This window comes from Dicentrarchus labrax, unplaced genomic scaffold (genome assembly GCF_905237075.1).
Source record: "Dicentrarchus labrax unplaced genomic scaffold, dlabrax2021, whole genome shotgun sequence".
Classification (NCBI taxonomy): Eukaryota; Metazoa; Chordata; class Actinopteri; family Moronidae; genus Dicentrarchus; species Dicentrarchus labrax.
The window spans coordinates 12,053,990-12,172,378 of NW_026136708.1; the positions used below are offsets into that span (position 1 = coordinate 12,053,990).

Sequence of the window (118,389 nt, forward strand, 5' to 3'; positions counted from 1 at the left end):
ACTTCTAATCAGGTCTAATGACCTTTTATAGATTATACAAGTCTCTCTCTCTCTCTCTCTCTCTCTCTCTCTCTCTCTCTCTCTCTCTCTCCACACACACACACACACACACACACACACACACACACACACACACACTGGACTATATTGGCAGCAGAGCCACATAATTCAGTGTCTGTGGGAAGTGGCTGCACAATGAAATGGCCTCGTGTGTTTACGTTCGCGGGTGTTGATGACAGGTATAAATCTGTCCTCATGAGGACAACAACCGCCGGAGACTTCCGACTGAAGGTGCGTCAAGCATCCAGCACGATACATCATAAATGTCATTAATAAAAAAAAACGAAAACAGAGACAAACACAAAGGCCTTAATGATGCTCATGGATGCAGGCTAAATGTCCGTTAAGCACATGTATGGTAGTCATGTGAGAAATAAATCAAAAACCTTTTTATAGACCCTCCAGCTCACAGCTAATTTATTTATAGTATAGTATTTATAGTTATCTCTTTCTTTCAGTCTTTCTTTCTTTCTTTCTTTCTTTAGGCCTTCTATCGGATAATAGGTGAAGTTATTCTTACCCCTGCGCACTGTTGATATATCGGTAATAATGGCCACCGCGTGTTTATAAACTGAATAATAGAATAATTAATTATAGCAAGAATAATCAAACGTTCGTTCATAGCATATATTTTAGCTTGTAAAGCACCACGCTGTTGTCCATTATTTAACAAATACCACTGGGCTCATAAGCGTCTATTCTAATTCAGATAAAACAGATAACTATTTATCAGATAAATAATACAAAAATAGCCTAATAGATTATAACTTTACCACCGGAAAAAACGACATCACTACAAATATCAATATAAATATAACTAACCAGAAATCACCATTTAGAGAAAAACTGAGGTCGTTTCAATGGTCAACTTATTAAAGATTTTAGACCTATAGCGGAGATCCGATGAGTCTGATAAACAGAAGGTAAAAGGGAGTTGGTTTTGAGTGAATGAACCTTCAGCTGTGATTTGTTTAGAAAAAACTCAAACAGCCTAAAAACAGGAACTTAAACACCAACAAATAATAGTTGCTTTTAATGTTCAACGTTCAATATAATGATTATTACAGCTCATTTTAAACGTTTTATGACATGAACCTGATCTGTTACTCTGTAATAGTTAAGAGGCCAACAACTCTACCGAAAACGTTTTTATGCTTAAGTATTATTATTATATTATAATGATTATTATATTATTTAAATGTTTACTTAAATCTACATACAGGAGGAAAAAACACAATATTTTTTTAATCGAACTTAGAAGGAAGGACATACTGAGTACAAAAGCAAAGACCATTTTGGAAATTTCTGGTTATTATAACGCGGAACGTCTAATAGGCTATCTAATACAATATAAATAAAAGGTAATTTGTTTGGTCACATTTTTATAAAATCAAGTTTCATTAGAATAATTTTCCACGTTTGTTTTTGGTTTGGAGAGAGAGAGAGAGGTAGAGAGAGAGAGAGAGAGAGAGAGAGAGAGAGAGAGAGAGAGAGAGAGAGAGAGAGAGAGAGAGAGAGAGAGAGAGAGAGAGATGATAACAGCTGGATCTTGATCATAGTCTCTCACTCCTCCTCCTCTCGGTCGTGTCTCCTCTTCTAGTAGTTTATTCTTAATTTTCTGAGAGTCGCAGTGCCTTTGCTTCACTTCTTACCAGCAGATCTGATCTGAATAAGGACGAGAGATCTTTGCGGATTGTATTGAATCAAATATTTTTGCGTGAACACCCAGCAACCCCGTGCGTAACTGCATCCACACTATCATTATCCCTTCTATCAACACGGATGTCCAGCTTCAAGGAGAGGACATGTATCAGGGCATAATGACAACCAACCACGGACCCGCTTCCTATGAGGCCGGATTTCTCCACAACGCCTCGGCGGGAACCTCTCCGGTTTATGTGCCCACCACCCGGGTCGTCACCCCCATGATTCCGGCGCTGCCTTACCTCCAGACGCCCGGCGCGTCGCAGCAGAGCAGCCCCGTGTCGAGCCACTCTGCCTGGGCGCAGCCGGGCGCCGACTCGGTGCCCTCGTACAATCACTCCCCGGTGTCTCCGCGCTTCGCCTTCTCCACCAGCCCGCCTCTGTCCTCCGGGGTGGCAACGGCCCGAGAGACGGCAGCTTCTTACAACAGTCCGCTAAACATTTCTGCCAACGGGAGGGAGCACTACGGGGCCCGGAGCCTTAGCGGGTCGTATCACAGTCCCTACCCGGCCTACATGAGCCCCAACGTCGGTGGAACGTGGTCGGCGTCCCCCTTTGATAGCCCGGTCCTCCACGGTCTCCAAACCGGCGCTCACCCTGGCGCAACACGGCACCCAAACATAGGTAACAGGAAAATATACATTTTTTAAAAACTTTATTTTATCATTTAAATAATTTCTGTAGGTGTCATAAACAATATAAGGGTTTTTATTTTTTGAAAATCAGACATAGAGACAGAAAACTACCAGCTTTAATATCACCACTAAAAGTGTCGATGCTGTTGATAAAAAGAGAGAGCAGCATGTCTGTTTTATTTATGTATATTTGTCAGTGTTTAATGAAGGATTAATGGCCATAATAACACACACACAGAACGAGGTGAAGGGTTGCAAGGCCAATTTCTATTTTTATTCTTTATATAAAAATATGTATTTATTATAGGCTATATACATAAGTCCAGGATTATCTTAAAAAAATAATTAGCATGCTGAAGGACAAGACTTGAAAATATGTCTGCATGTAAAGCAGAAATCTTCTCTTAACTAACGCCCATCAAGATTAAAACAGTGTTAATTGACACACTAAACACACAATTGCACTCATTTGAAAGGCCTGAAATAGGATTTACAAAATGACACGCAAATCAGTATAATAGTAATACAATAGATCTCTTACAATCTCTCACAGAATTATGTATTATAAGCGTTTATAATTACATTTTAAAAAGGTATGACATGGAATTTCTGCAGAACGAAATTTAACGACAAATTTAAATGATGCAGGACGTGCGAGTTTGTTTTTTTTTTTCTTTTAAATCCTTACATTTCATATAAAAAAAAAACACACCAACTAAAACATAACGAATTTTAGAAAGTCACAGCAGCCACAAGAGATATGACCATAAATTCACCTCAGACACGGTGAGTCCCTGCAGAAGGTGACTGCTGATTGTCACCTTTGAACCCTTTTTTTCTTTACGTTACATTATTATTACTAACAGTAATAGAACAACACCAACGTATTTTTAAGGCAGTTAATATCATATAGAAACCACAGTTTATTTTATCATAAAATGTAACATATGTCTTTATTCCTAAAACATCAGAGTCGTTTGATCTTGTTTACGGTTGTTTGGGAGTCTGTACTGGCTGCTCCGCTGCATTATATTTCTGTTAATATCAAACGTGTCAGGTATATTACTTTATTAGGTATAGCTTACATTACATGTTACAAGTGTCTTGAAGTGACATTTTACACGTAAAAACAACATAAAATAATTGAATGAAATTATGCACAAGAAAAAAAGGCAGAAGTTCTATATTATAACATTTCCTTTATGAATAACAATAAATAGGCCAGACTGAGTTAAAGAATGTAGCCTAACATTTACTCAAATGGCTATTTTTACACACAACTACCAGGCCTGGGATATAAATATGTTTTGTATATTTTTATGAATCAAAGACACATTATTGGAGTGATAGAAATTAATATTTAACTGAGCCTGAATTGATAACACAGTTTATGGGGATTATGGTTTATGAGTTGTGTTTGACTGTGGCCTCATGATGAGGTCAGATTTGATTTGATATAAAGTGTGTTTGAGCCAGATCCTGATCAGCAGCACAAGACTAAGTGAGTGATTTCTGCCAGTGAGGATACAGTGAATCCTTTTTCATGATAAAAAACATGAATATTTGGAGTAATTTGAACCCTAACAGTCGGCTTCAGCTTGGCCCTGAGTGGATTTGGTCTCTATAGCTGCAGGTTGCCCTCTGGACCAAATCAACGCAGTGATTTTGCTTAGCTTGTCAGTCCTTCAAATGGCCGCAACTTGCACCTTGTATAGTCTACTTTACTAATCAGCGTTGTATTTATTTGACCTGCGTTTCTTCAATTATCTGTATTTTCTGCACTGCTGGCAGCTACAGGGTGATGGACGTCTAAAGCATTTCATTTGAATATATTCCCATTTCATTATCATGTAATTTACAACTTAATCGGACAGGCTGTATCATTATTAGACGTATCACTTATTATTGGTATCAACAGTTGATTAACAGCTGATAACTTCCTCTTTTATATATCTATATGCCACTCCGTCCGCCTACAAATTAAATACCTGACTGGCCGATGTTTCAGCCTAAATGTTCCCATCAAGACAACTCTCCTATTTGATGAAGAAAGAAAAAGATCAGCTGTCAGAGTGTGACAGATAACAGCATTGATCCTCTCTGACCTCTTCATCTGATTACAGTCACACTCAACTCACAGGCTGTTTCCTCACTGATGGATAAAATGCTAACAAGCTTCAGCTCACTGTTTTATAATCACATCTAATTTGATGAGATTTCAGTGTTTGATTAAGAGGCCGTTCAGTGAAAGTCTCTGTTCTTCTGTTGGTGAACAGGAGAAAGAGAAACTCCCTCAGCTGTAAGGTCACTTACTTTCAAGAGAAATGAGGGGAGAAATAAATCACATTGGGAATCTTTTAATGATCATCACATAAAAATATGTAAATATTTAAGAAAACAACTCATGAACATATTTGTTAAACTGTTTAAGTAAAAACAGAAGTTAAGCATTAGTTGTATAGCACGTCATGCCTTGATATGATAATTCTTTCTTAAATCTGATCTTACTTAGGTTGGAAAATGATTTAATGTAAACATAGATATCATCCTCCCACAAGAGAACCTTTTTATGAAATATGTTTTGTATATTTGTTGGACAAATACCATTATTTTATTTTGTATTATCACTCTGATGGGATTCTGGCAATACTGAAAGTTGAACGTGTTTCCATCACATACAACAAGCCTTTCTTAGCCTTTGAATATAATATAAAAAGACTTTATGACTTTAACACTTTAAGGTTCTCTCCTTTTGTGTCATGTTGGCAATTAACGCACAAATCTTTCTGCAGGTCGCTCTGCTTTTTAGTGAACAGTGGAGGAGCAAATGTTACAGTAAAGTCAAATTTAAAAAGCAATGAATATAAAAGGCATAAAATATCAAAAGAATAGTAAGAATAAATAAGCTACTTCATGCTGTAAAATTACTGTACTGAAATTGTTACTAAACCCCAATTTGGTGTCATATGCTGTCAAATTTACAACATGAATTTAGATTCATTTAAAAAATAAAATTTTACAAACTTAATTAACAAAATTAATTTAATTATCTGTTATGGTCACATTGTAAGTGATAGGCGCAGGTTCAATGAAAAAAGAAATATGTCTGAAGATTTGGAAATAAAACAATTTATTGATTTCTAATACCAGCTTTAGGTATTTTTATTCAATGCTTTATTAATGTGCCACAATAAATTGTAATTTGGGGGCTTTTCCAAGCACATATTGATATATGAGATGTGATTGTTTGCGATTAAATCAGCAAATGTTTTTCTACCACCCTTTTGCCCCTACATGAATATTTCTCTGGATCCAACCTTGTTTTTATGACTCATTTTATGTTTTTTTTTATAAAATAGAGTAATAAGTATAAAGTAGCATAAAATACAAATTCTCAAGTAAAGTACCTTAAATTTGTACTTGTACTTGTAGGTTGTTGGGCTTCACCATTTCTTATAGCAAATGTTGACTGACCATATCTACATCAAATGTTAATATTTTGATTATGTTTTTCATATAAAGTCTCTAGGTAAGACAGCATTAAACGTATAAAGTCTCAGAAAAAGGAAGTATTCATGTGAAAGTAGCCCAGAACTGTACTTAGATAAAGCAGAGTAAATGAACTTCACCACTGTAGTCCCTCATTAACTTTACATATTTCACAGTAGATTGGGTCTTTTATTTATTTTTATCACCTTTGTCCTCTAATAGTGTTACTGTGGTTGTTTTTAAACTGCACCCTGATAGAAACACACTGACATTTATCAAGCGGAAAAAATAAACCTGCATTGAGATAGACATGTACACTGCAGTATTTCTCTTGTGTATTGTCTTGTGTTGCTGCGTTGTGTTGGCTACAATTGCTGCCTGGCTCAAGGTTAGCTTGCCCTGCGGTCTTTGTTTTGCTCTTAGCCTTGGAGGAGGCCAGCATATGTATCAGTGTCATTCCTGTTACCCTCTGCAGTGAGGGAGGAACAGATGGAGGCCAGATTTGTACTATCTGAAGAAGAAGAATTATGCACAATGGAGCGTACAGTTCAAAATGCAACATGGGCCGATTTAAATGTGACTTTTACACTTAATAAGTTGTTTTTTTCCCCCACATTTCTATTTCTATTCTCAGCATAAACTCACATATCTGATAAATGTTGTAACCTGTAACTGTTGGCATCAATGCTAAATGGAGCCTAGCTGTCACTTCCACACTACAGATTGATGTCTCCTTCCCCTGAATGGCTAAGTGGTTCTTTGGAGATACTCCGTTATGTGCCAGATGAGAGAGTGAAGATGTCACTCATCAGATGTCACTCATCAGATGTCATGCTATCTGACAGAGAGGCAGAAAGAGATGTGATAAACACAGAGTTTCTATCTGAATATGATGGAGCTCTACTCCATCTCTATTTCTAGCCGAGTCTTTATCTCATGAGGAGCAGTGAGATAAGGAGGGATTCCAGGCTGCTGTTGTGTGGGGCTGTAGGACCTGAGGCTGCACCTCCTGCTGGTGTAGAAATGCCACAGCAGTTGATAATCACCCTGTAAGGATCTGACAGAGCAGGAAACTGTTTATTAAAGGAGAGTGGAGAGAATGTTTTGTGGCATGAGTCCAGCTGGAAGTTAATTTCTCTAAGAATCACAGAAATGAGCTCAGGTTGGGCCAATAATATGAGCTACACATGTACGAAGTTACATGTGGTAATTATGGCTGACAGACACTCTGATTAGTCACTTACTGCCAAAACACATTAGTAAAACTACTTTTCAGAAAAACTGCCATGACTTCAATTTGATCATCATTTTAGTTTATCCAATGAAGTTTTAAAAGAATTCTAATAAGAAGAAATATCATTATATTGTTATCATTCATTTATTTTTAAATTATTGGCTAACATTGTACAATGGTGGGAGAAATATATCATTTACTTAAATAAAAGTTGTAACCACAGTGTAAAAATACTGCATTCAAAAATGTCTTACTTAAGTAAGTACTCACTATGCTAAATGGTCCATTTCAAAATAATGCCAATAATGTATATTGTTATGTTATTGGATTATAATTATTAATGTATGTATCACTTTAATGTGGCAGCTGGTGAAGGTGGAGTTAATTTTAATGACTTTATATACTGCTGGGTAGCTTAATATAATGTTGATAATAATATAATAATATTTTGTATTAATTAAGCTACGTGAATCTGTAAATTAATTAGTAACTCAGTGAATCAGATACATGTAAGAGAGTAAAAGGTATGAAGTAACATTAAATGTAAATCCAGTTACAGTTTTTATACCCAGACTACTGTAAGAAAAAATTGATTTATTTTGGCTTATTATTTTTCTTTCTTGTCGTCCTTCGTCAGACCTGTTTGATGACTTTGCTGAGGGGCGAGAATGTGTGAACTGTGGGGCGATGTCAACCCCCCTCTGGAGGCGGGATGGTACCGGCCACTACCTGTGTAATGCCTGCGGATTGTACCACAAGATGAACGGCATCAACAGACCTCTTATAAAACCTCAGAGACGGCTGGTGGGTGACAGCAGAGCACTTTTCACACGTGTCATACTGTGAAGTAATACAGTGTGTTACGTGGACGATAAATTTAGCTGCAGTGAAAACATTTTAGTTTTTTTTTCATAAATAAAAATTAAACAAATATCCTTTTTTAACTGATGCAGTCTGCCTCGAGGAGGGTGGGTCTGTCCTGCACCAACTGTCACACCACCACCACCACCCTGTGGCGACGAAACGCAGAGGGAGAACCAGTTTGCAACGCCTGTGGCCTCTACATGAAACTCCATGGGGTGAGAGAGAAAGTGCATATCTGATACTGCTGAAATCTTGTATATAACCAGTTTAAACACTTCTTTACTTGAACCTCAAACTGGAATTTGCAAAGAGTGAAAACAGAAGATCTAAATATATATACATCAAGAAAGTGAATACACATTTAAGCAAAGGGGTGTCTGAGCAGGTTTTATATTTTTTACCTGTATCCAAATTAACTAACCACTGACTGCCTGGATGGTAGCATATCCATCATAAAGGAGCTAAAAAAGACGATAATTCCCACAGTTTTTGAAAATGTATTTTTAGAAATTTGTGTAAAAATGTCTTCAGGCCAAGAAACTCAATATCTGTCATCAGCCCCCTCGGATGCTACATCTATTTCACTTCAGTCCACTGTTTAAATAAAGGTTCTTTGTCTTGGTGTCTTGACAGGTACCACGACCCCTGGCTATGAAGAAAGAGGGGATCCAGACCCGCAAACGCAAACCCAAGACCCTCAGCAAGTCCCAAACTGGTGAGCTTCAAAACCAAAAAAGTTCTTCTGCTTGTGTGTACTGTGTGTAGATACAGATAGATAAACAGGTGAGGGCACATAGAAGAGTTAAATTAGGGCTCCCCTCCCTAAAACCCCTGACCATCATTATTGTATGTACGTTAAAACAAAATGGGAGAAGGGAAAACATTTATTTGAATAGAAACTAAGTAATTTGTAGCCTCATTGTCCTACTCCCCCCCCAGCTTTTGCATCCCATTTATGAGCAAGTATATGTATTTTGGTATATGTCATGTATATATATATATACATATATATATATATATGTTACAATACCCATTTACCCATTCACTTGTGTATACTATCTTTGAATATGTATTGACCTCAGTTTTGTGCTCCACAGGGACCCCTGGCAATGAGGGGACTCCAGTCACACCGAGCAGCACTCCCCGTGCCTCCACCGCCTCGGAGGAACTTCGCCAGATAAAGACAGAGCCGGACACTCACAGCTTGTACACACACCACAGCGCACATGCACAGGTTGGACATCTTTTCAGTCGACTTATACAAAGTATTCATTTTTTAAAATTTCTTTATCATGAAAAAACTGGTAGAGGCGCACATTGATCATTACATTCAGCATTATTCAACATTAGAATAGTCTTATAAACACAGAAAATTGTGTTTCCTGAAGGGACAGATAACAGTTAAACTGCTGTTTAGAAATGATTATTATAAGCCAAATTCTACAATATGGAGGAACAAGAAAAGGGGAAAAGAGGAAAATCTATTATCTCAATGTAAGTGTAATTCCTGTACTCACCATTTCCATCTGTATCCCTCTAGATTTCAGCCCTGCCAGCCTACATGGCAGCTCAAAGTGGGGCCATTCCTCTCAAGATTTCCCCGGGGTCCACGGCGGGTCTTCTGGCTCCAAACCTGAGCCCTGGAACAACCTAATCCTGGCCTAGAAGATCTGCAACCCAGCATCTCAAACCAAGCTATCTATACAGATTAAACTCTCCACAGAGACGAGGGTCTGCGGACAGCAGACTGCCGCTCTGGATGCAGACGTTCCCACAGCCTGCACACCTCTCAGTGCCTTCAGTATAGCGCTCTGGGACAAATACGTGGGCGCCACAAAAGACATGGAGATCTTAAACAGAACTGCACAGATGCTGTGTGTTCAATCACAGCAACCAAGGACTGAATGGAGTTTGTGTTAGACAATCATTAAAGAGCAGCGCTGTGGTTAGACACACTACAACTCTTGATATGAAAACTACGCTCTCACCTTTTCAACCAGCTGAGAGAGGCATTAAGTGTTGATAAATACTGTAACATAAACCAGTGACACATAACAGTAATGGTCAGACTTTTTGTCCCTGAGTTATTTTTATTTCAGTGTATTTGTCTTCAGTTTCGTATTATTATAGACAATTTACCATAAAATGAAATGAAATCATAAAACATGTAAAGAACCACACCTTAATGTCAAAAGTAGCACCATGGAGGAGTTGTAGCAAGTGTAGTTAAAGGGTCGTTTCACATAATAAGAAAAACTATACACTTTAACACTCACAAGTAGTATTTACTTGTAGATATGCCACCACAATGCAATGGAGGGAAAATGGCATTTTGTTTGTGGTGCTAATAGTTATTTCAAAAAGCTCTTTCCAGAACAAATGTGTTGGCTAGGTAACAATCCACAGACCTCAGTGTGGTCAGTTTTCAGTATTTTGTATGTTCGGTAAATGATTAAAACTTTTCAGAGGTAGTGAGGTCTGTGGATTATCCTATTAAGCACTTTGCTATTGAGTTTTTCAAAAGGTTTAAATTAATTGAGCACCACAAACAAACATCCAATCATTATAGTTTTAGTAGGGTGGCTCAGTCTCAGCAGCAATGTCTCAAAACTTAATTACTGTAAGGAAAGGAAAACTATCTCGGTATAGTCGCTTATTTGCAATGAGTGTAATTTCACACTGCATCTAATTCTAATCTAATCTAATTCTACAAAGACAATCTGATTCGGAGCGTTCCTAATAAACTGTAACGAGAATTGCTCAAGACATCCATCACTCCTCAACACCAGTGATAAACATGATCTCCTTCTCAGTGCAATAGAAGCAGCACCCTGGTGGCATGTTGTTTCTGAATCTGTTGCCTGAATTGTGTACTTTTGTCTGTTTAATTGAAATTGTTAAAAAATATTAAAAAAGAAGACATGTCAGTGTTGACACCTCTATGGAAAAATAATGTTTGATAAACTACCTATACAGCAAGTAAGTTGCACATGATGAATGTGGATGGTGGTGATGGCAAGCAGCTCCCTCTCCTGACAGAAGTGCAAATGTGCACCAATAAGAAAACTTTTTTTCTTTAATACTTGAGGGCATTTAAAAAAAAATCCTGCTAGTATTTATTATTGACGGCACAACACCAAACCACACATTTATCATCTTTCAGCTGAAGGTTGTTTAATAAACTTTATGAAGCAATACTTTAATTTAGTTGTGACAAACATGAGGGCAACATGTGTAAATGTGGGATATCGCCACGTGTAATTATTACCAAAATAACAAATATATGAGCATATATGTTAAAACTCCACTCCAGTATAATTGTAATACACCATTTGTGATATATTGTGAGTAAAGACACAGTGAGAGATGGGCATTTCTCAGTGTGCGCTAACACTACCTGATGCCGTTTCCTCCTGTGTGCAACTGTAGTAGCTCTACTGAGGAAACTAATAAAGACAAAACATTTCAATGTAAATGGTATTTATGATGTAAAGTTTTGGTGTCATTCATTCCTCTTCAAATGCATACCCAACATTTGTGAAGTATGTAACCTCTTAAGAGTTTAGTTATCAGACAACTTTTGAATCTTCCTCTGAAAACTGTATCCTTCCAATTTGTAAGTATTCTTTTGTGAACTTCACAACATCTTTGATAAAAAGCTGGACGGTGGATTGATTGAAATCTTCTGTCAGCTTCTCCCTGATGGACTTGGCATATCTGTCCTGCACCATCTCCCTCCAACACTGTTGAAATGTGAGTCTTATTTGATAGTGGATGGGGTCAGATACTTGTGAACTAAAAGTGTAATTGAATGCAAATGTCCGTCCTTTTTCTAAACATTCCTCAAAACTCAAAGCTTGTGCAGCTTCAACCACGGTGTTCACCTCCTGGCTGAAGATATTTTTCTCATCTTCTGTTAAAATACAATGCATACTTTTGAAGTAACTCTTCCAGTCCTGGCCCTGCACAATGTTTATTGAAGGGAAACCCACAGATCTCAGGAGGTGTTTCACAGCAGAAAACAGGTTTTCACATAAAGGAGTAACATCTGTGCTCTTTTCAGCTGCTTTAACGTAGCTCTCATGATCATCAGTCTGATCTATACAGTCCACTTGGCTATAGTTAAAGTCCCTGAACAGATTTTCTTTAGTTCCTTTGAAGCCCCAGCATTTTACATAACCTACATGAGTCTTGACTCCATACACACTCCACCACTCCTGAGCTTTCTGAACCAGGTTCAGCATGCATGGACCAGTGTTTCTAGCCAAACACGGGCTGTTCATGGTAAAAACATACACCTTCCAGCCTTGTGAGACAGCCTCCGACTCTAGAAGTTCCTCGGTTTGTTTAATAATGATGTCCTCGCTGTGCTCTCCGTTGTTGTAATTTGGATAATAAGGTCCATACATGACGATCTCCTCCTGTTTCTCAAGAACGGCCCATGAATGCTGCTTATCTTCTGCGCCACATTCCTCAGTGAAGTCATGGTAAAACTCCAAAAACTTCTTGTTGACCGAGTCATTAAGAAAAATGTCATCAGAGGCTTGTCTGAACTTGAGATGCTCCAGTACTTTCCTTACAGAGTACTGTGTGTCAGTCCAGGATGATATCTGCTCAAAGAAGCTCTGAGTGTCAGTCAGGTGTTTTGTGGCTTCAGGTGTGCAGAAGTGACTACAGGTTGTCCTGTAACATAAAGACATCTCACTGTAAAGCATAAAAGGTCTGGGTGAATAAAGCACAAAACACTGCTTCTCATCTGTAAATATACACAAAAATAAAATGTATGCATATAGTCAAATTACTTATTTAATTGTGATGTTTAAAGGAAAAGTTCGACATTTTGGGAAATATATAGCTACAGCCAGCAGCCGATTAGCTTAGCTCATCATAATTACCATAAACAGGAGGAAATAGATAGCCTGGCTCCACCTACCAGCACCATTAAAGCTCAGTAATCAGCTTGTTCTATGTAGTTTGTTCAGTCTGTACAAATACTGAAGCAAAAAAAACAGCACATTTCAGTTTTGACTCCAGGCAGGGACTGGAAGAAGTAGTCACGCCAAGATGGCCAAGAAATAGTTAAAAAAATAAGTTGGCCCCTGTTTCCAGTCTTTGTGCTAAACTAAGCTAACCAGTTGCTATAGCTGTAAATCATTTTAATAGACAGACATTAAAGAGGTATTTAACTGTGCAAGAAAGGCTGTACGTGTATTTCCTATAACTAAATACGGTCTGAATTGTGTAATGTAAATAACATTTCTTCATATTTCATGAAATGGTTTCAGAAAATATGTCTTAAAAAACATTTACAGACCAGGAGAGCTAATTATAGCTCATTGTTTCATTAAATGAAAAACAAATGTGCTGAGAACTTTTTGACACAGTGAAAAGTATCTTTTCTATAAGCACATTTCTGGGGTTGCAATAGGACTATACATTTTAAAACTAGGATATGGTTGGCTATATTGGAAAATACACATTTGAAACAAAATGATACCAACAGGAACTGAAAATGAGTTACCTGAAATACCCTCTTAAATAAACCTGTTGTTCCCTGTTGCAACACACTGATACCTGTTTCATATCCATTATGAACATATACTGGAATTCTTTTTCAGTCAGTACTTACTTCAGTCTGACTCTGTCTGACCTGTCAGTGTGATAACCGTCCAGCAGAGTTTCCAGGCTGGCCAAACATTTCTTTGAGTAGAGCGGAGGCTCCTTTTCGTATCCATTAAACAAAGGGCGCTTACGGCTCAACCTGAATAAAAACAGACAGATTAACGCAGGATCAGAGGACAGTCTCTGTACAGTTTCTGTTATAAATTAACCAAATTTTTGTAGGCTTCATGGGCCATCTGTGGACAACATTTTGATGGTTTTGCTGAAAGGACAAAGGAATTTAAGAGCCTATCCAATGCCTTCAGCTGTTCAAGCATGGACAAATGTCCAGAAAAAGTCACATTTTAGGATGCAAGTAAAATGTCTCTTAGCCTCTCTTTCAGGTTTTTGTCAAAGTAATAACTGAGTTTACTCACATGGGAAGTTCCATCCTCAGCCCAGGTAAAATATGTTCCTCTTGTAGGGTGAGTCATGTAAATGACCGATTTGATGTCAAAAGAGACAGCTCTGACAAACTAAGCAACAGCAAAAAGGTTACACTCTCAACATGTTTGCTCAGACAACTGCTGGGTAGTTTGTGACTGTCAACTGACCGAGCTCCTCCCCATTGGTAATGCTCTAGGCCATACAGATATTACCTAACCTGCATACTGTTGAGGTACATTATTGCCTCTAGCAGCCAAGCTGAACAATGTGTGTTTGTATCATCAACAGGCATCCTCAGTGCTTTTTTTCCCTCCAGTTTAGCAGGTTCGCAGAAGTATGCAAAGGAAAGTCCACTTTTCTTCTGAAGTCCAACAGTTTTGCCCTATGAAGTGAAAGAAAATGTGGACAAATGTCTGAGATGTTTCTGGTTCATTTTATTGGTAAAGTGATTCATGGAAGCTTTCAAGTGACACACATAATTGGTTTCAGTTCACAGCTGTGTTGCCCTGAAGCAAAATCTCTTCAATCATAATTACAAAATTAGTTCTGCATTTACATGGATGAAAAAGTCCTGCTATGATCCCAAATGTCGTGTGTACGTGTAAAGCCTACCCCGTGAGGGAGAAATTATTATAAAGCAATTTTTTAGTTACTCTGTATTGGAATTTTAAACTTAATTTATGTAGTGTGTTATCATTTTTATAAACACACTTCACCCTTTTGTGTTAAAAAAAAAAGGATTTTGTTTATTATTATAAGACAGGCCTGTACTATCAATCTGATGAATGAAGTATGAGTACAATAATCAAACTGACGCAGTTTATTTACCATATCAGGCCGCCTTGTAAAGCTGTTTGAAACTGAAGATGCTGTTTTCTTTTCTGTCTGCCAACAATTACCTAAAACAACAAAAAACCACAAAACAAAAGACAAACAAATGTTATGGTAGACTGAAATAAGAGCATGATATATTAAAACCATTTTGACCTCATCAAAACAACAACTATGGAGGTCTGGGGCCTTTGGCTCTTTATCATCATTGCTGGGTTTTTATGTGTTTGCATCTTTGTACAGTTCTTTAACAACACCACAGCAAACTGTACTGACATCAATCTCCTTTGTGTTTTCTTGCGGCTTTGGTGAAATGTTGTAGCTGATTGAGGTAAACATGAAGAGACAGTGTAACATTTAAAACAAGGCATGTGAACACATGAGGGGAGACTGTTGCTATAAACAGAGCCAGAGTAACAAGTTAGACAGGATGTGGGTTTTAACATGATGAGAGTGTCTCTAGTTTTTGACAAAGTAAATGTGGAGGAAGTATTCAGATCTTTTACTTAAATAAAAGTAAACATTTTCAAAAAAGTTTAATCTATTTAATCAATTGATTGTTTGGTTGGTAAAACTTCAGGAAGATAGGGACACTAAGTAACACCTTCACAAAGCTTCTTTTGTTAAACCAATAGTCCCAACCATAAAAATTATTAAAAATACATTCAAATTACTGAAATAATTCAAAGGTAAATCAGCAAATCATCACATATGTGAAGCTGGAACCACTGAAACAATTATCAAAATATTTTTTTTTTCGAGTAGCCAATTGATTGACTAATCATTTCAGCTGTTCTACTGTTGGCTAGCCTAATTTATAAGAAAACATCATATTTTATAAGCTCTTCATATGTTTTGCAAGCAAAAATAATTCAACTGTAGAGTAGAAACTAAAGCTGTCATACAAATGTGGTGGAGTACAATATTATATATACGTATTATGTCTGTCTGTCTTTTGACCACTTTGGTTAAGATTGAAATATCTCAATAACTATTAGATGGACTGCCATGAAAATTGAGTAAAATGAACAATCTTTGAATTACCATGTGGGAAAGGCCCCCTCTAGTGGTGACTTTATTTCCAGTTCTCCCCTACTATTTCTCCCCCCACCTGAACTCTGCCTCACCTCACACTGACTTTGGGGCAATCAGCCCAGATTTGCCCTTTTTTGCAGTCTGACACACATCATCATAGAAACAGAAGGGAAGCTACAACTCCCTTAAAACCGGTGAGTGAGATTTAGACTTTTGATAACAGTATCCACTTATCTTCATGTAGTATAACCATACAGTATGACAGAGTGAGTAAGATTAATAATCTCTGAACAATTACATAAGTGAAATTAAAATGTGCAGGACTCCTTCATTACTTTACCTCTATACAAAATATACAAAAAACCTCTGGTGTAAGATGCTCCCGAAGGTTACTTGAGTTTTCATCAACTCTGCCAGGCACAACAGTTTTACAGTGTATTAATCCTGCAACAAACAGGGCTGTCGGCCCTAATCAGAATTGCTGTCATTAGTTTACCTTCAGCACTCAAAAGACCAGTATTTCCTGTTTTGTAAAGGAGCCGAGGCCTGAAATTGAAGGAGCCGACTCCCTGTAGCTCTCTTCCTGCTCCACTCTGTCCACTTTGTGAAGGATCCATGGTATGACGTTGAGGGAGCTGACTGCTCATGGATTTCATCCAAATTCCACCTCAGCCTCTTAGCACTTGCTCTGTGTCGCTCTCTTCCATGCTCCTCTTTGTGGAGGAGCTGAGGCCTGACGTTGAGGGAAACTGAAGGTAGACTTTCTTCAGGTTGCTCCACTCGCTGCCCTAGAAGCCCCTGATGCTGAACAGATACCTGTGGGTGACAGACAGTCAGCTGCAGAGGAACAGCAACAGGAACACAAAGAAGAACACCACGGGACAGGAGGACGAGCAGGAACAGGAGGCTGTCACCAGCAAGTTCTCATCCTCCTCCTCGTCGTTCTCCATTAGTTGATGACCATCTCCCTCAAACTCTAAACTTTGAAAGTAAAAGGACTAGATGTTTCAACCTCAGCTCCAGATACAATCAGTCAAGCTTCAACAATCAAAACTAGAGGAATGTGCTCTGATTTGAATACATCTGCACTTCCTGACATCATGTCATTCAGAGCCAGTAGGTTTTACAGTATTTTTGGCCCTAATTTTTTTTTTTTTTTTTTTTTTTTTTTTTTTTTTTTTTTTTTTTTTTTTTTTTTTTTTAAAAAAAAAAAAAATATTATTAAAATTATTTAAAAAATTTGGAAAAAAAAAAAAAAATTTATTTTTTTTTTAATTTTTTATTTATTTAAAAATGTCTGCACAAGTGTGTATGTGTGTGAATCTAGAAGAAAGTAAGAGAGAAAGACAAAGATATATTAAATAGGGAAAAATGGAGCTGACTGTGCTCTCCATGCTTGGACTGGATCTTGGAGATCTCTTCTTGGTGATGAGCTACTTGGCAATGAAACAGCTCAGCTTAACTCAGACTCAGCAGGCTTTTCACCACAGGTAGCTGTGTATGAGCTAACTGTGGGCTACTTTTAAAAACTTTTAAAAAAGAATACATCAAAATAAATATATTTTGAAAAGGTAATTCATACATCAAGTTGTACTTAAGTGTTTTTTGCAAATTCCTGGTCTCCTCAATTTATTTGTGACAATTTTTTTTCTTAATAAACAATTACTAGTATAGTAGTATAGTATTAAAAGTATATAGTATTTAAAGCCTCTTTTTGTGTATAGTAGATGGGCATAATATGTATAGTATTAGTTTACTGTACTGTAAGTTACTTATCTATAGCCTACTATGCATTCTTGAGTTTCTGCTGCTGTGACACTTACATTTCCTTAAGTAGGATCAAAAAAAGTTGTTCCTATCTTAAAAATGAACAATGTGTGCAATCAGTGAATTCTTAATATACCATGGAGAGTTTAATAATTAACCTAATAATAATAATAACAACCCCAATATAAAACATTGCTTCACAGTCAGACAAAATAGCATAAAAGGCTAAACACATACCAGTATAATAAACAACAAATAAAAGTTCATAAATGTACCTTTAAAAAAAACAAAATAAAAAGAGATAAAGCTCAGAAATATTTATGTATGAATTCATTTTCATACTTTCCGACTATCACATACATGAACACTGTGTTTTAGTGACAGAACACGGTCTGATGATCACAGCCAACAGGTATCGGTCCTCAGATTATATTATAATGGAGCAGGTATGGTTTCCCTTTTGGATAAATAAGTGACCAATCAGGAGCCGCCCAGCGCTGACAGTCCGCTGAGGCGGGGCATCACACCAGACGCTCTGGGCTCTCATTGGACGCTGCGCACTAAGCCCATGACTCGCCAGCCAATCGGAGGCGTCAGTCGATCTGACGACACTTGTGACTGAAAGCTGTTTTCTCTCTTCATGCTGCCGCTGCTGCATCTCAACGAGGCATCCCTTTGATGGGGAACATCTCTCCGGGTTCACACACCAGTTTGTCAGAGTAGCAGCTGAACACCTGAAGCGGCATGGACATCCTGAAGTCACTGGGCCACCCGGAGGAGATATTCAACCTGTTTAAGTTTAAAATGGGGGGTTGCAGTACCGTCATGCCAAAGTTGGATTATGTGAGTAAAGCCGCTTTTTTTAAAAAACATGTACAGGCTACTCGGGAGCACATTGGCCATGTGAATGGAGACAGCAGCCGCATAAAAGCTGGATGCACGGTTGCATTTGAGGTTCAGCCTCGCGGATCGAGCACATAATGTTCCCCTTTCAATAGCATCTGCACGGACCGCGACACGGAAACCCGCATTGGCCTATTAATAAGTAGGACTGTACACGCTTAGTGGAGACAACCTGCATTGTAATGGATTGACCTATATGGTGGTCAGTTTTTCTCCTTCATGAGCCGATGGAAACAGACTCAGCTAGTTGGACTAATTAGATCTGTGTTCGTTCTCTCTCTCTCTCTCTCTCTCTCTCTCTCTCTCTCTCTCTCCTGTGTTGGCTCTGATGCACACGGGCAGATATGACCATTGACTCGGGATTTACGTTACATAATGAGCTTGGAGGGTTCAGCGGCGGGGAGAGATGCTGTGCGCATGTTTGACGGATAATCCCACTGTTTTAACACCAATGTGACCCAGAGAGAGAGAGAGAGAGACTGCACATGCTGCAACATGAGTTTTTATTAGACAAAAGTAAACTCATTACTCATTCATAGTCTGTGTATGTGATTTTTAGGATTGTCTGGAGAGGGACCTTAAAATGAGTGTAAATAGGCCTAAGTGCTACTATGAAATTACCAAACCAGGCAGCTAACAATGGATGATACCAGCTGTTGAACAGGTGTTACATCTTTCTCTCTGACCAGTCAGATTCTGTGACACCATCAGGAATATGGGCTAATCAATGTTTGCTTGTTCCAGACCTCTGACCGCCCAACACTATTGTTCAAACACTATTTTTTTAGGATACTTAAGGCCAGTGTGGAGGATTTAGTGGTATCTAACAGTGACGTTGCAGATTGCAGACCATCTGAATACAGCTCAGCCTTCCAAGCGTGCAGGAGAAAGTACGGTGGCTGTGAAAACTCATGAAAAAGCACAAGGCCCTATCTATAGCCAGTGTTTGGTTTGTCTCTTCCTGGCTACTGTACAGAAGAAACTCTGTAGTAGCCCGCTCCCTCTGTTGGTACAAAATGTTTATTCTAGGATAATAAAAACACAACAATTCATATTTTCAGGTGATTATACACTAATGAAAACATATCTATGGATATTTAATCAATTTCTGCCAGTGAGCCTCCTAAATGTGACACACTGGACCTTTTTAAAGTAAAAACAAAATGACAATTCAGTTCAACTATCAGGCTAATTTAAAGGTTTTTGCAGTGATTATTTAAAATATTTTAGTTTTACCTCAAGTGGTGACCTCATAACATTTGAGTCACAAATGTAGATTATATTGATAAAGCAACCTATCTGTAAATATTTCCTGTTAATATTTAGTCAAAGCATCAGGTACAGGTTACAGATTTTACTGTAACAGGTGTATCTACACCAACATCCTACTGCTCTTCCCACAGTGGGCTAAAGTTGAAACATGATCAGCCTATGTGATTGGCTGACTGCTGATCATGTGACTGCAGTTACAGGAGGCTGTTCTGAACCCTCCCAACATGCACTGGGATATGTTCATGTATTTCTATGGGTGTCATGTTTCCACTGTTTCATAACTCTTAAACAATTAGATATTACCAGTGAACGTGGTTCCATAATGGATGATGTTGAGTGCATGATTCTTCCCAATGGACATTTTGATTGCATTAACAATCTCCAGCAAAGTGAGTTATGAAGTTAATCATCAGTTAATCACAAGTGGTAGTGTTCAAATGACACATTTCCATTTGAATGTCAGATTAACTACATTTTGGCTTGGTTCTCTATTAGTGTACACACTTTAATTTTGTTTTATATTCTATCATGTATAGTAGTGCATAAACTCTTCATTATGAAGATTAAATTGTTATAATTACACCAACAAATTATAGTGACTTCTTAGTTACCTGCATGTGCTCATCTAAAATCATAAATATATCAATGCTCTTTCATTAGCACAAAGCAATATTATTCATGAACATCTCGATTATGATCCAGCAAGCTTTCAATAACCTGCAGGTTTGTTGCTCTGGCAACAGTTTAAAATCAATTTTAAGAAGCTTTAAAGCTACAATTGTCTATTCTAATCTGGACATTTATGCATGCACGAAAACAGTGCCCTGCACTTTTTATTATGATATATTAATCCTAAAAAAGATGGAAGCAAAAAGCTTTTATGCATGCGTGCATGACTTAAACCCAAACACACAGGAGTCCCTCAGTCATGACTGAAGAAAAACCCTGTTTTGTTTTTTACACGTTTTACATGCGTGTGTGGTAACAACCACCAGGAGCCAAAATAAGCTCATTGCAAAAGCAGACATTAAGACTCGTGTGTGTTTCTAATGTCACTTTCTGCTCTGATGCAGTAGCCTACTGTGTGTTCACACTGCTCCACTTCCTCGCTACAGGCGCAGATTAGGAAACACGCTGTATGTAACGCTGTGTTGTTTTGGAAGGTGGGAGGAGCGGCGCAGTCACAACAGCAGATCTCCAAACGCTGTGCGCAGACCTCGCTCACCTTCACACGGAGGTCGGGCTGTTTGCAGATCAGCGGAGCGCTTTGTTTTGACGCTCACAAACGTCCTCCTAAAATTGTTTCCCCTCGCTCGACCTCTCCGCTCGCGTGTCCTCTACATGGACTGCGTGTTTCAAACGTCGACATGGACAGGGTCGGATTATAGCTGCAGGGTTCGGTCGTGCTGTCAGGTTATTCGTATGGCCGGAGCTTGTTGCAAGTGTCCGGTCTCTCTGTCCGTGTTGAAGCGCTCTCTCTCGGTGGCTCCGCGGGGCTGCGGATCCGCTCCTCGGTCCCTCCTTCTGGGCTGGAGGCTGGGGGAGCGAGGCCTGCAGGAGGCCGCCCGACCCTCCAGCGCCCTCAGACCCGCAGGCTTTTACCGACACACCACCTTCCTCTGTCTCTCCTGCCAGGAGTCCATGAGTGAGAGTCTGCGGACCTGCTACCTGTACCTGAACCAGACCAGCCGGAGTTTTGCAGCCGTGATTCAAGCGCTGGACGGGGAGTTGAGGTGAGTAACTGGGAGCTCCATGTGAGGAGGGGTGTGTCTGCTCTGTGGGCATGTTTTCTTTCCTGAGCGCAAGGGGCGTTGGCTGGGGCACTTCTCTTTTCCTCACCAGTCATTTTCTGTGTGAAATGTGCCAAGGAAAAAGATGCATTCAAAAATCATACAGCTCAGACTACAGTCCTCTTCGAGCCCACTGTGCGCTTTGGTGTTGCGTTTGTCTTATTACTCCATAAAAACTCAAACTCAACTCAAATGATGGTGTGTCTATAAATAAATATTTGTTCTCAGGCACGCAGAATGAACAAACATTGCATTATTTTAGGCAGCAGCCTCAATAAACCAAAATGCCTCCAGTTCGAGGCTTTTGTGTGGACTTGAAGAGAGTAACATCAGTAGTGACAGCTCCACTGATTTCGAGATTCGAGAGGTTTATTGTCATATGCACAGTAAGAAACGCAGTGGTTTATACCATACAATGAAAATCTTACTTTACACAAAGGTAAAAAATAAGACAAATACACAACACAAATAGAAAAATAGAATAAAGTTCAAATCTAAAATATAACTTAAAGTGCAGAACAGTGTAGCATTTATGTAGCTGAAGACTTTTCAGTTGATCTGCTAACCGGCTCAGCTCACTCAATGTCACTCATAATAATAATAATGATAATAAAAATAACCAGGGACAGTGTAGAAACAAATGCTTTTGATGCAGAAGGAGATTTAACGTGTCTATTAACATTAAACCACCAGTAACAAAAGTCTTAATGTGGTCAGATTCTCGGGGTAACTTGTGATGACCTGCAGCAGTAACTGCTAATATTACACACATGCTGTACATACACATCTAAAGTGTGTGTGTGTGTGTGTGTGTGTGTGTGTGTGTGTGTGTGCATATATCCCTGGTCAGAGGGAGTCTTCTACATATAGACTAACCTGATGTGACATGCTGCTATTTTTGTCCTCTTGTGAATCAGTGATGAGGTTGCTTTTCAGTCAGCGTTTGTAAAAGCTGTCTCTTGTCCCTCCCTCCTGTCTTTATGATGCAGACATGCAGTTTGTATTTTCTACCTGGTACTGCGAGCGCTGGACACAGTGGAGGACGACATGAGCATCCCTCTGGATAAGAAGGTCCCCATGCTGAACGATTTCCACACCTACCTGTACCAGGACGAGTGGTGCTTCACTGAGAGCCAGGAGAAAGACCGACAGGTTCTGGAAGATTTCCCCACGGTCAGTAGCACTGCATGCTGGTACAAAGAAGGGCAGTAGGCAGGTTCATTAGGCTCTCCAGGCTTAATTTACAGATGTAGTCCCTTTTTAAATGACAGATTTACACAATAAAATGCCATGTTAATTATAGAGTTTAGTTGTAAACTTCTGTGTGATAGAAAAGTCTTAAATAAAATCTTCGTCACTCAGATTGAAGATTGTCATAAATCATTAACTGTAATCTTCATGTGTGCCAATCCAGATATCCCTGGAATTCAGAAACCTCGCTCAGGAGTACAGAGACGTCATCTCAGACATCTGCCACCGTATGGGAGTGGGAATGGCTGAATTCCTGGAAAAGAAAGTGGGATCCATGAAGGAGTGGGACTTGGTAAACGATAGCCCTGTGTTACCATTATGTTAGGATAACAGCAGAAATGTTGAACATATTAGGAGTATAACAGGACCATGTGTTTAAATAGCAACTAGAAATGAATTTAGACTTAAATTTGTAAAAACACAAACAGATGTGTGGCAGCGTTTATGGTGCCTTATACTGGACATAATATTAGAGATGACCAAACAGATTAAAGCAGAGAGAGTATTGTTTTGTCTTTGGCTTGGAGGAAAATGATCTTATTGACGTGTATCTTTGTCTGTGACAGTTTGGAAGTTATGTGAGTTTTGAAAAACAGAAATATTAGCAAACAGCAAGCTAACCTTTGACGTATTGGCACTGATTGTCTCAGTAATCATGTGACAGTTTCACTTAAGTTGCAGTTTCATTCTGTCTTAATATTTTCAGTCATTCTGGTAGCTTAATTTTTATGAAGTCTTACCACACAACTTCAAAATCTGCTGACAAATCTATACTGCACCTTTGGATATTACAGTGACATTCTATAAAGTCTTGTTTTATCTTCTGTGCAGTATTGCCACTTTGTGGCCGGGCTTGTCGGTATCGGTCTGTCTCAGCTGTTCTCTGCGTCCAAGCTGGAGGACCCGGAGGTGGGCCGGGACACGGAGCTGGCCAACTCCATGGGCCTGTTCCTCCAGAAGACTAACATCATCCGAGACTATCTAGAGGACACACAAGAGGGACGTGCCTTCTGGCCACAAGAGGTAATATCGCGGTGTGACCTTATTTGTTTTACCTTGTTTGCTTGTGTGTCTGACCCACAGTAAAGAGTATGATAGTTTAAGAAAATACTGAACTTTAGCATTTACTCACATTTTATCAGCAGAATATTTAGATTTTGCACACAGACTTTATGCAGCATGGTGACTTGTGTCACACAAGTCTAACATTGATAGTGTCTCTTTAAAACAGTTAAAAAAATGGATAGATTTTTGTTGTCATAGTTATTGTTTGCTATTTGAGTAATCATCCAAGATATGCATCTTTTACAATTACGTAATTTGTTTGTTACTGTTGACGAGGGAGACTCCTTTCGACATGCATTGCTCATATTGCTGAATATATAACGACATATGTGATGTGTGATCTTGTGTGCCTGTGAAGGCTTGGAGTCAGTTTGCCGGTCGTCTGGAAGACTTGGCCCAGCCAGAGAAGCTGGAGTCGGCTCTCTCCTGTCTCAACCTGCTAGTCACCGATGCTCTACGACACGTCCCGGATGTTATCGCCTACCTGTCCCGCCTGCGCAACCAGAGCGTTTTCAATTTCTGTGCCATTCCACAGGTACACGCTGATTTATTACTTACAAGATTCCAGCGATTTAGGGATTTAATGTGATTTGTATGACATAATATTTGAACAGCATTTTAGCGTAATGTTTTTTTTCCACTTGACCTATATGTTAATCTTCTCTTGGCCAGGTGATGGCTATAGCTACACTATCGACATGCTACAACAACCCCATGGTGTTCCAGGGAGTAGTGAAGATCAGAAAGGGACAGGCGGTCACACTCATGATGGAAGCCACCAACATGAGAGCAGTGCAGACCATCATCGGCCAGTACAGCCAGGAGGTGGGTGTGTTTTTGTGTTTACTCTCTTAGTTCCACCACATTGCCGCACTTTAACACAAAACAATCTCCCTCTCTGCAGATTTTACAGAAGGTCTCCCTCACTGACCCTTCACGGGACAAGACCCTGCACATCCTGGCTCTAATCCAAGAGAAGTCCGCCCTGTCACAGTCCAGCCTCCCCTCTAGAACCCACCACCTGTCGCCCATGTACCTGTCTGCCGCCATGCTGCTCGCCGCCCTCAGCTGGCAGTACCTCAGCACCACTGCAGCACAGGCACAGGGCACAGGCGACATGCAGGGACAATGAACCCATTTACGCTCACCTTTCCTGGGGCCCACAGACTCAGAAAAAGCCTCTTTGCTTGCTATGGAGGTCCTGTTCTCCTCTGACTAAAGGAATCTGAAACACTTCTTCCCACTTTACCCTCTTACCCTCTGGCCGTTACAGGACCATGGACATATTTAGACTGTGGAGGGGTTCTGGTAGCAGGTTGATCTCATTAGGTTGTTTGATTGTGATTTTTAGTCCATCCTGCATCTGGATCAGTTATTTACACACAGTGTTGTGTGGTTATATTCACCAGCATAAATGGCACATTGAAACAATTCAGGGCGTTTTGTTGTTTGACGTTTATGTTGATTGTGTTCTTTTTTTTGTTTTAAACATTTTGACCCTTTGAATTGAGTGAAATTATTCGGCATATTTGAATATTTCAAGAGAGAAACTGATCAAATGAATTCATTGTTTTGTCATTAAAATTAATAATAATTGTCTTCCTTAAAGTTTGTTAATATGGTGAAATGCACCATGTGTGACTGCCCATTTCAGGATTTGGAGAGAACATTGTCACCAAACTTAATTAAAGGGGACCTGTTATTTCCAGCGCTATATTTTTATTCTAGGGAACCACTAGAGTAGCTTTAATAGTTTCTGGTCTTCCCTCTGGACTTTGGGCTGCCCTGCTTTAATTTTTCATTATTTACAGTTTCCTGATGGACCGATAGTAGTTAGCTAACTGCTGCAAACTGTTCCTGCTGTTCAGTAGTTAATTGTGCAACTAGTAGTCTTATTAGCTGACTGGCAGACTGGAAGCTCAGAGCACCAGGGGAGTGTTTAACGTTACGTCTCTGGAACAGGAACTTTAAACCGCCTGCGGTGGTGCCTGAAGGTCCAAGTATGTCAGTCAGTAGCAGTTAGCAGTTGGCTACTTTAGCAGTAAGTAATGCTAAATGTCCATCAGTAAACAACGTAAATCACAGAGGAGCCAGAGGACATCGGAGAGAGAAACAGAAACCGTTGAACTTTCACATACAACCAAAAAAGCCTTTTCTGCAAGACAAAAACTTGAGCTGAACGTCGGCTTGTTGCACAGTGGAAAAAATAGTTTTTGCTCACAGGGAATAACTTTAACATATTAACCTTATTATCTGACATTCTAACAATATATATATATATAACAGAAAATAAGGGAAATCATATAATAGAAAGCATAATAGGTCCCCTTTAAGTTTGTGGTTGATTTTGTGTCAAATTTTCGTTTTGTTTTTTTGTTTAGCTTACAGAAGAAACTCAAATGAACTGTTACACGTTCCAATAGACACACAGTATGTTAACATAGACGACAGAATCCACTCACAGTAGAGCTTAATTTCAACACTTTATGTCTGTGTTCTATTTCAACTCTGTGTCCTTAGGAAAAATAAATAGGAAAAAAAGAACAGACGGTGCAATTTCAAGGTAGTTTTGACTGTTTAAATGATTATGGGAGAGAAAATGTAATTTCTAATACATTTGATGTCTGAAAGAAATGCATATTGAGACTGCTAGCTAAAGTGTCCTTAATGCAGCTTTGGTGAGTAGAAAGGCTAGCACAGAGTAACCTTGTACAGAACCAAAGGAGAGCTACAAACATTGCTATGTAATGTGAAAGTTTGATTTGTACATATTTGAACAAATAAACAGATGAAGTAAAAGAATGTAAACAGTCTCAATGGTGATTGTGCATATAACACGTGGCATGTCTTTTTTAAAGCCTGTTTATAAAAGAGATTCCAGACTCTAAGTTATATTCTTATATTTTCCAGCAGAGGTTCAAGGGTCATATATTGTGCCGGCTTTGTTTTTGTTTAGATTTCTGAATATGTGTACATCATAGTTATGAAGCATAATAATGAAAAGGAAAGATTTTATGTAAGTTAATAATAATGGTAATTGCTTTCTCTTAATCATTGCCAGGTCATAATTTTAAGACCTGTCAACCTTTGGAAAGCCATTTTAGTCACATGAGATTTGTACTGACGATGCATTCGTTACACAGACATGTGATTCCATAACTTGCAGCTTGTAAAAAGGACAGTACAGTAGAAGAAGTTAAAATTACTGGTGTTTGGTTCATTAGGAGGAAGGAGTTGCTCAGAATAAACGTCCATCGAAACAACTACAACACAGGTAAAAGCCACAGAGATTCAGGTGAAATTCTATTTTAAAATTTAAATCTATACAATATATAATCTAAATAATTAAATCTATATTTTCAAAGTTTTATAATAATAGTTGTTGGTCGCAGTTTTAATTCTTTTAAAGTGGTTTTAACTAGGCAGTTGTCAAAATTAAAATACTTGATCATGTATGTATCTGAAAAAGTTGTTAGTTAAAAAAGATACAATTAAATGTGCTACTTTTACAACTTTATTTAGTTAATTCAGATGTCAGTCAAGAAATGTAGGCTAAAATAATTTCAACATTTTGAGAAGATGCTGCAGTAGGATTACAGAAATGATGAATTACACTGTCATTGTCTTTTGCAGGATGCGTCCACTCGCCCTCCTCTGTGTAATTGTGACAGTCTCTGTCACCTGGGCCCGGCCTCACCTCCCTCTGCTCTCCTCAGAGATGATCGACCTTATTAACAAGGCCAACACCACTTGGACGGTGAGCCCATCTTAATTGTCCAGTCTATATTTTGGGGTATTTACTGGTCAGATTGCTGATGTGGTTGTGAATGTTGTGATTCTTGTAATTTTAATTTCCCTACTTTTGCTCCAGGCTGGGCAGAACTTCCATAACGTTGATATCAGCTATGTGAAGGGACTGTGTGGGACTATACTGAAGGGGCCCAAGCTTCCAGAGGTGTAAGTTCAAACAGTGCACCGGCCCTTCCGTATGAGGGTGTATTGGCATGGATTTATGTGTGTGTGACAGGTGATAGTCAGCAGGCTTATCTTATCTGCAGGGCTCAGTGACTGTCTTCTCTTGTTCAGGGTTCACAATATTGAAGGCATAAACCTTCCAGACAGCTTCGACCCACGCCAGCAGTGGCCCAACTGTCCCACAATCCAACAGATCAGAGATCAAGGATCCTGTGGGTCCTGCTGGGTAAGACAGACCAACAACATATAGTAGTAATAGAATCAGCACTCTTTCCTCAATTAGCGAAATGTTGCTCAGTTGGGGGGAACCAAAAGATAAATTAAGTGCATTTTAGAAACCACAACCTTATTCTCAATCCACTGTCCCCTTTTTTATTTCCCACAGGCCTTTGGGGCAGCTGAGGCGATATCTGACAGGTTGTGTATACACAGCGGTGGTAAGATCTCTTTGGAGATCTCCGCTGAAGATCTACTGTCCTGCTGTGATGAATGTGGCATGGGGTGAGCATCTGTGCAGCAAAATTATCTTACTCTGGGTCTGTTAAGAGGACACTGAACAACACTTGTTTTTATTTTTCTGTGGCTGCAGCTGCTTTGGTGGTTTTCCCTCTGCTGCCTGGGAGTTCTGGGCAAATAAAGGGCTCGTGACAGGAGGCTTGTATGGCTCCAAAGTCGGTAAGTGTGAACTGAAATGGGTTCGTAAAACTTTTCATGAAGCATTTAAAGGAAGTATTTAAGGTGTGAACTGAGACTGATGGTGTGTTTGACAGGCTGCCGACCCTACAGCATCGCTCCCTGTGAGCATCACGTAAATGGTACTCGTCCTCCGTGTCAGGGTGAACAGGACACTCCGAAGTGTGAGGAGCAGTGCATTGATGGATACTCACCATCCTATCAGAAGGACAAACACTTTGGTACAGACCTCTAAAATGATCTATTCGCCTCCCTACTTTTCTGATATGCCTTGTTTTGCTTCTAGCTGTGATGTTAATGTGTTGATGTTCTGTGTCTCCCTCTGCAGGTAGACGCACGTACAACGTCCCGTCCCAGCAGGAGCAAATCATGACCGAGCTGTACAAGAACGGACCTGTGGAGGCAGCTTTCTCTGTATATGCAGATTTTCTGCAGTACAAGACTGGTGAGGCTACAACGCTGTAGCATGAGCACACAAGACCATCAGAGAGAAGACTGGCTATTTCTTTATGGTTATTCTTGATGCCTGCCTTACTGTATTTTACAAGAAAAGAAACAACTACTAATTATTTTTGTAACAAGATTTTTGTTTCTTTTCTTTCTTTTATTTTCTTGTGACCTCTCAGATTTAGGTCCCAGGTTGGAATGACATTTTTGGCAGCTGATTCTAAAATTTTGGATGCTGGAGTAGTAACTGTGTTAAAATGTGGATAACTGTTGTCATTTAAGCCATGTGTTTTTGCACTCAATGTTACTCTACTGTAGGTGTGTACCAGCATGTGACAGGGGAGATGCTGGGTGGTCATGCCATCAAGCTGCTCGGCTGGGGAGAGGAGAATGGGACGCCCTACTGGCTGGCTGCGAACTCCTGGAACAGTGACTGGGGAGATAAAGGTACAACAAACCAGGATTTGGAGCCATAAGTGCAGAACAAACTAGTGTCACATAATCTGGCAATATTGTGAGTGATATGGTAAAGAGGTGTCAGCCTTAAATTGTGTTTTTTGTGTCTTCTCATTTCAGGTTTCTTCAAGATCAAGCGTGGAACTGATGAGTGTGGCATTGAGTCAGAGGTGGTTACAGGAATCCCACTCAACTAGCTTAAATGAGTCCTTGGTTGAAAACGATCATCAAATCAAGTCAATTAAAAAAGATTAGAACTGAGATTTTATAATGGAGATTTCATGTAACCAAAAGGGAATAAATTGCACAACATGGTGAAACAAGAACTATTGTGCTAGTGTTGTTATTATTCTAAATAAATCACCAGGTTTCATTTTTCTGATAAACTATACAATATTTTTTACTGCTATCTGTGATAAAAGCAAGTTAAAAGTTACCTAAAGTACTGCACTAAAGTACAGTTTTGAAGTACTTCACTTGAGTAATTCCATTTTATGCTACCTTACACTTCTACTTTACTACATTTAGAAACATTGTACTTTTTTACTTTTTACTCCACTATACACCACCACTTTATTTGAAAGCTTTAGTTACTAGTTACTTTGCAGATTTAGATTATTAATACAAAAATATAAATAAACTAGTAAATGATGATATATTATATAGATTAAGCAGTATATAAAGGGATTAAAATAACCCTCACATTTACCAGCTGCAACATTAAAGTGATGTACACATTAATACATCACTAATTAAAATCCAGTAATATACTATATATAATAATAATTCTGAAACTATCATTCTGCATAATGAGTAGGCTACTTTTACTTTTGCTACTTAAAGTTGATGCTAACATTCTTGTACTTTTACTTAAGTAAGTATTTTGAATAACATATTTTTTAAGTAAAATACTTCTTCTTCTAAAACTGGTTTCAACATGGCAGATGTGGACATGGCGCTCACTCTGCTTCCATTCCTGGGCACAAAGCATGGAAATGTTGTGTTTTTATGAGAAGAAATCACAGGAATACGCATCTAGACTACCATTAACTCTAAAGAAGAAGAGGAAGATGACTCCTATGCAAAGGTAGAGCTGAATGGACCTGTTAGGGGTTAAAAATGAGCGGAGGACCTTACATACGGACCCCCAACCTACTGTATCTTTCCCACAAACCAACAAAACTGGAACCCCACCTTCCCCCGGATGTGCTGCAGAGAATTTAAGTAAACAGAAATTTGTTCATGCATATGCACCATGTAATAAATATTATAGGTATTAAAACTAGATTTGATTCAGGGACCCTAAGGCCTCAAAAATATCTCAACATTAAGAGCCACATTTATTCTTTTTCTTCTTTCTTCTTTTATCGTGTTTTAGTTGTGAATATTACCAAACAATTTTAATATTACTTAAATGAGTCAACTATAACGTAAACTATGGGACTGAAAAAGAAGAGGCTATATACCTCAGGAAAACATAAAAACATACACTAGAATAACAATAATGACCTTGGTAAAGTGGTAACGTACACGCAACAGAAGATGGCGGTAATGCGCCCAACACGCATGTGGCCGGCGCATGCGTATTAGTTAACTTCCGCAATCCTCTTCCAACATCTATGTTTTAAGCCAACGCCGGCATCAGGCAGGAAGTAGCCGCTCCTGGAGAAAACACCTCTGAATAAAAGCCTGCAGGTGGATACCGAACCGCGTCAGAGCTGATGTGACGTGTCGGAGTTAAGGAGGAGTGGCTGTAGAACATCTTTAACATTAGCTGGTGGTGATGAAGGCAGGTTGTCGGACACTAACACACTGTTTGTGCGTTGTCTGTCCCGCTGTGTCGGCTAACGAGTCATTTAGAGGTTAGCTCTCTGCACTGTAGCCAGACACATCACAACAGGCATGCTTATATCACATTTGGAGCTATGGACAACTTGTTGGGAGTGTGTTTCCAGACCTTATACGGTGTTCATCTGCTCCCTCACGGCCGCATTGTACTGTCTGTGGGGCCGCAAGTGTCAGGTCAGTCACTGCGGTCAGGGCTAGGTAATACTGACTGCACTGTTAGGCTGTATCCACGTGTGTGTGTGTGTGTGTGTGTGTGTGTGTGTGTGTGTGTGTGTGTGTGTGTGTGTGTGTGTGTGTGTGTGTGTGTGTGTTTTTATGGTATTTATTCTTTGGTTTCTTACTGTAATCTATTTCATATTATTCTTTTATTTTAGTCATATTTTATTCAAATTTGTATTTGTTTCTGCTCAATTTTATTTTATTGCATTGTATTTTGCTTATTATTATTATTATAATACGTTTTTCTTATTTAATTAATTTGTAGTTTATCTTATCTATTTTATGTTATTGTATTTTTCAATATTGCCATTTTTTTTACTTAAAATACGTTTTTGTACATGTACATCTTGAATCTTTATGAAAATATATAATAACATCGGTATATTTGCATGGTTTGGATACCAAATGTTAGTCTAATGTTACTGTACTTTGTTCTACAAAACTAAGGGGACTTTAAAACAGATTTCATTAATACAATTATGTTTGGGCCTGCAAGTAGGTTATTTGCTTTAACACTTAATCGTAATCCCTATTTAGCATTAATGAGGAGCATATGAACACTTCTGAGGTTGTTTAAACACACCATGATATAGTCATAAGGATATGTAAGGACATTTGTAAGTGTAACAACAACTGTAACTATCATATTAAGCATCAATTTATTTTTATTTATCCTTTATTTAACCATAAAGGTCCCATAGAGATACAAAATCTCTTCTGCCAGGAAGCCCTGGTCAAGATGGGCAACATAAAAAAAAGTATCGCTTAGGAGTACAGATGGGGACAGATAACATCATAAGATAAATAGAAAAGATACCAAAACAAGAAAGGGTAAAGGGTAGAAATTCCAAGATAAGTATGCCTTGCAGCTTCCTGTGTGCGGGAAGGAAAAGACAGATTTACCGAACTCTGTTTGGGTGGTTGAGACCATGAGGAGAACTTTCTCTTATATCTATTGTTATAGTCAGCGACTGGTGTGTAAAGCGTAAATGAATGCGTAATAACATATCATTTAACATTATAGAAAAACAATATATACAGTTACTTATAAACATACTTATATACATATACCTATACATCCACTATAAATACCTATGTAATTTGCTGATTACTTTTTTTAATACTGTAATTGATTTTTTGCTTAGCCTATCAAATGTAAAAGAAAAAGACCAGCAGTCCCAAAACCAGTCCCGAAGATATTCAGTTGACAATGATACAAAACACGAAATCTTTACACCTGACAAGCTTGAATCTGCAAATGTTTGGCATTGCAACAAAATATATATACATTTCCTGTCTGTTGAAGTCATGAGGTTTTCATTTGAGGCTCCATAACTGTCATACTGTCTACTCTCCTAATGCTCCCCTAACCCCACCCGTCTTGATTTGCATGAATTCCTGTCTACTTACAGGCTTCTCTGTGTTCATACTTTGTCTTTTTTTTCTCTTTTCCCTCCAGACACCAGGCTTAATTTCTAGCAAGGCTTTCAGTGCATTCCTTCACAAGCACTGTCCTTTGGTGGCTGAGCGCTTCAGTCCCACTCCATGGTGCTGGGGAGGCCGGCTTCAGACTGTGGTCTGTGCCCTCTTCAAGTCCAGACTCCCTGTCACTTATCGCAAGTAGGATGAACCTCCTGCATGAGTTCCCTTTGTTGTCATCTTACTGTCTTAGTACAGTATCTGTATATTTCTTCAGGAAAGTCCTGTCTACAGGATTGTCCTATAAGAACATTAAAGTTATGTGGATGAAATAACTCTTAATCTTAAACCCACAGAATGGCAAAGTGGTATTTTTGTGTTGTTACTGTACTAGTAATCCTCCCTTCATCCCTCAGTGAGCTGATCCATACTGTTGATGGTGGTCAGATCTCTCTAGACTGGGTGGACAATCAGGCCAGTGCAACCTACACAGAATCCTCTACCCGTCCCACGGTACTGATCCTCCCAGGCCTGACTGGGAACAGCCAGGCGGCCTATGTGCTCCATATTGTTAGCCAGGTCACTCGCCGCGGCTACAGGTCCGTTGTGCTCCTCACCCGTCCCCTGTGTTAAATTATGAAATTCTTCATCTGTGTGCAAAAATGAGAAGTGAAATGTAAACACGAATTTAAATGTCCAGTAGCTGCTGTAGTTGTTTTCATCGACATTTTGTCTTCTAGATGTGTGGTCTTCAACAACAGAGGTGCTGGAGGGGAAGAGCTGTTGGTAAGTACAGTGATTACATTACATTTGTTTATAATATCTGACCTTTTATCCATGTCACGCTGAATTGTGAAATTTCCTGTGTCGTTCTGTCATTTCAACCGACTCTTTTTGCGAAGTAGCTTCACATCCTAGAGTTTGCACTTTGAGCCTTCTCTATCAATCTGCAGGGAGCACTATTTTCAGCAGTCTTGGGTGATTATAGCTGGGTCTCATTCTAAAAGCTAAAGCTGTCTAGTTGTAAAAGCATGATTGTTATTCTGATTCCCTAAGATTTTCTCAAACAGATCGATGGTTGGTGTGTATTTTGACATTTAGGCATCAGGTGTTTTTTTTTTTAAAAATGTCTTCTTATTTGATTTGCCCAATTGTGGAACTTTTTGAATAAGGCTTACTGAGAGCAAGTCTCTCCTCATGCTACTGCCCAATTATCTGCAAATTCAGTATGAAGTTGAAAATAAATTAAAGTAATATCTATCTGTGTCACAATGGGCAAATAAATAAAGATGTTATTGCTGCTTACCAAAAAAAGTTTAAGGATAAGACTGGATATTCAGTTTTTTTGTTATTGTCAATAAATCCTCTGAAAAGACCAGAACAAGCAATGAATTGAAGTTATTGTCAAGTGTATCCTAAGCCTGATGTGCTTTATATATTTTTATGTGCCATAGAGCTCCATTGTTTTTACTGCTACACTGTTGCTCTGGGTAACATGTTCCTTCACAAGGATAACCATGGGCACTGTTTATTTTTAGTCAAACGTATAGTTTACAAGAAATACACTTTTTACCCTAATTTAAATAAGGTTTTTGTCCAGCTGTTTTAGGAAATTACTAGAACTACATATGTGTGTCCCACTGTTAAAGATTTACATCTTCAGTGGGAACGCATGGTTTTTAAATACCACATACAGAAATAGGAAAGTATTGCCAGACTATCTAAGACAATGTTGATTTCGGTCTTTTCATTAGATCTGTTGACAATATAAGAAATGTACAGTTACACCAGCTGTTGTGTATACAGCAGTTCAAACACAAATTCTGGCACTTGAGCACAGCATGTAATGCCCCTCCTCTGCTAATTTCAGACGCCTGTCACCTACTCTGGAGCTAATACCTCAGATCTTGAGCGTGTGGTTCACCATGTCAAAGGACTTTACCCACATGCCCCTGTGCTTGGTGCTGGTTTTTCTTTTGGAGGGTGAGTTGGTGTAGGGTGTAATGGTTTCCAACTGCTTGCATTTCTCTTAACAAATGTTAGCAATGGTTAGATTTATCCTGGCTTTGTTTCCTTTCTCTGTCTTCCCTTTAGTTACTACCTTTTTGTGGAAAGTTCTGTTTTTTTCCCTCTTCTTTCACCCTGTGCAGCATGTTATTGTTAAACTACCTGGCCCGTAAGCGCACAGAGTCAGGGCTGGTGGCAGGTTTCACCATCTCTGTCCCCTGGGATGCCCTAAAGTCTGCCGCTTCAGTGGAAGAACCACTCAACTGGCTGCTCTTCAACAAATACCTCACGAATGGCCTATGTCGTGCTGTTATCAGGTCAGATAAGTTGCAGTTCCCTAAATTCTTGAATTTAAAGTAACAATTCGGGATTGTGGTGTCAGTGTTTTTTATTTTTTATTTATTTTTTATTTTTTTACAGGAACAGGAAAGTTCTGGAGAAAGTGGGGGACATTGACCATGTCTTAAAGGTTTGGCCCTTTCCTTACATTTAGTTTTCTGTCATAGTTTCTTTCTCTTTATCTCTTTCTTTATGTGCCATTAACTCTCCTCTCTATTGGCATTTTTAATTCATATCATTTCATTCCTCTCTTCTAGGCACAGACAATCCGTGAGTTTGACGAGCGCTTCACCATTTTGCAGTTTGGTTATAAATCTTGTACAGACTATTACCGCGATGCCAGCCCAGACAAAAAGCTCCCCAGTACAGCCGTGCCCATCTTGTGTCTCAACGCTGCTGATGACCCCCTGTCTCCCCAAAATGGTGAGTATACAACAGGAGAATATGGACAGGTGTACAGTTTTTGATGTAACTTTTCATTAACTGACACTTTAATGTGAAGTCTGTGCCTGGTTTCATGACTGGATGTGTGTTTTCTGCAGAATATTATTTATAATCCTTTTGTTAAAAATGGTGTATTAGAGAATCCCTGCACTGCACAGACAGTTGCTTTTGTAGGGGGACACAGACTACTGGAATCATTATAATTATTGTTAGGAGTATTTGTGTGAATGCTGGAAGAATTCACAACATATATTCTTCTGGAAGAAACTCTTTGATGTTTTCTTGTGTGTCGTGATTAATATTTCAGTCTACATACTACAAAATATGTTTTTGATGACTTTTTTAATGTATATCCCGTACAGCCTTCCCATTGTCCATAGTCCAGGGCCTGCCCAATGTTGCTCTGTTGTTGACAGCCCATGGTGGACACATCGCCTTCCTGCAGGGTTTGTTTCCCTTTGGTGAGACCTACATGGAGCGCCTGTTCGGTCAATTTGTTCAAGCTGTCTTTGAACACCCGAGTGACATCAAAAAAGCCTGTGGCATTAAGGAGGAGAAGATGAGCTGATTGTTTTTCACACCGTCACTTGTTTTGTACTCTGAACCTGACATAATATGAGAATGACTGCTAGCTGTAAAGACTATGATCCACTGGCATCTTGGCAACAATTCCAAAAATGCACTGCTTAGCTTTGCATGCTGTTATCTTACCACAGAAATGTCGGCTTTCCACCGAGAATGACCAGCTGTATTGTACAATCATATGACCTTACTGCAAATAAGCTAATCTACCTCCTCATTGTCTCAGGTTCTCTTTTACATGAGCAATCTAAGAATCTTTTTTAAAAAGTCATGAATAAATTTTTATAAGAATTCAAGAAATCCTCCAGCCAATTGATAAGTTAATGCCCAATATTGTATCTACACAAAAATAATATATAGACTAGTTTTTCTTTTTAAATTATTTGTCAGTAGAATGTAAATAGCTTTTCCCCCTCCCCCTCTCCGTCCCAACTTCACATGGAGCACTGTAGCATGAGTTGGAAATAAAACGCACAAATAGACCTTGAAAGAAAAATAGCTAGGATTTTAGGTACTATTATAAAATGTGATTTAAATAGAAATTAATTGAATATGAAAAATAGAACAGTAGTATTGTCCTATTGATATTGTTTTGCCTCATATGCTACGTTGATTTTGAAGTGTGTAACATACCTCATACTACCCATGTTTTAGCCCTGCATGCATACTTAATATACAATCTGTCAATGCATACCAGACTCTTGAGGAAATCCAGCAAATAGCAATATAGAAGAAATATACATATCTGCCACGAAGAAAAAAGACTTCTATAGTTGCAGAATACATTTATCATCTGACAGATTTTTAAAACAAAAAACTAAGTATTGTATGCTTGAATATGCTTTTTCAGTACACTTCGTTGCATTGTAAATAATGCAGTTCATCAGAGGTAAAAGAGCTGACACTCACTTAAAACCAGTAAATCTAGGTGTGTTACTTTAGGTATTTGTACCTGGTGTCATAAAATGATAATAATTTAATAGCGAGTGCTTCTGAATTCATGTCTGTTGTAATCTGCCCTTTTTTTGTCACTGAAACATTGTTTGGGGAATGGGCGGTAGATAAAAGAATGTCTATAGTGTGTGTATTGTGACCACTTTCAGTCCACATGATAATTATTTGGTGTGTAGATGTAGTTATGGGAGGGCATTTGCCTTGAAATGTAATGACTAATTTGAAGTATTTGTAGGACCAGGTCAGTATGTGTGTACACTGAATGTATTTTAAAATCAGTAGAGAATATGCTGAATGTTTAATCATGTGTATCACCAACAGTGCACTGATGATACAAACACATTTATTATGCCAATTCCAAGGTATTGCAGAATGAATGTTTGACTTGACCCATAATGGGAAATGCTATGGCCCAAGAACATGAACGTATTAAGATTGTCGTAGCAAATGTTGTGAATTGCTGTGTTATTGAATTTATTTGCTCATGATCTATTTGCAGATGTTTACTACATTCACTTTCCTTTAATTGCTGTGTATTTATTGGGGAAAAAAATTGTTTTGTTTTACTTCTGTGTAAGATGTAACCACAACTTTGGGCATTATGAACCATCTATTTTGTCTTTGGTAACTGAATTATACTTGAATTAAAGAATGACGATAAAAGAAGACACATTTGAATTTCAGTTGGTGATTTTACTTGAGGAATAAAATAAACTCATTCTTATCAGTGGCTGTGGTCAGTAGCGACACATAATTCAGTCCTGGGTTTAATGGAAACATGTCATAGCACATGCACAGCCTGGCACCGAGTTCCCTCCGGTTCCACAGCTGAAATCCAAGCCGTTTTATCTCTGAGCGGTGGGGTCATTAATGTCGTTGATTAACCAGCCAGAGTATCAATAATTAACTGTGAACAATAAAGGCCCACGCCCTCTGTCACAATGCTAACCCTTCAGCCTCATTTAGATTCATTCAGTGCGCTGCGGCCTGGAAAACATCCAGTGGCGTGTGGAAAAAGAGAAACCTAATGAAGTAGACAGTTAAGTTCGGCAGATATAATCTACGAGTTGTCCCGGTTGCCCTCAGCTTTGATCATTTCCCTCAACTCCAGCTGTCCGTTATGTGTGTGACTCTCAGAGGAAAAGCACCCAGCATGATCATATTGTAAAGAGACTGTCTTTGAAAAACTGTAGTTATTTTTCATGAGTGTACAACAATATCAAGGTAGACGAAAGGATTAGAGAAAATATATAAAATGTGTGCTTTGTGGTTGTGTGCTTCTCATATTGTCTTCATATCACTTCCCCTTTCTGTCATCTTTTATAGTGACTTTCTCATTGTTTACTCAATGTCTCCACTTTAATTTCTTTGTCATCTGTCTTCTATGTCAGCAGGAAATAAATCACAGCTAAATGTCCCAAAGTCACAAATCAGTCTTGCGGCTGTTTTATTTTTTAAGTTAAAGAAAACAACAACAACACTACACACAGATTCATTTCAAGAGACAACCAATTAAAAGGAATGAAATCCCAGAAAATAAGACTCTGCTTTTATTTTATTTAGCAGCTGAGCATTATTTTTACACCCCAACTTCAGCTTTCTCTACAGTCCATCCTCCTCCTCCTCTCCTTCTTCCTGCCTCTATTCCTCTACCTGGTGTGATGGGAGGAGCCTCAGGTTATCGTTAATGATTCAACACCAGAGCTGCTGAGACTGACAGATAGAGAAAGAGGAGGAAAGATTGAGAGTGAGAGATAGCTGGAGAGAAGTAAAAATAGTGAAAGCAGTAGAGCAGACATGGAAATGTAAGCTGAGAAAGTGTGCAGCGGGAGAAGAAGAAAAAGAAGAAGTAATGCCAGAGAGGTTGCAGACTGCATGTTTGTATCTGTTCAGGTGTGTCCAGTCTGTAGACAGTCTGGGGGTCAAGCAGAAATTGAACACACAGCGAATACTTGAAGAGAGGATCTTGTAAACAGTTTAGGGTGATTATTTGGCTCCTATGATCCATGCGGCCTTTATAGGCTGGAGAGACATTCATCTTCCCTCCTGATCCACACACAGCCAGCAGGTGAGTGGGACTCTGTCTACACATTACATGTCATGGTGTCTTTCAGAGTTGGGTGTCATGTAAAAAGAGGATCCTAAAGGCATTTGGACTGCATTTAAGTCTGTGCTCTAGATGCATATTTCATCACATGACTCAAGGTGTTTAAAGTACAGATTCCTAACTTTACAGACTCATGAACAGCAAAATATTCCTTTTTAATGGCTTCACTCTTTGAGGCATTAATTTTTAAAAAAAAAAACCTAATATCCAGTGAAAGGGGGCATCTTGAACACACCACCAGACCAGACACATGTTCTCTCCAGGTTTCTATTACAGAGCATCTTATGAGAATTCAGCTGTAGTTACACTTGGCGATGAATTAGTAATGAGGCTGTATGGAGTGTACAGTATGCTGTCTGTATCAGTATAATGATGATCAGCCCAGCATCATGTTCCTGCTGTGCAGCTGAAAATCAGACAGAAATACACCCCCTTTTTTTAGTTGTCCAATTTCCCGTTTTCTCCAGGAATCATTTACTGGATGAACCACTGCTTATGTGAATGTTGTTGGCTTCCAAAGATAATTAATCATTGTTACAAATATGTGTCAAACTTAATAGACTTTAAGAGATATGGCTTTTTTACTGTTTATTTGACATGGCTGAAAATACACCCAAAGTATTTCAGACTTTTGTTGGCCATTGCATCAGATAAATAATAAAATAAATGAATAAAACAGCTCATACACAACCAGCAGCATGCAGCTACTTATGGCATCACTGTTTGAACTCCAGCTGCCCCGGGCTGAAAGCGCAGAGATAAACAAACAGTGGTTTTCCTTCATTAAATGTTGACCAGCAGGCACTAAAGGTTATCATCCCAATCTGCCCCAGTTGTCCTTTATAGCTGCGAGTTCCTAGAAAGCTTACAAATTGTATTTGTGCCCAGCTCTGTCTGTGTGTATGTGACGGGTTAATAAAACACCCCAAGGCAAATTCGACCTGCTAGTATTGTGCAACATGTAGTGACAGATTTTTTGTCACCACTCTGTCCCTTGTAAAATTTTAATGACCACCAAGCTTTGTCTTTCCTGCAACACAGGCTTGTTAACTCCTGGCACTGCCACTGCAATGTGTCGTGCGCTGGACTGGATTATCACACTGTTGAATCATCGGTGTGATGAAAAATATCATATACAGTTAAGTTGACTGGGAATGTTCTTATCCAGTATCACCTTCAGTCCATACTTGCATCAAAGAAACAACCCTCTTTGATAGTGGAACGGCTATGTCCCTTTTCACAGTTTGTTGGTATATTGCTCAGTGACTTTATGATTCGCTTTAACATCACGTCTAATCTCAGAGATGTCCAATGTTCAGGGTGAGGCTGCGGTAACTGGGGTCATGTTATGAGCACAGTGATCACAGGCAAACAGCTTCAGGCTTAACCAGAGCGGATGTGTGTGTGTTTAGGATATTGGTCGGGTAACCATTATAACCAGCCTTATGTTTGTAATGATTGTAATGTTTGGCCTGTCAATAGAGACATAAACATCTTCCCATTAACAGCAAAATGAAAATGGCTGGGACGCCTTGTTATCAGGGCTTTTATTAACAGATATCTCTATCAGAGCTGGTGTGTAGTCAAAGTTACAATCCTTAAGATTTCAGTCCTGGTTGATTTGGCGACACCTGTGGTTACTGGTGGTAACAGCAATCAAACAGTCCTGGAACATGAGAGCAACTGGTGTATTTGTATGGGGTGCAGAAAAAAAAAGTCAGGCAACAGTGATTTTTCCATCATTCTGTGAGCAACCGTGATCAGATTCTATGCTGCACACAGCATGAGTCTGCGAACAGCAGGCCAGAGGGAGTTGGTTACCTCTCTGAGAAGTTGGAGGTGTGCAGCTCTTCATCACTGTGGCTTCTCCTTCTTGTTCCATTACTCCCTGCTATATTTCAAACTGACTGAATACTGAATATGACTGTAGACGCATTTTTGATGAATGATAGCGGTCAGTGCTAATCTTACTGACAAACACATTGCATTTGCTACTTCATAATAAAAGTCAGCTCGTGCCAGTTAAAAGCTTTTAATGTACAGCTGAAGCAGGAGGAAATGTTCGGTTTGCATTCGCAGTAACTTAATTTTTTCCCTGAATGTTGTGACCGTTAACAGTATATGTATGAGTACTGGTCAGATCGTCCGGGTCTGTGAAGTGAAGGTTATGGCCAGTGGGGGCAGCTCCATGGGCTATTCAAAAGAAGTCCAATAGTATGGAGCCTTATGGGGAAATGACCCAACTTCTCACTTTCCTAATAAATTGATGGTCTCACTCACAAGTCTTCTGGAAGTCTATGGAAGTCTTCTTTCATATAGCATTATGTTCATTTAGTAAATGATGGTCCCATTTAGAGTAGAATAGACAATAAAGCAGGGTATGCTTGAGGGTGTGTCTACATTGTGATTGACAAGTCATTCTCAGTGAGTACTCAGACCAAACTGTCAAACTAGACAGTGCGGATCAAATGTGAATCAAGATTCTGTTATTGCATTTACTATTTCTCAACTAAAATGGTTTCAGAAGCATATTTTAGTGTACTGTATTTGTAATACAAAAATGCGTGTGACCAGGCGAGCTGCCACTGTTTCCTGCTATGGATGTATTGTAACCAAGAAAATAAGTGCAGCAGTTACATTGCTCCACAAAACAATGGGTGACGTAACAAAAGGTTCACACTTGGTTGCCACAAACTGTTCTGCACTGTAGAGCAAATATATACATTTTGAAATACTCATTACTAGTACTTCATAGGATCAATCACCATTGTGCTACCTCTTTCTGCAATAGTGACTTAACAGACAGTTTTTGTTTTACTAACATTGTTACTTTAACCTGTGTGATAATGAATCTGTGTCATTAACTGACACCCTGTTAGCATGCCCACACATTTCTTGCTAGTTCCACTCTCCACCTTAAACACAATTTCATACAGCAGAGGTTGTTAATGTCACACATTATTGTAGAAGCACAAAAGCAATGGGAAAAAAGAAATACACACACAGTCTGAAATAAGGGAGCTAATAATAAAAGTCTTGCACTATTTTGACAGGTTTTGTGCCACTATCCATCAAAGGTACAGTAATAGATCTTTAGCAAAAGCTGGCAGGGTGTGACAGCATTCAGAAAGCACCCTGTTGACTGTCCATCATTAGTCTGCATTATTCAGCAGGACTCTTGCTGTGCACAGGCAGTGGAGTAGAGCTTCAGTGCCTTGTGAAAAAGGCACCAGCATAGTTACATACAGTTGAAATATGATATCTGGAGCATTATATGTGTAGGGACACACATCAGCATGTTTGGTTCTGTATTTTATGTCAGTGTTCAGATGCATCATTTAAACTTATTCCTACCTTTTTACCATTAATTGTGCCGCAATTTGTCTGTTAACTACGCCATATACTTCTCCCATATATCTTTATTTTTTGAGGTTTTTGTCTTTGTAGGAATGGAGAAGCAACTAGAGGAGCTGAAGCAGCAGCTAGAAAAGCAATGTCTGATCAACCAGGAGCTGCAGAGGCAAAACAAAGACCTGGGTGAGTGTAACCATAACTATATCACATTAAAGAGTAACTTTATATTAGACCACAACCAACATCACAGCTAGGTGGGGTCTAGCTGGGTTGTGACCATATCCAGCTTTGATATTGCAATGTACTGTAGTCCAATACTGCAGCACTGTTGCATTAGCCCAGAATGGACAAACTAAACACCGACTCCACATGGGGCACTTTCACAGCCAATGTAGTTACTCCTTCAAATACACCACTAGATGTCACTAAATCCTACACACTGGTCTTTTAATGGCAATAACAAAGAAAACATCTTTGAGACCACATACATATTGGGTGACATTAGCTTAACTCACACATATCAGTGTATATTAGCTGAATAATAACAAGACATTGCAGCCCAGAAAAACAAAAGTATATAAATATATTTTGTCCATCAGAGAGCACTGACAAATTTATTTTTTAACTGTATAAGGTCCCATTCAATACATATTTTGGTCAGACTATACTGTAAGGGATTGTATATAAATATCCGCAAGTATATCGTAATTGTAAACTCTCAAATATCAGTATTGGCCTCAAAAATCCAGTATTAGTTGGGTTATACAAATAAAAATCTCCATGAATTATGCACAGTGTTTCTTGTGATGTTTCATACATTGAAGTTCCTCTGCTTATATCCTCATAGAACAACGACTGCAGGAGAAAGAAACACTTTTGCAGGATCTGCAGAGTCAATATCATGATCTGGGTAAGAGTTCAACATGGGCACCGGGTGCAGGGACTCACACAAACACAAATACACATGACTGAGGTGACCTTTGATTCAACATTCAGCTGAAACATGGCAGCCATTTACAGTAGTTAACCCGTTTGCGTTCCTCTGTTTGTCTGTTTCAGAGTTTCCCTCCCAGACCGGTAATGAGATTGACCCGGAGGTCAGGAAGAGCCGTGCGGCTGTCATTGCCCCCGAACCAATCCCTGAGACCCTGAATATTGCACGCACCAGGGTCAAGAAAACTGCCAGGTTGGTAATCAGTACTGCTAACTGTGAATATCCCATTTAAGCAAGACTGCACTGGGTTTTTGCTCTGCCATTGTGGCAAATCTGATGTAATTGCCTCTCCTGCACCTTAATAATGTATGATGGAGGGTTCATGTTGCGTGGGAGCTGTGAGATTTCAGTGACCTTAGATCAAGATGACCTCTTTTACCTCCTTCAGTGAGACAAATCTGATTGTAAAAGCCATCCAGAAGAATGACTTCCTGAGCCGCCTCGATGATGAGCAAACAGCCATGATGGTGGATCTCTTAACTGTTTCTAAATTCAACCCAGGCGAAGACGTCATTAAAGAGGGCTCTGAAGGAGACAGCATGTACATAGTGGCAGGTGGGATGAGTGTATGTGTGGATCTGGCTGCAGGCGACGGAAGATTTTATTTAAAACTAATTTGATATGAAAACCCCTTATTTTAAAAAAGCAGCAATATATTATATGTACAAAATATATTGAAAAAGTATTTGAAATTCTACATATTTCAGTCCGAAGCAACTTCTTTTTCCTTCCCCCTTTTAGCTGGTGAGCTCCGTGTCACCCAGACAGGCCGGGACCTCCGCAACCTAACCACTGGTGATGTGTTTGGGGAGTTGGCCATCCTGTACAACTGCAAACGGACAGCAACAGTCAAAGGTCAGCCCCCATTTTTAATTTTCATACTATTGGTCTAAATAATGTGATGTTTTTGTGGGACTATGAGTCAGTTGTGTCACCGTCCCTCCTAAATAGTTTAGAAGCTGTTTGTGTCGTGTTCTACTATTTTATTGAAAAAATATGGGCCCTGAACTTTCCTGAACAGATTTTGATCGGTGCAATTGTGTCAGTTTTCTTTCATTTTAGTCCATAACAGCCCCTTGCACTCTGGTCTAATCATAGTAAAGCTGTTCAGCGAGACTTTACTGTCTTATCTTCATCTCTCATCACTTTCATTTAAATTGCAGCAAAGACAGCAGTGCGTCTGTGGAGCATGGAGCGTCAGACATACAGGACAATCATAACCAACAAGTCCAAGAAGAAACGGGAGCAGCTGATGGGCTTCCTGAAGACGTGAGTTTTAAAGACCCTGCAGCCAGTAGAAATGTTATATCCTGTCAGCACAGTTTGCCCATATTAAAGAAATAGGTCTTTTCTTAGATCTTGGTAGTTTTGTTGAATGGTTTCCTTTTTATTTCACACTGCCATAACACTGTTTTTGCATGGCTTAATGGACAACATAATCACTATTTCTAACCCTTTTGCTATATGTTTTATATGCTGCCACAGGTCTCGTACTCTGAAGGACCTGAATGATGTCCAGTTGTCCAAACTCATTGACTCAATGGAGGAGGTGTGTACTTCGATGTTCCAATGTGAACTTTGAGTGTAGAAAACAATAGAAATCCAGAAACATGTATTTTTGAAGATAAACTAAAAGAAACAAGGATATTTTTTTAATTTATGAAATACTTAAATGTAAGTGCCCTGGAAACAAAGCATTATCAAGGCACTTGGCGTAATATTTGAGGATTCTGTTTTCCTGTAAATCACAACCTTTATTTTCAAGACAAACATATTTGAGTATATGGAAAAGATTGTTATTGTTCTAATTGTTTTTGTCTTGTATTCTGCAGGTGAAGTACCAGGACAAAGATGTAATAGTCCGAGAAGGAGCAGAAGCAAACACATTCTACATCATCCTCAAAGGAGAGGTAATATGGTGTTACACTGTGTGCACAAACTCCTTTTTAAATGGTGTGTATACTGTATACAGTATTGTATAAATATACACTCATTCTCTCTTCCTCCCTTTCATGTGTGTTTCCCCCTCAGGTCCTGGTGACTAAGAACGTGAATGGGCACCAGAAGCAGATCCGTAGGATGGGGAAAGGGGAGCATTTCGGGGAGCAGGCCCTCATACGGTAACCATGGCAGTCCAACACCTGCCTGAGGACATCTGTTGGAGCCTTGTGCAACATCCACTGCTCTGTGCACCGTCTTTGGCTGCTGTCATCTTTGACATTTGGCTTGCACAACCAGCAGATTATCTTCTAAATGGGAACAGTCATTTATGTTTACTTAAGAAATTTAAAATGGCTCCACTAAATTTAGAAGACCTCTGGAAGTTTCTCTAAATTACTCGGTGCTGTTGATATGCAAATCAGCCAATTCAAAAAATTTGAAAATGTTTAAAACTGTTTAACAAAATCTTCTGCAGCAAACTTGTCGGGGTTGTTGTTCTAGCACTGTGTAGAAACCAAGAACACAGTAATCTATGGGAGAGTGTTTGTCTTTTTATTAAAAATGATATGTGTCATCAAATATCATCCAGCTAATCTTCTTTTATTGGGATTTTTTCTGATGCAGATTTATGCTGCATAGAGATCAGTGAATTAATAAATATGAAACACTTCCTCTCTTCTTTTGCAGTTACTTTTCTCTATCCACATATATCAATGTGTTGAAAAAGCCTGCACATCAACAAATCATCTTCCATAATCCGCTACAGTTAATTCAATTAGATGATGACACTCCTGTTGCAGCAAAACTTTGCATAAAACACGTAAGACGTCATTGATTTCAGGAGCTAATGCAAAGTTTTCTCAAATTTCTGAAAATAAAATAAAAAATGAAATAAAATGTTTCCACACTGAGTTGCTGACAAGTGTATATGTACTGTACAGTAATGACATACAGTTTTCCTGGGCTGACATGTGCAATGTTTTTCCTCTGGCAGTGAAGTCTTGAGAACTGCCACCTGCACTGCTGATGGCCCTGTTACCTGCTTCTCCATTGACAAGGAGTGAGTCTGACATTAAATTCTGAGTGTAAACGAAGGTGATATCCCTGTTCAGTCAGGCTCTGCAGTGACGGATGTTGTTCCTGGAGAGAAACATCCTTGGAGGATGTGTAAAGTGTATTTGTTCTCTGTCACTGTTGCCTTGTTTGCGCTGTGTTTGCTGTGTTTGTTTGTTTGATGCACAGTTTGACTAGCAATGCCTTTCTTGTCTTTAGGGTATTTGAAGAGACAATTCCCGTAGAGCACCTGGAGCTGTTTGATGAGTATGTACTGTAGAACACTTTTTTCCATCTTGGTGACAATAGTGTGATGAAATTAATGTAAATGAACTTGACTGTCCCGTTTAATTTCTTGCTCAAATCTTGTCTCTCTCATTTGTTTTTTTACTCCCAGCTCCAAAGTGCTGCAGGAGGCACAAGCTCCAGAGAAGTCGAGGTGAGTAGCTGTGGTGGGATGATAAGACTTAGTGGATCCAGGCGGTAAGCTGTAACACAATCATTTGAATCACACAAATGAGTACTGAGAGTTCTGTGTCTGTCTCCCTCAGTCCCAGCTCCACTCTGAGGTTTAAGGATCTGGTTCCTATGTTGTATCAGGAGGGCCGCTATCAAGGAGATCCTGTCACGCTTGGAGTGGGAGGGTTTGGCCGTGTTGAGCTGGTGAGTGTATTTTTGTGTTTCACTATTTTGGTATCTACTGGAATGTGAAATGCATTAGCTCTCATATTGAGGTTGTTGACATTTGTTTGTTTGAGTTTGTTTTTTTTTAGTTTCTGGCTAAAAGACATTACACTTAAGCCCAGTAAGAGCAATGCAATTGTAACAGATAATAAGAGACTGTATGAAAATTATTAGAGGGGGGCTTAACCTAATATTTAATTTTATATCGTCTATGGCAAAGATAAGGAAAATGGTGTAAAACAAGATATCCATTTGCTTCTTATTATATACTGACACTGAATGAGCGAAATGAGCCCTGATAAAGAGACAGGATAGCTGTTCTTTTCATATTTCATATTTATTCATATTTATTTGTAACTCCTTTTTTGGTTTTCCTTTTTTTTATACAATAAGTCTCACAAGGGAAGTTAAATAAAAAAATAAAATACTAGCCTAAATTATGGACATTTGTAGCAGTCCCTCATTCTTTTGTACTTGCTGTCATTGGAGTGTGTGATGATGCTCATTCGTTAGGCCATAAGAGAGGCGGTGGGCTGCACATCCTGATTCTTCCTCGGATTAGTGTGGACCTCACTTTAGTAGATACTGTGAGCCAGAAACTCTAGTTATTAGACCCTATTGAGATTTCTTTGCCATCTGTTTTGTTTTCTGACTACAAGTTATTTTAAGTATTCTGAAAATTAAACCCGAGTCAATATTAAAGAAACTCTTTTCCACAAGGTTACCATCAGGGCAGATTTTACTACCGTGTGTGTGAGTTTTGCTTGCCTAACGATCACCTGCTGCCTACAGACTTTATATTGCTTATTGCTTTATTTTTATTGAAACCTTTTTGAATAGGCTTGTTGAAGAGGCATTTGTTCACTGTGAAAGTACTAGATAATACTTATATTAATAATACACTATTTGTATTATGTAGTCGGGAACTGGTTCTCAGACTCCTTCCCCTCAGCTGAGATCTGTGGAATCAGTGCTGCCACACATTTAGGAAACTATCACGTAGTGACTATATTCAGGAAAAGGAAATTACATTCCTATTTAGTTTTACCAAAACTGTGTCTGTACCAGTTGAGTTTATCTTGTGCTTATCTTGTGCTTCTAAACTGTGGCTGTTGGGTTCAACACATCAAATAAAGATTGTTTATGCTATCTAAACACCAATCTATCACAAAACCCAATATTTTTGTGCAATATTGGAACATTTTTTCATCTGTATAAACCCAGGACATTTAGCACTAGCAGTGTATTTACGATCATTGTTTTGTTGCCATTTCAAGATGACCACAGTGAATCATGGGGCATATTATGCCATGAAGCGAGTCAGCAAGAAGCACATTGTTGCCAAGAGACAGGAAGAGCACATGCTGTTTGAGAAGAAGATCCTTAAAGTCATCCAGTGTGACTTCATCGTCAGGTATCTGCCATCACTGTGACACACACACACACACACACACACACACACACACACACACACACACACAGACACACAGACACACAGACACACACACACACACACACACACACACACACACACACCACACACTCATTTAATTACAATGGATAAACACGCGTTAACGTACAGAAAACCTTTTTTAATGCTGCTTTTTTATTCTCTCTCTGCAGGCTTCATGCTGCTTTTAAAGACACACGATACATTTACATGGTCATGGAGTTCTGTGCTGGAGGAGAGATCTGGACCAAACTCAAAGAAGTGTGAGCAAACATCTAATTTCTTTTTTGTTTTGTTCAACCTCAATATTGGAGTGTGCTGTAACACAAGGTGGACTGTAAACCAATGGGATATTACAGTTTTTCTCGATTGTTTACACACATTTTCCGAAAGCATGCCTCATACTCTCAGAACTCTACACACAAATCCAAAATAACACACACACACACACACACACACACACACACACACACACACACACACTGGGCAAAACCCCTCAATTCTCCTGCAAAATGAAACTTTACATTCAAAATAATGTAATTTCTTCTCAAAATGGTATTTTGTTTTCAAATGACACACACAAACCATCATATGAATAGACATTTATAAGAACCAGTTGAACACTGATGTGCTCAATGTAAAACACTATGATGAATGGAAAACACTTCTTCTCCATTCATTATAATGGCTTAGGCCTTTTTTTATTCAGTGTTACACTTACTACAGACAGTACATACATAAGTGTGTTGTAAAATATTTGAGTATTGTTTTTATACTCAGAACACACAAATACACGATCAAATATATTTTATTTTTCCCACAAAAACAATTTACACTGTACATCCCAACCAACACAAACTTGCACATACAGTGGTCTACATACAAAAAAGAATTTACTGTATACAGTTACAGTAAAAAAAAATATAAAAAAAAACTATGCTGCATCCTCTCTTCTATTTCGGTCTGGCCACAGCACCTCATCCACATCGCAAGCAATGTTTTCCCTGGCCAAGCAGCGGGGGAAATATCGCCTAGCATGGCGAATCCAGCCATGAAAAGCATCAACTGCTATATCTCCACATGCGTCTTCCATAGCTTGGAGAAGGGGTATATGTGTTTGTGGTTTTCGGTCATACACTTTCCATCTCCAGGCAGAAAAAAAATTCCTCAATAGGATTGAGGAATGGAGAATATGGAGGGAGATAAACTAAAAAGCGTGGGTTGGCAGTGAACCAGTTACGAACCAGAGCAGCCCGGTGGAAACTTACGTTGTACCAAATGACAACGTACCTGAGCTGCTCTGGGCCGTCAATCTGATCTGGTGGAAAGAGTGTGTTGTGTAGGGTGTCCAGGAATGTGATCAGATGGGCAGTGTTGTAGGGACCAAGGGTAGCATGGTGATGGATGACGGCGTGGTGGGTAATCGCTGCACACATTGTGATGTTCCCTCTGCGCTGGCCAGGGACTTCAACAATGGCACGCTGGCCGATGATATTCCTTCCCCTCCTTCGTCTTTTTGTGAGGTTGAATCCAACCTCATCAATGAAGATGAACTGGTGCTCCACTGCATCCATCTCTAGCTCAAGGACTCTCTGAAACACACATGACAATATCAGAAATAGACATGGAGTGGTCACTATTGTGAAGCACAATCATTATGATTACAATACTGAAATATGTATAATTTATACAGTGTTGAGAGTATGCATCAATTGTGGGATTGTATAGGACTCACTTGCACATAGTTATATCGCAATTATTTGACTCTTTCTGAATTGCGTTCAAATGGCACCCTGTAGACCTGCTTCATCCTCAGATTATTTCTGCGCAAGAAATATATCAATATTTTGAAATATCTCATTGTTTTCTATTATTTCTTTGTATTTGCCGCAATGTTATGGTATTATTTTCTAGGACCATATTCATGATTTCAGTTTCCTGCTCAGGAGACAGAAGACGTTCCCGACCACCTTGTGTTGGTAGTCTTTCAGTTCTGCCAAACAAAAAGTAAAATACTGTAAATACTGTGTAGGAATACAAAGTAGGAATACATTTCCCAAATACCTGAAACATACTTTATTTTTACAGTCCTACAGAACAGTCCACAGGCAATACTGTACTACTGTACTCATTGAGTACTGTATTGATATGCAGTACTGCAATTTTCTAGTGAGAGTAGATTTCTTACCTATTCTCATTTCGGAAAGTTCGGATGATGGATGCTACAGTGTGCCTGCTCAAATTTGGCTGTACTCTTTGCCCAGCCTCCTTCATTGTTAGAGCATGGCTGACCACATGGTCAAAAAAAGTGGTTCGGATCTCATCAGAGATTGCAGTCCTTCGCCGCCGCTGCTGTGTTTGTAGTTTAGCAGAATTGGTTCAGGGCGTTGGTGCATTAGTTACATGTTGTGGTCATTGTGTCTCAAGTACCAGTAATTGTGTGTAAACAATTGAGAAAAACTGTATTAAAGAAAAAAAGTTTATTAAGAGTATTGCTGCAAAATCTGTCATGGTTTTATTGGTAGCAAACGCAATGTTTTGCTAGTGTTACATCTTGAGATCACCCTTTAAAATACACTGAAGTTACACCTACAGTAGCTGCCAGTATCAGACCCAGAGAAATATAACCAGTACCAGCACATGTGGGCAACGGGTTGTATTTGAACCATTGCTGCTGCGGTAAGGATTCAGCCTTGGTACATGGGGCATAAGGTCTACCAGGTGAGCTAAGGTGCCCCAAGAGATATTTAAGTCTTTTATCTCTGTGATTTTCAGAGGGCGTTTTGACGAGCCCATCGCTGTGTTCTGCACTGCCTGCGTGGTGGAGGCCTATGCCTACCTCCACAAGAAGAACATCATGTACAGAGATCTGAAGCCTGAGAACCTGATGCTAGACATAAAGGGCTATGTCAAACTGGTGAGTACTTACCTGTGCATGTGTGTCAATTTTTTAAACTCTAGATAATGACCAATTTAATTCAGGAAAGGTGCTTGCCTGTGATGTGTGAGCATGTGTTTCTGTACTCCACTAGGATTTTCACATATAGAGGCATTATAATGAGTAGGATCTGTATATTCCTCCATCTCTGTGTGCATGTGTGTGTCTCTGTGCAGGTGGACTTTGGTTTTGCCAAGGAGATGGTGCGCGGTGAGAAAACGTACTCATTTGTTGGCACTCCTGAGTACATGGCCCCTGAGATCATCAAGAACCAGGGACATGATTTTGCAGTTGACTTTTGGTCCCTTGGCATCCTGATTTTTGAGCTACTGGTGGGAAGGTAACACGAACACTAATACACATGTATTAATTTGGAAACAAGCTCTTTATGATTCATATAAGTCAAGATTGTATTAATAATTGATTGTTAAGTAAAAAAACAAAACTATTTTAAGAGAGTCACACAAATATGGTGAGGTGAGAATGAATGAGTCAAGTCTTCGTGTTAACCAGTAGATGGCAGCAGGGATGTGTGACTGACACCAGCAGAATTCAGTGTTCAGGTTCAACAGCAGCCGACCAACTGACCACTATGATGGATGGTCGAAATATTAAAACAACAAAATTTTTCTCTCTTTTCTTGTCAGCCCTCCGTTTTCAAGTTCAGAGCCTCAGAAGATTTATGCCAAGATTTTGGACGGGGTGCTCAAGTATCCACCTTACTTGAGTGAGGCCGCCAAGTCCATTATCAGTAAACTGAGCAGGTGAGATGGACATACTGACTGCATCATGATTCAAATTAAATATACTGATAATGATGTTGTATGAATTCAAAATGAACTCGGTGTGTTGCCTGAATAACTTTCTCATGGAATAGATAATCTAGTATGCATGAGAAAATTACACAAAGCTTTCAGCTTTTCATACAGTTACTCGCAGCGCAGAGCATGAATTATGGAACATATCTGCAAATCAATACACTGTGTCCTAATGTGCACTCTGATTTTTTTCTGATTTTTTGAATGCAAATCTCTTGATGTGTTTTTGTTTGCAGACCTCGGCCAGGTCAGAGGTTAGGAAACACAAAGAATGGAATCAAAGATGTCCGTAATCACAGGTAACCATGGCAACATGTCATACCATATGTGATACCACATAATCCTTTGGTTGAAAGGCACATGAGTTATTCATCAGCTGGTCGGTTTTATGTTCTTTATTTAAGTATGAAGCTTGTTCTTCTTCTCTTGACTGTTTAAGTTCCTCTGCTTTTCAACTCGGGATGAATCATTTTAGTTGTTTCTCACTCTCAGTATGTTTGACTTGCAGTCTCCCTCATCTCTTCCCTTCAGGTGGTTCAGCAGTATGAACTGGCACAAGCTGCGTGTGGGTCAGCTCAACGCCCCCACAGTCCGACTCATACGCAAGGCAAGTCAGAAATCACTAGAGTTTGTTTACTATTACATGAAAAGTGTCAAACACCTTTTGTGTGGTTTCAAGAAAACAGAACCAAAGAAGAAGGTTGGTTCACTTGCAGAGACTCATACAAGACTTACTGTAGTTTTAAAGCCCTGTAAACTGTGGTTTCAAATCTCCAGTATTCTCTCTATAACATGAAAATGCATGACTAAATGTGCAACAACCAAAATTTTATTTTAAAAACATAAATTTAACACTTCAAATCTCAGTTGATGTGCTCCATCAGGACTTTGAGTGTTATTTACACAAATATTGAAAGTTAAATAAGCCAAAAAACCTTTTTAGGTCCTTATTCTGTTTACATATAGAAGCAGCAGGCTGTTGTTAATAAGTCACAATTTGACAGGACTGTGTGAATTAAATGCATCCACAATTTTCAATAATCTATATATTTTTTTCCCTCCATCAGGGCCCCTGCTACATCAACTTTGATCGTTTCCCTCTTGATCAGACTAAAGCAGAGGAGGAGTTCTCTGGTTGGGACCGTGACTTCTGAAATTAAAGGATCAAATGCCAAAAGAGTTTTCCACATCAACCAAATATGGAACCAAATCAGAATAACCTCACTAAGCCAAAACATGGTTAAGGCCAAATGATGGTAGTAGGAACATCATACTTCAATAACCATAACCCATTTCATACTAATTTGATCATTCAATTAGAGTTGAACTGCAGGGAATCACAACTTCCAAAATATTTATTAAAGCTTCTCTGTTGCTATAGAGAGACAACCATCTAGGTGGCAAAGGGCCAAAAGCAAGTGGAGGTGTTCAGATAAGATGTTAGGACGTTCTGTTTCCAAATTCAGCGAAGGGAGATTTGGTGCTCGATGAAGAAGTGTTGATAACATCATGCATATAACACTCCTCACTGATTAGAATAAAACACACATCTGAGTGCTTGCTAGCTGAGAAAAAAAAAGGCTTGAGTCATATTGTACAATCTGGACAAAAGGCTGGCTCATATCAAACCTGACAATTAAATCCATACTGTTGTCAGATATGTAATTTTCTCCAATGTTTAGTGTTCTTTTGGATCTATGTTGGTTTTAAAGATGAACCATGCTTAAGTGCTTATAGCAAAGCTGTTAAATGCTTTCATGTTGTTAGGGTTGCTGTTTTTTTTATTATAAACTGTCACTATCTTGTGTTTTTTCCCTTTGTTTTCTGTTTTCTTGCCCCCATTTCGTCAGCAGATTAGTTTCACACAACTTGATTGTAATTCATACATTATCATAAGATCATAGAACATTGTAATGAAAAATTTCTACATGACTCAAGTTTAGTAAATAAAAGTGCTCTTATACGCTTTAGTTAGCTGTGTTTGTTTCTTATACTTACCCACCATTGTATTCCAATCAAATCCCAAGTGTGAAACGGTGCACATATTTTGCTGTTGTCGCCAAATCACACACACATATGGTATACAGTAAGCAATGAAAGCGGGAGTTTAGAGTGTGAGACAGTAAACAATACACAAGGGGAAATATTGTGCTTATAAAGATGTTATCAGAGAGGAAAATGGCCCTGTACACACGGCGGTGTTTACAGGTTTAATCTGATGTTCTCCACCTCGGTTGCAGCTGATTGTTTGGCTCTGGATGGGTACAGCTGTCTGTTATGACTACAGGTTTTTAAGGCAGGAGGAAAGAATCCTTTTGTTCCTTCCTGATAATGCCTGTGACTTGCCTACTGAGGCTGTTTTTCCACATCAGAAAAAAAAACCTCACATGAAAGCAATCATATCTTCCAAAGGGGAAAGATACCCTGCCAGATGTTTCCCTCCAGCAGAAAACACCTTGAAGTCTGGAATTTAATGCACTGACAGCTATGACAGCAGTGGCCCAGAGGATGTACGGTATAGTACAAAATGATCTGTCCACAGGAGTGAACCGTGGTTTCCTTTGTTTGCGGACAACCTTTCTTTACCTGCAGGCAGTGCATGCAACATGACAGAATAAACAGGATTAAAGGATAAAGCTCGTGCTATTCTGTAGTTTTCTTGCTGTCAACAAATCTCACGAGAACACCAAAACAACCCAACTACTGTGGGTTCAAGACTTTCTGGCTTCCCAGCTCTGTCTGTGGCACTTAGCCCTAAGCCTATTCATTCCTCCTGAGACCTAAATCTTTCAAAATGGCTCACAATGATATGGTTCCACCTCTCAATCTACAAAGTGCTCCTGACCCCTCCGACTGGTGGAGATTGTTTGAGCTGCAGTCGGCCTGATAAGATCTGCAGACAGTATTCGGGGTTGAAAAGCTATTCAGTAGACAGTAGACAGGGACATCAATTGAATATAAGGTAGTAAAGGACAGTGTTTTGGTACAGCTACAAATACAACACCTCCATGAAAACAATGTGATTTTAATTAAGATGCTAATACAACATTTTCGACCAATGAAACAACATGTGATTTTAAGTCGGGACAGTGCATTAATCCCCAAAGGCTTAAGGTTCTGTGACAATTAGTTTGTGGTAATTTTCTACTACTACTACAACAACAACAACAACAACTACTACTACTACAACTACTACTACTACTACTACTACTACTACTACTACTACTACCTACACTACTATTATTGGTTGAAAATGTGTTCATACTGTGCAAAGAAGCACACTCTAAACTATAATGACAGGAGCTTTAAGGCAATTAGGGCTCCACTATTACCTAATATTGAAGGCCTATCTTGTACATGGGTCCTACTGTAAGTGAACATGTAGTTTTAAATGCCTTTATTATTTTAGTTCCTACTTTGCATTTTGTTAAATCAATAAGTGCTGGGTGCCCGGTTAGCTCAGTTGGTAGAGCTGGCAACCAATATATGCAGCGGCCTGGGTTCGAGTCCGAACTGTGGCCCTTTGCTGCATGTCATCCCCTCTCTCTGCCCCTGTTTCTGTCTCCAAGCTATCTCTGTCAAATAAAGGCCAAAAAAATAATACTTTTTAAAAAAAAAAAAAATCAATAAGTGCTTAATAACAACAAATACAAACAAGAGCAGGTGGGGGTCACAAGAGGACCCACAACACATTTTGCCCACAGGATTTCAGATTTATTTAAAAAACAGAGTAATCATGATATATTATCTGAAGATCCCCAACAGGTTTCCATCCCAATGTAGAGCAACTTTTCAGAAAATCGTGAAAGGAAAACGTAACTGCATTTCCAGAATCTCTTGGTTCATCAAGATAAACAGTAGGTGGCACAAATTCTCGAGTAAGGTGCCATTATCATTATACACTACAGAAGAGGAGCACATAAAACATCACATGGTGGGGGAAATTATTAAATTATTATTTAAGTGTAGAATTATGATATATTATACTATTGCATTTATGTTTCATGGATTAATTTGAGGAATGTTACAGAGTCCTCGTTAGTCCACACAGATGCCTGCCACCATTTTTCATCTTGTCAGACAGCGGAGACATTTCTTCACTGAAGTTTCACTGGACATTTAAGTCACATATTTCATGTTCGTCATGGTTACGTAAGTCTCCTTTCATTGAACTTTGTTGCATTTGGCTTTTATCGATACATCAACTTTTCCACCTCAGCCAAGCATAAAAACTCTTTTGCAATATTTTGAGTTTTATTTTGAATTTAATGTGTTTCCTCTTTTTGTTATGCTTAAACTGACTGAAAAACTGAAAAAAACAGGTAGTTGGAAACACACCTATTACATCCTCACACTGATATTGCATCCGGGAGTGTTGTATCAGATTTATCAAATTAGGTGTTATCACTTATAGCTTTTACCAATTGTTAGATATAACGAGTGTAAATCCTGGTATTGTCATTGAACCAACCTAACAATGAATCTGTTGAGACCCGGATAAAAACAAACATTTTCCCAGAGTTAAGTCAAGGATTCAACGGTTTCTGCTCTTTCTGAAAATATCTTCAGGTCATTCTCACTCTCGCTGTGGGAAATTTCTGCTGAGCCCAGTGTGAGAGGATTGGCTCCTGCAGCCTGAGGTTTAGTTAAGACCGCCAGGGAAAGCAGATCTTTTGTTGTCACAGCAGGGCTTTGTTCTGTTTCTTTTCTCATTTGTTTTGTCAGTAGATGTTCTCTCTGGTTGAGTTTTCTTTACTGAGCAATCTTGAGATAATTAGAGTCAGTCTACTTAAGTCCCGCTGTTTGCTCTCCGCTTCGCCCAGTCTCTGATGTCTGAGAGGTATGAGTGGGCAGCTGTTTCTGTGAAGGGTAGTCCTGATAAATGATTAGCTAACCTGCTCACATCCAGTGATTTTATTGTCAACTGTTTCTGTCGTTTGCCTCATTTTTGTGGTTAAGACTAAAATACTGTCCAATCATTCAGAGTCACCCTCTTTTTCTCTGTGCCAGAGTCTCCAACACCTTTTGCACCAACTCCCATTTACATTTCCCACAAAAACCCAGCTCTGCATCACATGTTTGTTTCCCCCATGTGGTTAGCATTTATAACCTGAGACTGCAGGGAAGCTGATATACAACACAAGCACGTTTGTTATGTAAGCTTGTGCATTGCACACATGCATGTTAATGTATCAGCACATTGCTTCTGATATGTAATAAGCCTTTGTGTGTGTGTGTGTGTGTGTGTGTGTGTGTGTGTGTGTGTGTGTGTGTGTGTGTGTGTTTGGGTTTACATGATGTACACAAACATGTTCGTTCTAAGCCTGAGCTGTGCTTATATAACCTCTTCAAACAACATTTTGATTCAGCTCTATAGGACACAAGGATTACAAAATATAGTTTCTCTTTCAGTTTTTTATCAAATCTTAAAATTTCAACCTTTGATCTAATAATAGGCCTATAATACACTGTGTAAAAGAAAAGTTCCACCTTTTATCCTTCAGACATTTTTTGCGCCATTGATTCCATTATAACATACATTTTTTATCCTTCTCTAATTTTAGCATAAAACAATATTTTACTTACGAAAATTCAATCTAAGTTTTCTGCTTGAAGTTTTTTTTTTTAATTATCCATCATATGACGTCATTTTCCACTATATGGCTGAGGGCTCCATTATGCTGTTACATTAAGGCCTTTTTCTGTTGCATTTCTGACTATTGCTTGACAAAAGAATACATGGTTACAACTAAAGTGGTCTGGGTCTGTTGGTATTGATGTAAAAGTGTGATATGAATGTGTGTATTGAGAAAATTATGGGTGTGTGGGTGTGTGTGTTTGTGTATAGGGAAACAGAAAGTGTTTTTTGCTCATCACATTTTGCACATCCCCGTCTCTCTCCCTCTCTTTCTTATGCCCACAGACCACATGAGTAGGCACTGATGCTGTCCTGCAGTCCTCTGAGGGCACGGAAAAGATGTCCAGCAGGACTGACTCAGGCAGTGAGGAGACATCACACTTCACCTGAATTTGAACAAAATGGGTCTTCCAGCTTTAGCTCAAGTGAGGACATGGAAAAGGAGGCTGCTGCCGCTGCTTGGAAATCCAGAAATGGGCAGCTGATCTGGGCTCCAACCCCTGAAGAGACTCTGCAGTATGTTCCAGCCCCCGATACTGAACTAAGGGCCCATTCGTTGTGCCACAACCAGGATCAGCAGCCCAAAGACATCCTTTGAGCTCTTCATTAGTGGGAAAATTATATAGCTTACCCTCAAGAACACCAATCTGCAGGGAAGACAAACAGCTGGAGGCGCCTGTTTCTTGAGGATTTGGGGAAATCCCTAGTTGTCCCAATGATGGCCTGAAGACGCTGCACACACCAGCAGCAGCTACACTAGTGGCACAGGTCCAAGGCCAAAAAAACAGAACAAAGGGAAGAGCTAGCAGCAGAGGCCGGTCCCTTGAAGATGCGCAAGCAAGGCACATTTTGCACACAACAGCAAAGGATCTGGACCCAGTGTGCCAACTGCAGCAAGTATTCATGCAAAGTACACATGAAAACGATCTGCAGCTCCTGCTCCACTGACTGAACTCTCTTACTGACACACACACACACACACACACACACACACACACACACACACACACACACACACACACACACACACACACACACAAATTGTTTCATATTTTGTGTTTTTGACAATAAAAATGTGGGCTAATATTCCCAAAATGGCATTAAAGGGTTAAAATTATTTAAGAAATACATGTAAATTGAATAGTTATGATCAGGACTGAAGTTGGTCAAAAGATTAAATGTAGTGAAAGTGAAAAGAAATTCATATATAATATTTGTATAGCACTTTTTAGGAACTGAACATTTTTTGCACAAAGTATAAAACATCATCATTTCCTGAAGGGGTGCACAATGGTTAGAGCAATATAGGGAGCCACTTGGGGGCAGTGGAACACAGTATTCACATACTTTGTCCTTATAAATGTGAATGTGATAGCAAACAGTTGCCTATTTATACATCCGGCAGACACAGAACAATAGCATTCATCTAGAGTTGTGTTAATGGCCACCTGGCGGATTAAATGCCACGTTCACATCATATTTTTTATTGTAGTTACGAGCAACCAAGTCAGAAAAAATGTGCACGCCAGCCTACGGCCTGTAATTCAGAGTCATATTAGTGGAGCGAGGTATTATAGATATTAGATATTAGTAAACAGTGAGGATATCTCCCAGTTGGTACTATAAAAGTACAACAAGGGTAATAGAATCGATTTATTGGACAGCTGAAGATAGGCAGGCAACTGGGGAGAGAAAGGGGGACAACATGCAGCAGAAGGCCACAGGTTGAAATTGAACTTGTGCAGCTGCAGTAAGGATTCAGCCTCAGTACATAGAGCGTACTCTCTACCAGGTTACTCAGGCACCCCCAATTTGTTTGTTCTTCCCATTCGGTAGATAATGTGTGAAAACTTTTAGCTCTGATTTTGACCTCCACCACCTCTGCAGGGCAATATCTGACTCATTAGCTGCTTAATGCTCCACTGTATTATTCAGCTAGTCTGTACAATTGTCTGTCTGCTGTTTGGTGCTGGCCACGTAGTCTGACAACAGCGCCCTGCTGTGGCCATAGACAAGGTTGATGAGAGTGAACCCAAACAAATGAACTAAAGATGCAAAAATACTAATCTACAGTTGAGGAGAACTAGAGTCAGGTGATAATTCTCTGTTGGTTCATCAGCACAAATGAAGCCTTTCACGTTACACGTAATCATATGGTCAGTATAAAATCATTGATCAGTGCAGATATATTGTGAGAGTGCACACCAGTCCAAAACACTAGACGCTCAATGCCACTCCTCTTACGCTCACATGTTACTGTAGGTGTTTGCATGCAGTAAGTGGGCAGGTACAGGATGATAGTAAAATACAAAAATAGAATTTTAAAGCTAAAATTATGGATGCTCTTGCTCACTTCCCTCCTGTGTTTTACTCTGAGACACTCGTTCCTGTTTACAGAGTGAGGACTCTCATCTTGTGTCAATTCATGTGTGAGATTTCCTTTGAGGTTTCCTTCTCTCTGTTTTTCCTTACTTATCACAGGCCTGTCTCCTGGGTGTTTGAGCTGATGCGACTGAAAGAATTGGCAAGTATTAGGACTTTTATTCCCCCCCACCTGTTGCAATGGGCCTGAAATAGTGTGACTTTGCTGTGATGTCAGATTTCGCATCCTGCTAAACTATTTGTTTCACATTGGTAGCACAGCCTTTTCCCAACTGAGTAATACACAGTCTTCTCAAGTCTCAGTGGTGAAACAGAAAGATATATTATATTTGCTTCTGCTTGTGTATGCACAATATGACTGTATACCTCTCAGCATAAATATTTTGTATGCAGGGCCTGTGCTTTGGTTTCCTGCCTGTAATCATTGTGTAACAGCAGTTATGAAACCTTTTAATTGAGGAAGTATACGTCTTGAATTAATTGCAGTCTTGAATGACACTACAGTTTAGTCAATGATTTTGCTGGTGCTTCTTTTGAATAAAAGGCTCATTAAAGCTCTCCAGACAATAATTGAGATGCTCCTCAGTGTATGTTTTCTGAATCAGTGTGTTTTCTGATTGACCTTTTTTCCTCTATTACGTTGCAAGTCCTTATCCTCTGATGAAAGCCCCACTCATTCACAATGACAAGACAAGATGACAAAAATTTTCCAGTGTTGAAAAAATTTATTGTTTTATGGTTGAACCTCAGTCTCACCTCCCACCTCTAACTGCATGGAAATCTACTTGAAAATGCAGCACGACAGGAATACCTGAACGAACAGCGTGCCCTGATTTGGCTGACTCTATAAACCTTTGGGTTTGCTGATTTGTTGTATGAATAATGTTGTTTCCCAAGAGTGTGCATGAATTTTGGATCTAAAGCGGTCTCCTCATTTGGCCTCAGTGATGGGTTTCTCTTGCGCATGAATGCACTTGAATCCCTCTGGAGCAGCTGCACTTATCAGTGCTTAAAATGTCTCATTTCCATTCCTCAGCACAAACAAACTAGCTATACATACAGCAGCTGAGGAGGTGTAAACACATATCTCTGATTTCTATGTATGCATCTATCATGATTAACTGTACCGTGAAGTATAAAAAAGTAAAAAAAAAAAAAAAACAGGATTCAATATCGTCTCAGGCTATAAAGGGTATCTGCACATTACTGGTGTTATCAGTTATCAGTAACCACAGTGTAATCATAAAAGGCCTTCACATGCATTCACAGAACAACATAGGTGTAATTGATATTGTTAACAATGGCTGTAGGGATGTTGCTGGGGTTTCCTTGGGCATCTAAATGTAATGGAGCCATTGTTTACATTTATATCTGTGAGAAAAGCGGTGCTTTGAAATGAATTCAATTAGACAAAAGTTTTACTTCCTGTCTTATATGACAGAAGCATAAAGGTGAACTGACACTTTTCTTAAAAATCCTTTTTGTATACAGGTTATCCCTTTTTCCGATCGAGTATACAAACTCCTTTGGCTGAAAGTTTACTATGGAGCCTGTTTTGGTACAGTGTGTGTCTTCGTACATTTTAAAAGAATCACATGTCTGCGTGTTAAAATATGGGGGCTTGGGTCAGGATGTTGTTAAACAGATTAGCAGAATGGCTGGAAGCAGAGGAAAATGGCTAGTATGGCTCTGTCAAAAGTTTAAAAATGGTGCTTACAACCATTAAAGGCTCACTGTTCAATGCAATATATCTAATTTCATCAGTGCACAATAAGAAATCTGAAACTTTTTTGTAGCTGTAAAGTAATTTTTCACTGAACACCACCAGTTTGCCCTGCTTCCAGTCTTTCGGCTTAGCTAACCACATCCAAGCTCCAGCTACATACTTAATGAGAAGCAGATAGTTTGACATTTTGTTGTTGTTAGCTTAGCTTAACATAAAGACCCAAAGCAGGGGGAATCTAGCTAGCTTGGCACTGTCCAAAGTTTACATATTCGCCTAGTAGCATCTCATCTGAACATATTGTATCTTGTTCAATACATACTGTAACCACTTCTTGGCAGTGAAATAGTGGCTGGCCACAGTGATATCCAGGGAGTTGCCAGGAGACCATTTTTTTTATCTATTTCTGCACTTTATTTTCTGTCTGGTTTATTCTATTCTAGAGTTTTCCACATCTATTTGGGTGGAAAACTGACACCAAACTGCTGTAAATACATTTCAATCAGGAGAGACTTAATATTCTGTGATCAGTATAGGAAATGCCCTGATGGAGTCTAGACACTGTCGTGGTTAAGAAATTAAGAAAATGAAGATCTGGATGTGATAAAAACTGGACTTCTGATGAGCTCAACCTAGGCAGTGATGACTGGAGCAGCAACATGAATAGCTGGAGGAGATTGTGGCTGAGTCTGATTGGTTTAACTGAAAGCGTAAAGGCCAGCATTGTCCACTGATTAGGAAGGAGAGTGTGAGGACAGAGAATGAATAAGGCTTAATGAGTTTTCTGATTGAACTTACACTGAGCTTTACACAGTAACAGAGAAGGACTTTCTTCTTCTTTCCTGGATTTTGAAACATGCTGTACAGTTGCAAATGACATGCAGTATAATAATAATTAAAATCTAATACATTTAATCTTATTTGTTCTCCTTCTTGTCTACATTGAGGAATGCTATGGTTATAACCCAGTAGCAGGAATTATTCAGACTAGTTGCAGAAATAGCATCATAGAGACATTAAAGGGCTGTTCTCAGACTGAATCTGCAGGTGCACTCAGGTATTAATGCTACACCTTTCAGATAAAGGACATCTGTTCAACTTGCAGAGGTTGGCTGACGTGGAAGACAATTGGATTAAAAAAAAAATATGAACAGTGACAACTGTTGTGACTCACCAACCTCCACATTCAGTTTGACAGCTCTCTGCTGAGGCAGACTGAACAGTGCAGATGGAGCTAAAAGGTACGTTTGGTCTAAATTTGTCTTACGTCAAAAAAAACAAAAACAAAAAAAAGTATTATTTTAAAGTGATCTGAGTCTGAATGAAAGTAAGTACATTTCTATATACATGTTTGATATTAATTTTCTTTGTCTTAAAACAGTACTCATAGGTCCTAAGCAAGTAGCCTATAACACTCAGGGGGTTTGTCAGAGCTTTTTTGATGAAAACAGCTGCCTGCTGTGGCTGGATGTAACGCTGATAAAGTTGTGGGTTAAAATCCAAGACAAAACTGAAAGAAGGCGATGATTCTGTGTGGGTAACACCCTTAAAGCTGGGGTAGTGTAGCAGGTCTCGCTGCTACCAAGGGTTCTCTCAGCACACAATCCAACAACACAGGTTAATAATCAAGACCACTTTATTTCTATGTCAGCCGCACACACTATTAACACCAAATGTATCGTTTCAAAAGTCCACAAAGGTTTGCTCCAGTTGTCCTTTCTGTTGTGTGTGTCAGCCAACCCAGGTCCAGCACACTACTGCATTAAGAGAAGTGAGTGTGATTACTAAATGAGTACCAGCTGAGATAATCAACTCACCTGGCACTGTTCTCACAAGCCTTTCCCACGCCTCTCTCTTTCTGATCGTAAACCACACCCAGGTAGTATTTTTTGCCGCCATTAGGAAAAGCATCCATATTAACCTTTTAGCATATTGTAGTATTCAAGTGGTCAGAGAGAAAACTGGACTTCTGCTCCTACTATTGGCTCTGTTTTCAGGCTTTAGAAAATCTAGCCTCTGAAGGAAGACTTTGGCCAATCATAGGTCATTTCAGAGAGAGCAGGCAATCCTATTGGCTGTTCTACAAATGCAGACACATGTCCCTTCAGAAGGTGAGAGTCATTCAACTTTGGAAAATCTTGCAAAAAATCCACAACTAAATTTCTTTTTGCCTACAATAGTACAAAAAAACATGTGTGTCCCAGCTCTACACTGGGCTTCAGGCTCATTATGTTTAATGCCATGGGTATCGACGAGAGAGGTATAATGACAGTAGGGAATAACTTTTGAGGAGGGACAGTTGAGGAGTGTGTATGTGTCTGTGTGTGTGTGATGTGATGTACTAGCCTCTCATCCCGCTGTTAGACAGTGTTTGTGCTCTCTCTGAAGCCTGAGGCGCTCTGCCCTGGGGCAGCGAAGCACTGGAGGACTTATTTTTGAGAAGGCAAGTCGTAGCAAGAGGGGACTGGGGTCTTGGCGAGGTTCACACAATGGAGAGCGGGCCGTACGAGGGATGAGGTTTTGCAGGGCAACTGTAGTGGAGTGATACGAGGTAGCAGAGAGAGACGGAAGGTTTTGCTTAGTTTTGCACAGGGTTTACCTTTAACATTACACATTGGAATGTGAAAGTATTGGTGCAGGGTTAAAGGGGAAAAGTATTGCAGAGATTTTTACTCATATGGCTTTAGAATAGAGGTGGGCGATATATATCGTTTGCGATAATATCGTCATTGTTGTTACGATATATTGTACGATATGCAAATTTCCATTATCGAGTATTTAAATTATTTTGCCAAAAATACTGAAACGCACGCGGAAACTCCTCACATCCACTTAATACACGGTGCAGCAACGCTCTCTACAGCATGGCAGGATTCAGTCACACGACTTGTGGGCCTACGTGATCAAATGATGTGATCACATGACCTCTCGCTAGCATCCTCCTTGCAACAGTTTAGCAGCACGTTGTGATGGTAGAGAGAAAATGCAAGCACCTCCAGACCCTGAAGCTACCGGTACTTCAGATGATTTAGTGCCGAGATGTGGGTCTACCTCTCTGGCATGGAAATGGTTTAGTTTCGAAAAGACTTTTTTAGCGCAGCGCTCAGAGCGCCTCAAGTGGAAATCTGTTCAACTTTTAACAACGCTGTGCATTGGAAAATGAGTTTTTGAGTGCTCTCAGCGCTAAAAACGCGTTTGGTGGACACAAGCCCTAACTCAGACAATTCCAATCACATTTTAAAGGATATCGACTGATTATCGTTATCGCCAAAATCCCCAAAAATAACAAGATATTATTTTTTGCCCATATCGCCCACCCCTACTTTAGAATACCTCAGGTTTTAAATTCTTTATGATTTGTTACAGTTATATTAAATTTCATCCTTAATTGTTTCCTTGTGATTGGTAAGGATGTGTCTCATGAACTGATATCAAATTATATTAATTGGATTGTTGACCAGTATCTGTGCATTCACACTACACTCTGAGTCCAACCCAAGCAAACCTGAATTATCCTTACAAACTAGTTTTCACCACTTAAGACCCCTGGTTTGCCTAAATATTGGAAAGAAAGGTCTGGCTCGAGAGCATTTTAGAATTGTTCACAGAAAGAATTACTGGGCCAACATATTCCTTCAACCTATATCAAAGAGCGGCAAATTGCAGAAATTCAGTTCCCAAAAAAATTCAAGGGTGCAGAAACACTGTGACATCAAATCACAAATGTGTCTAATAGAATAGAAATCTGTCCAGACCTGAGGTTTAGAAGGCAACTGTAATACCTCAGGCTTTCTGCAGCACAGCCTCTCAGAGATGCCTCAACCTCTCACTAAACATCTGTAGTTTCTGCAATGAAATCAATCAGATATTCCAAAATACTCTACATTTATATATTAGAGGACTGAACATATGCAATGAGTTTTGACAAGAGTGTATAATGGTATGCTATTATTTAAAATCTCATCAAAATAAGAGAGAGGGAAAATGATAGAGCCTTTCAGCTACACACTAAAAATAATATTCAAGGTATGTTAAAAGCCTTGCCGTTGGGTTCCAGTCATTACTATTTATCAAGGACACCTTCTCTACTATATATATTCATGCTCCACAGGGAGTATCGAAGCATTAAAGGTCAGGATGTCATTCATCCTCTCAGCGTGAGAGGATATCCTATCTGCGACGGCCTGGACACGACAGGAAAATGCTGTTAGATTCAGGGAAAGGTCAAAGTTGAAATCATTCCCTTCTGGATTAAAGAGTTGGTCTTTATTGTCAGGTTGACTTTTAGACTTAGTTTTGTCATTATCTGTTTGAAAAGGTCAATCACCAGTACGTGATGAATTTTAAAGGAATACCTCAACATTTTGAGCAATTTGCTTGATTGCTTTCTTGCCAAACATGAGATGACAAGATGTTCACTGTTCTAAATGAATGTGCTAAAATAAATTAATGGAAAAAAATTAACACTTAACCACCACAACAGCAGAGGATTGGATAATGCCGTTGTAGGTGTCCTTAATGAAGAATTAATGGGCGGTGGAGAGGCCAGAACCATTCAACATGTGGGCATTATCCATCACATAAACACTGGAAGCAGTTAACTTGGCTCTGTCCAAAGTCAAAACAAGACTGGGTGAAAACCTAGTATATGGCTGGACCGTCTATGGTCAATGTGTGTGTGCTCCTGAGAGTGTAACTGTCTGCTAGAAAGTGTAGAAAGTGTATGTCTCAAAATGTCATTTTAATGTCACATTACTCAAAGGCTTTATTGTCTTGGCAAGACAAATATTGGTGTGCGATGATTGAATTTCAAAGACCCTCAAATGCTCTGCCTTACATATATCAGATTCAGCTGAGGTTGTCCTCACAGTAACTGGATGCCACAACAGGTGTCTTACAATGGAGGCCATTAAACAATATTTCCACAACCAGTACGCTTTAACTCATTCAATAGTTTGTTTTGTGGTCACAGCAGCTCAGCAAAGAACTCCCTAACAGGTGCAAATAAACTAAAACTAAAAAAGAAAAAAACTAAGGAAAAGACATTATGAGGCCAATTATATGCAGAGAAATACTGTGGAACCAGACAGTCTGCAAAGACCTGTCACACAAACTAATTTCACACACACACACACACACACACACACACACACACACACACACACACACACACACACACAACCCACCCACACACAATTCCAGCTCTCTCTCAATGTGTGAGGTAACTGCCGCTCTCACCATGTACCTCTCCAGCTCGAGACGGTAGGGGTTGGTGGCTGAGTCATCACTTTTCTCTGATGTCACCGCAGACAGAATCGCTAATGAACCCACCAATCTCCAACGGGGCTGCCTCTGTGGTCGCCTGTCTGCAGGATACCAAATGCTCCCTCTTTGCATCTCAGTTAATCTCAAGCAGCCGTTTGAGTGCTTTGAGTGACTGCATGGGCTCACTAATGCAGTTATGGATAGTACAGTCAACTCCCTGCTATATTTTCAAACTGCTTACAATACAACCTTTAAAAAACAGTTCTACCAAAAACAAATTCCTGCAGATTCTGCATGTTAAAACACTCAGAATTCACCTATCCTGTGCCAACAAAGAGCTCAAATATGTTGTTTTTTGTGTCTAAGCCAGTCTGCCATCATCTCAGCAATGAATCACTCCCATTTGAAGGGCACAGAGTCGTGGGTCGTGTCCTCTCAGTGTCATGCAGCATCTGAGAATGTGCTTATGGTCCTGTCCGTCTGGTGACAGGGCAGAGGCTTGAAGGTGACGAGCAATGTCACTCTCTATCTTTGGAGTCATTAAGTAATCTGTCAGTTCGCATTAAAGAAAACCGTCACAGACCCTGATCAGAGTGGATTTTGTCTTTATGATGCATATCGAATGTTGTATTCCTTTATTTTGTACACAGCATAGTAGAGAACAGACCTATCTGTCCTATTGCACAAAGAGCACAAAGAGAAATCTTCAAAACAAAACCAATGAGGTAAAGATATTCAAATTAAGTGAAGGTGTCAACTTAGCGACTCATGAGTGGCAGACTTCTCAATGCTTGCTGTGCTCGTGAGCCATGAGGGACAGTTTGTAACTTGTGACTCAGATCAGTTTGTCATCCCTGATCCATTATCAGGCAGTTTCTGTCATTGTGCATGTGATAACACATTATTGTGTCCTTTATTATTGAGCAGCACAGAGCAGCCGGCTGCAGGTTGTTCATCTGTGCTGTATAATTCTTTATGAAAAATAATGGTCTTGTGTGGAAACTCACAAGATAATTAACTGGAAACACTACAGCGTAGGAATGCCAAATGCTAGTACAAAACAAAACTGGTTATAAAACATATTATGAAAGCAGTATTTTTTGTACATTTTAGTCCAGACACACTAATGTTTTTTTAGGAGCAATCCTTATAGGATAAGGCTGGTGATATTTTACAGCTTTCGTATTGTAATCAAACTCCACGGAAAGACCAAACAGAAAATATTCCCCAACAAATGCACTATTTTAATCTTGTTTCAGTAACATTTAATAAAAACTACAGTGCCCAGCTGTTTGGGGAAATAGCTTTAATAAAACTAAGGCTACGCATTTGTAAGCCAATTAAAAACATATCTTCAGTAGTAAACCCTGCGGGGGTCTGGGCTGAGTGCCACAGGCTTTTGTGAGACTAACAGATTTTTTTGGTCCTTCCATGTGATTTGTACAAAATAACAAAAATATAGAATTACTCCAAACATATCCTTTAATTTAATAAGCAGCTTAAAGAGCGGAAAGAAAACAGTGACCAGTGTTTTTCTGCTTATAAAATATTTTATTCTAAACCTTCTGAAAAGTTTGTCATGAGTTGAGGTGACATACCCACATTAACATATTAACATACTGGAAACACATTGTTGCCATACTGTTATTAAAATCAAAGCAAAGCCTGTGATTATAGACACATCTTATCTATAAACATCTGGAAGTAACATTTAAAGTTGCATGCAACACTTGGTTTAGACCATGTTGATTTTTTAAAATGTGCGTGTGTGTACCCCCCCATGTTTTTATTGGCAAAGTTGTACAGGTGGGCTCATTGGGAATTAAAAAAATACAGAATAAGCTAATTCAGTTCGCTTTCACATAACGGGTCTCATTTAGAACATTTTCATGCATACATTTTAAGGAGTTGACCAAATCCAAACCAAAGTTGTGGTTTATGAAAAATTGATCTTGTATGTCACTGATGCACATTTTCATTATGAATATTTATATTTTCTGAAACTGCATGTTAAGACTGTTATCTACTGTTATGATCATTATGACTATGATTGGTACATAATCATGTTTTCATAGCATTGTATTTTTTATTAATAATCAAGGGCAGCTGGCTTTAAAAAGTCTGTAGTTGTTTTCACAGCATACCCACTGAGCTAATTTAACTTCTTTTCATACATAAATCACAATGTTAAATCGTGTGCTTACATTCATAATGAGGCTCATCTCTGCCGTCATGAATGGAAAGATACATTCAACATGCTTGAACTGGGATTTTTATGCAGCCACAGACTTAATTAAAAACTATCACCTTGGGAAAAGAAGATGCCATGTGAAAATGCTTTTGTGGGTGGAAATTAAATGAATTTTCTCAAACCTCAACGCACACACACATTCACATATCCATTCACACTTACTGTGAACTCATGCACATGTATCCTCACATGTGGCCTTGGATGGCCTGACATATTACATAATGCTCCTTCGACAGCACTCCTTGACTTTCTTCAGTACTGACAGCTCTCCTCAGTGGCTGTCAATCACACGACTGACTGGGAAAAAGCAATAGGACGCCTTTGGGGGCTTTGCTTTGAGCAGATGCACTGAGACTTGGATTGCTTTCCCCCAGGCAACTCAGCACTAATGTACTAGTAGTCTTTCTTTCAGTGTATTGCAAGTCAGTACAACATACAGTAAGTGTTTTGATGCTATTGATTGCTTTTTATAAACACAAGAATAAGAACATAAGGGTATTTTTAGAAACCCAACCATGTGTTAAAGAAAGACTCCTATCCTTCCAACCTCTTTATGACTCCTCGTTGACTTGATTACACATGACAGCCGTACAGTACAGTCAGTCAGGCTCTGCACAAATCAGTGTGCACACTTTCAAGAAAACCAGGAAATTCAGAACAGGAAAAAGTGAGCAAACTACTAATACTGTCCTAGAGTGAGTTGTGCCAGCTATTTGTCAACTTACTGCCAAGTTTGTGTGTAAAATATTTAATTTCCTAGTAACTGCTAAGTGGTTTCACACTTGATTTGGAATATCTTAGTTAAGACTTCAGTTAAAGTCGGTTGATACATCTGTAATGGTCTCTGCCCAAAAATCTTTGTAAATGTAGGTATTATATATATGCATGCAGGAAGATATTTGTTTTTGAATCAGTAGCATATTCATGCAATTTAGAATCAGTGGGGAAATATCACATTATGCTATTCTATTATTTCGTTATTTAGTCAAACTACTAGCATAGTTTTTAATTTGAGGTACATTGTGCTATTTTCGTGAAATGTAATTTAAAATCATCAATAGGCTGCTAAGTGTAGGGTCAGATGCACTGATCATAGTACCTCTTTAAGTCTTCATCGTAAATGGGTGATATATTAGCAAGTTCTGTTAGTTTGTTCAGACTATGTAAGGGTGAGTTTGTTTAACTTTGTATTTATATTTTAATGATGTACAGTATAAATCTCCACCTAATGACTTAAACAGGCTTGTGCAACCAGTTCCTACCTTTCAGTTAAAGATTCAAATCATACAGGATGTCAAGTTGTCAAATGTACTGTACAAATCCAGTCATTTTAAAACAAAACTTAATCTTTTCTACTGATTACCCATAAATTATAGACATTTGGTATAGCAGACATGGTTTGCCACATATGGCATAATGTCTTGTAAGTCACACTGTATTGTAAATGTATTTTAATGCTACAAACTGTAAATAGCACTATCAAATGTATTTAGAAGATTACAGCATATCTCGCTGGATAAAAGCACTGAATAACACCATAAAATAAGACACACAATCCAAACCATTCAAGTGGGAGACACCAGAACCTAAAATATCCTTGTGTAATGTCATCAAAACCAACCCATTCTCATCCTTGCAAAAGTATCCTGAATTTAAAAATGTTCCTGCTTAAAATGTGAAATCAAAATGTATATTCAAGCAATGCAAGAGAATAAGTGAAATATCAGCTGTCCCACATGACATTCCTATCTTCATAATCTTCAATCTACATCAAATCAGCCGCAGGGAGGCCTTTATTTAATTTGATGCTTCTATTTCAGTGTGATGCAAATCACAGATCTCTAAAATCTTGATAATTTAGTCGCTGCAGTGAAACACTAAATAGAGGTTTCTGATGGTGTACATTCATTATTGACAAGACATAAAAGACATCATCTTTATCAGCTGAGGAAATATTCCCTTTAACTTTAAATCTGATGGTAGTGATGAGAGCTGCAACATTATGAAAAGCAATAAGGAAAATATACTGTATGCTCTTCACACCCACAGAGCTTTCATTGCTACAGTACCATACATGCCGGGGATTTATTCTCCAGTTGGATAAAAAAAAAAAAAAGACTATATTTATGCACCAAGCTCTATGTTCAATTCTCATGAAAAAAACACAACAGTGTTTTCAATATCTAGAAACCTGCAGGACAGCACTCCTAATCCTTTGATCAGACTGGATACCTCTCTGATTCCTCAGTCAGAAAAACAGGATCATTACTTTGGTATCGGGGAGAATAGTGTCTGATCAGTGGGCCTGGCACTGTGTGGTTAATGTAACTATCTCAGCTCTTTAAGACTGGTAGTAAATGGCTAATTCACACTGGCGGACAGAAAGGTAACACTTTCCCAATTGCTAATCTTATCTGAAGAAACTGTTCCTCCACTCAGTTTCCTGCATTAGGTAGATTCCTCTTAAAAATTGGTTAGATAATATTAGTTAAAAGGATGTCCATCTACTCTCTTTCCATTTGCTCTTCTTCATACAGTTTTTTTCAAGATACCTCCTATATATATATATATATATGTCTTTATTACAACTGTGCTCATATACAACAAGTATGAACGGACAGACAAAGTGCTTCTGGGTCTTTCATGCATCACCATCCTCACATGTTCAGTGTGGTTTTTTAGTAAGGCACAAGTGGATTATTCCTTAGGGTGAAAAGCTAAACGTCACTCATGGAGGAGCAAAAATGTCAACATTCGTCTCTATAGCAAGGGCAGACCAGCCAGCAAATGCTAGCCATATAAATTCATACTGGAAGAAGTGTAAACTAAAAAAAAAATCCACATTCCTTTGTGTTTGCTGCTTCGTCAGGAACCAGTGTCCGTTGTTGATTATGGAGTGTTTTAAGCTGTGAGGATCCTCTTTATCTGATGCAGATTTCAGGGCCTCTGGAAATTCAACAAGAGATGAGCAGAGACACTTCTATTGCTTCTAAATTTGATGAATGTATTAATTTCTGTGTGTTTACAGGGTTTTGTGTGGGTATGTGAGAAGATGTCCAGTGTGTTGCTACCTCAATATGGGCTTTCATTTCCTTCCTGCTTATGAGATTAGTTTGTTAAACTCATGCCTATGATACAATCAATAGTTCCAGTCTGGAGCATGCTCCTGATTTGGCTCAATCACTAGCACAGCTTTCGATCATGTTGGCACAGACATAATGAAAGGAAGTCAGATTCTTTATAGAATAAATGGAACCTTTGAGTACACACACTTTAAGTTCTTGTGTGAGCATTAGACACGCATATGACTGTACGGAGCTTGACACATTGACCTGTGTTGAAGTCACTCTAAAGGTTTTCAATTAATGATTGAAACACAATCCACTTCATGAATGCACATGGGTACCTTGTCACAGATGTTCAGTCAATAAGCACAAAAGTGTGTATGTGTTTGTAAGCTCTGTCCACTACCAGTTGTGTTTCAATCAGCTCCCCAAATCTAATTTTCACGCTCATTTTAGATTTTCGATGATGGCGAACTCCCGCCTGTCAGCGTAGTCTGGGCTGAGGCCGTTCAGATAGAGACTACCATTCCTGGACAGGGCCCCCGTGACAGGACTGAGGGAGAGAGTTAAGTTGGGGTAAGCCTCTCTGTCCTCATACAGGTTGGCCGACAGCGTCCTCTTGCCAGGGGTCATTTCCTGGTTGATGGCTGTGTTAATACCCAGCTCGGATGACAGCTTGCGCTTGATGGATGCAGCACGCTGGAACTTGTCATAGATGTCAACGCTGAGCCGCCGCCGGGTCTCTTTGAACTCAGCTGACACATTTGCTGTCCACTCAGCTGCGTGAGCCCGAAACTCCCCGACCTGCAGAGACAAACTGAAGATTGATGCCTGAAGGAAAACAAGCACAACCTGCTCCTCTACATTTTCTGCATTTACACATGTAGTTAGACATTTTCTGAAGCTTAACCACTGTTTGTTTAATGTTTTCTTGTTAGCATGCATAACAAAGAAACACACTGGTGAAAATGTAATGTAAAGCATATAAATATGCAGTTATAAAACACTGGTATGGTCCTTTAAAATTGGAAATGGAATGGCAGTGCTGGTATTTTTTGTCTGTTTGTAATGGTTAATTAATGATTCATCAATCATTCAAAACCCCAATGGCTATTTTGAAAGGTATTCATTGTTGTCAGACAGAATAGGTTAATATAACTGACCACCTAAATGTGAACAGCTCACCAATAATTAATGGAGTTCACTCTGGTGAACATAAATGCCATGTCCATTAATCTGTTCAGACAACTGTTTAAGAGCTCTTGCCTTGAGTGTTCTTTCACGTCTTGGTTGCTCTCCAATTAGCAATGCCCACGAATGAACGCTAAAGCCTTCATCTATTATTTGCAGTAAATGTTCATCTGTTATAGAGTGTGACTGCAAATGTGGAGGTTTAAAAAATAGACTTTAATAACTACACTGTGGAGAATATGTTGGGTATCACATATGTTCAGTCAATAACAAAAAGGAATGATTTTTTTGGGACTTTGGGAAATATACTTATTCGCTTTTGCTTGGTTGCTGAGAGTTAGATGAGAAGATACCTGTGTTGTATCTGTCTGGGCAAAACAGCTGGCCTGGCTCTATCCAATGTTAACAAACTTAGCCTACCAGCACTTATTAAAAACATTATATCCGGATATCTGGATAAACAAAATATAATATGTTGATTAGTGAGCTTTAGAGGAGGCAGATTGTTTTCCCTTTGAACAGAGACAGACATTCCCTGTTTCAGTATTTTTGCTAAACTACACTAACTGGCTGCTAGCTGTATATTTACCGGAAAAATATGAGCTTTAAACATTTTTAAAAATTGGACAGTGGTCAAAGAATTATTCCGTTCCTTTACTTAAGTAACAGTATTATTACTACACTTGAAAGAAAAAGGTCACCTTCAATGGAGTCTGCCATGATGAACCGCCATGTTTCTACAGTGGCCCAGAGGGACAAACCAACCTCTAAAAGTGTGAGTATAAAAATGGTCCCTGTCTGTGTTTTACTATGTACTATATGACGTTTTTGGATTAATATGACTGTTGCATTAATGTGCATGTTGCATTTTACTGATGTTGCTGTGTGATTTGAACTACTTTATATGCTATTGGGTAGTTCAATTTACAGTAATGCATATATCTTATATCACCAGATGATAAGAACCACGTTTCTTTAAAAAGTCAAGTCCACAAAGAAAAAGAACTTTTTGGGGCTTTTATTGGCTTTTTATGATAGTGACAGCTAAAGCCTGACAGGAAAGGAAGTTCCGCAGATTGGATTCAAACCCTTGCCGCTACGAGTCCACTCGCTCTACTAGGTGAGCTACAAGGGCACCGCAGAAATAAATCTGCGTTCTGATTTCCACTTTGATGTACATAATTGTGGCCAGCTATTGCTGTTGAGAGATGTACAGATGTGACAAGGTGTAGACATGTTCACACCTTACCCATCACTGTTGAGGTTTATTTATTATACTTTACTGCAGCAATAAAAAGTAATGTCCTTTGTGTGAGCAGCGTGTGATCTAATGGCCCAGGTTTCTGGGGAACATACACTGTATTTGGTGGACACAGTTTATGGTCCTTAAGAAGAAACGGAGAGAGCCGAACAAACACATCATTGATCTCACCATAATAATCCATTAGGCTTTCTCCAGGCTGTTTAATTATTCATTAGGCTTGGAGGTGTGATTGTTTAAAGCTGCCTTCTGTGCGCTTAAGTAAAAATGTATAGGGTGTGTATGTGTGAGCACAGTAGACACACACACACACACGAGCACAAACACTTCAGTACGTGCTTTCTCCTCCTTCTTCTCACTTTCTCTGCCTCCCCCCTCCCCAACCTCCCACCGCAACCACCTCTCTCAGAAATGTATTTCTCTGTGGAGCTCACAGTCTCCACAGCTCTACTCCTCATTATGCCTGTGCAAGGATTCCCTCCCCATATACACCCCCCCTCCATTTTGTTATGTTATATGGAATAAAGAAAATATATATGAATCTAGATGGTTTATGCAGGACAGTGTGTCTGTATGTGGAAGTGCTGGTTCGCTCCATTATTTTTACATGTAAATAATGAAACTGCCAGAGCAACAAGGTATTTTATTACTCAGCAGCAGCACAACAAATATTTAATCCAACTCTTGTACGAGATGGTATTTTCTCCACAGGGCGCAGCCGGGATGGAGAGTCATCACTTCAGATTTATGACTTGAAGAGTGAATTGGAAAATACTGTGAGATATAACTCTGTCACTATGAGGGGAGAGGGATGTGACACCTGTGAACTTACTGCAAATGTCCCTCCACCTGCAATATTATATTTGTGGCTAGTTAGGCTGGCGCAGAGGCACGTAGGGTTCAATGTGAAGCGGCAGCAGCTTGAAGTGGTCTAATGCAGTTAGAGTTACACTAGTATTTGTCATGTCACATTCATAATGCAAACTATTTGGCAGTCTATAGTGTTACTTTAAAGCTCCAGTGCGTAATTTTTATAAAAATAAGTCTAATTCCCAGGTTGTCAAATACCAACACAGGGAATGGGACTCTAACATCAACTATTTTCAAGCCACCAATCCAACACGTCTTTCTGTCTTTCTTGGCACTGATTGGTTGTTTTGTTCAGCCCATGTGGATTCAAATGCAAATGGCATTAGGAGCACTAGGAGGAGCCACATGAACCTGATTTTATTCACAGATTATCTGTCTCTTGTAGGCGACTACTAGGATATAGGGAACGATATTCTAAAACCACCTTTTGTAACTTGTTGAAACAGATCATTTACACAACAGTACAGTATACAAAGGTGAGAAAGTAAGCAAAGATTTGAAATTCTCTCTCAAGCTTTCTTCTTTCATTCTCCTTGAAGATAAGGCTGGATTATAAATGTGCACCCAGTCTCATGTTTCACTTGGCTTTTGAAGATTATGTTGTTATGTATTTTTAAGTTTACCTTTTATCTTAAGCATTATGGCAGTTGGAGCAGTCCCACAAGCTTGGTTCATCAGTCTGTGAGACTTTGAGTCCCTTAAAAGTCTTTATTCTGTTAGTCACTGGCAGCGACACATTTCGTGACTCATTCTACTTAGGAACAATGATTCTGGACTAAAATATATTTGGCCCTGAGGGAAATTGAGGTTTATCTGGACAGCTGGATCTTGATCAATATAAAAAATCAAATTAAAGGTGTTGTAATGGGCTTCAGCAGGTGAACATGAAGAGCTAGCAGGCGATCCTTGTCTCCCAACATCCTCTCCAACCTTTTTGAGAAAAACCTCCAAGGAAATCCAGTTTTCCCTCCTTTAACAGGGAGAGGTTTCTTATCTCCCACAGCTCTAGTGTGACATAACTCGTAGCACATCAGCACATACTGTACCTCCTCTTTAGTTTTTTTGGAGATGACCCGGAACCAGTCTCCAATCATGCTGAGCACAGCAGCAAAGTACGCCAGGCCCACCAGGATCCAGAACCACACCACAGGCTTGTAGTAGTCCAGATACTCTGGACTTTCTGACCCACCTGCAGACCCACCTACAGAACCAAAGACACAAGAAGTCAGTTACACAAGTGTGTTATCCAGTGATCCTGGATGACATTACCAAACTGAATCATTCTGAAAGGAGAAACAAACGCAAGCAGTTTATTCATTTTCATTTTAGTGATGCAGTCAGTTAGGTAAGTTTCCCTTTTTGCCTTTCTTTTTTTATTTTTTTTATTTTTTGATGAATAAAAAAAAAAAAAAAAAAAAAAAAAAAATAAAATTTTTTTAAAAGGGAGTTTTAATTCATTTTGAGAGATAAATTCCTGTAAACAATACAAAATGGGTCTCATTTGAAATTGATACATACCTGTCTATATTATGTATAGACCGATTACATCAGCAGCATGGACTTACTCCAGTCCTATCCACGTACAAACATTACCTCCAGTACATTTAATTTTGGATCCCACCATCAGCTGTGTGTTTGAATGAACCCTCAATAAATGGACTGGTATGATGCAGCGTAGCCCACTGAGCAGTTAGATATTCACCCATTACAGCACCAGTTTAACTAACAGCCATCCAGGCTAATTAGTTTAGTGTAACTCCTGGCACAGGTGGTGTAATCTAATCTATAATCATTAGGCCTACTCAGGGAAGTTTAATCTAGCAGCTAAGTGTTTGTGATTTTTCACATCTGCCTCTCCCTTTTTGTCTGTCAAGCAGGTCAAATCAAGCTAATACCACCTGCTTACACACACACACACACACACACACACACACACACACACACACACACACACACTCACACTTAGAGATGCACACATGCTCACTCTCTAATGTGTGAAAGTAATTTAGATATTTCATAATCTCTCTCATTAAGGATTTTATGACTAAAATGTATGACTTAAAATACTGTACATCGATAAAAAACCATGTCATAGGCCAAAGGATCAGTTATTAAATAGTATGACATCTTGGGAAGTATGCTTACAGTAGATGAGAGGATCGATACGACCAATATGAACCTATTGCCAGCAGTTGGTTAGCTTAGCATTGCATGAAGTCTGAAAACAGGGGGTAACAGCAAGGCTGGCTCTGTCAAAGATAGCTAAATCCGTCAACCAGCCTCCCAGCCCACTAACTGACATGTTATATATCGTTAATAGTCTCCAGTAAGAAAATAACCCCAAAAGCCTAAAATCCAAGTCTGCTGGTTGCCTGGCAACAACTGCCAGTCAAGAAATAGGAAAAGTAAAATGGCAAATTCTTTTTACTTCTGATTTTGTGCAGGGTATACGTAAGGTATAATGCTCAATGAAGTGTCCATTATCATGAATTAATGGATGACGTGGAGGCCACAACTGCATCCTGATGTAACGAGTTGAATAGTGGACAGGATGTGTGGAAGATCGCTTATAGAAAGTATCAGTGAGTTCAGAGGGGCAGTGTAGGGGCTTGTGTGTTACAGTCCCCATCCTGCAGTGTTCAGAGACACTGAAGAATGACACTCAGTGTTGTGAATTATATTTATGAGATATTTAGCTAGCTATTTCAGCGCATTACCTTTGAACAGTAACCAGACTGTTTCACTGAAACTATTTAGTAGGTGTTCTACATCAGGCATTAATGGACACCCATCAGGCATAAATGACAGTACAGACAACGTTATGTAATGATCATGTGCAGTAACGTGTCCCCGTCTGCACCCACTCAGAATTGAGTATGCACCCAGACCATGGTATAAAAACAACATGTATACTGTTAATTAGTGAATCTTATAGGTTTGTTTTTAGTCTTTATGCTAAGCTAAGCCAACCAGCTGCTGCCTCCAGCTTCAGTACATACACAGTACAGAAATAAAAAACTTCTCTTCTAATTCTCAGCAGAATATCCAAAATGTCAAACTATTCCTTTAAAAGTCATGGGTGGTGACATGTTTCATTTTCACTGGCTCTGATAAATGAGTATGCTGCAGAAATGGGCATACACATTGCAGAGCATTTATGTCTGTAATTCATATTCATTAAAGTATGAATTGCAGTGAATCATTTATTCATTATGATTGTTTAATAACATGTCAGTTGTAATGTGTTTGTGTTTTTTGTATAGATTCTGGTTTAACAGATGGGAGCTATAAAAACATATTGCAAGGATTCAGATGCACTGTCAGAATCATATATTGTGAAGCACAGAGTATAATAGCAGGCCAATGGGAGGCTTATCGCTGTGGTGCACATCTGTTGAGTCAGACTGGCTGAGGAATAACTCAACTATAAATACACTGATTCTAAACTGGGCGTCAGACATAAAAATGAAAGACGGCCAATAAATCAAACAGAAAATCAAGTGACCTTTTTCGCCAGCAACAAAGTCTCCAAAGCCGATCGTGGTGAGGGTGATGACGACAAAGTAGATGGACTCGAGCGTGCTCCAGCCTTCGATGTGCTTGAAGATGACAGCTGGCAGGGCCACGAAAATGAGGCACCCGAACAGGATGAAGAGCAGCGTGGAGAAGACACGGATCTTCGTCTGGCTGACTTTCCACTTCTGTGGGGAGATAAAAGAATTGTTGAGACAAATATTAAATCATTTCCACATAAAAAAACTAACTTTTTAATGAAACCAGTGGGAATGAGAGGGAAAAGGCTTAAAAGAAAAAACACAATCTGTTTATAAAACTGAGGAGCGCAAAGGCTATGAATGCAAACAGTGGTGATTAATGATGTATTATAATTTGTTAATTGGCCGACGTAAATTTTTTTTGTCTAGTACACATGTATAAGTGATTTCTTGTAGCCCAAGACCTTTGCTCAAACGATTGTGAAGGAAATTAACACTTGAAAACATTCTGCCTATTTCCTACTCCCTGATTTCCCACAGGCTTTTTTTTTTTTCTTCACATTGTGATGACTCACTTCCTTCGACCTCCTTCTAGGAATACATTTGCTGTTTTCTAACATCTCAAACGTCAGGCTGTCAAGCTCATGTGACATAACTTTCGCTGTCAGATGGCCCACCCCCCTGAGCTGGGGAGAGGTGGCAAATCACTTGACGTGCCTCACATGTGCTGTAATACGGTGACTTATCAAATATTTCACATAACATTGTAGCAGATATACTAATGGGCTCGCTGCAATTACATTCTGTGCGATCAGCTGAAGCTATGAGGATTTGAATTTGACGTGAGCCCTGCAGTCCCTCTTTTGCATCACAGTTACAGTTCATTAGAGTCCATTCTGCATGCTGCAGTTTTCTCTGCTGCCTTAGCACTTGACGTGACTGCTTTCAGCTGGTTCCCTGTGTATCGTGGCCTTTTTCCCTTGCAGTTATGTAAGCCCAAAGCAGAGAGCCTCTGAGGGGAGGCATAAAGAGCAGCCAGACATCACATCACTGAGCCTGTGATGTTTAATGTCCTTGCTGAGCTGGACAAAGTACACTACAGTAGTGTACAGTTTAAAGAGACCTACAAGCTAAATTAGGGACTAGTGAGGCTGAGGTGGCTTCTCAACCAGCATCTACACTGCACAACAGCTACTTCAGCAGCTGCTACAGTCCATTTATTTCCATTGTTCGGGCCAGCTGCCAACCTCTCTCCTCCCTCAGGAGGGAAGAGCCAGCAATGATTCAAAGTCATAATTAACCTGTTGCTGCCGAGTATCTGGATTCTTGAGTAAATTGCTATTTGTGCGTTTATACTGAAAATGGAGCCTCCTATATAGAAATCTGTTATAGTGGACTTTTATTGGCATTACCTTTTTCACCCCTACAAATTATGTACAAATTGCAAACACCAGATACAAAAGATTATCCTACATGTATGAAAATGAGCTCTGGTAGAAAAATATAATGATTTTGGGATCTTTATTTTACTGTGGGGCATATCTCAGCCTATCTACTGTATATTCAGGTGTCTCTCCGCAACACAGTTTCTAGAAATTATGTTTATATAACAGCTATTTGCAACAACAAATAGAAAAACAAAAGGCCAGTCAGGGTATGTTTTTATCAACATAATTAGGAAACAATGTTAATTAATTAATTTCATTTGTTTTCCTAAAATGTCAGCTTTGACTGCAGTATGTCAGTCATTGGGGACTCCAGTGCAAGTATTATAATATAATTGGTAATACTTGCCAACAACACCTCCCGCCAGCAGTCTGAACTGCTTCAAATCACTATGGAAAAAGGATTTCCAGTCCCATCCTGACACTGGGTCATATTAGCTGATTCGTATGACTCCTCAGCCAACATACTGTACGTGGCTCCAATCGCAGTCCTCTGACAGCCAGACTGACTGGAAACATGGATGTTAACAGCTACTCACCACCTAATTTATTTCTCACATAATGAAAAATGATGTGTAAGTGCTAGCATCAGCTATTTTTCTTCATCATACACCACACTCATTTGGTATTTTCTTCTCCTTTAAATAAGACAATATACAGAAACTCAGGTGGTCGTTTTCAAATTGCATTCTGCTGACTCGGACATTACTGTAACTTTTGCGTAATGATGCAATTATGTCATACACCCCCCTCAACATCCTCTCCATCATTTAAAGAATGGCACATTTTTCATATAACTTTAAAAGAAAAGCACATCTTTTTCATGCGTGTACTGGTCCCCAAACTATTATTTATAAATGTATTCTATTAAATGTCTGTTATACTGCATCTATAGTTTTCTAGTCTTTTTCTTTGTTCAGAGTCATGATTAAGTAATTGCAAGTCATCAAATAGCTGCACAGTCCATTTGATTAATGGTGTACAGTGGTTTATAAAAAGCATGGTTCTGGTACAGAAAAAAAAGGAAAATAAAAAGTTTTTAGAAGATAAAATAACTAATTTGATCTGTTTTAGGTAACTTAGGAAACTCCTTCAGAGTCTCTGTTATCATCCTTATTGGCCGGTGTACTGAGCAGCTGCTTTTTCAGGGCTACTCTTTAAGTTTCCAAGGAAAACTTAATGACTAACCATCATCCAGACTGCCCAGCAGAGTCCATTTATATTCTCTATGTACAAAATGACTAATGGTGCCTTCTAATTGGCAGAATGCTGACGTGTGTTGCACCTAAGACAGATGTGTGCAAACTGTATGGTCTTGTATACGGACAGAAGTCAATGTGTAACTTGCAATGTGGTAAACAAGCCTAGCACCATTATTTCAGAGTGATGTATCGATCAGTGTGTGCTGCTAGTTTATTCCACTGCCAGAAACACAGAAATAAGATGGCAACAGTCCAATGAGTTCAGCAAAAAATTCAACAAAAACACAAAAACTTTAAAAATATATATATATATTGCTTTAAAACAACTGTATTATTTAGTGATCTGGGCTTTCATTACTGAAACAAAGGGTCTGCATTTGGTTGGTTTAGATTGGTTTCGAGGAGTCTGTTGACATGGCAACCATAAAACTGCATCCAGTTCTTCCAAACAGTCAGGTACTCACAACTAAAGAAAAAAAATCCTGCATTTGTTTAGTGTTGAGGGATATTTATGTTGCATAGTGCAGTTCTTTATAGGAAATATATAATTTTACAACCTTTGCATTGCCTGGGTAATGAAGTCGTCAAATGTGACTGTGTTGTCTACATTAAAATGGCTCATTGCACATAGGTAAACACGCAGGGAGGTACTAAAACAAAAACAAGCTCATCTAAACAAAAGGAACTCACCACAATCATCTTCTCCACTTTGGCGATGCCCTTCCCAAAAATGGTCCCCAACTGGTCCCCGACACCAGCCAATAAGAATCCAAATAAGGGAATCCCCAGCAGAGCGTAAATGATGCAGAAGATCCGCCCGCCTTCTGTGTGAGGAGAGATGTTCCCAAATCCTGACAGAAAGGAGAAGCAGAGAGTTAATAAAGTCAAATGTCAGCGTAAATTAGCTGCAACATGATACATTAGTAGGGTAGTAGTGTAGTTAGTTCAGAACAGGACATTGTAGATTCCTGTGAGACTGTTCTTTAAAGGGTACAGATTGTTATGCTGTGAAGTGCTGGTACTGTTTTATTGGAGTACATTTTTACACTTTACTATAAAAAAGGGGATTTTCTGTGTTTTAACAGACAGTGTTTTCAACAGTAGAGTGCTTGTTTTATTAAAGAACTGCATATGTAACACTAATACAAGCTTTACCTCATTCACTTTTCATTCTATTTACCTTCTGTAATTTTGCTTTATGTGTGACTTTAAGTTACTTACAACAATCGTAAAGTGAATGATATTTTTATGTTCTGAAGCTACAGCTTTATTTACATTTACAGGTAAAGCTGTTGTAGAAGAGCAGCTTGTCGAGGTATGTGTGTGGCAGCTTGCGTACAGCCAGCACCCACCCCTGTCCTCAGTGTGACAGTCTTTACTGCGTTTTCCTGTTGATCTTTCTGTCCTCTCATCTGCTCTGATCACTGTTCACCGAGGGTGAGGCTTAGCCCTGCACATACACGGAGCAGTGGAGCAGAGGAGATGATAACATGATTCGAATTGATGACAGCTTGTTACGTTATATATTAAGTGCAATAATATATAGTATACTGAGTGTATGGATGGTTAACTGCCCTTGCTGGTGTTTTATCACAAAGGTTAGCTTCAGTCAGGTAGCTGGCTGAAATGGTAGTGCTTAATGCTGAGCTATTAGTTAAGCCACCCCTGGCCTATAAGGATCTTGTGGATTCATTTTTTGTAGGAATATAATTTTGGTATTTTTTTTAAGTGTTGAAAGACGGTCCTGGGAATTGTGGTCCTTGTGCACTTTAGTAGCACAAGCAATGAATGTTACCACTACTTGTCAGTGTATATTTTATATTTGTTGCACTTCTGTATCTCATTATAAGGCATCGTATTTTCACCAAATCAAGTTGAATAAATAACCGCACACAAGAAAACTTTCCACCAAGCTTGACTGTCCTATAGCGTCACTGCAGACAGACGCAGCAGAAAAACCTTGAGAAACTTCATGAGTCAAAGATAGAAGTTGTGTAAAAGCAAAGCTGACTCAGACTACATTTAATAATTCACACCCAGTGTCCTCAAACAACTCTGACCTGACTGAAAACTGAAACAAAAAATAATAATACAAATATATATATATATATATATATACACACTGTATCAAGGCCTTCATATGTTCGCAAACACACACAAACAGAAACACACAAATGTGAGCCCATCACTGGATCGCTGCCTTTCATCTTCTTTCCGTCATCATGTGCAGCTAGAAAATGGATAGGGGCTTATAGAAGTCCACATTCTGGTAAACAAAAACCTTCAAGACCTGTGCCTCATGTAAAACTCACTCCACACATTCAACAACATTTCATTATTTAACGTTTCATAAGGAGTCTGCATAATGAACTACACTCACTTTTCTCTATTAATGTACTCATCTGTCTCAGGATGGGAGCTGCAGGGTGCCTTCTAATGACTTTCCAGTTCCACGTTGGAGTAATGTGACACCAAATGTGAGAAAAATTGTCAATCAAGTCTCACTAATTTCATGATTAGTTCAATGGGAGACAGGATGCTGGATTAATTTTTCACACCTCTGGGTGCCTCTGTTGCAGAACAAATGAGGAGCTGCAGCTCTCAAATTTGAAGCTGCATTAACTTTATTTTTCTGAATCAAACAGATTATTTATGTTCTCACCTTTGAATGCTATCACAGTATCAGACATGAAAAGTGTTAGTGTGACACACTGGAATAAAATGGTGGCATTCAGAGACAATTAACTGTCTTTGTATCCAAAAAGGATAAAAAATATAGCTAAATGAGTCTTAATAAAAATATATAAGCATTTTTAAACAGACATGTTTAGAATTTTTAAGTTGCCAGAAAGGTAAAAAATTGAGAAGAACATCGATTTATATGCATATGTATAAAAAAATCTGAATTTCAGCATTATTATTAGATGAGATTATTAGATTATATATATTTTACTAAAAAGTTTGATTAGATTCGCACTTAACTACAACATTGCCTGCATGAATTATACATTAAACTTAAAGCCTCGAAGTGGACAAACCCATTTGTCAGTATGGGTCACAAATCACTGAATTCATGACAGTGCAGACAACGTTATGTAATGATCATGTGCAGTAACGTGTCCCCGTCTGTACCGTCTCTTCAAGGAATGAATGGACAATAAAAGCTTAATGACTTCGTTCTTAACTCATTAAGTGATGCTTGGAGAGGAAATGGCAGCACATCATTTAAATGAGTAACTTTATTAGCTCCGAGTAAAGACACAGTGTTGGTTTTGTTGGTTTTTGATCATTTTTATTGTGAAAAAAGCCTGCAATGAAATCCTGTCATGGTGGGTTTTAGGTGGTATTAAAGTAAGCTCATTGTCTCATTGTTTTCAACTTTACTTCCTATAAATAGAAAATCTAGGATGTTTCCCTGGATGGATTTCACAGAGTAAAGAAAAGGACATTTTTCATGGTACAGTACATCACATTAAATAAAACTGATATTTTATGGAATAAGGACCCCTCTGCTCCACTGGAAACAAGTTTGTCAAAAAGAATAATAACGACCTTTTCCTTTACGTATGAGATCTGTTTTGATCTATACAGCATGGGAAATGTGAATATCAGTAGGAATATAACAGTAGGAGAGACTAAGCAAAGGAATCCCACAGGAAAGAAAACTGTGAGATCAATCGTTAGTGCACCTCTTTAACTCCCGGGAGAGACGAGAAAGGAGGCAACAGATATAGGAGTTATCTCAGTTCATTCCCTGGATAAAGTATATAGATGAAAATAAGTGCGGGAAAGGTTCTTTGCCTCAATACGGCACATCCAATTAAAGATCTCCTCATAAACAAATCAATCTGTGGGTTTGAAATGTTACTCAGCCACTTCTAACTGAATCAAGTAAAGCAAGAAGAATATAATAAAGAGTGTAATGTCAGCTGCGCCTGCTGAATTGCTTTCCTTTATGGAAATTATTATTGTATCTTTCAATTTACACAATGGCTTTAGAAAACAGATTTTGTGAAATTTGCATAGAAGCAATGGAAACACAACATTTTGTACCAATCAGGCAAAATTATGATGATTGCCAACAGACAGCACAGTAATTATGTGCTGTTTACACTAACAAGCATCGTAGGTAATACGCACAAAACACCACCTGGGAGTGAGGTTTCTGCAGCAAAATCAAAGCTGATAAAACTCTATATACCAAAAGAGATGCTCCTTCACTTCACAAACCTTTCTATGTTCTATGAGTTTTCAAAAAAAGCCAATAGAAAAAATCTATGCACTCAAAACAGCTCTCCCTTTTTCTCTTTTCATGAGAAAACACCACTACACCTTCAAGTCAAACATCAGTAAATCTGCCTTGACTTTGCTAAATCACTGCAGCAACTGAGTAAAAAACAGAAAGTCGACACACTCAATCTAAAGTGAGCAAAGGGAAAACCCACAGTGCAGCTTTTACGCTCTGCCTACACATGAGTACCTTTAATCTCATTTAAAAGCACACATTTTCCAACCAGAGGGCAAAATCAAGTTATTGCAACACTGTAATACTTTCTGACTGGGGAATGAGCTTTGACGGGTTACAGGAGAGGTGAAGTGGAACAGATGACCAAACAGACAAGCTGATGTGTTAAGGTCTGCTTGGATGAGCCAGATAAGACTGACTGTGTGTGTGCATGTGTGTGCTGTTGCTGTAGCCAATGGATTTTTGCAGTTTTGGTGAGCAGAGGTACAAGCCTGGTGCAGTGCAGCAAAATCTGGAAAAGGAGGAGGGTTAGGTTAGCAAAAAAGTGCAATTCAATGCCGAAATATTCGTCAAGACTGCATTCTGCCTACACATCATGACCATTAATCTGTAAAAATCACTAATTCGCCAACCATTGAGCGAGATCAGTTTATTTCAACTCAAGGTGTTACATTTACTGACCAGAGAATGAGCTCTGACAGGATGTGAGAGATGTGAAACGGAGCCCAACAACCCACTGAACAGAAGCACCCATCTGTCAAGGTCCACTTGGAAGAGCCAGATGAGCTGTCAGACTAGCTGTGTGTGAGCGTGTGTGTGTGTGAGCTGTTTCATTTTCCTTATTACTAAGCTCTTACAGCTGGAGGTGACAGAGAGAGAGCTTGATGATGGAAAAAACATGATGGAAAAGGGAAGTGTGTTAGAGTCTTAGGCTGTATGAATGTGCTACATGATGACAGCTCCTTGATTACACAGTACAGTAGCTAAAAGCAACTGAGCACGGGCCCTTAAAAATCCTGTTCTTTTAATGTAGTTCAGAATCCTTTAACCTCTGTAGGCTACAGTTCTTGTTCGGTTACCAAGTTTTAGAAAATCAAAGTATTACCACATCTCTGTACCATTGACTCTATGCACTAAAAGTCAGTACATGTTGCCAGACATTTCTATGTTAATCTATGGGTTTAATGATAATTGTTTATGTGTGTTGCATGAAGGAACAGCAAGCTTTCATTTCGTTATACACACTTTCTGATATATTGTTTTCTTTCTATTATTATTTTGTTAGTTTCAGACTTAATGTTTGTGGTGGTGAATTAATAGGATTTTAAGTGTATTGCAGAGAAGAGTGTAGTATCCAACCATGGCTACATATTTATTACATTATTTATGCAAATTATTTTCACATGGGTTACACAGATCTTACGCTCCAAGGCTGGTGAAAGAGTCTGCCCAAACACTGAAACAAACAAGTAATAAACCAGCTAAGCTGTACTCAATTCAGCAATGTTTTTTTACCGGGTCGATACACCTTTGGGTTTGTGTACTTGGAGTTATTTTGTAGCTCATAAACCTAATTTATGCTGAATCACTTGAAACCTTTCAAAGCTGCTGGACTCACAAGATCATGCAGGAATCCATCTTGCCAAGTTTCAAGCTACGTGCTTTTGTCCAAACCACAGTGGTTTGGACCAATCAGCATCCTGAGAGGAACTGCTGGCAGCTACAGCATGAGCTACTGGGGTGGTTTTAACACTAGGTGTGTGTGACAACCAAGCGGCAACCTCCACAGCTGTAAAATTAAGCTAACAAAAACCGCAGTTCCTCGAACGTCACTTGAGGCTGGCTACAGAAGTGAGTCACTGTCTATAAGGTCCCATATTAAAATGCCAACTTTACAGCAGAAATAAACACATTTACAGTCTGATGTAGAAAACGGTTTTGGTCATTACAGCTTAATTTATTTGCTATGGGGGGTGTATCTGTTTAGATTATATTAAGGCTTAAATTTATGCATAATTAAGGACATTGCCATTTTGATTGACAGGTGGGTGCTGTCACAGGCGGCTGTTTTCAGTAACCAGACTTCATTCAGCCTGTCTCAGCTCCACCCCTGCTACACTCCACCATTTTTTAATTTGCTGCTAGACAGGCGAAGTCAGAACTTCCAAGACGACGACAGCTAGAGGCGACCAAACTGAGCTTCACAGAGGCTCTTCAGAACCTACGGGTGACAGGTGGTTCATCCAGTCACCTGCCACGTACTATTTTGTAAGTGCCTTCCCTTTTCCAAACTGATCTAGTGACTTTCCAGATGGTTCTGTGTAACAAACCATCTGACACAGTCGGTTAAATCACTATTAGAAAACAACATTTTTGTTTTGTTGGCTCTGTTTTTCTGCAAGTGCAAACTTGAGCTACAATCTAAGTGAATGTGGCCTACTAATTTTTGCAATTTTGGTGACCAGTGGTCAAAGTGCAATTCTGGTGCAATGAAGCACAATCTGGAAAAAGAGCCGATGCAGGTTTTAGGTTAGCAAGTGTAATTTTTCTATGCAAGTGCAATCTCATGCCAAAATGGTCATAAAAATTGCCTTTTGCCTCTGTTGGCTTAGTGCATGAAGAAAAATGATGAATGCACTGTGCTTATAAAGCACTTTCCAGCATTCAACCAAAAATGTTTCTACATCACAAAACAGTAATTGTCTTTACATTTTCACAGCATTGCATTCACCTTGTGTGAAGTATTGCCAAAAGCCTCCACAAGGAGAGAAGAATGAGCAGTGAGTAGTTTAATAGAGAGAAACCACTTACCGATAGTCGTGATAACAGTCCCAGCAAAGAAAAAGGAGGAACTGATGTCCCAGAGGCTCGACTGATTGGATGAATTTCCTGAAGGGTTCACACCTGCTCGGACAGCTGAAACCACTTGCTGGAGCGGAAAGAAGAAGAGAAAAAGAGGTTAGCGCATAATGCTCTCAGTGGGAGTGTGGTGTGAGGTGGGCTGAGGAACAAAAGAAAATTAGCTGTGTGCATCAATTTTCTGCAGGGAATAGATGACAGCCAAGATAAACATCCAACCAAAGCCAATTAAGAGTTGTGAGAAACAACGAGTGGCATCTGTCTGACTTCATAAAATTCATGAAAAAGGTTTAAATTTTAAATATCTGCACTATGCATAAAAGAGCAACGCCTGTCAGTTATATCTCAGATTATTTAAGATAATTTGTGCATAAATGTTATTCAAACATTCATTTACAAATTATTTACACATTCTCAAATGCTAACATCTGCATATTTTATCTGTTTGGACCTTTTACACGTTTCCATTCAATGTGGGACTTCATTTCACAATCTCAAAATCTTAAAGATTCACTTTAGCCACACCCACTACTTTGGCCACACACATTGCTGTTATCAGTGCTTCCTAACATTTAAATTCATGTCATAACCATATGTACTGTCAATGGTCATAACCCAGCCTGTTTGCATGAAATCTGTGCAGAAACTGTTTATCCTTCAGGTAGCAGAGCCCAGATCGAACATTTAACACATATTAAAATGTGTTAAAGGGATATGGACTTTTCCACTTGTTGAAGATGTGGGGGATAACAACTTCTAAGCCTTTTGTTGATTTTCTCGTGATAAATAAAAGGTTATTTTAAGTGGTATCAAAAGGGGAGCATCATTGTGGCTAGGATGTGATAACAGCTGGGTCAGTATTGTGCTGATTAGTCTTTACCAGGTGACTCTGAGTGTGACTCGAGTCTCAGCTGAGTGTGAAAAGCCCTTTAGACACCAGTCGGCTGTACAGGAAACAGAACAGCAACATGTTTTCCCACTCAGGGCTGTGCTCTCATGACAGGAGACAAGAGGGGAATGAAGCCACCAGCTGGAGGGGAAACACACCACTGCACAGCTTCTCACGCCCACAATCACCTAAACATAGACCTGAGCAGCAGACACTGAAAGAGAGTTTGTACCATAGGCTGTATAAATATATATGAATGTAATAATGTAATGTTATGTAATGTAATGTGTGTAATAAACTGCACTAAACACAAGCCATGGATTTCTCCATGGTGCTCTTTTCTCAAAACCAAAAACACAAGAGCAAAATTGTAAAGAACTTATTACCTACAGTGGTAACTGAGCATTACTAGTCAAGGGCTACATCATTAACTGACTCCATTTATTTGTGGGGTTACAGGTTATGTTAAAAAAAAACCCTGTTCAATAAACACTAAGTGTGTAGTATTTCCCCACTGTGTGGAAACCACTCTTGGATACTCCTGGACCCCCTTTACAGGGTTCTTGTTTTAAAACAAGTCAGCTGGAAACCTTGAAAAAGTAGTGCCAGAGACAATGTTTTCAACCAACCAGCATCTCATTTTGCCTCACCTAGGAGATGCAGACATTATAGCTTTTCATACTGCACCTTCATACACATGGGTACCTTCCATCTCTAGGTGAGGCAAAATGTGACACTGACACAGTATCCTCTAGTGGATTGGCAGGTCCGCTACCCTCTTGGCATGATTCTGGGATGAATCTGATCTCCAAAGGTTTTTTAAAAGTGACTGTCAGTTCACTGCAGTAAGACAAAAGGTTTTTGGCCAAGTGGCTTCTCAAGATACAGAATCATTACTGAGACAAATGAAAAAGAAAAGATTTGAGACCTTAAGGGATCAGCAAGCACTGCTACAGAGGCAGTGCTAATAAATTGCAGAAGAATACTTTATTGGACCAAAGCTTTTATTCCCTTATGCATATGTGGGTTTTTTTTCCAACCGAGAGCAATAAAAATGGTCTGATTCGTATGTGCTTCACCTTAATAAATGTTAGACTTGTACAAGTGGGGGAGTAGCTCTTTTTGATGATCTCCATGATTTGTATTTAATATCAATAAACCTTCAGGAACAGAGCAGTAATGCTACAATAATGACGCACATCACATAACACTGCCAACAGTCCTCCTGAACTAGCACTGTCAGCTTTTTCTGAAACTGTACATCCACACACACACACAGTTGTGGGTCACTGCAATGTCAGGGTGTTGTCTACTCCAATTCATCACCCTTAGTGAAACTGAGAGAGCTTTCATTAACCTACGACTATTGCGTGTGATAAAGCTGTAAAGATCAAGTGTGTAAAAGCTGAAACGGATGAATAATGGATTAGAAACTGAGCACTAATGTAACGACACATGAGTAAACGTGACACAGTGGGTCAGAAGGTAGCGAGAGATGGGCTGACGGCAGTGAACACTGTAGTAATGTAGCAGGGAACAGTGTGTTGCTTATCTGCACAAGCTAACAAACACAAAGGCACAACAGCTTAAAGGAGTGGTTCGCTCAAATTACAAAAAAAAACAAAAAACACATTTTCTCAACTCCTTGGCCCAGTATCCTGGGAATTACTTTCATATTGAGGGATTCTGAAAGACCTTGAAATATGCAAATGTTAAGTGCCAGTGCGGGAAATGTTGTGCCCTACATGTAACGCCATGGAAAGTGAGGTTGTGGATCTTTTTATTTATCATAAACAGGATCTTTCCTTAACTTTAACTATACCATAGTTGACATGCATAGATATTGTAGACAGGGATGTTTGTATTCACGTAAAAACATTCCATCATTGAACATTATCCAGGGTTTTGCAAAATCATCCAATATTAATGTTCTTGTGTGGCAATAGGGTTATACTACGTCTAGTGGTATCTACCCATGCAGAGATTTATTTGCCGTGGTTTTGAGATAGCCTCCACCCCATAAAAGCAGTTATGGTGCTTATGCAAGACCTCACAGTCAATAGTTTTCATAGCGGCTATTTCTTCAGCGGGAAGTGAGAATACATTTTGAATTATGCTTCTGCAGAGATACACATAAACGTCAACGATGCACAAACTCTGTCTAAGTGCAGGTTACAGAGGCTCACAGAGTGGACGTCACACCCAAATCTCATCAACATATTCACTGATCTAACATCGTACTGTTAGGAAGTCTTCTCAGTTTTTTCTTTCAGAGTATGGGTGTACATTTCAGCATATTACTATCATTACTGCCACCAGTCTAGCAGAGCCTCTTCAAGGCACTTAATATTGTAGATAATTAGATTTCATAGATCCAAATTCTTTCACGGATGTTGTGGTTTGTTTACACTGTATTGAAATTGATTTCTGTTTAATGATTTCTTCTAGCATTTAGTAGCATTTAGTTTCTAATAGTGGAGTCAGATATTTCCCTGAGGAGTTCAGAGAGACCAAAAACAGAGCTAAGTATTGGACTAACATTCATCAGGTGGACACAGACATGACTCGAAATGAATGCTAATGTTTCCCTGCCTGTACTGGATGTGTAAATAGCAACCAGTTTGCTAAGAAGTTCATCATATCAACTTTATAAAGTGATAAAACTGCAATATGTTAACACAGTGTTACAACTTTCCGGCAGCTCCTAAGTGGACATTTTTAAATCAAACTTTTGGGGGAGACGATTGAAAGTGAAAGTAGCTGCTAGCTTTTGTGTAAAAATAATGAAATGACCAAAAAGCATTTTTAACCAAGCTTTGGTTACACACATGCAGAGGATACAAATATATTCAGACAAAATTAAACTAATGCACAAAGGTGAACACATCAATAGTTCAGTGTTTTTATCTATTCTACCGTTAATCACTTCCACATACAACAGAGGAGAGGTTCAAAAGATATAATTGTGAAACCCTACATTCACTGTGCCTCTAAAAAACATAATTTAGCCAATCACACAATCAGACAGGCTTGGCTCAGTCAGCCCCTTTGTTATCCAGCCAAACCATTTTAATTCACTGTTTTGGCACCCGGTTATATGCATACTAACTATGGCCATGGGAAATGATAAGGCAGGATAATGTGAAGACCACACTAGCTGTCTCCAAGCTGAGCCAAACAGCCAGGAGAGATTGAATCGTCTGAGCTTTTTGACATCACTCACTTTTTTAATTACTCCCTTTGAGAGCACAACTCCCCTCAATCCTCCCCTGACTGGCTTTTGATCAGTGGGAGCCTACAGAGGTAGATGGGTGTGTGTGTGTGTGTGTGTGTGTGTGTGTGTGTGTGTGTGTGTGTGTGTGTGTGTGTGTGTGTGTGTGTATACATAATTAAGTAAAAGTGAGTGGGGGACACCTGTATTGAAGCTGTTTATCAATAAATCATCAGAAGAGAACTAGATGCTTGAAAGGATGCTGAACTCATGGGGCTACTGTCTGATGGATGATAGGTAGAGCTGTTTGGTCAGACTGCTGTCTAGTAGAAGCACAAAGACAGCAAGATTTTTCTTAGTGTAGAAACTGGCTCAGAATTAGCCTGACAGCATTAGGAAAGCATTAAAGTTCTCTTAAATGCCCCCTTCAGGCAAACTGCCCAGTTTTCACAAGCTTAAAATCTTGAGCCAATAATTAATTCAGTTCATTTTGCAGTTTGTTTCTGGTCCAATACTGAGAATTTAGGTTTTTGTAAATGGAAATGAGAACAGACTGATTTGACTGACAGTGGAAAGGTCAGTGATAAGAGTCATACTTGCCTGAAAACGAACATTCAATTGGCTGAAAAGACATTTTTGAGGACAGAGGACAGTTTGCCCTAATGTCTAGCTTTACTGAGACAATAGCCTGACAGGGAGATTTAATATTAGGGGTCATACAGTACAGTAGATGGCCTTTAGCAAAGGTGAAAAACACCCTCAGGCTAATACTACAGGCCGTAACCTTCGTTCATCAACTTTACAGCAGGGCATTCCCTTATTCAGAAACACCACTTGGATTGTTACAAATTGATTGATCATTGCTAGAATATATAATTCATAGATTTTTCTCTAGCAAGCCATGCCAATGGCTCTGTGAGACTTCAGCACAGCAGCGCTTTGAGCTAAATGCTAACCCCAGCGTGCTTACATCCTCACAATGACAACACTAACAATTCTGGTGTCTAGCATTAAAAGCAACTGAGGTTGATCTCGTATTAGCACAACACTTTCCTATCTGGCTCCAGATCTATACCAGTGTCTCTCAAACTTTTTACACCACGTACCACCTAAAAAAATATTTGATTCATCAAGTACCACCATTATGACCGATGTTAAAATACAATAATCTAGGCTACGACCCTGTTCCACCATTCATTTTACCTCCACACACTGTCTTGCCATCATATTTTAGCTCGTAACTAATCGTGGATGTATGCACAACGTTCATTAATGTGACTGAGAAGCAGGCTGACATTAAAACAAAAACAAGCCTTCCATTACTACACTCATTAAATCGATTCCTGACAAGAGATTATTATCTAACAGTCAATCTGATAGATAGTGATCTCAGCACAGAAAACATCATCACCACCACTGAACATTAACTCAGCATCTTAAAGCCAAATAACCGCCATCTGTCACCAGCCCCTTTTAATTGAACGCAGTCTCATTTACATACAGAAGGTGGGCACTGAAGATTATTAAATAATCTTAGTAAACTCGGGTCAGTTTTAATATGTCTGGAGTCATTTTGAAATTTTAGTAAATTTCACTGAACGCCCACAGAAAAAACTATTCCTGAGCTAACATGGTAGAAGAGCTTTAATTTTGACATTAACAAAAAAAAATGACTGGAAATCCAATTGATAAATATTTAATCAACAGCATGTAAACAGCAATAAACTGAATATTGCACTTAAATACTTGCTCAAGCAACTGTATCTCTAAAATCAATCCCAGAAGATGACAGTTTATAAATAATACATGATACTTATTCCACATCTAGGGAAATATCCAATTGGATAATAATAATGAACTACATTTGAACCACTCTCAAGAGTGTGAGACAGTGAGAAAAAGTAATTTACACAGTATCTCGATATACCCGGATAGTTCTCTCATAATTACCAGTAGGTATATGGCATTGAAACACGAATGCTCGCTCGTTTCAGTGCGTTCTTTTTCATCGTGAGACTCAGAAACTTCACTTATGGCTGATGCTCTGCCGTAATGCAACATCTTGAATGTCAGTGTGATTAAAGTGTCTCTACTGGAGAGAGAACAACCCGCTTACTAATGAAAATCCCATTAAGTGCCACATCGGCTAACAACAGCAATTTCGTTGTGTGTTTTAGTCCTAAAAGGAAGTGATGTGGGGATGTGGTCGCCCTTTTATTTCATTAAAATAGTCATACACTGACAACAATATATGTAGTCTTAAACATTTTGTCGTCATTATGAAAAAAGGTGTTTGTTGTAATGAGATCTTTCTCCCCTTCGTTTGGAGAGTTTCCATTATAATTAAACGCGTTGTTGTGATAACGAGATACCCCTCCCGTTATCTGAGAAACTATAGCAGCTCTGTATACAGTCATAAAGTTTTGTTTATAAAAAAAATCTGACATCCAAGCTTGACTGTTAATTTACAGGAAAATGATTGTGGGAGCAGAATATGCAAAACAATTGCAAACAATCATTAAAGGGAACTAAATTATCAGCGGTAGACAAATCAGTGTTCCCCCAGGATTTAAGGACCTTTCTATTCTGGCACATTAGAGAAGTAATCATCATCCAGAAGTCCAACATGCCAGCTACATTCCCCAAGAGGAAATGCTTTTCATCAACTCTGGTTGAGATCCACTAATCCATAAAGGAAAAGTCATTCCATCAGTCGATGGCCTTTATCAGAACACCACTCACTCAATACTGATATTTATAGTGCATTTATGTGACATTTTTGTAATTAAAAATTACTAGTTTTATTTCGTCTGCTTTATTTTTTTAATTTTACCAAATGGGCCAGCAATGCACATCCACAGGAGCTCGAAACTGGAACCTTTGCATGAAGTGACTGTTCCATTAATCCTTCAATATTATTTACATATACTGAATCCAATCCAATATTTATTCATTTACTTTCATTTCTTTTTTTCTTCAATACAACTGCACAGTTCATACATTAGCTACAGGGGCCACAGAATAAATGCGTGTAAACTAACTGGTTTTTCAGTAGCTCAACCAGCTAAAAAAAGTGTCTTCAAATATAAGCTCTGGCAGTCCTCACAGTCATTTTGCCCACTATAGCCACAATCCTCAAGACCAAATGTTAAACAACGTAAAGCTTCCAAGTACCATTGTTAACCTTAGAATGTATTGTTCTCTCTCCTCCTCTCTGTGTAGAGCACAGTATTTATAGAAAATCTGTACACAGTGTGAAATATTTTAATACATTCTGTCAGTCATCTCCAGTTCCTGCAGAAGGATTTGAATTATTAACATGTTGTTGATGCTTCCACCTACCTTGACCAAATCCTCCAGCTCAGAGGAGTTTACGCAGGTGTGCATGGCCAAGAAGTCCAGTTTTTCTGCAAGAATAGCCAGCTTTTGGGAACTCTCATGAGGCTGCTCCAGTGCCCTGAACACTGTCGCCCCAACAATGAGGTAAAGCACCACCAAGAAGAAGATGGCTGACACAGTTTTCCACCTCATGACTGTAGTCCGGGTGTCACACTCGTCATCATAGTCTGGGGTGTTCAGCACCACCGGTTTGGCCGAGAACGAGAGGCGAGGTTTGGAGTTGTGGGCAGCAGACTTCGGGTCCAGAAGGTCAGGTGCGGCCACTGAAAGGATGGGAGTGATTAATGTGGATCAATTTCTTGCCATTACAAGAGACTCACCCTGGGTATACTTATGTTAGTGTTGCCTGTAACCAATGCATCCTGAGCACTAAGATCTGATCTATCTCTATCTATATATTAGATTTATTAGATATAGACACAAATAGGTGATTGTAGATTGTAGACTGTTTGCTGATAATGTCAGAAAACAGTGAAAAACAACAAAATCCAACCAACAGCCCTAAACATCTTAAGATAAGATGTACCTTTATTAATCCCCCGTAGGAGAAATTCAACACACAGCAGCATTGGGGAATAAAGTGCAGAAAAGAGTACAGTTTACAAGTACTATCTTATCACAAATAAGAATATTAAATATATATATTCAGTGTGTAATGATAGAAAACAAAGAAAAGCAGCAAATCTTCACATTGGAGAAGCTGGAACCAGAGAATGACATTTCTGCTTTAAAATTACTTAATCAAAAAAGCTGTTGATTGTTTTTCTGAGACGTCTAACTGATCAATCCACTTATTGTTCCAGCTCTATACAGGAGAGTCATTAAACCAATCTACACCTAAACACTAGTGCAAAATATTCCTTATAATAACAATTTCTAGTGCAATTAATTCCAGGTTGTCTGTACATCAGAAATATCTGACAGTGGGAACCTAATGCACCTGCTTCTGTGTCCTTACTGTTCTTTTTCTTTTATTTCATCCAATAGATCATTTTCAATGCACTGTCTGCAGCATGCTTCCTACCACCTGTCATTTTCCATCATTTACAGTTATATCTGGACGTATTTACAGCTTCTCTTCTGATCTGGATCTAACAAAGAGAATCGTGATTTCTACCAGGAATTAGAGTAATACGAATAAATACATGTGATAATCACAACCTAAACATTAGTCTAATACCCATATATACAATATTGCAACAGTGGGACAGGCGTATACCTGTCTTCCTACATGAATTACAACTAAAATACACTGATGGAGTCCCATAATGCAAATAAATACAACCACTGAATGGAAGCTCATTAAAAATTAAACACTCTTTGTCACAATCCCGTTTGCCAAACAGCTTGCTACAGTAAATGCAATTACATAACCACCCCATGAGGTCCTCATAGCCAGTATTGTATGGTAAACAACTTATGGGGAGGATCACTCAATCAATAGTAAGCTGAAACCATGTGAAATAAACCCACAGCAACTGAAGTGATTTTTATAGTTTGTTTTTTGTTTTACTATATGTGGAGTATTACATAACTGCATGAACATTTCTGTAGGATTAAATATGTGTTTTTGTCAGAGAAAATCCTAAATATTGTACTTTTATAATAAAAATTCAAATAGGAGTAATATTGTGATACCAACAGGCAGAAAAAGATGCCACAATTCACTAGAAATTCACAATTAAACAGCAGCAGCATTAGTATCTACATATGGTGATTTTTTTCCCAGCCTAAATCATGACTCTCTGAAGGTGCACACAAGTCATGCAGAATATCTGTAATGTTATTTTCATCACTAGTTGCCACTAGTGCCAAATAGTTATTAATGCACTTACTTCTCTACCATCTCGTCTCTTTGTGTTTCCTCATCGACGGATCTTTTTCTCCAAGAAACCGCAAATAATGCTTTATTATCAGTGTGGCTTTCTGCCTCCGGTGCTCCCACCAAGGGACGTGGCCGCTCTCCACATGGTTTCTGCGAGCTGCGCTTTACTCCCTCCACTTTACAATCGCCGGAGATAAAAAAAAATACATCCAGGACATCGCGTTCCTACCAGAAGACGCGCTAAGACGGCGCGCAAAAGGAACACGTCCCTTCCACGAAATCCGTGCGTGTGTTTGGAGACATTGTGCCCAGTGAGATGCTTTTATGGAGAGGTTTGGATTGTGCGGGTCAGAGGACGTACTTCACCAGAGTGACAAGCTGGACGCGCTGCGCTGCACTCTCACTGTTGCGCTCCTGCTGTAGAGAGAGAGAGAGAGAGAGAGAGAGAGAGAGAGAGAGAGAGAGAGAGAGAGGCTTCTACTGTCCAACACATCAGAGCAAGATTTCACACAAGGGAACATAATATTTGGGTGTTCCAGGCTCCTTCACAGTTGAGATGTGGATTTTGCACAGTAAAAGGGCTGTAAGCTGTAGCTAAGATGTCTCACATTTGTACAGTGTCTCTTTTATATATTATGAAAGAGCACTCTTGTTCCAGCATCAATCAAGAAGCTGTCTGGCCTGCCCACTGCCTTCCCCTGGTGGTCTCTGAGCAGCCATTTAAACCCAGGCTTAAACCCTTTAAGTGCCTGGCTCAAGAGCACACTTACAGGTGCTGAGTTGAGAGTTTTTTCTTCCTGCGTTGGGCAAAAACACACAACCATGTTAAATTAGATTTTTTTTGTACGTTTTACTCAAGAGAACATTTAAGAACATATTTTATTAACTTTCTGTAACAGCCTTGAGGTTGCCTACCAACTACCCTTTATTTGTTTAGTTTCTTTCTCATGGGCATTTTTATAATGTTTTAAGGGAGAAAAGACAGAGCTGCCTCTTGCTGGAGCTATGATTTAATCCCAGTCACAAACTCAAATCTCACATCCAGCCAGTTTATCAGTAGCAGACTTCAGGTTGCAGCGGCTAAATGCCTTGAAGGGCAGTTGTCAGGGCATTAATTCAATTCATCTAAATTAGTGAGACAGTCTGTGTGGTTTACGTCCCAGATGTAACTTATTATCCACCTTGGTGTGTAGGTGTGATCACTAGATGGATACACAAAAACAAGGCTGACAGGGACTTTCAGTAATTTGATTGTCAGCTGTAATTCAGTTCCTTTTTCTGTCCTCGTGAGAGTGTGTATGTAAAAGAAAGTGTGTGTGTGTGTGTGTGTGTGTGTGTGTGTGTGTGTGTGTGTGTGTGGGTGTGTGTGTGTGTGTGTGTGTGTGTGTGTGTGTGTGTGTGTGCAGATGTGTCCACGATATTGATTTGCATGAACTACAACAGCTAATTGAATTGCACAGAGACTTGCACAGCTGGTGCTGTTTGTCTTTGGTGCACACACACACACAGACACACACACACACACACACACACACACTGACGATCATCTGTGCATCAATAAAGCTACAAAGTCTTTATCTAAGTGCAAAATGAAAGATAATAGTGAGAATAACTCATAATCCCCACTCTTGCAGACATTTCAGTCTTGCAGAGTTAACTTAGGAACAAATCTTTCTGCAAAAGAAAATGGAAGAAAAATATATTGTAGTCTGCAGTATGACAGTAATAAAACCATAAAACTATTTCATGCGTGCATTGTGCTCCACCTCTTAAAAGGCTTCCAGTGCATTGTGCCCAGATTACAATAACTGCTTGTTCCATCATAAATTGTCATTTGCAATAACCATTTTCTCTTTACCTATATTTCCTCTCATTCTTTTTCTTTACTGCCCATCTCTTCCTCTCTTCTCCTCCAAATGATTTTGAACCAATCTGTACTCACATGCTCAAAGAATTATAGATTCATTTTCATGTCTTCACGAGTCTTACATATGAGAGAGCCATGTTTTCATCTTCCATCATACTCGGCTGGTGTTGACAGTGAAGGTGTAACCAGCATTCTCGGATGCTACCATCTGTATGATGGTTTGAGCTCATTATTTAGAGGGTTTCCTCCATCACTCAAGAGGTGGACAACCTATTCTCTTTAACGTGGGGGCTTTTCGTGTTGCTGGGTGATGCAATAGTTACATAACAATGTTAAATTATTTCTGTGGTCAGTAATTGTTTTACTTGCTTCCACATTCTCTTTATTCTTATTATATTATAAATACAAGGGGCTATGATGTGTTGCAGCTTTGTTGAATCTTCACTTCTTTATTTCTGATTCCCATACCTGTCTCTGGTTCACCTCCAGTCATGTCACTGTGAGCACAAGAAGTCAAGTAGAAATTTTTAATTTGTCCAATATTAACTTTAATTTCATCCAAAGAGCCAAAGACCTGGGTGATTAATGGTTTGAGTGCTCGGTTTGCTTTTGTTGCTATGGTTACAGTTCTGCTGTTATTGTAGCAATGGATGCCTATCATTTTGTTGTTTGCAGTCCTGCAAAGCTTTTGGTATTATTTTATATGAATATATGTCATGTCATGATGGATTCTCTGGCAGCAGCATTTAATAAGCACAATATAACACAGGGGACCCCACTAGTGTTAATGTTCATTCACTCTGTTTAAGGTTATTTTTCATTAACCAGCTAGCTGTGTATCTTCCTTTACAGGGCAGCGTGTTATTGGTGCAGTGAGCCAAAAACCAGATGGAGAGCAAGAGGAAAATGGAAATATATCTGAGCAGCAGATGAAAATATGAAACCAGAAACAGGCTTTGAGTTTGTACTAATCATTTTTTACTGTAGTCAGCAAGTGTTGTGAGGCCCTATTAATCCACGGGGGTTGAATTTATTTTATGCTTGATGTCCTGCAGGTCAGAGGTCAGGTCAACCAGGGGAGAGTAGGTTTCATTAGCACTAAAGAAAGATGAATGAATGCATTTAATATAACATCTGCTGCTGGAATATGAAGGCTTCTTACCATTAATGCTGTCATGTTCTGCCAGCAGAACTACAACACTTCAGCAATACCCTTCTATATTCTTGTCTTTGTCAGTTTTGGCCTCAGGGCTGTTTTGTAACTTTTGTAACATCGGAGCATCAAGTCTTTTTTTTCTCCATAAACATAAAATCTTCTCTTTTTAATTCATCCTTTTTTCATAATTTCATGGCCTGTCCTATACAGCAGTTTCCATTTCTTCTTCTTCTTCTTCTTGTTCTTCTGATTATTTCCAAGCTTTAATGAAATTTGCAGTCAAACAACACTATTATGTTCCTCATTGAGGTCAAAAGAGGAAAAAATCAATTTATATAGGCCAAGTCATAAACGGCATATAATGACACAGGGAGAGGCTTACCTCTAAATTGCCTGCAAGCTAAATTTTGTTTGCTATCTGTTATTACACTATGAGGTCACACACGATGGAGTGGAGAGTATATGTGTAATCATAGTTACAAGTTAAACTACTTGAATTTCCATTGACTCTGAAACCATCTTATCTATGGATGTAATGTAGTTATCTAACCTGACATGAGGAATGACGCCTGACTCTCAGAGCTTTGTTTTCCATTCAGACATGACAGTTACACTGATGTGTCTTTAGCTTTAGGTGAAGGTTCAGGAGTATTTGGATATCTTGAGGAGTTCTCTCTTTGTCATCTCATTAATAGTCTCCTTGTGAGGTATAAAAACCCATTTCAGCATCTCTTCTCCTAATTTGCTGACTGTTTCCCTCTAAAAGGATAGCACCTGTAGCAGGACCATATGGCTTTTGTTATATGACAGTAATCTTATTATTGGTGACACTGTTGCATTAATGGACCCTATTACCATAGTAATCTCACAGCAAAATGCCAGACACTGGTGTAGTAAGCTGTTTACAAAAGGTGCTTACAAAACAGTTTCTGACATTAATTAGATATAAAATTCAAAGCTTTATCATGAATGTCATTTTAACATATAATTGTCATATGATTTCTATATTGTTTTCTATATTGCTGGTCATTCTTGTGGTGAGAGCCATTTAGTGGATATTTCTATGAGTGGATAGTGATACATAAATGACAAGTATATACTGTTTAGATGGTTTCTAAATGCTTTTATTCTCAATCCAGTCCCCTACCTGTTTATAAATGCAGAGCCATACATAAATACCGCAATATTCCTGGTCAAACGTTGACAGCAATAGTTGGAAAAAGCTCAGAAAACAGATAATGAGCAACATCAGCAAACAAAAATGCTGAAAGTTTAATGAGAGTATAAATGATTAAACATACATATTTTATATATTTTATACCATTGCCTGCAAGCTTGCATTGTAATGACTCAGAGGGTTCAAGGTATGACAAATGAATACAACTCTACACCAAATCCTGCTGAAACGACCTGAATCAGTTCTACTGAGGTTGCAGTTTCCTCACCCTGCAGAGAATTATCAGCAGTATTTTCCGCAGCAGGGGCCTTTACTGAACATCAAATGATTATTTTTAGATTGATCCATCATCTGTAATCAAATTGATGACAGTAGTGTACAGTCCAACACAGGTATTGACTTTGTGTTTTCAAATATCATAAAAAGCAGATGAATCTGTGAGGCAGGTTTTGACACTCATGGTATAAAATTGTTAAAAGTAAAGTAATCTCCTCTGAATAAGAAAAAAATGTGCTATAGAGACAGACAAACCTATAGAATTTAAGAGTAGTGAGTGAGACCATAAACGTCTTTCTATACGTCCTAGAATAAAGATATGTTTTATGGATCATACGGATCATCATCCACTAGGGAGTCCAGTTTTCTGCAGTCTTTTTCCAGAGTGATTCCTGTCATAAAGATCAGTGACTCTGACTGGAGTGAGAGCAGATAACACATTTTATACACGATGAGCACTCAAGTGGAAACAGCCTCAATAACTGATGTTGGTCTCAAGCTTTTCCCCTCATTAAGCAGCAGCGCTGTACGTTCAATGTCAGGTCTGGTTGTTCCAGTCGCTGGTTCTTGATGGATGACAGAGCTCAAAAAGAATAATTCTGCTTCCGCGGTAGACAAGAGTCTTTCATCTCCTGCTTTGTCAATTGTGCTGTGCGAAAAATCAGTCATTGCAAACAAATGGGCTAAATTAACTGGAGCAATGTGCATGTGAAACACCTGTAAATGCACACACATGCATGCCCGTTAAATTAACACCCAGAATATGAACTGACTCTGGCACCTGCGGTGCTTTGAAGTGTAAAAGCCTGGAGAGCAGGGGAGCAACATCAGTTTAAAAGCAGTTTGTGCTGCAACAATAATTACTTGACAGTCTTGAATAGGTATTCATGTCATGGCTGAACTCAGACTTGATGGACCTAGTAGATGAAGTTGAATTAAAATGAGTGTAAATTACAGTAACAATAACAGTATACCTCAGTGGTTAGCATTCAGGCACAGACACACCCCTCCCCTTGTATTATCCCTGGGTTTCTGCTTTCTATTTTTTTTATGGTCACTTCTGCTGTAGCCTATAAAATTTCAAATAAACTCCCACACACAAGACTCTTGTTACATAACTGGTTAAAATAGTCTGAAGAGGTCAAAACTTCAGCAACACTTGTAGCATCAAGAACAACTTTATTTACTGTGGAACCAGTGAACCATGCATCATGAAACACATTATAAAGAACATTTAAATAGGATGGACATGAACAAAAAACATTTTAAAAAGGTAACCATTAAGTAACTATTTGGACACATAAATTAGTTTGGTGTATACTATAGTGGTTTCAGATCTGTTGTATTCTTAAATTGGTAGAGAGGCAATGGATGTGCCTAACAATGGAAATATGTGATATTTACTACCTTTACAAAGCACTAAACATTGAAAAACATAAAAGCTAAGATAAAAACTGAACCTGAGATGAGAAACACTATACAAATCACAGAACAGGTAAAAAAAAAAAGTAATAATAATTTCCTTCAGCAGGCATACGTATAATGTATGTATGCAGTAAAGAGGCAAAACTAAATTTGTCTATGATGAATGTCTACGATCTTTTCATATCCATAATGAAACTACTTGTTACATTTGTGTCTTATATTCTTTAAGGATACCGTATTGATTCAGTGACAAATATCTTGAGTCTTCTGGGGAAAAAAAACACTGCATAACACTGTCACTCCATCAGTGGGTCTATTATGCTTTAAAGGGAAGGGAAAATAGTCTACTGACCTAGTGCAAGAGACAAAAACTGCACAAACTTCGTAGCTAATTCCAAAATCACTGTATACAGTAAGTTTCTATTGACTGGAACATGTTTGGAGGCTTTCTTGGTGGTGATGGTCACATTTCCTCTCCACTCCTTTTGTTACATCAGAATTCAGAAAGCCCCTTCACCACCCGCTGAGAATGCAGTGTCACGACATATCCCATAACACTCTGTCACACAGGTACACCTCAGCTACAGGGGGCTAATTAAGATTAATGTGGAGGCTTACAAAGGTCGTGTTGAATGAGCTGATACACACACTTTACTGTGAAAGCTGGTGATGGGAGATAACAACTGCAGTCCATGCAGAATGAAGTGATATGTTGAGAGTGTAATTCACTACAGCACAATATGGTTATAAAGCTATAATATTGATGTCGTTCTCACTGGGCCTCTTAAGTGTAACAGATCAAAAACTCTCATTTCACCTGCTGAAAAGGATGAGGGTTTTTTAGAATGGAAACCGCATAAGGGCCGTAAGGAACAGATTTTAGCTTTGTATTGCGTCTGTACAACGTCTGTAAATCATCCTCATTCCTGAAAAGTCACTTGAAATGATTTTCAGATTGTATTATCTTCAGTGGTATGACATGTTACTACGGCTGGGCTCAATGTGACAATGCCTTCAAGCAACAAGGTGCAATAAACACGACAAGTGTAGTTTATCCTCTTGTTCTTGTTCGGAAATGTGACAAGGTCGACCTGACACATGCCTCCTTCTCCCCAGAGAATAATAATGCTGGTTCAAGTGTTGTTGAAGAATACCAGTTCATCTTTTTTTTTCATTTGTTTGTTTGTTTTTGAAGATTATGTACATTTATGGCACTAAGGCATATGCTACAGTTGATCAGGCTCAAGGGTCTCAATCTCTTTTGTTTTTATGCCACACCAGCCAAAAGTCTGCTGAAGGAAAATAAGATTGAAACTGACAAATAAAAGCCTTCTGTGATTGAAAAAAATAATGGTTCTTAAAACCTTACATATATATATATCGTTTTACACCCCAAATCTGTACAAGTATAAAATAAAAGGAGCAGAAATGGCACAGACAGTAGCTCTACAGTAATTATAACCACATTTTTAATTTGTTGTTTGTTGGTCCTGATGATAATAGACACTATAGACTCTTCTTTTTTAACCAATGACTCTGCTATTTTTTCCTTCTGCAGGATCCAAGATTATTATGGGATCAGCGCCACATCCTGTCACAACAAAAGAAGAACTTTTCCTGGGGAGTTGTTTGTTTGACAAGGAGGTTTTCAGAGTGCGTTGGAGCACACACACACACACACACACATAAACAACAAATGAGGTTAGCTTTTTAAATAATAGCACTCTATGTGGTGAAATTGTGGGAGCTATTAAAAAAACCTGACAGAATGACATCTTTCCTCTGACAGTTTGCATTTGTCTCCCGACAGTAGATTGATTAATTAATTAAGAAGGTGTCTTTGGAACAAAAAGGCAATGGGTTTAATAATTGTTTGATTTCCTCCAGATTCTGTAACTACTCCCCCACTGTCTGTCACTCTTTTAAGTTACACACACACACACACACACACACACACATTTACACAAGGGAATCTTAATGTTGCCTTGAGTGCACACCCGCCACAGCACTTCCTCTGTCTTCACAGGCGAGTGACACACAGCGGTCAGAGACAATGACAGACTAATCAATACACGTCTGAGAGCTGAACTGGGGAAATCCATACAAGTGAATTGGGCTCTCATATTTAACTCCTAGCGTGTCCTTCCCTGCAGATACAACCACCAAACAACAACAACATCACCAAACCACAAAAGATCTTTTGATTTTCAACAAAGATGATGTTGCCGTAGAGACAAATAGCAAATGTTTATTGAAAAATACTCATGTTTTCAGACGTCGGGGAAACCTTTGAGTGTGAGTCTGCTGGAGCGTGTGTGACTGGGGTTTTGCATAACATCCTCTTGCCCAAAGACATTATTATGTGGTGGGCTTTGATAAGAAAGCACCCATAGAAGTCCTCCCTCTCTTCCTATCACGTTGACTTTGTGGTTACCCATTTCCCCTTGGAGCCTTCAACCCACAGCCGCCCAACAGCTCATTATCTGCTGGATAACACACTCATCTTGGTGGCACATACTATACTTGGAAGGTGGCTTTTGCATGCATGTGTGTGCAGATCACACAATCCCGTGGTTGGTAACACCATCTCTGCATCTTAAAAAAACTATATGTATTTAAATGAGAGTTGCATAACATTTTATTTGAACTGAAATCAATTCTTACATTACATCTTATTTAGAAATAAGTTGAGAGTGCTTTTAATTCCCAACTTGTGCTGCAGAATATCGGACATTTTTATTGCTGCTTTTTAAACACTCTTCAAACACTCATTGTGCTGCACATCAGTTAGATGAACAGTGTGGGTGTTAGATCACAGCGCTCCCTGCCATGTACGTCACAGCAGATACAGCTTTGTCGCTCACAGACACAGTGGACAGGAATAGGAAAATGGCTTGGCTCCATGTTGTCTCATTGTGTTGTGTACCTTTTTCATTATTGCCACAAAGCAGGTGCCATCTGTGTGGAAAGTATAATGAGGGAACGGATATGGGCTAACCAGATTTACCTGCAGCAGTCAACATATTCAATTAGTCAACAGTTATCCCTTCTTTGACACAGTTTTTACAGTGACACTGTTTGTCCTTCTGCCAGTTACTGCCAGCTGCTTATAATAGAAATTAATAGAAAGTCTGTTGATATTGTGTATTTTTCTTACTAACCCATCAATGACTAACAACTATATTTAGTATGTTAAGTATGTTTTTCTTCTGTCAGAGGTGAAAACACAAAAACCGTTGTGGAAACTGACATGTGACTGATTTTCAGAAACCAATGATCCATTGCACACATTGACATGTCTCTTCATTACAATGAATGCTGTTCATTTACAGTCCTGCTGCTGAAAATAGTCGCCAACAATACTTTTTTTTGCTACAACTAGTGCCCCGCTGTTTTAGGAAATTATTTGACCTTTTTAAAAATGAATTCATGACCTGTTAACAGTAGGAGTAGGAGTAGCTTGGGGCTGAGCAGTCACAATAGGGAAGTGAGGAAGAATTAAAATACACATTTTTAGTTTTGGTCTTTTTAGGGAATTTGTTGACTGTACGAAAAATAGAATAGAATATCACCAGACTTATGATACAAAATCTGCTAACAATTTTGCTCGGGTGAAAAAAGATTGACTGTATATCATGTTTCTGGGAATTACTTTCTGCGCAGTGATCTACTATACCAACCTACATGTTTGGGATACCATGTTTAGTGTTGCCCCAATAAGTCCATTAAGATGATCCAATTAATTCAAAACGCTGCAGCACGAGTACTGACAGGAACTATGAAAAGAGATCACATCTCTCCTGTACTAGCTTCTCTGCACTGGCTCCCTGTAAAATTTAGAATAGAATTTAAAATCCTCTTCCTCACCTATAAAGCTCTTCATGATCAGGCCCCTTCATATCTTAAAGAGCTCATAGTACCCTATTACCCCACTAGAACACTGCATTCTCTGAATGCAGGGCTACTTGTGGTTCCTATAGTCTCTAAAAGTAGAACAGGAGCCAGAGCCTTCAGTTACCAAGCTCCTCTCCTGTGGAACCAGCTTCCAGTTGTGGTTCGGGAGGCAGACACCCTCACCACATTTAAGAGTAGGCTTAAGACGTTCCTCTTTGATAAAGCTTATAGTTAGGGCTGGATCAGGTGAGTCCTGAACCATCCCTTAGTTATGCTGCTATAGGGCTAGACTATCGGGGGATTTCCCATGATGCACTGAGCTCCTCTCTTCCTCTCTCTTTCTGCACTCATTCATGTCCCACTAATGCATGTTACTAACTTTTCTTCTTCCCCGGAGTTTTTGTGCTTTCTCGTCTCGCAGGTTCTCATGGATCCTGGTGGAGCCTCCTGCCATGGTCCTGCTTGACTGCCATTGCTAATATCACTGATATTAGTGTTATTATTATTATAAGTATTATTATTGCTATGGTTACTGTTGTTGCTGTTGTCACTGCTCATTGTCCCCCATCGTTGCTGTTGTCATGTTCATCATCATCAGTCACTTGCTTGCACAGTGCTTGCTCATGGTGGTACTGTTGGGTCTCTGTAATTAATGTTAAAGAGTTCGGTCTAGACCTGCTCTATTTGAAAAGTGTCCTGAGATTACTTCTGTTATGAATTGGCGCTATACAAATAAAATTGAATTGAATTGAATTGAATTGAAAATGAATTGGATTGATGCAATTACTGTAGGTACAATGTTAGGAATTTTATTTTATGAAGAAGACATCCATAAAGATGAGTGATTTCTCACTGATGACTGCCCAGACATTACAGAAATAGGAAACAACAATACCATAGCCAATTAAGCCGAAGCCTTTGTAGAATTTGCCATAACACACAGAGGTTGCCACACTTCTTGCCCTTACCAAACCTCTCTCTGATATGCCGTGTCTTTTAGTCTCCATTTGTAATACAGTTATTGTCACAGAAAAAGTTGTATCAATATCTCTATTTGTCTCCTCAAAGCTCATCATTCTTTTCAAGTGGCCCTTGTTCTGTTTTATCCGCCCTGGAAATGAATTGCAGTCTGTTCTGCTCCTGTGGGTCCATGCGCCTCCCTGCTTGTACTGTGTCACAGTAATCTGTCTTGTGCCATTGAACCTAAAAGTGTAGGTGCAGACAGAACAACTGAGACAGTGAAATCGAAGCCACATAAGTTATCTAACAGACCTACTTTAGACCCTTACCTACCCTTTTTGGCCTGACCCTGTCTGTATGTGTGCTGTAGAGTCTTAATCATATAGTGGGTACTGTGGCGCTGCGTCAGTCTGTAATACCGTGATGCTGCATTTGGCAGAAAAATCTGAGCTGCTTGTATTTGGCAGCGATATTTCGGAATATTCCAAATGCACAAATAGGATTGTTAGAGGTGAAAAATCACAGCTAAGGTGTAAAGCTGAAGTATCACAACAAATCCTTTGTCCCTATTTTATGGGTTATGTAACATTCATTTTTTCATGTATTTTTAAATGTGATGCTGACTTAGAGAGCAGCGGAAAGGGAAGTCAAGTGTTTGAACCCTGCTGTCTGACCTGTATTTGCTCCTTGTGGCTCGTGACACAGGCATGATAGCAAAAATAAAGCAATAACTGCAGCTTGTGTTTCTGGGAAACTGAATTGCAAACCCCCACCTTGCTTTCATACTACACACACACATACACACACACACCAGTAAGATGTATTGTCGATGAACTCTCGATGGTGCATCTGGTATGCACTTTTCAAAAGCCATTTCCTTTGACTCATGGTATTATCTACCTACCCAAGAAGAGTGAAGAATATTGGCCCTGAGTGGTGAGGACACAAAAACCTTTTCACATTTTGAGAAGGTCAGCTGAAAAGAAGACCTAGTGATGCACAAAATATAGAGAGTCAATATTCTATGAATTGAAATGAGTTTGATCTTTTCGGTGATCATGATCATTTCACAGTGCTGGGATCCAAAGTGCAGTGTAAGTTTCCCAAAAGGATTTTTCACATATTCTGTGCTGAGCAGAAAAGCCTCTGTAGAAAACATCCTTCTCCTGATTGCTGAAGCTACACTTTCTCTCTGCCTGCTGTAGTTCAAAGAACAAAAATATTTTTTTTCTGAAGTGTTGTCTGCAGCGAGGATGGACAGCTTGCTTCCACAACCTCTGCTGTGAAACATAAGTGCTGTGGGCTGTTCTTTCTTTTTCAGTGTAGCTGTCAACCTGAGAAGCAGCTATACAGCACCCAGATGGCCACAGCAACAGACATTTCAGGGCCAGATGAACTTAGTAACTCTCAGAGGTGTTTTTTCATGCCTCAAGTGTTGCAAGATGTGTTGGACAAGACATTTATTTGCAATGAGACTCTGATCTTGTTTAGAGCTCCTGCAGCTAATGTAGCTGTCTCGCCAATCGGCTAAGTCAATTTCCAGGGAAGAACGTGCTTTGGACAGTAATTGCAAATGTTTCTCCCCCAGACACTGTAGGTATCTCAAGCTCCATTAGCTGAGCCAGGGCACGATGTGAGATTGAACAACAATGAGGTACAATATTATCAGAGAAAAACAGGGCTCCTGGCTCACTGGAAAATTAGACTATTATTTTAATTCACGTATACGCTGTTAAATGCAAACAGTCATGTAAGTTAGCTCCATTCTATTCTGCTTATGGGTTTCTCATTATTTTCCTATTTATTTTAAAACACACACGTTTTAAATATAGTTGGATCTGAAAAGCATTTCAATTTACTGTGTTTTATCTGGCAGGAACACATGACATTAGCTGAGCTTATTCCAAACAGAAGATGCACAGCTGCCAAGGTGAAGCATCTCTCTCTGCCCACTTTAAGGCTAACAGTGGTAACACTGCTGATGTTCTTTATTTTTCTGTCAATCTCAAGTTCACTGTCATCAGAAATAACCAACTGCTATTTGGTTTAGTGGATTATTATTGTCATTACCACCTGTGTGTTGTTAGTATTATTATTTGTGTCTTTCTTTACATTGTTGTCCATGCGTTCTGTATGATTGAAGGTGATATCTGGGAAAGGGGTGTGGGATTTATTTCAAATGTTGCAAGCTTTGTGATACAATCATTTTGTAAAATCCCAATAAACAGATTATGAAAAAACCCATTAAGACTTGACAAACATTTAAACTGATACCACTGACAAATGTTGTTAAAGTCAAAAGTCTGATATATTATTCATCTGTGCCAGAGAGCTCCATTGTTGAGCTGCACCTCCTTACCATGAACATGGCACATTGTACTTTATTTTGAATCAATCCTACACTTAATTGAATATTCACTAGAGCACCAAATCTGTATTAATTGTTGTTGTTTTGATGTGCATAAATCCATTAATCCATTTTCACAAGCACTTTCAATTACATTTGATTTATTTGAAATGTGCTATATAAATAAAGTTTGATTGATTGATTGACTGACTGATATTTGTAAACCATGAAAATATGAAAAGATTAAAGCAATGAAAGAAAAATCACAACCTCCTATCTTTTCAGTGCTGCAATTTGTCAGCCACTTATGCGCAAGAACAGGAGTGCCTTGGTGCAACAGCGTGTAGCAGCCTATCATTAGACAAACTGATGTGTTAAAGAAATATATTACCAAAATAAGAAGTCAAACTTACATGTAAAATGTAGACTCTAATTAGAAAATTAAGCTTAATCAGTTTAAAAAGAGGGTGTAGGAATCGGGGATTACAACATATACTGTATAACACACCCACACGTCACATGAAAAAAACATGCTGCACTAGCACTAAAACATGCAACATTTCACTTTGTGTGTTACATAATCTTTTCCCCATACGAACCCTGTTCTCTCTACGGCCACTGCAGAAGAGAGAAATCCTTTCACACTGACAGTAAAAACAAATATATTGATATTAAGAAGCTCCTAAAATCTACTCCCCTCATTAAAATCACATTCGTAGCGCTTATAATTCTTTTACCTGTTATCTGGACATTTATCTGGCTTACAAACACATGACAATAGGTTTGAGTCTGCAGACGTATAAGAGACATGCCCTGAGTGGAGGCTCCAGTATTTGTTACCACAAATGACCCCTGAATTTCGAGAAATTGAATTACCCTTCTCATCTGGCTGAAATATAAGCCTTGATTTAATTCAAGAATGCAATTTTCATTATCTTTGTCTCATGCCTGTAAGCAGTGGCACGGGTCTTGGGCTTGCAGACGAGGAGGGAGACTCACAGTCTCAAAATTTGGAGAAAGTGAAATGAGCATGAACTCTGAAACTGACAAATTATGTGAATCCTTGTCTTCTTTGTGATCTTTGATCTCTTTCATTCTCACTACAGGCTAGACTTCCAATACTGCTGCCTTTGTGGAAGTTTGTAGTAACTTTTCCTGCTTTAATATCAAGTTTCTGCACATGAGTAACAATAGATTTCATTAAGGTGGTCCTGAGAGCTCAACGCTCAAATTAGACAAAACACAAACAAATTAAGAGAACATCATCACCAATTTGACAACATGTGCTAGAAAACGACAGAAAAGACAACTAATAACAGAACCATGCTGCAAATACAGAACAAAACCTGCGAAAACAGCAATTTCAGAGTGTTTATGCTAGCTAGCAAACGTTAGTAGACAACCTAGCAACCCAAATATCAAATATCAGACCCACTGCTAAGAATCTGGGTATCATCTTTGACCAGTATATCACATTTGACCTTCATGTTACAAAACTTGTCCAATCCTGTTTTCTGCAAAAATCAGAAGCTTCTTGTCCTCCACTGATCTCGAACATTTAATTCCTGTAAAATTCAGAATTAACTATAAGATCTTACTGATCACATATAAGGCACTACATGACCTTTTACCCCCAGTTACATTTCAGATCTCTTTGTTCGTCATTCAACTCCACGGTCACTTCGCTCCTCAAATCTATAATCCTGTTGTGGAATACTCTCCCCCAATCACTCAGATTCGCTGAATCTGTGGACTGTTTTAAGCAGCTCCTCAAAAACCACCTCTACAGGCAAGAATTTATATAGATCTCCTTCTTGTTTGTTAACTCATCTGTCATATCTCTTTAAATGTATTCTTTCCCTCTTGTCTTAGCTTCCATATGTTTGTATTTACATGCTCCCTATGTATGTTTGATTGGGTATGGTTATGTATGTACACATTTGTATGTATATATGCATATATATACCCATATGTGTTTATGTATGTGTATGTGTTTATATTTTTATTTGTTTGTTTGTGAAGCACTTTGTAACTGTGTGTTTTAAAAAGTGCTTTATAAATAAACCTTCACTTACTTACTTACTTACTTACTTTTCTGAACTCGCACTGTGGTATTCCCTGATTCATTTAAATAGTCAAATATTTCAAGATTTCCAAAGATTGTGTCACTCCGGTCTGCTCACCTTTGCTGGACATACATTAAACTAGTCTGTGTCATGTCTGGGCATCGGCTGGGGAAATCTCTGGAAATCTGATTGAAAAGTTGGTTCACCCTGGGCAAAATATTTTTGAATTCTGTGGAGACAGTATACATCTGTTAGACCATGAAAATACCTTTGATGATGCAACTCGCTGCTTGATAGCCAGTACAAATAATAGTGTGGTTATAGGCTATGGTCTGTGGAGGGAATGCACAATCACAGCTTGGTGTATGGATTGCTGTTAGGGTCACAAATGGAGAAGACTCACAAGCGCTTCACTCAATATAGAGACTGAGGACAACTTCCCAGCTTTCATTGATAAAACTGGATGGAAACAATTAGAGATCTTTTAAAAAAAAAAAACTGCACTGCAGAATCAATCCAAAGTCTTAAGGGCGGTGACATGTAGATATCATGTACTTGTAAACACTCTTGTGCCAGTAACGCGCATTCTAAGCAGACATGTGCCAATCCATTACCAAATATTGGTATTGATCCGATACTGGCCAAAATCACTGGATTGGATATCGGAGAAAAGACAAGTATAATCCGATACAATCCATTAGCCTAAACTATTAACATAAAGGCTTAACTAAACTTTGGGTTAAGCATTTCTTCCTTTACAGAGTAGAATATATGTTTCACAGCTTGAGCGTGATGTTTTTTAGATGGCTAGGTTAAGCAAAGTTTACCCATACAAGTGTATGCACAAATGTGGCATCATATTGGACATGAAAAGTGATATCAAGCTAATCCTAACAAGATGGCTCAGCCACAGTCACAGAAAACATATTAATCGGTAAAAAACAAACACAGTATTTTATTAGGACACGATTCATCCATCTAGCCAGACTACTCTGCTTTGGAGGACGTTACTGAACGAGTTACGCTGGGAGACGGATTACCTAAAGTGCTATGTGGGAGCTGTCAAACGTTTTTGCAATCGACAACAATAATAGGGAATCAAATAATCTAATGTAGGATATATTGTTGACATCCATTATCATTGTTTTAAAAATGTCTCTCCATGTTACAAAAGCTATATGACAACACCAGGCTTAACATAAACCAAATCTGCCCTTATGAGAAAACTGTCAAACAAAATTTTTTAAATGACCACCATGACTATGTAAATCATAAATGAACATGCTCCTCCTTCACACTTGTCAGGTTAGATTAGGTTTAATTTAGATGCCAAAGGATTACATTCAGTATAAAGGCGCGGTGTATTATAATATCCCATTAAGAACACGCCTGATGCTGGTGAACACTAAATGTTGTGGCTTGAGCAGTTCCCAGTAGATGTCTCCTCCAATTCTGAAATGAATATCATGCTCTTGAATGTGCTGGTCTGTGTAGTTAACACAAATTGAGCTATTAACAACCACTTCATCGAGTGGTCTAATCGCTCTCTCGTCTCCTCTTGCTATACATTTATCATGTCGATTACCTACAGGTCTGTCTCTGCATAGATCTGGATGTTTAAAGCATCAGCTACTGTGAAATGACTTTGCAGTAAATCCTTTCTGTTTGTGTGTACAAGTGAACTACTCAGTAACTAAAACAGTAAATTAGCAACTCCTTGTCATTAATTGTCATTACAAAGTGGCGTATTTGGCTAATGTTACCCGATGCTAAAAAGGTTATTTATTGTTAGCCATTTGCTCTAGCAGTTAATCTAATTAGAAGTCACTTGTAGTGCATAATGGACTCAGAGCTAATTCACAATTTGTGAAATATTATTAACTATGGACAGTTTTTGATTTAATTAATCAAAATTCTGTCAGCCTCTTATTATCTGTTTATTGCATTTGTAAGATGAGTTACTGTTCTTTTTTTAAACCACACACAGATGTGTTTGAATATAATTAAATGATTTAGTGCCAGTGTAACTTAGAGGAATATAAAAATTAGAGGAAGAACATGCATAACTGAGTGGAGAAACCTAATGAATTCAGATGCTTCAGTACAGGGCCTGAGTGGTCACTGGATGGTTTGATAAGTATGAAAATGAGGTGAATCATTTGCTATGCACCAGATCTCAACCTAGTTGAAGGGCTTTATCTGATGGAACAATGACCAGAGACTTGTACTCAGACACTGTGTTTTTTTCTTTTAATTTCTCACCTATGTATATACTTAACACCTTAAACTTTTAGTAGGCTTATGTCCTGTCCTGACCTGACACATCATAATGGTGACTGAGTCGGCTAACAGGGCTCTTTCTCGACATATGTTCTTCTTCTGGTATCTCAGTAAAAACGGTGAGAGTAACTGTGCATGGAGAGGAGAAGGGGTTGTTTTCCTGCTGCACCAGCAGAAGTTTCAAATGTGTCCATATCTCACCTTTTATGCGTCAAGTTGAAAAAATAAGAGCATGTTTCTCAATATCAGCAAGCTTTTTCTCAGTCAGGAAATCGACTAAAGAACAGCAAATTCAACTGTATGAATAAAATATAAAAAATAATGACTATTCATTGCATAGACTGAGCAGATGAGACATGACCCTGCTCCATATAGACTGAGCTCTGAGAACAATTTGGAGTTAATGTCTTTGGAGACAGAATAAATATCCAAATTTAAATTCATGGAGTCAAGAGAACTTGTTGCTCTCAACTCCATTCCATTCAACTTCATTTTCTAGGTATGAGACGTGGATTTACCAAAGAGTCTATGTGTTAGGGATAATTAAAGCCCAGCCGAGCATTAGTTTGAGCGTTTTTGATGTAGGACTTCAAAGTATCAGTACTTGACAAGTTTTAGTTTTAGTCACTAGCTTGTCAGTCACTAGGTCAGTTGGTCTGTCCACTACTTCAGGCCTGAGCCAAATATATTTTATATATATGTTGGAAATATTGCCATGAAATCTGGAACATGTTAGGATGCCCAGAGAATGAATCCTAATGACTTTTCTGCCACAATGAAGCCATTTTTGTTTCTTATTGAAATGTCTCAACAACTATTGGATTAATTGCCATGAAATTTGATATGCCTTTCCTGAAACATGTCCTGCTCAGGATGAATTGTCATAACTTTGCTGATCCTTATGACTTTTTATCTAGCGCCACCATCAGGTGATTTAACAAGCCTAACCAAGACATTCAACATGGTAAATATGATACCTGCTCAACAATTTTTGTTTCATTCATTGCCACTGTGAGCATGTTTCTATGAGGATGTTAGTGTTTAGCTTAAAACAAGGTGCAGCCTCACAGAGCCAGACATTTCAGCCTTGTTTTCCTATTGTTTGACTGTGCTGAAAAGCGCTATACAAATAATCTGCATGCTTTTTATCTGTGGTAATACTGACTTTGCATTCATGAGGTGGACTTGAACCAGAACTACCATAGAAAAGTTATTCAGATATTCTTCCTTTCCTTCATTTTTACAACTCCTTTTACAATTACAAATCCCTGGTTATTTGTTGTACTAGTGAGAGATTGTTTTCTGAATACCACAGCAAGGATGATCTAATTTTTTCATATTTGACTTTAAAGATTGGATTTTATATTAGGAGCAGTGATTCATTTATAGGAGTCCCTGCTTTTAAACTGTAATGAGTCGCCTGTTGCTAGGAAAGGGGATACCCAGTGAAACCTAAATAGAGCTAATGGTAAGAGGCTGCAGAATGCTCTAATTACAGATTAATTGCAGAATGGACAAACACACACACACACACACTCACATGGACACATATTTCCCTTGTCATTATGCAAATGCAAATGCAAATGCAAATGAAAATGAAAAGAATGCATGCCACTGTGATGAGCACACAAAGTGGGTAGAGCGAGCCATAAGTTAAAATACCAGAGTGGGAGGATGGAGTTATGGTTTGATGTACAGTCTGAGGGATTACAGAAATCCTTCTCTCACTGTCAGTCATGAAAGCAGAAGGCAGCAGCAGAACCTGGTTTCCATGCATCCTCTGTAGTCTGATGCAAAAATCCATTCTTGGTCTCCTTATCATCCTCGCATTTGTTTTGTTTTTAAACCTTCATTCAAGCAGGATGGGGTTTCTTTTCCTCTCCACAGATGACCATGCATTGTTGCCATGGTTACCAGGTCATGTCAGGCTAAATGTAATTTTGTGGCTGGGTACTCATAGCATGTGCTGCTCACTAAAACGTTTATCAGCTTCTATTTCTCAGTTTTATCATGAATGTGTGTAATCATGAATCACTTTCTTGTTGTCTGCTGATA

At 38.9% G+C, this 118,389-nt stretch overlaps 7 protein-coding genes across 12 annotated transcripts; 5 read left to right on the plus strand and 2 right to left on the minus strand.

The window, feature by feature from the left end:
* Positions 1 to 1,643: 1,643 nt before the first annotated feature.
* On the plus strand, positions 1,644 to 11,473 carry gata4 (GATA binding protein 4). The gene is given in 7 exon segments (XM_051409714.1): positions 1,644 to 2,388; positions 7,760 to 7,926; positions 8,076 to 8,201; positions 8,620 to 8,701; positions 9,084 to 9,220; positions 9,527 to 9,590; positions 9,593 to 11,473. Coding segments are annotated over 7 exon segments (1,158 nt in total). The 5' UTR covers positions 1,644 to 1,865; the 3' UTR covers positions 9,652 to 11,473.
* LOC127368658 (uncharacterized) lies at positions 10,156 to 21,182 on the minus strand. Of its 2 annotated transcripts, XM_051409710.1 has the most exons (6): positions 21,068 to 21,182; positions 14,863 to 16,716; positions 14,252 to 14,416; positions 14,025 to 14,123; positions 13,616 to 13,747; positions 10,156 to 12,669 (listed from the first exon to the last, which is right to left on the minus strand). In XM_051409710.1, exons 4-6 carry the CDS (start codon positions 14,036 to 14,038, stop codon positions 11,556 to 11,558), a joined length of 1,260 nt encoding a protein of 419 aa, XP_051265670.1. In that variant the 5' UTR covers positions 14,039 to 14,123; positions 14,252 to 14,416; positions 14,863 to 16,716; positions 21,068 to 21,182; the 3' UTR covers positions 10,156 to 11,555. The 2 variants fall into 2 exon arrangements, with proteins under 2 accessions (XP_051265670.1, XP_051265671.1); XM_051409711.1 differs by lacking the exons at positions 13,616 to 13,747; positions 14,025 to 14,123; positions 14,252 to 14,416; positions 14,863 to 16,716; positions 21,068 to 21,182 and adding an exon at positions 12,882 to 13,602.
* fdft1 (farnesyl-diphosphate farnesyltransferase 1) lies at positions 18,297 to 26,756 on the plus strand. 2 transcript variants are annotated; one of them, XM_051409704.1, is made up of 8 exons: positions 18,297 to 18,510; positions 21,478 to 21,575; positions 22,622 to 22,805; positions 23,047 to 23,175; positions 23,715 to 23,906; positions 24,307 to 24,483; positions 24,621 to 24,773; positions 24,853 to 26,756. In XM_051409704.1, exons 1-8 carry the CDS (start codon positions 18,412 to 18,414, stop codon positions 25,078 to 25,080), a joined length of 1,260 nt encoding a protein of 419 aa, XP_051265664.1. In that variant the 5' UTR covers positions 18,297 to 18,411; the 3' UTR covers positions 25,081 to 26,756. The 2 variants fall into 2 exon arrangements, with proteins under 2 accessions (XP_051265664.1, XP_051265663.1); XM_051409703.1 differs by lacking the exon at positions 18,297 to 18,510 and having other exon boundaries at positions 18,618 to 21,575.
* A 349-nt stretch (positions 26,757 to 27,105) lies between these two features.
* On the plus strand, positions 27,106 to 29,845 carry LOC127368662 (cathepsin B-like). 2 transcript variants are annotated; one of them, XM_051409715.1, is made up of 10 exons: positions 27,106 to 27,222; positions 27,582 to 27,705; positions 27,820 to 27,905; positions 28,035 to 28,149; positions 28,309 to 28,424; positions 28,513 to 28,598; positions 28,694 to 28,837; positions 28,945 to 29,061; positions 29,382 to 29,510; positions 29,640 to 29,845. In XM_051409715.1, the coding sequence occupies exons 2-10, from the start codon at positions 27,583 to 27,585 to the stop codon at positions 29,714 to 29,716; spliced, it is 993 nt and encodes a 330-aa protein (XP_051265675.1). In that variant the 5' UTR covers positions 27,106 to 27,222; position 27,582; the 3' UTR covers positions 29,717 to 29,845. The 2 variants fall into 2 exon arrangements, with proteins under 2 accessions (XP_051265675.1, XP_051265676.1); XM_051409716.1 differs by having other exon boundaries at positions 27,115 to 27,243.
* Positions 29,846 to 31,134: 1,289 nt separating this feature from the next.
* On the plus strand, positions 31,135 to 37,999 carry LOC127368659 (phospholipase ABHD3-like). Of its 2 annotated transcripts, none has more exons than XM_051409712.1 (9): positions 31,135 to 31,541; positions 33,046 to 33,206; positions 33,422 to 33,604; positions 33,746 to 33,791; positions 34,876 to 34,988; positions 35,156 to 35,329; positions 35,433 to 35,481; positions 35,609 to 35,774; positions 36,158 to 37,999. In XM_051409712.1, the coding sequence occupies exons 1-9, from the start codon at positions 31,422 to 31,424 to the stop codon at positions 36,361 to 36,363; spliced, it is 1,218 nt and encodes a 405-aa protein (XP_051265672.1). In that variant the 5' UTR covers positions 31,135 to 31,421; the 3' UTR covers positions 36,364 to 37,999. The 2 variants fall into 2 exon arrangements, with proteins under 2 accessions (XP_051265672.1, XP_051265673.1); XM_051409713.1 differs by having other exon boundaries at positions 31,136 to 31,308.
* A 1,055-nt stretch (positions 38,000 to 39,054) lies between these two features.
* Positions 39,055 to 54,640, plus strand: prkg3 (protein kinase cGMP-dependent 3). The gene is made up of 22 exons (XM_051409693.1): positions 39,055 to 39,399; positions 42,886 to 42,975; positions 43,640 to 43,702; positions 43,852 to 43,978; positions 44,175 to 44,341; positions 44,528 to 44,641; positions 44,950 to 45,055; positions 45,272 to 45,335; positions 45,619 to 45,696; positions 45,818 to 45,906; positions 46,722 to 46,787; positions 47,000 to 47,047; positions 47,178 to 47,219; positions 47,332 to 47,443; positions 48,742 to 48,878; positions 49,088 to 49,177; positions 51,690 to 51,831; positions 52,029 to 52,192; positions 52,500 to 52,616; positions 52,907 to 52,969; positions 53,202 to 53,277; positions 53,738 to 54,640. Exons 2-22 carry the CDS (start codon positions 42,888 to 42,890, stop codon positions 53,822 to 53,824), a joined length of 2,040 nt encoding a protein of 679 aa, XP_051265653.1. The 5' UTR covers positions 39,055 to 39,399; positions 42,886 to 42,887; the 3' UTR covers positions 53,825 to 54,640.
* A 17,849-nt stretch (positions 54,641 to 72,489) lies between these two features.
* LOC127368656 (potassium channel subfamily K member 2-like) lies at positions 72,490 to 99,289 on the minus strand. Of its 2 annotated transcripts, none has more exons than XM_051409707.1 (7): positions 98,897 to 99,289; positions 97,005 to 97,324; positions 89,515 to 89,632; positions 83,148 to 83,308; positions 79,822 to 80,017; positions 77,363 to 77,517; positions 72,490 to 73,798 (listed from the first exon to the last, which is right to left on the minus strand). In XM_051409707.1, coding segments are annotated over exons 1-7 (1,308 nt in total). In that variant the 5' UTR covers positions 98,898 to 99,289; the 3' UTR covers positions 72,490 to 73,441. The 2 variants fall into 2 exon arrangements, with proteins under 2 accessions (XP_051265667.1, XP_051265666.1); XM_051409706.1 differs by lacking the exon at positions 98,897 to 99,289 and adding an exon at positions 97,588 to 98,876.
* Positions 99,290 to 118,389: the final 19,100 nt, after the last annotated feature.

Bases quoted from the DNA above. Each gene is read 5' to 3' on its own strand.
- LOC127368658 (XM_051409710.1), bottom strand. The intron at 12,670-13,615 runs GTAAGTACTGAC...TTTATGTTACAG, and splicing joins TCAGACAGAGTCAGACTGAA to GACAACCTGTAGTCACTTCT.
- fdft1 (XM_051409703.1), top strand. From the start codon at position 21,184: ATGGACTGCGTGTTTCAAACGTCGACATGGACAGGGTCGGATTATAGC. The intron at 23,176-23,714 runs GTAAACGATAGC...TCTTCTGTGCAG, and splicing joins CCATGAAGGAGTGGGACTTG to TATTGCCACTTTGTGGCCGG. The intron at 24,774-24,852 runs GTGGGTGTGTTT...CCCTCTCTGCAG, and splicing joins TCGGCCAGTACAGCCAGGAG to ATTTTACAGAAGGTCTCCCT.
- LOC127368662 (XM_051409715.1), top strand. From the start codon at position 27,583: ATGCGTCCACTCGCCCTCCTCTGTGTAATTGTGACAGTCTCTGTCACC. The intron at 28,838-28,944 runs GTACAGACCTCT...CTCCCTCTGCAG, and splicing joins TCAGAAGGACAAACACTTTG to GTAGACGCACGTACAACGTC. The intron at 29,511-29,639 runs GTACAACAAACC...TTCTCATTTCAG, and splicing joins CAGTGACTGGGGAGATAAAG to GTTTCTTCAAGATCAAGCGT.
- LOC127368659 (XM_051409712.1), top strand. From the start codon at position 31,422: ATGCTTATATCACATTTGGAGCTATGGACAACTTGTTGGGAGTGTGTT. The intron at 33,792-34,875 runs GTAAGTACAGTG...TGCTAATTTCAG, and splicing joins CTGGAGGGGAAGAGCTGTTG to ACGCCTGTCACCTACTCTGG. The intron at 35,482-35,608 runs GTTTGGCCCTTT...CCTCTCTTCTAG, and splicing joins ACATTGACCATGTCTTAAAG to GCACAGACAATCCGTGAGTT.
- prkg3 (XM_051409693.1), top strand. From the start codon at position 42,888: ATGGAGAAGCAACTAGAGGAGCTGAAGCAGCAGCTAGAAAAGCAATGT. The intron at 45,907-46,721 runs GTAACCATGGCA...TTCCTCTGGCAG, and splicing joins GGGGAGCAGGCCCTCATACG to TGAAGTCTTGAGAACTGCCA. The intron at 49,178-51,689 runs GTGAGCAAACAT...TGTGATTTTCAG, and splicing joins TGGACCAAACTCAAAGAAGT to AGGGCGTTTTGACGAGCCCA.
- LOC127368656 (XM_051409706.1), bottom strand. From the start codon at position 97,630: ATGCTGCTGTGTGTTGAATTTCTCCTACGGGGGATTAATAAAG. The intron at 97,325-97,587 runs GTACATCTTATC...CCATCCTTTCAG, and splicing joins CCTACGGGGGATTAATAAAG to TGGCCGCACCTGACCTTCTG. The intron at 83,309-89,514 runs GTAAGTGGTTTC...CCTTTCTGTCAG, and splicing joins GACTGTTATCACGACTATCG to GATTTGGGAACATCTCTCCT.